We start from the raw sequence: 143,436 nt of genomic DNA, 5'->3' as shown, positions 1-143,436 counted from the left end.
GGAATGCATTAGAGAAAAAAGACACTCTGCTATTAATCTAATTATGGCATAATATATCTGGGACAGTCTGAGAATGGATTCAGCACTAATGCATGAAATCAGTTTCCTTCACTGATCAATATCATCCAAACACTGTCAATTACAGGGGTACGTGGCAGAAAAGACATAAAGCATAAAGCCTTACATTACCAAAAGACCGAACCTGTCCTCCGGTAAATAATTTAAAGTTCCATCCTCTGTAGGATGTTGCTCTATGTCTGGTACCTGTCTGATTGCCAAGGTTTGGATTTCTGCCACAAAACCGGACAGCAATAGATAGATATCAGGTACCCCAAAACATCTACATGTCGTACAATAGTACATTTATAATTCATCTCCCGATCTTAACCTATCTCTTAATATCAATGTCTTAAGATCCATTGTTTTTATAATAACTGAAATAGGGACAAAAGTAGGGTGTCTCAGGAATGTATGCATTACAAAAATAATTCAACTGTCAGAATTAAAGACCAATCTACTTGATTAAACTGGCTCAAAAACATGCCTATCAAACAGATCAATGCCTGATAGGGGACACTCCCAAAGTCAAACCCAAACAAGATGCTCTCAGGGTACTGTCCAGTTTATTAACATTACAGGTTCCTAGAATATAATGTTACCTATAGTATAGTAGAAAGATTACATCAAGTAGAGACAGTTATAAGACAAATAATATACATGTACTTTAATATATATATATATTTAAACCTCATATATTTTTCTTTTAGCTGGAAATGTAAAAAAAAAAAATAAAGGGTAAAAATAAAGAAAAGTTTTACAGTTGGAGACATAAATAACATAGAATACATTTTTCAACAGAAATAAAGAAGATACACATTTTTAATGCATGTAAAACTATAAACAGTGTTGATCCTGGGGATAAGCTTCAACTGATTAAGTCCCCTCATTACAATAACGTTACCTACATACCTACATGTACCAGGTAAATGTTTGTTAAAAACAGAAACAAACAAACAAAAACCTAACATGCCTTCAATCATACTGGGGTATTATGAAATGCTATTCCAATTCTACTTAACTGTAAAATAAAATGTTAATAGGTAGAATAATGGAAACAATCAAATACTGTTCAGTAGATGCCCCATAAAGTTGAAATACCGGTAATACATACTGGTAAATGCATGAAAAAAAAGCATTTAACACCATTTTGGTTGATTAAAAAAAAACTGCCAATAAAGGCCGACTACCAGATAACATCATTCTCCACTCCTCTTCCATTTTTGATAGAGGATAAAAGCTAATGGAAAAAATCTACAAAAAGCATACAAATTCAGTCACCAATATCAGACAAGTACTTGATCATTTTGTCTATATGCTGATTACCGTACAAAAATTCTGTAAAAATCCATTTATCTCGGTAGACAAGTATGTTCCATCGGTAGGGCTTTTTCTTTGATTGCGTTAAAACAATTATCATCAATAATTGTACTTTGTATCACCATATTGTCAAACAGTTCATGGAATTTAGATTGATCTCTGTTTGTCTTGTGTCTGGTTTGTGAAAAAGATTCACAACTGTGTACTTTTAGTTTTATCAAATCAATAGACTAACCCCAACAGTTTAGTTAGTTAGAATAGAATGCCTTTATATCACTTTGAACAGGTAAAGAATTTTTTTTTCTCATTTAAAGTCATTTATATCTCTATTGAAATTTGCAAAAAAATTTCTGCTTGTCACGAAAATAGAAATGAAAGACTTTTCTTGAACAAGTGAACAATGTACATAAACATTTGAACCTTGGTTATAAAATGCCAAGCAGAAATGTCTTGAAGTTGTAACGTATGTGATTGTAAAATATGTCTTCAACAGCTATAAACTTGACTACTGTCTGCCATATTAGTTCGGTCAAGTGTCATATATTGATCTGAAATTCCTGTACATAGATACTCAGCAAACATTCTAACCGTCTGATACAAATAGAAATCAATTCCACACTTTGTTGGCAAATAAAAGTCACACAATACTCTTTTTTGAAAATAAAAACATTTGCTCACATAATAATACAATGCATAAAACAGAGAGACAGAAAGAGAGAGAGAGAATATCAAGTTGATTAGAAATATAAACGTTAAATTCATATAAAAATAATTCTGATTTCTTATGGCTTTGTAGTAGTACAATCATACAGAATCATTCGTTCTAATTTCTACCAATAAATAAGTTGCAATATCATACATGCTAAGTTAATAAAAATTTGTGTATCTATAAAAATCAAATAATACAATTAAAATCATATCAGGTATATTTTTTTCTTGCAATTTTAAAATTAGTAAACCAACCATTTTCATGAAGTTTTCATCAGTATATACAAAAAATAAAACTGCCTTCTTGTTACTATGTTCAACACTGAAAATTAACTATCAAATGTACTTCAACAATGACCTTAGGTGAGGTACTTCTTACATAGTTCAAGTGATTGCTGAATAGATTGAATAAGTTTAAAAGTCGAATTAACAGTCATTAATTTATTACTGCCCGAATAGCTTAGGCTGCCATTACTTGCTGTCTTTGGAAAGCTGGTCCTACTTTAGCGTCGTCCACCCAAACATGGGGGCTGGGACTGTACTTAGCTTTGTACGCAGGGGTGAGGGCGTTGAGGCGACCAACGATCTGCTCTAACTCCTCTGTATTCACCCTCTTTTTCAGCAGGGCAGCTTGTTTAGCCCTCAATCCCGGCACCACTGGGTTGGTTTTGGTGATGGGAAGAGGTTTGTATTCCACAGGCATCTTGTCTGCTATGTCCACACCTCCTCTGCTGGCCACTGTTGGCTTGGTCAGTCGGTTGATTATGCCATTGAATTCCTCTTCATTCACTTTTTTATCACCATATACAAAGTCAGTGTATTTCCTCTGTTTCCCAGCACCTCCAGTGCTTGCTACAGTGGAACGTGTAACTCGACTTACGATAGAATCCAGATCCACCTCAGACACACTTCTAGATCCATAAACATAATCTTTATTCTGGTATTTCTCAGCAATATCCACCCCACCCCGGCTAGCTATGGTTGGCCTTGTTACCCTACAGACAATGCGATCGATGTCCTCCGTAGAAATTTTGGAATTATTTCTCTTCTCATTTTTCTGCCCGTTTCCTTCCCTAACAATGGGTAGGGAGTATCCAGAATTTTTACTTTTCGCAGAGGGTGAGCCTCTTGATCTCCGAACACTTCCAGGGGGAGCACTTTTGACGCTGGAGATGGGGCGTGGGTAATCCATGTAAACCTGATCTTCTGCGGCCCAAGCTCCTTCGTCGTGTTTCCTGCTACATGGCCTAGGAACAGGTGAAGCCAGCCGGTAACAAAGGTTGTCTAAATACTTGGCTTCCACAGAATGCCAAGGCCCAATTGTGCGAAAGTTGTCCAGCTTTGCACCAAGGATATACAACTTTTGTGCTTCGGAGTATTGGTGCTCAGACAATGTAACACCACCCGATGGAAAACCACCATTGTCTGGATCTATAGTCTGCCTCATTGTTAAATACACTGAGAAACTTAGCACGTGTTAAAGGTAAACCCACACTTTCACTTTCTTCAAAGAACAAGGAAAAGTTCCAAAGTTTCAGACATCAAAGATGTCTTAAACTAAAAAAGATTTTTTTCTATTATAATCCTGAAAAAGGATGCATCAGATAGAAGTCTCCAACTGGTTGAATGGAAACTTGAATGTAATAAATGTGCTTTAAAACAATCCCGTCACAACTCCTTGCAAATATTTTTTTAAGATGCAGATTAAATATCTAATTAGTTAATCACATGTTGCACGATAGATTAGATCTAAATCAAACTGAGGGCACGAGCGATTTAAATATCCTGTCGTTTGACGGACTATTCCAAATGAATAGCGGAAAGAATGGCTCACGACTTCTGCTAATCCTTCATATAATCCCAAGTATTAAACGTCCTGTGTACAGCAGGGAGAAAGTCAGAGCTTAGATTAAGCAGGTCCAATCAAAAGCCTCAAAATCAGGATGGTTACTGCCACAGTGTAAAGAGTAAATTGACCAAAATTAAGTATGACAAATCCAACCCTTTTTAAGTCATGAATCTCTCCATTCAAAGAAAGTTGAATTCAAAGAGAAATTTTCAATGTCACCAGCAGTTTTTGATGGACAGCTTTTAAATTGAATTCAAAAATTAATAAATCATTTCTTTTTTTCAATTGTTGATTAATTATAAGTTCAGCAGGTATCCTGTGGGTCCATGATAACAAAGGTTAAGCACCCTGGCCCCCTATTCTTTTCCCCAGCAGAGCACCTCCTCTGTTGCAGGGCTTAAAAGTTGTGGACAAGAGATATTACAAAGTGATCCAAACAATATGTGAAAATTTTTTATCACAGGCAAACAACTTTCATTTATTGTGATCGAAAAGGAATAAAGGGGCACCTCACTATTGAATTGCAAACAAAATGGTGTCTTGAAACTGTTTCACTGCTCACAGTTGTTTTAGAGAGCAAATTAACACATTAGACTAATTTCCAGTTAACCATAAGGTATAACAATACACTTTTAGAATTAACTCTCAATCCAAGTCTTAATCATTCCATAATTCTTGTATAATATTACATAGTACTTTGAACGGAATAAAAATAATCCAGGTAGTGAACAAAAGTTACTCCATTATTTCTGATCAAGTTCAGTGAAAATTGTATCTCCAAATGAGTCCTTTCACGAGTTGCTAGCCAAGCACGCTGACTCTAGATCCTCCTAAGTCTTCTTCAAACAGTTCCCTTTCCAGCTTTTTTATCTAAGTCCAATCAGTCACAAAAAATTTCAATAAGCTGTCAAATTCTAACAAACATGCCCCTCATAGCTGCACTTGATTTCGGTAACTGCAATAAATCCAGGCTAAACAAAAACCATTCCACATATCCCTATGAACAACCGCAAAATACATGAGCAGTAAAATTTAAAACTCCATTTTAATGCTTGTATCTGATACTTTAACTGTACAAGTCAGATTTGCAAAATGATAAGGCATCCAGCTACCACAGACTACCCTTAATCAGCTTGTTTAGTTAAAGCCATGGTTCAAGAATGTCTTATGGTTAATATTGCAACATGTGGTCTCAAATGATTTTTAATTCCTTTTAAGAATCTAGAATTTGGTGTTAAGATCACAGCGTCAATTTTCATGAACTCAGGAAGAATGTACCTGGGGGTACCCAGAAAGACAACACCTTGTGTGAACTCAGAGAATGGCTGTATCATGGTTATTTGTCAGCAATGCAAGATGACAAGAGGAATTTTCTAGACAAACTAGATATGTAAGATCTGCAGACATTGCAGAATTTCCTGTAGCCCGTCATGACTATACACAACAAAGTTCAATCAAGGTCATGTTCGTAATGTTTCTATGGTTACAACTGTTTTGTTAAATTTATTGCTTACCCAAGTTCAGACCTTATATTAAGTTATTTTTATTACATGCATACAAGAGATACCAAAACACCTCTACAGGGGAAAATTAATTGTTTCTGATTTCATTGAATACATTGAACAAGAGTGAACTGATATTCTCAGGTTGAAGCAGACTGATCCTGTCTGTAGATTTATATGGAAGTTCTTCTGCCTTTGACAAGGGTATGCTTAATTTATGGGTTTTATATCGTTCTGTCTTGGTTAATGTCTAATTTATTGGTCTGTACCTGTCCTGTGGGTCTTAATACTTATCAATGCATCCCTTTACACCCCAACATAATGAATTTACCCGTGTAATAATTAACACACACCCCTTGAACTCATTAAAAAGGACAATCAAGGTCTTTGATGGCTCACAAAGTCATAAGAACTGGCATTAACATACAATTAATTTGTCTAGAAGACTTCTAAACCTCTAAATTAGGGTTTTAGCTTTATAAGGGATATGTTCCCTAAGTTTATAGACAGAATATATTATTAGACTTGAGAAATGGTGGGTTTCATGATGTGTTTCATTGATTGAATCAACATAGGGAATTCAAAGAACTTTACTGTACCCCAGGTGTTCAAGGTTTTTTGTCAGAACAAACTTCATGTTGTCCAGAAGGTGTTTAAGTAAAACAAATTAAACTCTCTGCTCTTTTCAGTACTGTCCCCATGCCTATGATATTGAAACAACCATTTAAATCTCTATTCAGTCCTTGGAGCTTTTAGAACACTGATTCCATGTCTCTTTTGAGTGCAAACAAATTTGTATTGTATCTTTTAAACAGAATTTGAACTAGAGGGACCCATTACCATATTAGTGGTCTAACGTGAAAAAATAATTGTTTTATCTGGCCGATTCTGAAGGGATTGTCAAAACTTTTCAAGAATCGTCACCAAATGGTTATATTGAAGTGTCCAGTAGGATTTGCCTACGTCATTGTCCTTTCGCTAGACTGTTGACTTGAAAATGCCCAATAATAAAATAATAACTTCAAAGAAACCATTAGAATTAGATCTTTTGATTTCTCCATATTTCTAAGAATAACAGTTTGAAATGCACATATTGCTGTAATGTGTGCATTTACTGGTAGATATAAAGCTGAATCAAATGGGTACTTGATATTTACACTCAGAAACATTAAGTGAACAAGAAATGTCCATATTCATTAGCTAATGAAGTGCAATAACAGCTTGATGTGGGTTCTTACTCCAATTCACCTTTAAATTCCTGTTAAACGATTTCATTAATTGTCTATGCTGATTATATTTGGATTCTGCCATTTCCAAGATAATTACTTATTTCACCATCAGATTGAATTAGACTATTACACTTCAACATCAGCCTCATAAGGAATTATCCCAGACGAAATGCCAACCCATCACAATCATGTATTCTTTTATTTCAAATTCAAAACCCACTGTCATTCTGTCTTTATTTCATTTATCCAGAGAATAAATAACTAAGACTGCAAATCTAACAATTCACCTAATCTGCATGGTAAGTTATTATAAAAACTTATTCTTAATCACTATAGATAATACCTCCAGGAACCTTCACAAATCAATATCTACCAATTTAATAAATGCAATTCTCACTGATTTGATTATCGCTTCCATTATCAAGACAACTTGTGAACTATGAACAGAAGAAATCCGAAGTAATAATCTCTCTAATACGTAAATATAACTTCATCCCAAACCAAAACAAACTCCAGCAGCTGATCCGCTGCTAATACCTATCCAATTCCCTCCGGTCCCTCATAGCCATTGTTCCGAGCAAGCACCAGAAGAAATTTAATTTTCCATCTATTTATGTTACATTTTGGTCGCCAAAAAGCACCTGTTAATTGCAATTAATGAACCTCACAACTCTCTATTGTAAAACTTTCTCTACAAATAATTTCTTTTTGTGCTTGTGTTAGCAAATCCTTAAATACACTGCTGCAAAAACATTCAATATACAAAAAATCAACATTTGCCAATGGCTTTACAAATGTAAATGTAAAAAGTATATATTTCAATTTTCAAATTTTTCAAGGAGTCTTTGCTGCCAATTTATTTCAATTAAAAATAATTCACTCCCACATGATTTATTAAATGATAATAAAACAATCTCTCTCTCTCTCTCTCTCTCTCTCTCCCTCTCTCTCTCATTAATTCAAATATATTTACCACTTTTTCTCCAGTACATTAATACATGTAATGGCAAGTGGCAACTACCAGCAAAAGGAATATAGTCTCTAAACATAAACAAATGACTTTATGCTGCATCATGTTTCTTTAATTTATAAAGAGAGCTTTTAAAATAAGGTGAACAATATTTTGACAGTTGAAACTATCTTAAAAATGAGTTTATAAAAAGATAATTCTCCTTATGACATCATAATTAATGTAGTATTTAGGTAAAAAAGAATTTTTATTTTAAATGGGTGTATATAATCTCGACAGTTTTTTGACTAGAAAACACCAAGTGCATGCTTGCTCAAATACTATTTTTTACTATGATAGGTATGATTATTTGAACAAAATACAATGTACTTCTGAAGGCAAAAAGACCATGTTTTACTTAATGTTTGCATAATTGAAGAAAAAAGGTCCATTTTAATGACCCCATTGATGACTAATACTGTGACCAGATTATTGTGATATACTTTTTTTGTATAAGGTTTGATGAGGATACATATATGATTTTGATAAGTTTCTACTTAATATCGGTAAAAATGGGGGCAGACGTTTTATCAGCGCATAGCAGCCTATATAGTTACGCAAATACGCAAGTTCGTACACATCATTCTGAAAAAAAGGAAACAAGAGAGACAGACAAACAGACAGAGATTCCATTTGGAGAAAAAAAATCAAAAAATTTAAAGTCTTTTATTAAATCATTGCCAAAAAATGATCTGAAATTTTTAAAAGAGAGAGAAAATATACATGCATACACATCATTTCCATTCTGTTTATGCACCTGTTGACCTTATCAAATATGTTTTTTGTAGTATTTTATATCTGGGTAATAAGAGTCAATTTTCAAACTCTATTAATGTTTCCATGATATTGTCTCAAATTAGGTAAGAGTAAGTTTAAAAAGTTAGTTTATTACAGAAATATCAGAATTGTGGATTTTGTCCCTGACCATCAATTATATGTCTACTAAAATATTGATGCACTGATCTTTATTTGAGAGGACTGCCAACAAAACTACATACACACTAATCTCATTTGTCACGTTTGAAGATACACATAATTTCCACAATATAACATCTTGCATAAGTTACTCTTTAACAATCAATATGTATATATATTTAACTTTTATACAGTACATTCAGGGTAACTACATGCAATTTCTAAACCAGGCTAATCTAGATAAAATTTAATCCTTTAATGTGTGAAAGGTAATATGATTATGATGAATGAGTGAAGATTATTACTCCTTAAATTTCATCCTAGCCCATTGCCAGTAATTAAATGGAATTACTTTAGAATATGTGAAGATATTGTGAAGATATTTCAGTCACAAAATCCACTGAATCAATGATGTACATTCTTCAACTTAAAAAGTTCATTTGTTGCATTCTTAAAATGGATCACTAAACATACATTTATAGAGGTTACTGTGTACCATTGCACTTCAGAGGAGTTTTCAATATTAAACAGCTTTCAGTCAATGGTCTTTGATATGAGTAAACATTACGGAATTTTTTTCTGCTTTTGATAAACTGTTAAAATGGTGTTGATCTTTTCACATGAGCCAGTCAATGGGGAATATGAGAAAATGAATAGGTGAATAAGTCTGCAGGAATTACCTCTCTTTTCAGCACACCATTGGGGCAGTCTCTCATGAAATCTCGATACCTGTTCAAAAGAAAATCTGTTTAGATATTTATGAAGCTAATAAAACTCGCACAGCTCTATCTGACATGAATTCCTGGAATGTATTGGTTTTCAAAACAAAGAAGAATACTGTATAAAATACTATTTGAAGGAAATATCTTTTAAATTAAAAAAATTAATCTATAATTTTAATTTGGAATATTGACAGCAACTTACCAATTGAGCAATTCTTTTTTGTCAACTGTAAATAAAAAAGAAACATATATAGTTTTAGTCACTTTGTTTATTCTAAAGATAAATTAATGCATTAATTATACATGCTCTATCAATAATGTTATAAAGCTTTTAAGAATTTAAAATGTGCATTTATTGATACAATGGACTTCAATGAAAATAATATTAAATTTTGCTACAGTAAATTTCTGTTCTAATGATTTTTTATATCTTTCTTAAAAGATTTCACATTTTTACGACACCGTGAATGAGAGAAAACATGATCTCTTAGATGAATTTAAACTATGAGTTATAGATGTCAGACCTAGAAAGAGGGATCCTTGTATAAAAATCACGTTGAAAATCAACCATGATACTTAAACTACAAAGTCAATCAATCATAAGATGAATTGTAAAGGTTGTTGATTATTATGAATCAACTGACACTATCTAAATGCCATCGATGTCATTTATAAGATACTTGGTAATGCAATTAAATTTCTAGCACTAAAAAAAGTGACATTAAATGCATGAGAATACAAGTATGTTTTGCTGTACACAACATAAATAGATCTTGAATGACACCCAGAGGTTCATAGAAAGGTTGCCGTTAATGTCATGGAGATCAAATCAAACGATCCCTTTACTTTTTATTCTCAAAACATAAAACTTGCATTATCATTTTAATGATTACTGAAATTCTCCCCATTAATGATAGGGGCATCCCATAAAGATACTGCAATGAACTGTGTTACAGAATTTCTAAATCTCCCCTAACAATTTGATTTTTCTTTTTTTTTTAAATCAATATCATTTTTTACAGGAGAATTTCTCTCCAAAGGAGAGTTCTGTCAAAGCCACACTTAACCTTTCATGGCGGATATTAATGTTCCTGTTTTCTATCTGTTTAATGCCTGAAACCATATTTACAATAATGATGACCGTGACTGAGCTCGAGATCCTCGGCTCGAGATCAAAGGATGAGTGTACTCATAGAGTCTGAGACCAGGTAAACATAGTCATCTCAGATCTACCAATGATTGGCCAGCCTCAGAAATATGTTCCAATTATATCCTTAGATGTCTGTCTTCTAAGCAAAGGAGAAGGAAATTAACATCCCCCAGCATGTCTTCTGTGTTTTAATTAGTCCATTGTATTCACTCAATACACCAAACATGAATCGATCCCCAGTGACATAATGAAGTTTATTTTAAGCACAGCTAGTGTAACATGTAGGCAGCTCTTTGACTGCTTTGATTAACAGCGATCAGCACCGATTGAAGTTCATTGATTTGTAAGCATTCACTCTTTTAATCATTAATTTCTGAAACATTAAATCACATTCATATTAAGCTTCAATCTGTAAAGTCGATATTCTGTCAACGATTGGTGTTCCACAATGTTGAAGATAAAGTACATGTATAAATATGTACCTTTTCAAATACCTAGACAATAACTATATGACATATCAAATTTAATATAATTTTTGTGTGCCTTATCAAAGCCTTGGCCCCAATATTAACCTTCATGGCCTTCTTCAATATCATCAACAGCCTCTTATCAGAAATGATACATTTAATTAATAAAATTGTTGACACCTCCCAGCAATATTTCTAACTGTTTTCATAATATTTTCAACAGATTCCTGTAATTTATTCTAGCAGCCTTTTGTTATTTACTGTTCTAGTATAGAAACAACATATAAATTAAACCTACATCAATAAATTTGGGCTTCCTACAATATTGTTTCAAATAAACTTTTAATATGTTTTACCGGTACATATCTTTAAATAACTAGTTTCATATCCCTATCACTTATTCTAATATACTGGTTATTTAATTTTGGTTGTAATGCGCTTTCTGATTGGCTAAAAAATTATTTTATATCATATAAAGAATGTTGCCTACGTCATAGAAAGTCACTAACGTCAAAACCGTATCAATCCCCCTGATGTTATGTTTGAACTTTGTACAATGAAAAAATGACAACAACAAACTGTCAACCATCTCAAAAATCCATAAAACAAAATACAAATTCAAAGCAGAGCAACACGGACCTCCAAAATGATAGAGGTAGGATCAGGTGCCTAGGAGGAGTGAGCATCCTCTTCTGACCTGTCGCACCAGCCGTGTGCTCCTTGTTACAATTGGGCATGTCATAATCGAGTTAAATGTCAATATCTGGAAAATGTCATATTAGGGAAAAAACGAAACGTTGATGATTTGGTTTGTTTGTAATGTTCAAGTGACTGTTTTTATCTACAACTTATAGCAAAAAATTAAATTATAAGCAATGAATTCAATGTTTATTAGTTTTATACGATATAAATGGTTTGGGTCAGTTTACGCTTTTTAAAAAACTGCTTTGCGAATAATACAAATAAATATTGAATTCATTCCTTAAGTACAGTGATAAATTCTACAAACAATATGGTTTAAATTTTAAAAGATAATTAAAAAATTCAAACACATTTTGACTGACTAGTGGACATATGAATTCTGTTTACATAATACTTACTACATAGGGGGAAACTGTATCAACATGCTTGACCATTATTGTATACTTACATAAAATATCTGAGCTGGTCGATATACGATTATGAGAGATCAATTTTCAAATTATCAGAAACAAGATGTAATTATAATTGGACAATTATAAAATCTCCCAAATGAACAAGCTAGGCCATCATTGATGGTAAGGATAACCCATATGGGTCAAACTTTACAGACAAAACCATTTAATACTTGACTACTTCTATTTCTGAAATTTCATGATGTTCCCCAGGGGTCATTTAATTACTGTATATCAGGTGAACCGACATGAACCAAGGAACAAGAATATGTATGAATTTTTGGTGGGAATCTCAACTTAAAGATATTTGGGCACTTAAAGTTCAAATGAGGGTCAGGACCACCTCCAGGGACAATTGGCCTACATACAGTTTGATGCCCCTTGACACAAGGAACAAGAATATATATTGACGCTCCTCTCTTTCATGAGCTAACCTTACTTTCTCAAGTTCTCGCTCAGCTTCTTTCTCTGCCCTCACTGCCTCTCTTTCAGCCCTAGCAGACTCTCTCTCAGCTCTCATTGCCTCCTCTCCTGGCGCCACACCTCTAAACAGTCCTTGATGCTATATTTAGGGGATGGGATGTCAGCGGTTTTTGAGATATTAAGTAATTTCCCAAACCTGGGGTTTTGGAATGACCCCATGTAGGGACCATATCTAATGTATCATATATATTGCCTGTAACATTCAATATATGCATCTGAAAACCCCATGTTAATATCTTTTCAAGCAATAACCATATACAATATAGTGTATAATTTTCCCATAGGATTCAATGTTAGATCCCACCCCCATTTGACCCCACCCCCCCCCCCCCCCCCTAAATATGGTTGACCAACCCCAAATTAAAAAATTTAGAATAAAGTTCACAACTAGATATGCAGGCCTATCATATCTTAGAGTTTTGTAGAATTAGTTCAGACATCTCTGGGAAATGCGATGACAAGTCCAGAAGTGGGAAAGAAGAAAAAAGAAGACTCGTACAAAAACAATGACTCTAAACTTCGTTTGGGAAACTTTAAAATAACTGATAAAGTTAGTTGATTATTCTTGTACTATTCAAGTGAAAGACGTACAGGCAAAGTGCACACTTTTTGTGCAAATACGGTCAATGAGTAAATAAATGTGCACAAAAAACGTACATTTACTCTTCATAGCATTTTGATTTCATAAAAATGACAAAATGTAACAAAATAGCCACCATAAATCTGAAGCTAATTAATATGAGATGGGATATGAATAATGAATATTTCATAAGGTGTGTAATGTTAACAGATTGGAAGCTATAAAAAATCAATACGGAGGTCTGTCCTCATTATCAGAGTTATAATCTGTAACTCAAACTTTGAAAACTGTGTAACTTAAACTCCAGTACATGTATATTGAATTAATGTGTCAGTAACTAGATCAATCAGGAAGAATTCTGACTCAGTGGCTTGACTGTAAAGTCAGCCATGGAAATACCCAGCACATTGCAGAGATTTATAATACCAGATATAAGCATGGGCAAAAATTTCCAGTCGCTAGGATTTGACGTCAGTCGCTCTATGATTGATGTCATTTGACATGCCTTTTTTTTAGCATTATCAGAGATTTAGGTCAAAATGTACTTCTGTGTACAAAATTAGCTCTGACATCATCAGATCTTAAAGGCCGAACATTTTTACCGGGTGGTAATTCTCAGGTGAGGGCGGGGCTTAATTTCTAGAGGTGTGAAAGCCTCCGGGGCTTGCAGTCTACCTGCGGTCGTGATCGCTGCTAATCACTATACACAGGAAGCAAATTAATACACAGGAAATAAATAATTAGTCAGAATTGGTCATAGTTTGAATATGTTATTGTTCTAATGACCATACGAATCGAATTTATACAGAAATGTTTTGCGTCGTCCGAATTTTCTCTAAGCACACGTGTGTAAAGTTCAATTGAAAAAAATTCAGCAAATTAATTCTGCTTTAAAAATATAAGCCGGTACATTGTGTTTAGCCCTTGACATTGTTTAGGAAGGTAATTTTAATAGATATAATTGTATAAGAAAACCATACGATCAATTGGAATGTGGAATGTAAAGGTAGCCATTACACGGTGACAATTAATGGAGTTCGTTTTCCATGGAGTGACGTTTTCGTGCAACCAGTTCCAGTTGAGTGTATTACCAGTAAATACAGCTTTAGTAGCTCAGAAGAGTGTATGTGCTTTGGAGCTGCTCATGCATCTTCGTAGAATTTATCAGATCACATGCATTCAACATGATTGAAATATAAATTGCGTATTTTCAATTGCTGAATAATTATTTTTCATAAACAATGTTAATACTGGTAATGTTAAAAATTCAATTTTTAATCCCCCTTTTAATAAATGACGGAAGATATCAAAGATAACGTTGATAATTGCTAGTAAACAGAAATCCGCGGACCTGGCAAGATCAAGCTCGGACGATCACGTCAATCAAACTGGGTGCTATTGTTTCAAACTTGATTGACAAGCGGCATCTTTTTGAAGTTTGTACAGGTAAAAAAGGGGGCGTTTGTAAAATGTTCGGCCTTTAAGGATTCTAAGCTCTATAGATCATGACCAGTAGAATGACATTCCTATAGAGCTGCAACAATTCCTACTAGTCTAGTTCCTTGGTTCAGTGACATACCCCAAACTCAGAACAATTTACATGTAAAATTACTTTCTCCCTGTTATAGTTAGAATTCACTCTCAACTGATTTAGGCTTAAAAGCTAGCTATACTTTGCCTCTCAACAATTACTAATAAAATTGATACCACATATCATTCTGTCTAACCTCTGGGGTCATGGAGAGGTCATTGTGGTTGGGTGTGTGTGTGAGGGGTAGGTCAGCTACTTGGATCACTTGAACATTGTTGCTCGGGTGAGTGATGTGGCCCATGGGCTGCATGATCTAAAGCTATTCTTGAGGGGTACAATGTTTATAAAGTAATTCTTGAAGGTCCATGACTTAATGTAGAAAATTACTTAACGTAAACAACACTTCGAAAGTGAAAACAAGAGATGTTTGTGAAACACTTATGCCCCCCTCCCTTGGAAACATCCACAAAGAAAATGAACGTAAACTTAAATAACTCAATTTTTTCTAAGTCCAAGGGCCATAACTCTGTCGAAAATTGTTCGATCATAACCAATATCGAACTTGACCTAGATATTATCATGATAAACCTGTATACCAAATTTCATTATGTTCATCCTCTGCGAAGAAAATGAGCGGAAACTGCAAAAAACTAGAATTTTTCTACGTCCAAGGGCCATAACTCTGTCGAAAATTGCTCGATCACACCCAATATCGAACTTGACCTAGATATTATCATGATAAACCTGTATACCAAATTTCATTTCAATATGTTCATCCTCTGCAAAGAAAATGAACGGAAACTGTTGGTGGACCAACAGACCGACCGACAGACAGCAGCAAAGCAATATGCCCTCCCTTCTTCGAAGGGGAGCATAAAAAGAGAACTTTTCATTAAATTATAAATTAGTGAAATTTCATTGATTTAAAATAAAGATTTAAACCTTTTAAAATTCTTTGTCTTTTTATACACATTATTTATTGAGTAATGAGGTTTGAATATGAAGAGATGTCAAATCTCAATTCTGTTATAAGAAATCAATGTCGTTGCTGCATACGTTCAATCAAGGGAGCTAGTGGAATCAAGCTGTCACAAAAATCAGCCCAAATTCCATTACACAACTATCCCAAACAAGATTCTGTACTCATAGATTTTCATTATAGTGCCCAATCCCAATTCCTGTGTTTACAAAAGATACAGACATCACAAACATTGGGATTTGAATTACCGTATTTTTCGGGGCATACGCCGGTATTTTTTTTCACCGATGCGCGAGATTCGGCCTATCCCCCATATCGGCTTATCGTAGTCCCAAAGTTAAAAAATCAGACAGTAAAATCCCAAATCCACTGCTTTTATCCATCATTTATTATGAGAGGTTGTTTTTTTTTCATCCATTTAAACTATTGTTCGATAGTTGTCTCGTTGATAATTTTCGTTAATATGTAACATAATAAATAATAAAATATACGCGATATTTTCATTGCGATTCAATAAAATATACGCTATATTTTCTTTACAATCCAAAATCAAAAGAATGTTTTTTTTCCATATCCATGTTTCATTATATGAACTTATCCGAAATCGCTCGTGTATGAAACGAGGAAACTATTGTCGCATACTAAAAAAAGAAAACGAAACCGTGTAGAAAGTAATATTACGGAAGACTGTGATATAACGAATATTGCAATCCCCGGTATTATGAATGTGTGCAGTTTGGGTTTAAAGTGAAAAAGTGAAATTAAGAATAGATATTTAAGAATGACATCAAAAGATTGGACACCGTATATCAAAATTCAAATCAACCGGCAATAAGGTGAAGCTGAAATCAGTGCATTCAGTACTATGCTCGTTGATTCATGGTAATAAATTGCATCATCTTGATTTTTGTGATTCTTTCATGGCAGCGTTTGTAGGAATCAGTGGTCTTGGGTGTAGAATAAATCAAATACTTTATTCGGTACAATTAATCTCCTGTTAGTTGAAATAACGGTATTCTGGTGTCGTGTGTATACAAAGGTGTGAAACCCGTGTCTTAGACACAGCCTGCGGGCACAATAAATGATAGCGTAGTGTATGCCTCAGACCAACCGTTACACTTTGTTGCATTAACTGTGTTTGTTAGGAATACAACTTTCTTGCAAAACGACAAGTCACTTCTTAAGTAATTTAAAGAAAAAAAAATAATTTAAATATTTTTCAGGGTATTTCCATTTCTCATTATTAACGATTACGGGAGATAACTCTATTTGAATGATAATGGACGCCATACCCAGTATTTTACGTATAGCTTTCAAAGTATAACTTGATCAAATGAAAATTAAATGTAGCTGTTATCAATGAAATACAAAATGTTTAGAAACATAGTATACATAGTATATTATACAAGTTCATAGGGGTAGGTGTTGCAATAAAATTATATTATGTGAACTATACCGACAAATACGGAAGAGATCAATCATCCACAAAACACAGACGTGGTTGAGCCAGATTGTTCTATTTTTTAAAATTGCTAAAAATATATTCGTTTAAGCTAATTAAATAATTATAATTACTCTTTTTACTTTCTATATTGATATTCCTGAGAGTGTTTATACCGGCAATGGCTTTCTTAATCAGCGGTCATACTTTCACTATAGTAATCTTCGATTGAAATTCGGCCAATCCCCCAAATCGGCCAGTCTAAGGATTTTTTCTGAATTTTGTCTAAAAATGAGCAATTCGGCTTATGCCCCACATCGGCGTATGCCCCGGAAAATACGGTATAAACATAGTTGTAATACGCAGTAAAAGTCATCTAATGTAGGCGTCTTTTCAAATGAAAGTGAGATGATCGTGCTCTCTACAACATATTATGATGACTCGATCAAAACAAACTTTTGACTAGAGCCTGAACAAGTTTTGGACATTTTAGTCAGTTCATTAACACCAACCCATCCCATATATCATGTAACAGGATAAAACTAGGCCCCTCAGAGGAATTCACTGCCAATAAGTTCAAGATGAAGTTGAAACTGAAAAATTTGGGAAGAACACTGTCACAATCAATATTATTTTAAGAAGTTTTAATTCTGGTTTTCATTTTTAAAAATACACATAATAGCCCTTTCCACACTGCATCAGTTACAGCGTATATACATGATTTTATCTTCAGGACAGTTTAATACAGACATGTAATTTAATTATGTTCCCAATTTTTACACAAACATTCCATAACACTTCCCTGAGCAATAAATTTTTACTCTGAACCAAGTGTAATTCTATAACTAGCATTACTTAATATGAAAACAATCCTTTTCCAGGACATAGTTCAATGCATATTAATTTCACTTAAATATTGCCATTATTTATTAAAAAAATAAACAGCATGTTAAAAAGTTCCCCATGATATGAACTTGTTTGGTCATGTGATCAAATCCTGTGAAGCCCATAGAGCTTCTCAGAAAATTTGATCACGTAACAACCAAGTTTATATTCTGGTGAACTTTTAACATTGATGTTTATTACTTATATTTATGTTTGAGAAAGGCAAGTCATTTAAAATTAACACAACCAAGATTTATTTTTACAATAATTATGTCACTTTGGCGTCAAATGATAACGCGTGCAGTTATCATTGTGACATCATTTTAAAGTTCACACAGAAATGAAAATTTAGACTAAACTTGAAAATTCTGAATCTTGCTTTTAATGTTATAGCTGCAAAAGATGCTGTTCTTTGTAAAATTTTCAGCAAATAAAATCAAAAATTAAATTTGAATCAATTTCAATAAAACATAGAAGACTGTTAAAATGAAAATCATGTGGTGAAATTAGATCGGTAAATATTTAAGATTTATCTAGTTAATTCCATTCAGACCCGAAAAACACAATAAAAAACCCAATAAATCGGGAAATTGCATATAAATCCTTCAGTTCCATGCAATTACAGGAGGATCAATTTCTGTGGACGTTCCAATAATTCTTTTCCATTACTGTTTAAGTCAATACAAATACTGCAACCTATTGATACAGTGTTTGTATGAGACATTTAATGAGCTACTCACAGTAAGTGCAGTCCAGCAGTTCCTTCAAGTCCGTAGCGTCCAGTTTGCTTTGTTGCTTCCCCATGGTCCATTAAACTCAGCCACCCAGAAAAGCAGCTTCCCCAAAATAATTAGCAAAGCTGTCCACTTAGACACAACAGAGGCATGCCTACCTCTCCTCTAGAAGTCCATTACGGTACACCTTTTGATTGTTAAAATTCTCACTGCTCAATACCTATAAAATCAAGGAAAATGAGAATTACTCCTAAAAATCGCTTCTCCGAAAGGTGTTTGTGATCTGTGTTTGCCAGGTTGTGTATTGAACAGAAATAGATCAATAATTCATAGTTGTTGAAATCTCCATCAACTTATGGCTATAATTCAACTCTATTCCTGGAGACATCTCCGGCTGCTTTAATTCTTAAACCATGCAGACAGAAATTATTTCCATCACTTTTATACCAATCAATAAACAGTGACATTCAAAAACAAAGCTATGAAGCAATCTCTAATCCATTCACGTTTTTCCTATTGATACAATTCATATTTCACATCAGAAGGTGTGTACCCACCAACAACACAAGACGTGGATTCCTGTCAGGTCTGATCGTAGCGCAGCTATGTCCTTCTCTAATAAGCCGGCCTGATCCCAAGATACCGGCTCAGTTCCTTACTATCCAGCTCTTTAGGCTGTCATTAAATCCATGGATATTCAAACTCCAAGATTCCCATCAAAGGTTTTTCTCATCTACCACATCACATTTAAATATTTGACCAAGCAGCTGATACAGTTTTAAAATTTCAATGTCAGACTGTCAATTTCCATCAATATCAGCATCCTAACATTACGTAAGTCATATAACCTGGTGCTAACTCTGTCCGTCAATACATCAATATATTTAATAAAGGACACAGCACTCCAAAGTCATCCCTCCAAGGACACATGTCTCTGCAAAGTCTCCTACCATGCCAGTAATAGGAGGGAGGAAAAGGATCGGTGGTAGATCATATATACACCGATATCAAACCACTGAATATTAGATGTAATAGTCCGTTCTACAACAATGAAACACCTGTCACAGCATGTAGGCCTTATACTGGTCAGTCGCAAGTGTGAATCAAAGATCAATGTACTGTACATGCATCAGATCAAGAAAGATAAATAATAAGTCACCTGATCAGATGAGTATTTTAACTAAATTATTTGACTAGAGGTACCCTTTAAGCTTAAAGGTGGTTGGAGTGGTTTATTGCAGTTAACGGAATTTAAATTTGGAATCAAAAGAATTGGTAAAATTTAAACTTCATCCAGAAAAAAAAAATAGAATTTCTGAGAAATGTTTGAATTTTGATACAAAATATTCAGGTTATATTGGAAATAGGTATTACATGTATTTCAATTATATAATGAAAAAAAGTTGCCAAAATTTTGCTAATATTTTTGTAAAATCTTTAATCAAATTCTGTAAACTAATGTCATGCCAACTGTGAATAAAATTATTCAACTGGACTTAAAAAATTAATAATTTTGCAAATTTTGGCAAAAAGGAAGATTTGAGTAAAATAAGTTAATTAGTTAAATGAAGTTTTGGCTACATGTATAACATTTAATAATACAATGTACCAGATGTTCTTTATCATTGATTTATTGATGCAACGAAAAAACAGTATATGGGGAAAATAGTTTTTTTAAAAAGATCCAACTTCATTCTTAATGTATCATTGAAACATTAAAATCAATACAACCTATTACACTGTAATACATATACTGGTACTGCATTCTACATATTCACATTAATCAAAACTTACCATTACTTTATGGTAGTTACTTGAAATTTCTGCCACATTTGCTCCATTGTAAACGATCAATAGTTGTCCATCTGTCTGATTTCGCCATGGTCATGCAATCCCTGAAACCAAGAACTTCTAATCATCCGTGAACTGTTATGTCAGAAAAAGCACAAATTCATGCAAATTTGACCTGTCAATATACAATAAACATGAGGGAATCTAGTGCAGATCCCAGGATTTCATCTGGACTGATAAGCTTCATTCAGTGCATCTTTGATAAATGTTGAAAAGGATTGCAGATTCTTTTTTTCCTTTTCTAATGAAAAATTCTACAGCTGACAACACTTACCATAAAACCGTGTAACCTTTAACTTTAGCTTCTAAACTACAGAACAAAGAATCATCTTAATTATGGGTCTCCATAGAAGCATTGCATTAGTTTAATGACTTCTCGGCTCAGATAATTGGCAAAAAGCACTAATAGATGGCACAAATAAAGTGTAAAATAATTGGTGAGCAGCAGTAAGGAGATAATCCTGAAGGAATTTAATTTACAGTAGTTCATTAAATGGTTAATAAGGCTTCATTTTTAAAATAATTCTTTGGTCTTTGGTATATGTATATCAACTTCATTTCTACAAACAAAGATGTTTGTAAAATAAAAATCATTTTTTAAATTTTAAAATTAAATCAAAATCTACAGAGCAAATGTACTACATAAAATATCACATGTCATTAGATATAAATCTTATCATAAATCATACTACATAAAATATCAAGATCATAGATATCAAATACTGTAGATTTCTAATTAAATGCGATGAATAAATATCTGCATAAAATCGCGAGAAGCACATCACACGAATTTTAAAATCTAGAGTAGCTCTTATTAAATTTTGGACATAGGTTCACAACAAGAAACTTTGATACCATATGATTCTATGTTCCAGCCATTTGTTTTGGGGAATTTTTTTTGCATCATCGAAATATATTCATTTGGCGATTCATACTTATTGTCATAATTAAATCCTTCTCCAAGCCAAGATGATCTTATGGCCAGCACTTATATCCACTCTCGTAAAGGCTAAGAGTATGTTGGTCAATAACTCCTTCTGGATGGCACACGTCAGTCAACTCCCAGCTAGCATAAGCCAGCACCCATTGGGTGGAATTAAAAAATGCAGATACAGTGCCCAACAACACACAGCATCAGGTGACCTGAGCTAGACTTGAACCAGCAGCATTTTTGTTATTGGCCTAACACATATGTGTTCAACACTTGTCAAAATCAAATAACCATTTCCTGATAAAATAGGTTTTCTATAGTTAAAATTATGGTGATGGACAACATAGCTCACTTGAAAAACAATATCTTACTGTGACCCATACAGCGAAATGCCCTAGCATTAATCCAAATCATTGTCACTTTTACTGCATTAATTTCAAAAGATTAATCCTGTTCCTCTTAAATCCAACTTACTTTCATATCAACTTCACTCTACTCTATATTCTTTATTACCAGTACCTAATTATCTCCCCCTTGGAATGATGTGTAGCCCTTAATGAACATATATAAATTCTAAAGTCTTTTATTCAAGAGCTATCTGCCAAGTTTGATTAAAATATGTCTTGTATTTCTAGACAATGTAAAATGTAGATAGTACAGTAATTCTATACTATGAACATGATGAAAACCACAAAAAATGAATTTTGATCAGAAAAGCTCAGATAAGCTACATGTAAATAAAAGAAATTTAATTTTTTGTATAATGTTTTAATTGTAAATTCTGAACACAACTGGTGATTGATATTACATGTAATGAGCAAAGAAATATACATTATTGAATCATCTATAAATCAATGTGTCCATACTTCTTGTTCTCAATCATAAGAAATTGAAGCAACCAAAAATTCTTAATTAAACACTTTCATGCCACTATTTGTGTTTGAACAGTAAAACTTGCATGAATCGTATAATTTTCTTGTGTTAGCTTTGTATAATATCAACTGGTAACAATCAGATACCTTGACATCTTTCATCATCACAATAAAATATCATTCACTGCAAGTATTTCCATCATAAATAATCAAAGCTTAACAATGAGTTATACAAGTTCTATATATAAACACTACTTTTTCAATTTTAAATGAATATATCTATATCTTTTGCTACAGGATTACTTGTACATGTACTTCTTTTTTCTCAGTAAAATAAAGTAATTAATTTTCTTCACAATTTTACATAATAAACATTCTTGGCTAGAAAATATGAGGTAAAAAAAAAGAACAATGAATGAATTATTAATTTAGTGCAGAGAGAAAAATAAATATCATATGCTTTATCTAATTAAGATCTTTCTCTTATTATGATGTATATGATAATTATATCCACATATATATACATGATTAACTATCACTCAAAGAACCCCATTGTGTTCCTCACAATTACGCAACAAGATAAATAATGATCATTCAGCATTACCACAAACACATCTCTCATTCATATGTACTATTAATAGCTCTTTCTGTAATCACATTCAAATCTATGCTGTACATCAAATCAAATCAACATGACAGACTCCATATCTCACAGGTACACATTCATAATTGTCCGAATCTTCTGCCTGCACAGAGGACATATTCTCCTGGTCAGTGGTCTTGCTCGGGCGATTCTGTTCCCACACTCAACACACAAGCACATGTGTCTACATGGCAGGATAAGCACCGATTTTTTATTGTCTTGACAAACAACACACATCTGCTTTTCTCGCTCTCTTTCTATCTCCATTTCAATGTCTTTTGCTGATTTCTTCTGCCTGTTTGGGGTGGTGGACCTCCTGAGATTGTACTGGGGTTCAGCTGGAAGCTGAATATCTATTGGCTCCAAGGATTCATCACTGTCATTCGATGAGTTTTCTTCTTCACTGTCACTTTCATCATCAACAGACAACTCTGATGCCTCATCAGAAAATTCATCATCGTCTGAAAAATCTTGCTCCTCTTCCTCCAATGATGCATTGTCAGAGTCGGTATCGCTGCCTTCATAGTTTTCTTCATCTGCACTCATGCCAAACTCATCATCTGAAAACTCGTTTCCAAATCCATGATAGGGAACATTATATTGATTTACAGTTCTAGGGTAAGGGAATGTGTAACCCCGACTGTACAGTCTAGTCACAACATGAACAAAGGTCCCGTAAAACAACACAATCATCAATATACCCATGTAGGTCTCTAATCGAGTGTTCGGAATAATATCTGTCAATGCATAGTACACAGAATCAACAAGAAACTTCACAGAATCTGCAAAGTATATCATAGCACCATCGACTAGTGAGGCTGTACCGAAAAGTAACCATGTGAACCAATTGAAAGCACCAACAACAAACTTCAGTGAATACGTTCCACAAACGACTAGCCCATTTGAAATATTCTCAAACAGAAAGGTGAAAAATACACGCAAATATTCATAAATCGACACAGATAGCACTTGAATATTTTCCAAAGATGCTGAGAAGGCTCCTGCTGTCCATTTTCCTCCACTCCAAATGAAATATATCACCTGTTCTAATCCTTTCAACACAAGGTCAAGAATACTCAATAGAAGCATTACAAATTTCCATAGTAACTGTAGAAACGCTCTTAGAAAGTTGAAAGACTCTGCTAAAAAGTCTGTGAACGCTTCAAGCACGCTTACGACGACATTGAAAGTAACAGAAATGAAATTTATGATAAATCGTGTAACTTCCGACAGGATATACAACGCAGCAGATATCACATCATAATTTATCTTGATGAGCTTTAAGGTGTAGTGTTGTACATTTTTCAATGCATAGCAAACAATTGAATACGTAGAATAAACAAAATCTTCCATATTTACGCCTACGTCCGAAAGTTAAATATTTGTTAATGCTGCACGTTTTAACAAACAAAGTCTTCAAGTTGTTCAACTTGTTGTTTATCTTCTGCCTCAAACATTCTTAATTCTTGATTTTTTACGAAACGAAGAAAGAACGGAGCAAAGTATATTGGGTCATCGTTTAACGGCAAACCTCGTGTATTTTGAGATAAAAATAATGTTTTTATAAAAAATGAGTTTTTCTTAAATCATAGAAAATAAGCATATGCAACATAAGAAAGACTCTTTCTTTTTCGTTTCATGCGATTTAGTAATGCAGGTGCTTGGGTCGGTTGGTAAAGTGAAAGTAGAACTGCATTTTAATTGAAGCAGGATGCTATTCCTACTGTTTTTCGTAGGAACTGTGTCCTTGGCATTTTTTATGACATCAACTCTTGGATATACAATATTTACTGGGTATGAACATTTCTTTGTCGACTTCGTCTTTTCGTTGTTGAGGATATGTGGACATATTTTATACATAACTATTGGCTTTCTCTTTGAATTGTTAAATCAACTTGTTTCTGTGGTATTCTCAATTTTTCCGTACGTTTGGAAAATTGTGACTATAGTTATATCATTTTTAATCTGGGTTGGACGGCAAGTTTTGAAAGGAATATTTGGCACAGGCAATGTTTTCCTTACTGCAATTAGCTGGGTGTTTTGTTTGTGCATTTTCTGTTTGTGGACTGAAAGGCTTTTTGCAAGTGTAACTTCAAATGAAGTTGATGACAACAACAGAAATATGATCAGAGAAGTTAATAGAAGAATGGAATATGAAAATCAGGAGAATGAAAACGAAGAGAATAGCATTGAGGAGGCGGAAATTAACATGGCGACGGAGGACAATGATAGAAATACAGTTCGTGAATTAGAGCACAGACAAACTGGCCAAGGTTTACTTAACAGAGAACCGACTGGTACTGCAGTGTTCCACGGAGAACGCCTAATAGTGCGACTTCCAGAAACAACCAGGAAAGCTGTCAAATATATTCAAATCAAAGGGAATGAAGGACGTGATAGTTCCGACACAGAATCTTATGGAAGTAGCTGTAGTTCAGATGAAGAGTTGGATGAAGTACATGGTAGTCAGAATCAATCTAGAAATAGTTCAACTATTTTTAGAAGGAGACGGAGGAGGAGAAGTGACAGCATTGAGGACTCCATGTGTGTGGTCTGCTTTGACTCGCCAAGAAATACAGCAGTTTTTCCATGTGGACATTTACAGTTTTGTACTCAATGTGTGGCGAGTGTGATGAGAGAAAGAAAATGTTGTCCTGTCTGTCAGTTGGCCATTGAAGAATACAGAAAAGTGTATTTATAGAAGTGTGCTATTTAATTTTCTGGGAATGATGATTATTAACATCAAAAGAAACAAACACGTCATTGAAGAGAACTTCTCTTAGTGAAAGTTTGGATATTTATTTGAGAGCACATAGGTAGATGCAATTATAAACTCATTTAAATTCAATGTGATGCAGACATTTTCTTTTATTTTATTTTTTATTAATCTTTTGTTACATTTGTATATTTTTAAAAAAAAAAACACCATTGTTTTCTTTTGTAATATTTTTATTCATTCACAGTTTTAATGTTTTTTCTTTGGGAGTCTTCCACTGGATAGACCGCTCGAGAATTCAGAAATTGCTTGTGAGGAGAAGGAAGGTGTTTTGAAACCACTTTTTTCAGAACCAAACCTGAAACATACACAAGGAAGATATTGATAAAGATAATATGTAGGACCAAAAAAGTATTACATACATACACAGCTCAAAATTAAACCTCTTATTATAATAAATGATTAAAATACATTGTAGCACCTTCATAAATCATTTACATTTTACCCTGTTGTAACATGAAGTAACATTTTTCATTACATTCTTCAACTGTCATTACAAGTCATAACATCATATTCCTGAGATCAAACCTGTACAAATCAAGGAGCTTTTTTTTTTTATTGTTGTATTTTTTTTATTCCATATATTTTGTTTTATTTGTTTTACAAAACAGCTCATGGGAGCTGTCCAGCAATATTGGATATATTAAGTTACAAAATACTGATCAAGTTAATTTTATGTTGACCATCATTTACAATGTATAGCTTTACAATGTTTCGATGTTTGTTGCGAAAAAATAAACCGATATAAAACCACAAACCTGTCTTGTCTAGACTGTTTTTTCTTGCTGAATGTTTTAGGTTTTCCTCTTTTATCGTTTATGTTGCTGGGTGCCTCCCGCAAGCCAAAGCTTTTGGCTAGATGGCCCAGATGGAGGTTTCTGACATGGAAAATTGTCTTCAGATCAGAGGGGTATGTTGCATAGGCTCTCACAAAGGACTGGAAGGCTGTGGAAATGAATTGAGTGTATAGAAGCTTGTAATTTTTTAATCAGAGAATATGTTTCCACAACTGATATACACTATAAAGCAAATAAGAAGTTTCAAAAAAAATTATGAAAATGAAAAGTTTGTGTCTGATGTGTAGATGTTTTATTTGATTGTTATGGAGTTTCAAAGTTTTAATTAGTAGATAAAGGACAAATTCTTTTTAACTTTCAGATGAAAAACTGAAATAATAAAATTATTTTTATATACCAATTATGTACCTTTTTTAGCCATTTCTGACATTTCTTTGTCTTCTACCACAAAATTCTCAAAGCAGTTTTGAATATATGTGGCACATTCCTCGTACGTTTTTGGTGGCATCCTCTGAAAATGTTGAATATTTATCTAACTGTTTAAATTCTGTAATAATAAAAAGTTGTGCTTGATAAGATAAAAATACTAGATAGCTTGTCTCACCACTCAATAATTACATTTTAACTCATTTTCCAGAATTTTTTGGTTAACCCCTTTGATACATTAAAATAAGATGGTCAATCTACCCATTATAGATAACATTAAAATAAGATGGTCAATCTACCCATTATAGATAACATTAAAATAAGATGGTCAATCTACCCATTATAGATAACATTAAAATAAGATGGTCAATCTACCCATTATAGATAACATTAAAATAAGATGGTCAATCTACCCATTATAGATACCAGTTCATAAGCATGATAGGAAAATTCTCAAGTATAATAAATCTTAATAACTTTTCTAAACAAATTTCAACCACATTTATATATTTAACATAAAGAAAAGTTTTCCTATTTCCGTTCATGATTTCATAAGAAGGGCATAGTTACCTTTCTGTCTGAATCCGATACCATGTCTTGAACTGCTATTATTAATGTCTTCAATATGTCGGCCATGTTGATTTCTTCCATACTGTAAAATTATCGATAATTTTTTTCAGGAACATTAGATTAACATAATCACTAAAATGGCACTTCATATTTACATGTAAGGGTTCACAACATTTATGGTAAAGAATCTAAAATCAGCACAAATTGGTTCAATCTTTGAAGATAAAATATTCTTGTACCTATACAAGTTTCTAAACAAAAATTCACAGTACAAGTACCTTATTCCATGACCTGAGAGGGATTTCAGGTACTCTACTTCAGCTGGCATAATGAAAAGAAGAGCGTGGCCTTGTTTCCCTACCCTGGCGGTCCGCCCCACTCTGTGGACATAGTCTTGTACCGCCCCAGGGGTGGTATACTGAACAATCCACCTCACATCCGGTAAATCCAGACCCCGAGAGGCTACATTCTGCACAACAAAAATCAATACATTGTATTGTTAAAGAACAAATCATTGAACTTGATTCACATGGACCACCTTTATTTAATTTTCTTCATCTATTCTTGGTTTTAAATTTTATCTCATGCATGCGGGTTCCTAAAGCACTTCTAAAATAATTTTAAAATGAACTCCTCATTTGCAACAATTAATCCTTCCACATTAATTTTCCATTGGGTAATTCTGAATAATGACTGGTATATACGGTATTTGGTAGAGTCAAGTATATGGCATTCCTACTAGCTCTCGCTAGTGGGTTAACCCTTTAGCTCGATCGGTAGAGTGCTGGACTGGCGTGCCAGAGGACCCAGGTTCTAAACCCCAGCAGAGGCAATAAGTGTTTCTGTAATACATATAGACAAATAGTAGATATACAATACATACTGTACAGAACAGGACTCCAGTCTTGGCAGAACTAAACTCTTGGTATACCTTGGTTCTTTCCTGCAAAAAAAAAATTAAATTTTGAAATGAAGGCTTCACATTTACACAAAGGAATACTCTTTACATTTTGTGATGATATCCCACATGATGTTCACCATAGGTTCATGTCTTCTGTTGAAAAATCTCTACATTGTAATATTCATTATCCTAATGATGTTTGACAGATATCATGACAGTTTTTTATTTTTTACTTTTTTCCTTTATGCTGAGTTTCCTGTTCTGGTTGTCTAATAATAGTCCATAAGGAATCCCTGCATTCTATGGTTTGCACTGAATTCTTGGTACAGTAAAACATGGTTATAACAAAGTGCCAAGGACGGGTGATTTTGCTTTGTTATAACTGAAATTAGTTATAGTCGTCCAAGTTTACAACGTGTTATATAGTCGCAAGGAATGAAAATCATTTTGCTGTATGCGTCAATTCATTATAAGCGTGTTTGACTGTACATGTATTCTGTGGATTCTGGTGTATCCATGCATATGCATGGAGCTCTCCAAAAGTGTATAATTGTACATCCACAACATGTCCTTATGCAACTCTTTCTAAATTCATACCATCTTTTCAATGTTCCTAATCAATTCATAAATCCAACCATGTCCCTTTTAAGAGAAGTTATAACATCTTCTTATTTGCCTCTGTGCAGCTCTATAGGGTTTCATACACTATCTAAAGAGGTACCGATATGTACCTTCTGAGGCATCTCTCCGTGCAGTTTGAAGAAGTCGACGTCTCCCTCCTCGGCTAGGTTAGGATTGTCCTCTACCTCCTCTCCACCAAAGAAGTGCTTCATCAACTTGTAGTGGAACTCCACTGAGTCTTGAGTGGACAAAAACACCACCATTTTCCCTGGACTTGTCATCATCTTAAAGTCAAAATGCTTCATCTGATAATCATATCTCTCAGCTGTTACTGTATACAGGGAAATATTCACCCCCGTTTTATTTTTGCAACTTTGCCCTTATTGTCAGTGTACGAATTTAAAACTGGGAGAATTCTTATGTCTCAAACCATCTTTCTTTATTTAGAACTTGTTCTGGCAAATTCAAGATGGGGCAAAACTGTGTTCAAGTGAAAAAGGGCAAAAATAACATGGGGCAAAAATAACCATCTATACAGTATTGCTGGCATCTTAAGTTTTCACACCTGGGAGAATATGATTAACTAGCGAGTTCTAAGAAATGTTACTTTAATATCACTTAGAATTTATCACTTTTTCATTATTTGTAATTTTTTCATAAACAAATGATATACCATGTAATACAGTATGTTATACACGCACCCTGAAAAGGATAATTGTTCAAAATGGTATATTTTTTAAGAAATTTGTTCAAAGTGATAGTTTGTCCATTTGCCCTGATTTACATGTAATGTGTGTAGGTATGAAGCCTACCTTCATTTTCAGGAGGATGAATGCAGTCAGGGTCACCAGCCTTAGCTTACATGGAGTGATCACAAAACTCTGTCGCAGTTTCTCCGGAACCACAAAGTTCTCATTCTTCTGTGTTTTGCTGGATTCAGAGTTACTTTGTGAATTTTCTTCCTCTGCATTGGACACATCAATTCTAAGTGGATCTGTCAGAGACATACCTGCCAACCTCTCTACACCTGTCCATGTAAAAGCAATGAACAGGTAACTGATGAAATACAATCATAAACTTTTCTTTTCATTAGATTATGTTATAGATAATGCAATCTTAATAGAAGTTGTTATATATATATATGTCTCATTCAGTTATGGAATTTACCTTCCGACAATGTAGCAGAGAGAAGCACGGTTTGTCTGTGACTTTCAGTGTCTAGGGCATTGATGATTTCTCCAACGTCCTTCTCATATCCAAGATCTAACAACCTAAAGTGAACATAAATTTCAATATACGTGTCAATACTCTCTCTCTCTCTCTCACTCATATCTACTGTAAAATCATCATTGTTTCTGGGGGACTAATGTACGTGGCTTTTGTGGGTTACCCTTGCCCACGAATTTACATCCCCATGAACATTTATACAAGCATTAGTTTAATATTTATTAAAATTATCCGGAATACACTATCAATGAAATTACGTCCCCACAAACCAGGAAAAATTTGGCTACCCACTAACATTGACCCCCACGAATAAAAATGATTCTACAGTATATAGTAAACTTACCTGTCTGCTTCATCCAACACCAGCCATTTGACCTTGCTCAGACTAAGACTATTTGTGTTCCTGATATGGTCCAACAGTCGCCCAGGTGTACACACCAGAATGTTCATCCCTTTCCTGAGTCGGGCTTTTTCTGATTTACGTTTTTCACCTCCCATCAAGCAGCCTGGCACCACCCACTGGAAAGGCTGAAATGAATATTCGAAAATAATATGTCTAAAAGCAAAACTGAAATGATAAATAGTACAGGTAATATGATTTCACTTTCATGTGTATCATGATATGTCTTGCTGTTTAACATTTTTTTGTGAAGGACATTTTACTCACATTTACCAGTCTCTTGAATGTTTCAAAACACTGAATGACTAACTGAAATTGAACAGAAATGAGATATCAGTGAAAATCTTTCTCATCTTTAAAGAAATATATCTTGAGAAGTATCTTGATTTTAGACTTACCTCCCTTGTTGGAACAATGATAAGTGCTAAAACACCGTCCATTCTGGATATCTTTGGTGTGAGGCTCTGTAGATGCTGAACTATTGGTACAGCAAAGGTAAGAGTCTTACCTGCTCAGGTGAAAATAGAGGAGTAACTTTATCATAATGGTTTATTTGTGAAAGAGTACGAATCCTAAGTACTTTAATGTCTCATAATGACTTCATAGAATGAAAAAATATGCCTTCAAAAAATCTTTGTTTTTGATTAGATACAAATACTGGCACTAGTAAACAATAAAGAAAACGGATATTTTTTACTTGTTTATGGAGGGAAGAATGATATAAAGTGGGTTGCTCATTAATTAAGCAAGCTAGTATTTAAATAAGCAGATCATGCTAGTCTAAAACTTGATTCTTCATTCATCCATTCATTGTCCTTTTCTCCTTTTCTCCTCTAATACTACAGTGTATGTATGCACTCTTTTACAGAGCCCAGAAGTCTCTACAGTTATGTACATGTAAGTAAATGACGAACCTGAGCCAGTTTGTGACTTGACCATGACATCACGACCACTCATAAGATGTGGGATTGCTCGCTGCTGAACCGTTGTCATCTGTGTTATCTGGAACCTCTCCTCCAGATTTGTAGTCTGAAAACATATACACAGATGTGAAACTCCTTAACTTGTTTACCCAAACAATTCTATTCTGGTTGTAGACAGTTTCTATGTAATTTCTACATAATTCAACATTGCACATAAGAGCAAATATACAGAAATGCACTAAATTAAAACTATATTATTGAGTAACTTTTTCAAAATAGATTTCTGCTAAAATTGTATACACCACCGTTAAATATAATGGTTTTATAATACTGGTACTCATTTTTGTTTAATAGATAACTTTTATTTAAAAATTTTAAGAATTATTTATTTTTATAAACAACAATCAACATATGTTGAGAGAGTCATGTGAGAAAGAAGAAACAAGGAATTTATTGATTCACTGGTTACTTTATACCATAAAAGGATGTAGATCTAAGTCTTTAAAATCTTTTGATGAAAACATTTCTTCTGTTTTCTTTGACACAACAGACCTAAAATTAAAAAACCTTGAATAAACAAAAATAACACTCCTTAAAAGAAGCTCATATTAAGCATAAGAATTCCATATATTTCCAACTGATCTCAGGCCTTACAAAGAAAGTTTACCGTACTGCAAGATAACAATAAAGACATTTTTTTGTTAAAAAAATGACAAAACAAAATGACAAAGTATTTTACGCCTTATGAGTAATTTAAACATTATGATTATTGCCAAGAACAAATATATTCATTCAACCTATTTATATTATTAAACAAAAAATAAAAATGACAACCTAACAAACTGAAGTAAAAGCACACCTTTCAACAGATGGAATTTCAGGGTTGAACCTAAATAAAGAAGAAATGAACACTTTGTTTTCATGTCTTTCCTTCTTATGTGGCACCTCGGTTGAGTCTTCAGTCTGTTTCCTTTTCAAATGGGGCGAAACCCCAGCGCTGCTTTTAGAGGGAGAATCATCTCTTATTTTCTTTCTGTAAGACTCACTAGATTTTTCTTCCTCAGTAATCTGTGAAGATTTTTCACTTTGAGAGTTTTTAGACTTATCTTTTTCTAATCTAGACGCGGTCTTCTCTTGCTTTCTCTGTTTGATTCGTGTTCCCTGTGGGAAAAAAAATTAAAGGTGAGTAGGATTCTACCAAAAGTAGATCACATCAGAGGGTTCAGTTTTATGTTGTAGTGCCACTTGGAGAAAGGAGTTTTAGCATTTATAATTCAGCAAATCTTTAAATAATATTTTTACACAAATCTGATTGAAATTGGATCCCTTGATCACTACACAAGAAATCATGTAACATAGTTTTAAAGCCAGATGTCATTTAAATATTTTCATGTTAATCGCTTATTACATAACATATTTCTTTTACTTCAATCACTCCCTACAACCATGCTATTTTTAGAACTGTTTGTATATACCTGTTCACTACGAAAGAGTGATGACCTTTTGTTTAAACCCCATCACCCATTAGGAGTGATGGTCAATATTTATATATAGGGAGATTATTATCAAACAGAAGTTCAAATATGGATAATTATTATAATGTTTGGACATACTATGTGAAATATTGGGATAACCATTAATAAACTTTAAACTTGTACTTTATACCAAGAATGGTTTACTGAAGGATTAGATAATTATAATGTGATCAGATATATGGATTAACAGAATTCTGCGCTGGTCACCAGCCACTCCATGGTGCTACAATCACGTCACAATGTGATTATGTGAATATGGTGAAGTGATTGAGTGCGAGTCAAAGAATCTGATTTTGATCTGAATGGATCAACATAATTCTGTATTATAATCATTATCAGAAAATGCCAAAGAAAAAAGTAAATAGTACGTAAAGAAAAATAGCAGGTAGATTAACGTTTAACTGTGCGGTTGATTGGATAACTATAAAGTAATATCAGTTGATGATCTGGTCTAAAATATGGATTTAACAGTTGAATTTAGTTGAAACTTTTTCAGTGTACTGTTCGTCTTTGAATAAAGAAACTTACCCTTTTCTTGCTGTATGATTGCTTTCGTTTAGTGGTTTTTTCATCTCCAACAAAGAAATTGAGCTGTAGTGAATCTTCCGCAGACATTTCACATTGAATGATAGAGCAAGACTGTTATTACATCAAACACATGCTTTTTCTGTTTACAATGTATACCTTCTCTGTCTTCTATATGAAGAGTTCCCACAAAAGGGTGATAACTCTAATATTTTAGAAATTAGAAAGGGGGGGGGGGGTATTAAATGATCACGATGTAACGGTTGTTCAATACTACATAATAGGGTTACATCCATAAGTAAAAATAAAAAGACAATTAATCAAAAGTTTTAGCAACGTTTTATCTGAGGGAGCACACAAAAATTTCAATTACATGTATATGCATTAATTATTATTTTTAAAAAATGCACTTATAAAATATATATAACTATACTTGTTTCCTATCACATTGGAGGATCCAGAGGGGGGGGGGGGGGTTCCGGGGGTCGGAACCCCCCCCCCCTTTCTCTGGGACATATGAATTTATTTTTTTTTGAAAACTTGTGATGCCCAATTAAAGGCATTTTCCCCATTTATAATATAAATACTGTAATTATCTCAAATAAATCTTTTAAAATTGCTTATTTAAGGAATTTCTAACAACGCACCGTAATTTACATTTATTTCTTATATGAAAAAAACCCTAACGATCTTTTTATCGAAAAAAGTACTCCCCGTCAGCATCCGGTGTTCACTTCCATGAGTAAACATGTGGAAAATAAAAAAATAAGCAGTATCGCTAACAAAAACACAGATTTATGATAACATCTAAAATGTATTTTCTGCTCTTTTTAAAAAAAAAATCGATTATAGTTCATACAGTTTTGAACTGACAAGCCATCGAGTAAGACGACGTTCAAGTATGAGTACATATGCTTTCAAATGTATTGTTTAGTTAATTAACTTAATTATGATATTATATGAATAGTGCCTGTTTGGGAGGGTAACAGTTGAAATTGACACCCCGAGAAAACCATTGTCAACCGACGCGAAGCGGAGGTTGACAATGGTTTTCGAGGGGTGTCAATTTCAACTGTTATCCTCCCAAACAGGCACTATTTATTTTGTTATACTGAATGTCTTTTTTAAAATTTTTAAGAAAATTTTACTGCTTTTATATAGGAATAACGTGAATTCTACAGCGAACCGTACGCGCATAATTTTCGCGCATGTAACATTTTTTAATGTTACCCGTTGCCAAGTGCGTTGCTAACGCTGAGGGTAATAGTAAATATTATTAACTGCGTCTTAACCAATCAGATTTCAGTATTTAACATGAAAGTATAACAAAAAAGTTTAACTTCGTTTCGAAAAATACAAAGAAAATTACATGACGCGCTTATGCTATTTTTCTGGAATGCTAACTACCTTCGTACCCATATGAAACACAAAAGAAAGCCTTTTTTTCTGTTTTGTTTCAAAAAATCGGAAATTATGTTACAAAAATACAGTGTAAGGGGTTTCTATGTAAACCATTATGAAAATGCACAACTTTTCAAAACTTTCCTGAATTTGATCGCATCTGTACTAGAGCCGCACGTCAAGTTCCCTGGGACGAATAGGCCCTACTGCCTGTACAATTGTATAACACATGTTCCATTTATTCAGCAGATAAACTATCCCCATTTTTGTCATATCCTATCATTTAGACCTTTATTTAAGAAGGCAATTGATAGAAATCAAAATCGATAAATAGTTCAGAATTTAAACATCAAAGACATAAAAAAAAATCATTTTTATAATAACTTGTCGTAATTAGTCTGAATTATCTTTTGTTTCTTAGTGTTTATTTCTATTAAGCATAGACGCACATTTTCATTGCTAGAGACTTGTTTTTTTTTGTAAGGCCCTTTTCCAAATTGCTGGATCCGCCTCTGTATCATATCACGGGTTCTATGGTATCGCGGTATTTCTGTTAACGTACTGTATAGTAGCACGCGCTGAAAATGACATTTTGACGTCGGGATATTTTTCAAGGGTGCTAATCTACGTCATCACCGGGATGACGTAAACATACACAGTCGGCCATTTTCTCTCGGTTCGAATAAGAGGTAAGGTTGTTTTGTACCCAGAGACTAAATACTTATTAAATACACTACTCTTACGGAATTACATTAGACCCACTCTATTATGCTAAAACTGTATAACTTTCCAAACTGCAGTCATTTCTGAAAACACCTCGCATTTATCCAAATGTATGCCGAGGTAACGTTAACGCACTTGCACTATCGTACATTCAATTCACACATTATATGCATGTTTTACAAATTATAAAACATATTTTTTAACAAAACTTATTATTAGCGGTCTTTTAGCCATTAATGAATTCATCTAGTCAATTTCAATCTATAATTTGATATTGTTGACATCATTTGATGCTATTACTAATATCTTGATAACGTTAACACATCCATTTTTCAATGATAACGTTCACACTTTACTTATAATAACGTGTTTTCTTATTCTATCAATCTTATAATTATATACTTTTTATTTATAGGTGAAGATGGTTAAACGTAAAAGTCGATTGTGGCTAAATCACCCAAGATCAACGGCTGCAAAAATAAATTCTAAAAACAAACATTTACATGTATACTCTGTCCCGAGTTTTTGCTTCCACCACTTTTTGCTTGATATTTCAATAATAGTAAATACCTTTGTGCTCAAACTACGTTCATCCACTTATATGAAAAATGTCCAGATTATCTGTTTTGAAACGCCCCCTCTACCGCTTCGGGTTTCAATACACATCCCGAAATTGAAAGTCTACGAAGATTTTGCATTGCAACAGCCATTAATAAGCCCGGATAATAACGTTAAAAAATTGCGCGATGTATTCCGAGTGTATTCCGAATGGATAAAAGATGTAAACATTCCCCATTATAAATCTCCGTAGGGAATCTGTTTTCGTTCCTGTGAATTTTTCTGAGAGGAAAGGGATAATTGTTCAATGAAAACATCTTGGATATATTCCCTTTTAACGATTTCAACTGTATTTCTTTCACAGGTATGTGTAATTTTATCAAAAATCACCAAAAAGCGATGGAAGCAATAACTTGGGACAGACTTATAGTAGAAAATATACCGGTATGTACTAGTGATTCGCCACACAAAAACAATACTCTGATTTTGCGACGAAAGATAAAAGGGACACCTTCTAAATCACCTCCTTGTAAAGTAATTAAATAAATTTAAATAATTAAAAATGATTTTGATCAAGAATCTCCCGGGTCGTCTGATAAAGTTTTGAAGCGTCAAAACAACCAAATAGAAAGTGAAAGCATTAGGGCCTTCTAAGAATAGGCGTGCTCTGCTTGAGCGGTTTGAAAACAATTCAAACATTTCTTTTTCAGACGAAACTGGTATAATACCTGTAGGCAATACGTGTATTTCAGACTCGGTGGACACTGCTGATATTCATGCAATGATCTTAAAAGTTTTACAACAACTCAAAGAACATGGTCTTGAAAGAAGATTTGTCCTTTTTTTTCGAGTTGGTACAGAAGGGTTTATTCCCGATCAACAACATTGCATTTAGACTGTGGTTGGAAGTTGTTGAATGGTACGCTAATGAAAATACTACAACCATGCGGTATATGAATGAAACCAAATCCTTCTGGAAATTAGGATGGCATTTATTTGGGAGAAAGTTTGTAAGATTTATGTCTGGGTACAAGAATGTAACACAGGTGTTGTTTTCAAACCGCTCAAGCAGAGCACGCCTACTCTTAGAAGGCCCTGTGCATTTTACTCCAATGCTTTCACTTTCTATTTGGTTGTTTTGACACTGCAAAACTTTATCAGACGACCCGGGAGATTCTTGATCAAAATCATTTTTAATTATTTTAAATGAAACTGACGGACATTTTGATACAGAGGGGGGTACATAAAAAATCGTATTCTTCTTCAGTCTTTTGATAAATGGAGATTTTGATGGTGTCGAACGCTGCTTGAATACTTTACAAGGAGGTGACTTAGAAGGTGTCCCTTTTATCTTTCGTCGCAAAATCAGAGTATTGTTTTTGTGTGGCGAATCACTAGTACATACCGGTATATTTTCTACTATATATTTGTTTTTAGAATTTATTTTTGCAGCCGTTGATCTTGGGTGATTTAGCCACAATCGACTTTTACGTTTAACCATCTTCACCTATAAATAAAAAGATTGATAGAATAAGAAAACACGTTATTATAAGTAAAGTGTGAACGTTATCATTGAAAAATGGATGTGTTAACGTTATCAAGATATTAGTAATAGCATCAAATGATGTCAACAATATCAAATTATAGATTGAAATTGACTAGATGAATTCATTAATGGCTAAAAGACCGCTAATAATAAGTTTTGTTAAAAAATATGTTTTATAATTTGTAAAACATGCATATAATGTGTGAATTGAATGTACGATAGTGCAAGTGCGTTAACGTTACCTCGGCATACATTTGGATAAATGCGAGGTGTTTTCAGAAATGACTGCAGTTTGGAAAGTTATACAGTTTTAGCATAATAGAGTGGGTCTAATGTAATTCCGTAAGAGTGGTGTATTTAATAATTATTTAGTCTCTGGGTACAAAACAACCTTACCTCTTATTCGAACCGAGAGAAAATGGCCGACTGTGTATGTTTACGTCATCCCGGTGATGACGTAGATTAGCACCCTTGTTTTTATACACTGTAAACAGAGGCGTGCTGAACATCATTTAGATTTTTTGACAAGATGATTTTACTACCGCGATATCTAGGACCGGTGTAACGAAGAATTTTGACCCGGGTTGAAAATTGAACCGGGGGTCATTTTAAAAAGTGTTGAATAAAGACCCTAATCCGTTAAAAATTGACCCGCATCGTTGAATTTTGATCATGAAACCGGTTCAAAATTCAACAGCAAAGGAGCACAAATTAACGAATCAATATTTATAACTTGAGTTTATTTAATTAAAAATTATCAGTGTTTAAATATATCTAATAACTATTTTATTCATAATAAACTTTTCGCGTATTGCTGTTTTGTGTGATATCTATACTTAAAAAAATATGTTTTTTAAGAATACATGTATTTGTATACATGGTTACACGTTAAACTGTTTAATTCAATAACACTCCTTTTTTTAAACTCGCTGGATAAGTGTACAAATATAAATAATTAAGAAAATTACAATACGTCACATTGTTTAATTTTGGTTTTATATTCACCCAGTAAATTGAAACTTTGATATTGTTCATTGCAAATTTTCTGGGTGGGTGTAAATACAAAATTTACAGTATGTCATATTGTGAGTTTTGTTTTCGCACCCACTGAGTTTGTTAAAACTGTGATTATCTGAATTTTATATTCACACCCATCCAGCCAATAGCAGTTTACAAAATGATGATCAGCTAACATGTACTCTTTCATGAACAATGCTGTAGTAACTATATCTTGAAAGCCGATATATTTTAGTGCTTTATTTGTTCCGTTAGGATAACTTCTGATGTAACTAAATATCATCAAATCGCCAATTTTTCTAGGCATAGACAATTCTGCTTCATGGAATCGGTAGCAAGTTGGCAACCTAATTTTTAAAGATGACCCTAAAATAATTTTGCTTTAATAGTTTCTAAATTGCTTTGATCACAAAAATTTAAAATAAATTTACTAACAGTAATTGTTTTCGTCAATAAATTGGTAAATTGCATTTTTTGAATAGAAATATGTAGTAGAAGATCATACAACAGCGTTGGAGTAGATAGTTGACTTTCCTATCAGTGGCAACTACATTATTAATTTAATTTAAACGGTTTTTTTATTGAATTCAGATGGAGTGGATAACAGACATAGCCTATGTAGACCCTTTCAAACATACAAAGTCAAGAAGTGGTGTTATAAAATGATCTATGATCATAAGAATATATATATTACTAGTTTACAGAATATTATTGATATTTTGTGTATATAAGACAAAGGATACTTGAATATTAAATAATTATCTGAACATTTACCATACTGTGGAATCATTCAAATTCGTGGTGGCTCAATTTTCGTGGTATTCGTGGGTAGCCCTCCCCCACGAATTTACATCCTCGACAAAAACAAATTTTGAAAGAGTTTGTTATCATACTGATACTAAAAACCGACAAATCCACGAAATGACATCCCCACGAATAAGCAAAAAACCCACAATCCACGAAAATTGACCCCCACGAATTTAAATGATGCCACAGTATATGATTAAAAGACATATTGTTGGTAGACATGTTCATCCACACCTACATTAACAAACCTATCACCTTCATTTATACTTGCAGAGATACAAACATAAGATTGAGATTTTCATGATCCAGCACATTTGAAAAGAACAGTAAATAAAAGGGAACTATAATTATAATAAGTAAGTAAACATGTATAATACTTAAATATGCTCAAGTATTGTAACTTATGAGAATCAAAAACGCTTGGGAGCTCTAATATACATTGTAACTATAAACATGTGAAACAATTTTACAATTTTATTTATATGAAAAATCAGAACTACCCTAAAATATAAACTTAATATGAAAAGGTACACTAATGTCAATAAGTTGTTTAAAAAGTTCGTCTCTTAATTGTTGAGTGTATCTTGGACATCCAAGAAAAAATATCACATTTCCTTCAGATTCAGTCCCACAGTATAAACATCGACTCTTATCATTTAAAAAATCCTTAAATAAGTAAGCATTTAGATTACTAACTTTATTCCATAATTGAAGTAAAATAATATTTTTTTTCCTATTGCCTAAACTGAAGTGTTTGTAAGCTTTTGGTATATTTTGATGTTTAAGTTTTCACTTAAAAAAAGATTAAGTTGATGGAATTTTCGTTTCTGTATTCCATAATTTACAAGTAGACGGAACAGAGCTATTGTAATAACAAGTCCGACATAGTGGTAGATAGTAAAAAAGGTCAATCGACTTAAGATTATATGCATGAACAGTTGGAAAATATGACTGAATTAAATCTATCATGTATTGTGATGCTAAACCATTTATAATCTTGCAGAATAGAATTAGTTTATGTTAATCCCTTCGAGATTGTAAGGTTTCCAAACCAAGTTCACTATATCAAATGATTTTAGAAGAATTAACTCTCATCCCTGTTAATGTCCTGGTTGCTTCAATTTTTACAGTCATGTTTAAGCACTTCGGAGTTTTCCTTGATACAGTTGCCCCGCACAACATCACCATATTCCAGTCCAGGTCTGATAAAAGCCGAACTTTAACAAGTGTTTATCTATCAATTGTATGCTTGAGAAATCTTAATATATTCAACTTTTTGCATGCCTTTTCATATGTACCATTAAAATGTTTAGATCAACCATCTTCTGACTGTACATGTAGATGTAAGACTACTTTTTCAAATCGCATGTTTAAATTTTTACTGTAGAGGGCATGTTTACATTTTTACTGTAGAGGGCATTTGTTTTTATTTATGAGAAAATATATGACGTCAGTTGTCTGTGTTTCTAATTTACAGGTAAACAATGGAATTGAAAACTTAAAATAATAGAGATGAATTGTATTTTTTTTTTTAAAGATTTATGACTTTGCACATGCAGAAAGTTGGCTGGTGCTTCAAAAATAGTTTATCTGGCAAGTTTATGAAAAACTATTGTTCAGTCGTATAAAATAAATAAAAACTGTTGACGACTTGTTGGATAAAAATCAGTATGACAACCATTCATTTATCATTTTGACAGGGAAATATTCTGACTTCTTCAAATTAAGCACAGGTACCTGACGTTATATCTTTTTTCTTAATATAAATATATATACCCGTTACTTAATATAACAGTATTGAGGTTATATTTTTTAATTATTAGAAAAATATACAATGTCAGGTGCCTGTCGAATAAAGCTCTCGGTTGAATTGCCTGAAAAGTAACGATAACAGTCAATATTCGTTAGTTTACAATTATTTAATGCTTGAGCAGTCAATAGACCAGAATATTTTTCCCGAGGTGCAGGGAACAGCTCAGTATGATCTATTGCCCGAGGCGGCCGAGGGCAATAGATCATACTGAGCTGTTCCCTGCACCAAGGGAAAAAATTCTGGTCTATTGACTGTTCAAGCATAAAATAATTGTTTTATTAACTAATTCCTTTTTTAGTTTTTGGGGTTTACAATTTGCATATTGCAGATTGTTTTCGTGCCATTATTATGCAATATACTCAGATTTTTTTTTCATCTTTTTCATGCACAAAACCTGTTGCATGTTTTACAACATCTCAATTTAATATTAGTTTACACAAAGAAGGGGGAGTCTTCCACACATTAGATTTTAAATAGTGTTTTACCTTATATAAAGCTTCAAAACTGTCGATTATTTGATACTCCGTTTTGATAGTACTAAAATAGTACTAAAAACAGCGTCTATGTAAAGGAATATACATTCCCTGAGAACTGTAGAAAGGATGTAACATTAACATACCCGCGTTCTGAAATACGTTGCAGGTTCAATAGATCGCAGTCTATTGACCGGCGATCCAATAGATCGCAGTATATTGACCGGCGGTCCAATAGATCGAAGTCTATTGACCGGCAGTTTAAAATAGACGCAAATATTTAATTTGTAATAAAACAACAAAATCCCTTTGATTAGGTAATAAATATATTTATCAGAGATTATGACAAGTTTAAACTTTAAATTCTGTCACATGAGGGAATAAAAATCAATTCTGTCAAAAATTATTATAGCCTGACTTGCCCGTTCCATTTTGAAACAAACGGTTATCTTCTTAGATTTATTTACATAGTATTGTAAACATAAATGGATATTATATTTTCAGTCTCAATTTTAAATGATTAATCGAATATATAAACCTAAAATAAATCAGCCACGTCCGCATATGTATCGCACAGTATGAACATTTTAAAACTGAAACTTTCAAACATGTGCATGATTTTACATTTAAACCGTGTAGAGTAAGTTCCAGTTCAGATCAAAACTTTGAAGTTTGGGGTCAATTCTCAACAGGATCAATGTTCAACGTGTCGTGGTCAAAAGAGTTAAGAAAAATCTTTCTCATACCGTTGAAAAATGACCCCGGGTATAAATTTCACGAGTTTGGTCTCAATTTTCAACGTTGAAAAATGACCCCCCGGGTCAATATTCAACGTTGAAAAATGACCCCCGGGTCAATTTTCAACCCGGGTCAATATTCTTCGTTACACCGGCTCATACATTTAACTATAACAGTCATATTGTTACAATTCATAAATCAAGTAATAAGAGAGAGAGAGAGAGAGAGAGAGAGAGAGAGAGAGAGAGTTTATTATTAATATCAATTACTTTGGGAACTCTCGAGTTCCTGAATTGTAAGAATAATTATGCAGTTAGATAAGCAACAAAACAAAATATGTCTTTCATAGTTTGTTTATTTTACAGCCTATGAATTTGTGAAAACTTAACACAAAGAAAATGTTCAGTAAGACAATCTAGAAAAAAACGGTCTGCTGTTCAAATGACTGATAAATTTATACAAGATTTTTCACTATATCTGAAGGAAAGTAAAATGTTTTAAAATATCTTATGGGGATTTCGATAGAGGATGTGAACTAAGAAGCTTTTCTCCAGTGATAAGTGATTTAACAAAGTCTGAATTCAAATAAATCCAAGACCACAAATCATTGATGTTAATTAAACAACTGTTAAAATACTAGATGGCATGTTTTGAAATAATTATCTAAACGCATTTTCCAGAAAATGAAATAACTTAATATTTATAATTAGATTACCGGTATTGACACATATGTTCAACAGCTTAGTTACTCGCAATTCCTTTACATGCAGAGGAGTCAATTTAAATTCAGTTTATTCTCTCAAACCATTAACGTTCAATGGTACATGAGATACATAAACATATCTGCATTAAATACGAATGTCGGATGTACATGTACATGACATTCCTAGCATGGCTTTAGAGTGACCATATTGATCAGAGGCGTTCAGCAAAGTAGGTGCTCGCGAATGCCCGCCAAAATTTGTGTTGCAGGTGGAGGGATTTTTGGCGAACGCTCGCGAACACAAGCTCTGCTGAACACGCCCTGAGCAGCTTTATGTCCATATATTGCTTGGTTTGTATGCTAAGATCGAGCCTTGGTTTGAATTACAACGAAAATCAAATCTGCCTCTGTTAGACACATTAACAAAGATTTTGAAAATCGCTACATTTTAATCCACTTGTGCAATTTCTGCATGTAAGCATATACGTACTACTTGTAGTATATACTCTTCTTATCTTGCTTCCTATTAAACGAGTTTTTCGTATTACCAACATTATTTCAATTACTTATATATTCTATAAGAATAGCAATATCAAATAATCAGTGCTATTTTTGTGAAATCATTATATGGATACAACATTCACAATATATTAAAACTTTAATTCTCAATCATTAAGATATCTCGGGAGACATGAGACATGAACATCTCAATAATGAATTTGCACTGGTCCATTCAAATACAGTTATTACAATGTAAAGGGTCTGTTATTTATGAATTAAAACTTAACTCGATTGTGACTATATTCTATCTACAGCCCCAATAAATACAAAAGAAATCTCACGCTTTGTTTCACCTGCAATAACCAAAGGGCAACGGGAGGCAGTGAAGCTTATACGGTGTAGACTATACAGAAGAAAAATAAATGTCCATCCCAATGTATTTTATACGTAGATATATGGAGTTTGTGTGTAGGGCTGGGTTTTTTAAAATTCATTTTTCATCGATCTTTAACGCTTTTTAAAATTGCCCAAAAATATCAAGTCATATATTAATGTTATGTTCGTAATTTAATTTCATAAAAGGGTGGGTGGTAATTGGCATCTTCAATAAGATGATTTTCTTGATGAATCATATCAGCGATTTAAAGTAAACAAAACCCATCACCAAGTTTCAATACAGGGTGTTTCGCGTATCTCATGGGAAACGATAAAAACAGGTCTGCTTATAGAGCAGTTTAAATCACGAAATTCTGGGGTACATGCATTCATGGCTGATCTGAGAGTAGAAATGTCGTCTGAGAAAGAGAGGATTAAAAAGGACAGGGCGAAATCAGCCAGTGAGGAGGGGGTGGGTGTCAGCTATGGGGCAGTACTGACCCTCCTGGCGGGGACTGCGGTGTTAGCCGCGGCCGTGTACTACCCTAACTCTTTGATTGTCGGGGAGCTCCGTACTCTGGTAGAGAAGATAGAGAATCAAACTAAGCCCACAGGTATGCCAGATTTCTTCTTTTCTTGGTGTTAATATTTAATCGATTTTACACTATTATCGCTACCATTGCTCTAAAGTAAACTTGCGGAACGATTGGCAAATTTACATCGAAATTTGTCATCATGATTTAATTAACCATTCTCAATTAATGTTTCCCAAACCAACTCATCACTAGTCAATCAATACCGATATAAAAGACACTGTATAGGAGCTTTATACTCCGTTTCAAGTTCGATTGTTTCTTACATAAATTTCTAAGAAAATATTTGTTTGAGTGCATTATATACACATGTTGAAAATACGCGGTGTACTATATAGTTATGACATAACATTGAATACCACACCCTCTCCGCCCACACACACCCTGACAGACGACAGGACGCTGCCTTCTTGTCAACGGTGCAATGTTCTTATCTTTGACTTTTCTTTCAAAAATCCAAAAATCAACATCTTCGCTAGCCAGAGGTTAACTTTCCACTCTGCTCCTCTACAATAGCCGGGTGGATCTTGTAGTAGAGCGGAGTGGATCATAAAACCTTGGCAGTGGCGTCAGAAGCAAACTGAAAGTGTGGGGGCTTAAATTATGAAAAATCTTGACAAGCCAAAAAATATATATGGTTTATGCCTAATTTGGCTAAGCCCCCCCCGCCCCGGTTTCGACGCCTATACTTGGCTAGCGAAAATACAAGGACCCGTCATATTTTTGTGATTAAATACATAAAAAAATGAAATGTTTTTAAAATGTGTCTGTATATCATGTTGATAATTGAAATTTTAAGCGTGAATTTGTTTTTCCCATAACATTTTCTCTATATCAACTCTTCCCCAGGGAATTTAGCTGTGTAGCTAACCTTTTCTAAGGGGATATTGACTGCTATTGCTGAAACCATAAATGTCATGCCTGCGAAACAAGAACAATGCCTTATGAAATTCTTATAAGGGGGACAATACATGTACCGTACAAATTACTTATAATGAAAAATTAATTTATAATTTTATGTTTACATGTATATAAAATGTTTTTAAAAAAATATTTCCCTGTGGATTACACCCTACTACACCGACTCTAATTGAGGCATTGGTCTTGGATTGCGGTAATGACATTGCATTCCTTGGAACTCACTCCCAGTCTGGTACATTGTGCAAAACGTGCAGTTTTGTCCGTAAAACGCAATGTTAACTTTCATAAATTCAAAGACTCCGATAGCTTTAATAAACCCTTGTACCACTTTATCTTAGAGCACCCGACTCCCCGGGACTGCTACGATATCAGGGCACAGAATCCGAACTCTACATCAGGGGTGTACACGGTGTACCCTGGGGCCATCAGGAGGGGACTGGACGTGTTGTGTGACATGGACGTAGACGAGGGAGGGTGGCTGGTGAGCAAACTTGTCTTATTTTCATATTAACTTGCACTGTATTGGTAAAAAAAAATATGCAATTTAATATTATCGTTTTAAAGATTTGATACCGAATTTTTCTGAGGCAATGTATGCGTGTAAAGCAATTTTTTGTTCAGTGCGACGATTTAGCATTATGGTTGTCCTTGACAGGTTATACAGAAGAGGTCGGACGGGTCCCTGGACTTTTTCCGGGACTGGACAGAGTACCAGTTTGGGTTTAGCAATCAGCTCCGAGAACTCTGGCTAGGTAAGCTTCAGGTGACAACTGACGGTTAGCGGAGACTACACCGGTATATGTCAGCTCGTGTGCTGACTCAGAACCCTAACATGTTGATACCCGTGGGCCAGATTAAGATTAAATAATGCTCAGTTATGCGTCGAATTCTTGCATGCATTACTTTTTTGTACAAGGTGAAATTTGGCGTAAGCGCTGGCATTAAATGGGCAGCAGATCTTTATACATATGTTCTTATCAGACAACTTGTTTGCATCTCTAGTAAAACAAGAATTGTCCTCTAACTTTCACTGTTGAGAAGTGATGTTCTGATTTTTCAAGATGTGACAAAACTGTTGCTTAGGACGAGATTTTTACAATCGTCCAACATTGATTGTAACACCTAAGATTAAAAATATTTTGATAATTAATTAGAATGCATATTGTTATTGTCTTAATCAACGTACCATTACACGAGACCGTCCGAATCTGGATTTATAAATTTGTCAAGATTTCTATAAGAATTGCTCAAAATGTAAATTCAATCCATTTTAGTTGAAATACATGTATACATCACACGTAAAAATTGAATCCGTCGAATTCTATAAATACACAGAGAAAAGGTATATTTTCTTAGCTTGTATATGTAAACATATTATCTGGATGTTTGAATAGTTTTTCTTGTTCTTTGAAGGTAACGAGTATCTACATTTGTTGACGAGCCAGTCTATGTATGAGTTAAGGGTGGATATGACAGACTTCGAAGGAGAGAGTCGCTTTGCCAAGTACAAACTTTTCCAGGTGGGGAGTCGGGATACAAAGTTCCGGTTGACAGTCGGCGGATATTCCGGGACTGCAGGTACGTAAAGCACATCTCGTGATACAAAAAACGATCGCATGAATTTAGTTACATGTTGGACTATATGTTACAAATACGCAGCCAAATCCTCTCCGCACATACAATGTTTATACATGGACAGGTTAGATTTTAAATTTCAAATAAGAACATGTTCGCTTTGAAATATTATTCTTTGAGGCCACACACCATTTTTCATAAAACAAAAAATAGATTGAAATTTAAATCTTCGTCAACCTATACAGTACAAATTTACAAATATTTTTTCTAGCTTGGTATATTGTAGATATTTAAAGTCCAGTCTATATTGCCAATTTTCCCCTATCTGCAAAGTACCAAATACTGGTGGTTTAGGTTATCTTTCATTCATTAGAAGTACCTAATTATTTATTAGCAAGATTAATCCGTCTATCAATATGTTGAATATCGGTATACGGTCGGTGCATGTTGCAGACCAAGTTTTAATTAGTTGATGTCAACAAAAACCAATAATGTTACAGTATTGGACAAATAAATCATATATAATTGTGTACATATATGTGCAATTATTTTCATTGGTTTTGTTGATGATAATTATGCCTGTTGTTGGTAATGTTGTTGTCGTTGATGATGATGATAGTTATTGTTGTTTTTGCAAAAACCGGTAAGATACATGTAATAGGATGAGATAGTTATTGTTGTTTTTGCAAAAAGTCGGTTAGATACGGATAATAAGATGGGATAGTTATTGTTGTTTTTGCAAAAAATCGGTTAGATACGGATAATAAGATGGGATAGTTATTGTTGTTTTTGCAAAAAATCGGTTAGATACGGATAATAAGATGGGATAGTTATTGTTGTTTTTGCAAAAAATCGGTTAGATACGGATAATAAGATGGGATAGTTATTGTTGTTTTTGCAAAAAACCAGTAAGATACATGTAGGATCTTTAATAGATACATTTTATGTTGTGTCTGCTGTAGGTGATTCGTTGTCCCCACACAATGGGATGCTGTTCTCAACCAAGGACGTGGACAACGACCAGGCCAGTGGTCAGTGCGCGGTCTCATTCAAAGGAGGGTTCTGGTACAGCAACTGTCACACGGCAAACCCCAACGGACAGTACCTCAAGGGGGAACACGAAAGCATGGCGGACGGTGTCAACTGGAAAACATGGCGCGGCTACAAATACTCTCTACAGACCATTACCATGATGATTAAACCATTGTAATTCATTGTCGAATGGTTCTCTTGTTATTTCTGAAGACCAATTCGAATAGATGGAATTCAGAGTAAAAGGAGTACTTCCACGGTTTCCATCAGTGTTTGAAGCGTCCAATTTATCCCGTCCTGTTATACGTGGTTCTCCTGATGGAAATTTACCCTGTCTGCGTTTTACCGTGAATAGGACTTAAACCATGTCCAGTCAACTCCTGCTTTACATAACTTTATCCTTTTACATAACATCTCCTTTATCAACTAGCATTTACACAATGAAACGCGCCTTTTTCATTAAACCCCATTCTTTCTTGTTTAAAGAAATGTTAAATTGTGTTCCGCTACAGTACCATTAAACCACCGGTACACTTAGTGACAAGCACGACCCTCTATAGTGGACTTATGATATTATATCCTCGCGGAATCTGCATTTTTGTCGCGTATTTTCGTGAGATTGCGAACTAGCTTTTGCCTACTTGTTTTATAAAATATAAATACTAGTAATAACCCCCCTCCCCCCAAAAAAACAATAAAAAACCACCAAGTTATATGTAAGTATAAAGACCACGTTCAGTTCATGTTTGCAATGATACAATGGGATTTAAAGTATAAAAGTTGTATCGTGTGCTACAGACAGCACAGCCAACAATGACGATTTTTTGGTACGAATTAGAGGTAATTGTTGGGATGAACGTACGGTATGTTTACAATATCACCGCTTCCCACAACCTCCTGGCAAGACCAATCAGAGCGACTGCGCACCAAAAAGTAGCTGCTGGTCTGTAGCTCCCGATCTGAAAATCTGAGAATACTCGGATGGATGACAGGTCGTCCATCCGAATTTTTTCAGACCGGGAGCTACAGACCTGCAGCTAATCTACATGAAATAATTCTTGACTTCCTCGATATAATTTGAATCGAGATAATCGACAAAGCAGCTGACCTGTTGACATTTTTACCTAAAGGGGCATGTACATGACCAACGCATATTTTATGCAGAGTTAAGTCACGGCAATAATACGCTGTAAAGATTATAATCGAACAGTTTTGTCATGCATGTAGAGGTAGTTACATCATTAAATGATCTGACCTTTTGACCTGAAAATCGATTGAGGTCATCCAATCGCCATGATCAACCTGTATTTTAGGGTTGATGTTACTCTTGTAAAAACCCCAAGAATATTTTCTGCTTGGACCGACAGTATTTGCAAAAAAAAGAAAGAAAAGCATGTACCCTTTTATTCAAGGTGCGAAATTCTGCCCCCCCCCCCCCCCCACACACACACAATATAAAAGAAATACAAGTACAATTATATAAGTCCATACCCTGGACCTTCTATAATACTAGTAAAGGACTTGTCGTCAGCTTATAACAGTAGTATACTTGCGTGTTGGGTCCGGTACAAAATAAGCATACTATGGCTATCTAAATTTGACTTTCGAAAATTTTGCGCTATAGCGGTATTTCCTCCAAAAAAAAAACAAAAAAACACACACACACTCAATAAAACAATAAGTACTTACCATTTCAAATCACCAATATATACTAATAATACACTAAACATAAGGGTTTAAAAAAATTTAAACATAAATACCGTAGATTAAAAAAGTTTTTCGGCTGTAAAATATGTCATATGATATGGTTTACTGTCTTTAAAATAGGTCTATATACAGTTAGCGATTCGTTTACTTTAGTTAATCTGTGAAACTGTGTATTTGTTTTGCATTTGATAATGATAAATGGTCAAGAATTACAGTGTAGCTTACACTCACTAACTATATCTATAATAAACGCAACCGGCCATAAATAGTTTACAGCATCTTCGCTAGCTAAGGGTTTTCGGTCCACTCCACTCCCCATGGAGCGGAGTGGACCGAAAACCCTTGGCTAGCGAAGATGAGTTTACACCACACACTATATAGTATCCACATTGGTAAGCTACAGTTTTAAGCTTTTCAATGTAGATTTAATATGAATAAAAAAACCTGTTAACTATAATTCAATTCAGAATTTCTCAAGCTATTGTAATTGTAAACTAAAGTTATGACTATCAAATATAATTGATATATGTACTTATGCGATATATATATATATTTAATTTAACATCAATTGCGCATGTAAAATGCCTCTTTACAAACTATTGTGTACAAACCTTCAACCAATATCAATATTTATTATGTAAAAGTTTGGAGTTGTAAATTCTAGTTTATCAACTGTGAATTAATGAATTCCATGGGTGTCATTGGCTACAACTACAGCGATATGTTATATGATTATAATAATAAATTCATGTAGCTGTCTTTCCTTCTCACTATCTATATATAAGAAGTGGGTGCTTTTTTAGCAACGCCAAATTTTTGTTTAAACTTATGTAAAACAAGTATACTAACGTTCATGAGTTTTCAAAGGTAAAAACCGTAATTAGTGATGCAATGGAAATTTAGCCATATGCCAGGGCCACTTGAAAGTTAAGGTGGAATAACACACCTGGAAAAAGTCACTCAAATTAGCAGAAATTTTTTTGATAATGAAAGATATAATGATAAATAAAATATACAAATGTCAAATAAGCGAAAAAAATTTGCAGTTTGGGAATAAAAAATGAATATCTAAAATAATTATTCCAGTAAGTAACAACAAAAACCCCTGTGGGATACGAACTCGGGATGTACGGATCACAAGTCCGACACTTTTCCACTCGGCTATGAAGTAAGTTACATGTTTCTGTCCATAAAATCCTTTTAATAAAACGAAATGTCGTTTCGATCAGAGGTCAGCCATTTTGTGACGATGTGTTATTCCACCTTAAACAATTGTCAAAGTAAATATATTAACTTGTGTTATTTACATAAAAGTATGAAATGAAGTAAACTCTTTCCCATTTGATTGTTACAGACATCATCGCGACCAAATATTGTTGGGATTTGTAAACATATTATAGGAGAACACTTAGAATTTTCATCTTTAAAGCTAATACATATTTTCAATAGCAGTTTTTAACTTGAAAAATCATATCTAAAAATTTAAGTTAGATCCGAAAGCCATTTGTTGACCACCCACCATAGTTTTAGCAGCTGCTCAGTAGTACAACTTTTTACAACAATAGTATAATTCAGACTGAGATTTAGGTCCACATTACCATCCCTAAACAACTTATATTTGCACTCCCATTACTTGACAATCTTTGACATTATTAATGGCAGGATACAATAAATAAATAAATATAAGGGTATAACTCCCGCAAAATTCTTCACATCAAAACTTTCAGCATATGTGTGCATATATAGTTTGTCTTGAAAAACGACAAAACTCTAAATTCAAAAAAAAAATCATGAAATCAAAATTCCCTTTGTCCTAAATGCCTACTAAGGGTTATGAAATTCTATGCAGCAGTTTACGAGGAGGTGTGCTTTAAAACAATTAAACTGTTCAATTCTGAATATTCAATACTGTATTTGGCCAAAATTCTAAGTTCAAAAGGGCCACAATTCCCGAGGAATATATGAAATCTGAATTCGCTGGTAATATACATATATACACATGGTCTCCTATATGCCCATAAAGTTAAATGAAATTCCGTGTGGTGGTTTAAGAGGTGTTGCACTTACAATATAGAGGGCTGACTGTTCAAGAACATTATGTATACACACCACACTTTTTGTTGCAAGGGATATACTAGTATTAATTAGACACTACTTCAACTAACTTGCTTCTTGCACGTTAACTTGTTACATAATGCCGAGGTAGTGGTAATATAGTAGCATCTTTACCTCCAAAAATCAAATTACGGCTTTTTCAATATGCTATGGGATTTCTGATACATGTAATTAAAACAACTCTCAAGCTTAGTTTTATACACATTTATTGTACATTTATAGTCCTACAGGCTTGGTACAAGACTGTAGAAAGAGTATTACACACCCAGTCATAAAAAGAATCATAAAATGTGACAAAAATGGAGATTAGTCAAAAAATTATGATAAAACATCGGTAAAATTTCATTCTCTTTAACATTTAGAAATTCTTAACAACTTGTAAATATCAAATTGATCTAAAAAATCAAAAACAGTCAGCTTTGACAGAGTATAAAACCGTTTGTTGTTCACACATCTATAAATATCTATTCTATAAAACAGTTATATATAGATCTATATAATAAAAGAGATTCGGTCATTCTCAAAAAAATGAGATGACAAAGTCAGAGAGGGGTGGAAATCTAGGTCTACACGATGACTGATGAGGAAATCCCTGGATTGTGAAGATGTCTGCAAGAAAATCATCTACTTCTTGGCCTTAGTGGTCTTCTTTGCTCCTTTCTTTCCAGCTCTCTTAACTCCTTTAAAATAGAACAAATTGCATTATTAAACATTCAACAATATAAATAATCATCAACAGCTAGGCCCAATTTTAAATGATTAAGTTTACCAAGAACTCTTTAGTACTAAATATCTTATATCAAGTACTTTTAATTTCTTTTTTTAATGAAGATTGGTTTTGATATGGGAATCGCCTGCAAATGAAATACTCTGACAAAGCTAGAGAGAATACATAATGCATTCCCTTAAAGTCTATTAATTTTTTTGTGTAAAAACACAGGCTTACCCTTTTTTGCTCCTGCCTTCTTTGCAGCCTTTTTGGGAGACTTGGGCTTTGTTGCTTTCTTTGGTTTTGCTGGAAGTTTAAAGTTAAATAAAATCACCAAGAAATTTAACGTTTGCGAGACACAAGAAAAATATTTAAGATTCATGAAAAGAATTGTGGGTAATATTTATTCAATACCTGGGGCATCAGCCTTCTTTGCGCCTTTCTTAGCTGTAGCTGCCATTCTGAGCTTTATCTGCAACATGAATGAGAGCATTTCATTGATCAACCTGCATAAGTAACACTTTCTACTACACACAACGGTTTATGTTTACGCAATAAATGCCATGTTATTATTTTGCGCCATCTTTGTTCAATATGCAGGAAGAACAAAGGCAAGGGATCTAATTAAATGGAACGGGTGATTGTGCATATCAGAAAGATTAATGCACAGTTAACTTAAACGCTACTTAAACGAACGATTATGAGGATTTGTGCATATAGTAACAATACATCTGTAGCAACTTTACTGCTGAAATTCACTATGGCGCCTTGTCGGGCGTACCACCAACTTGTCCAGAGGTAAAAATTAATCGAAAATTTCCGTGCAGTTGTACACAAGAATGATCACACACAGCGAATAATCAAAGCAAAATGTAAATATCTACTTTTCTGCATGTTAGAGATTTAGAAAAAATCATAACTTACTCACGAAAAAAGTAAATTTTCTTATAATCGATCCTCCAGTAAACAACTTCGCAAGTGACGCTAACAGCTTGTAGTAGACGCGCGATACCCAGCGCGAAGCAGGAATACTAACCAATAGAAAGCCGACGTTTCGACGATTGAAAATATCAACCAATGAAATATAAGCAAGCACCTTGCAATGACGTCATGAATTATAACATGCACTTTGACTTCCCTTTTGATTGGTGGATATTCGTAATCGCCACCAAAAATAGCAATCGCCTTTGTTGACAGTCAACACGCGCTGAGCTCTTTGCTAGAGGCAGATATTTTCAAATTGTGACAATATATATAGCATAGAAATCACATATTTGCAACCATATTCAAATGTTACTTAAAAGAGTAAAATACCAACCTTTTGCTTATCAAAGCTAATTCTCTCTTTGAAAGTAACGAAATTGTTTAAAATTATTTGTGATCAAACGTGTAGCAAAAAAAAAAAAACCAAAAAACAAAAAACAAAACAAAGAAATGTATTGAATTAAGGAATAAGGAATTTTGATCAGTCAGGCACCCAAGTCAACGTAGAAATGTTAAAGATGACAGCAAGAAAAATATCAACAAACAGTTTAAAACACTGACTGTGCCGGATGATTATGCCAGTGCCAATTATAACTAAAGCGGCTGTTTTGTACTGTTATAATTCATGTGAATTTTAGCAAATAAACAATACAGTGCAATATCTTAAGATGACTGGATGGTCAAAACAACTTCACTATCAGATCTACTTAAAATTTTAAGGTGACTCATTTCACTTTGAACTTAGTTGGTCAAATAGGTGATTTGGATAACATATTATATGACTTTGAAATCTTCATTTAAATTCAAAGCTTTGCTTAAATTTGAACCACTCTATTACATTTCAAGTACTTTCAACTACATGTATTTTTGTATGTTTCCTATCATTTGGCTTTATTTACTTTCAATTAGATATATGTCCAAAACAATTAAATTTACGAAAGTATTGCTGCGAATTTACCAGTTTACGAATCGCAGCAAGAGAAAGCAATATTCAAGTACATGCATGCGACTTGTGATTAAATATTCAAACGGTCAGACCCCACTTTTATTCGTAGAATTTGTTCACATTATCGCCGTTTGATTTCGCCCTAAATCTTAAAAACTTTTTTTTTATTATTTCTAAATTATTTAAAAGTGTGTTCTTTTAAAACTAAAAGGTTTGAATATATATATATATACATGTATGCGTCTTTCCTGTGACTTCTGGTTTTTAAATTTTTTGTATTGATGCACTATGCATCACAAATCAGGCTGCTGAAATAACTGCATGCCATTGTTTTCATTTGTATTGAGCAAGAAACGTTGATTTTACTAGTCATGTATTCTGTCAAAGAGAAAAACCACATTTTATATAATATATAAAATGCGGTTTTTCTTTTACTAAAATTGTCATAAAATGCTTAAAATACACAAGATCTTGGATATCTTAGTATATTTGTATTCAGAAAGAGCTGACTAATCAGAATTGACAAAAAAGTGAGTTTGTGAAATTTTGACCTTAAGGGCCCTTTTCTTATGACGACAGTCATATGAATGCAGAGATTGAATTGTTTTTCATACACGCATAAAGAAACTCAGATGATAACAGTTTTTCTATGGCATAATTCTACAACATCAATTCGATTCGTCGGAATAAAGAAATTTTAACTGGTTATTGCTATACAAGTCGTCATTCTGAATTGAATGGTTCAATTAGAACATCGATGTTATTCATTTGTATAATTTTCTGTCCGATTTGTTCTTGGTTTCAAGTCATATGTGTAAATAATGTTGCATTTTCATTTTAAAAAATTTCTATGGAATTAGACACGATTTGAGCTTAAAATTTTCAAACTTTACTTTTTCGTTTTTAATGCATAGAACGGATGTTTTAAATCAAAATTATAAAGCCAAATATCGAGTTATAAGCGAGTTACAGAGGTAAGAATTCTTTGTTTTGTGGGAAAAAAAGCTCGAGTCAAGTTATTGTTTACATATAAGACAGTTTTAATCTAATGTTGCTTTTTGATGATATGAAGTTATTTAAAACACATTAAATCAGCCGGTTTATTTTGGTTGTCATAAGTTATTTTGTCAAAGAAATTGGTTTGTTTGAAAAGAAATATGACTTGAACTTTATCTGTATATTAGCAATTTCTTTCCTCTATATCTCGCTTGTAAATAACTCGTGACATTCAAATTTGGCGAACAATTAAAAGTACACAAGGAAACCATTTTATATAAAAATTGAAATCAAATTTTCATCCGACACAAAGTGTCTAGGCCCCTTTAAAGAGACACTCCGGCTCATTTTGCGCGAATATCATATCACTTTATTGACTTTCTCCATTAAATTACAATTATTTGCACGCACAATATCTTCGCTAGCCAAGGGCTTTCGGTCCACTTCGCTCCCCATAAACATGGGGAGCAAAGTGGACCGAAAACCCTTGGCTAGCGAAGATGGCACAACAAACTCAAGCATTTTATATGGATGCGATCGAAAGTTTATTGAATACGATGGCAACATAGGGAATTTTGACATATAAACATTGGAAAATGTAATTTTTCATGGAATATTCATTGTTTCAACCAATAACTGTTTCCTTAATTTTCTTCAACAAAAAATTTGTTAGAAAAGTTTTAGTTGTAACCTTGTTTACCATAAGGAGGCTGGGGGTCAACAAACAAATTACCCATAATGCCGTATGATCTACCGTAAGAAGAATGAATTATCATTTAGTAAAAAAAAATAAATAAAAAGAACCGGATAATTAAGCTTCAAATATTTTCTATATCTTTATGCAGACTTAATATATAATCTAAAAATAGCTATGACCGACCACTCCCTTTAAACACACATTTCCTGTCATTCATTATATATTGAAACACCTTAAATGAATCAATACTGAAACTGATAAATAACATCTTATATACTACATGTATTCGTGAGACTAATTATGAGATCGGTGTCGATATACGTTGTAGAGTCTAGTTTTAGCAACAATGAATACAATGAAAAGTACTTCCAGTAGCCGATTGACTCCTCTGTCAATGTATAACTGTCTGATGATTATACAACATATTCAAGACTTAAATGCACTTGAGTTGGTCATATGAATAATATAAATAACCTGTACAAAATGCCCGCGGGCCTTTACGACCACCTGAGTAAAATAATTCTATAGCCTGTCCCAAGTTATTGCTTTCATCACTTTTTGATGATTTTAATAAAAATGCACATGCATGTGAAAGAAATACAGTTGAAATCGATAAAAGGGAAAATATCCAAGATATTATCTTTGACATATTTTCATTTATTCACAAGTTCACAGGAACAAAAAAAATATTTGTTACGGAGAATAATAGTAAATATCTAAAAAAAAATTTTCCATTCGCAACTGCTCGGAATACCTTGTACAATTTTCAACGTTATCATCCGACAGGCTTGGGGTAATGCTTAATGTAATGGTAATGCATTGGAATGCAATTACATCAGACTTGGGGCGAATTACATTGTAAAGTAATGCATTACATTACCATTACTTCATGAATTTGGGCATTAAATTACCATTACCATTACTTGATTTTCTTGAAGTAATGCATTACATTACCATTACATGAGTAAAGTAATGCATTACCATTACCATTACTTTGTTTTAAAAAAGTAAAGCTCATAAAGAGTTTTTGCAAATGTTTCAAATATAAAACACTCTTTAACATATCTACAGGTTCATGCTCAGTATCAGGTTCAAATTCAATGACTATACAAGAGTCATTCTTTATAACCTCAATACATGTATATAATCATCTTGTGGTATTATGAACAACATATTACATAAGTAAAATGATATTTATAGACATTTGGCATGATTCAATGTAGGATACGAAATAGAGACACAGAATTACATGCATAACAAAAAACAATTTATGGAATAATGTTGCGGTTATCAAAAGCTAAATAGAGATATTTCCCCAGATTACACAAAAATCGTTATCATTTTGGACACTTAATTGTATTAATTTATAAACAGATGGTTTTTCCCAGTTATATTTCTTAAGATACGTATTTAAATCATATTTATTTCTACTGAAGACACTTTAATTAAGACAAAAGATTGATGTTGCACTTTATGATCAAAGTTTCAAAGGGTTCATCTTTTAACTGCATCCTGTTAGTTTGAAAATCTTACCAGCTATACTAAATAAATTTTTTACAGGAGCAGTCGAAGCTTGGACTGAAAAGTACTGTTTGACAATCTTTATCTTAGGATATGAATCTTGTATTTTCTATCAGTCCAAACTAATGTACAGTGTACTTATAATATACAAGAGAGAGAGAGAGAGAGAGAGAGAGAGAGAGAGAGAGAGAGAATAAATAAGTAAAATTATTTTCAAATGGGTTATAATATTGGAAGTGATATTGATTTTCATCATGGATGGACAGTGCATTCATTTTACTTTTAAAGGTGCATGTCTGTCCTCTATTCTATTGGGACATAGTGAAGGGAAGGGTATTGGGCTGTTTAGCACTTCTTATAACAATAGATTGTTTTGATACTTAGATTATCCTGGGGGCATAGTGTGTTGTTGACACATTTCTTATTGAAGTGCAAACTAATTGGAGTAAATTGTTTAAATGATTAAAAACTCTTAATAACACACTCTTAAAAATGTTATGAAATTGTGCTGTTATATTTAGTAATATTAACCAATTCAATAATGAATTTTTAAAAATCTTTTTTAATAATAAAATTAAAACATTTTTATCTCAAGAATTATTTCTTTCTTCTTAAAAAATAAATTTAGTCAAATTCAATTTCAACTATTCATTTATTCATCACATTTTTTAAAGTGAGCATGCATAAATAAGCAATGTAATGCAAAGTAATGCCATGTAATGCCAGCATTACACTAGATTTTGGAAAGTAATGAATTACATTACCATTACTTGTAATGCTAATTTTGTGGCATTACACATTACTAGCATTACTTTGAAAACATGTAATGCATTGCAATGCATTACCATTACATTTAGCATTACCCCAAGCCTGAATTACATGTTTTCAAAGTAATGCTAGTAATGTGTAACGCCATAAAGGATTTAAATTTGCATAACAAGTAATGATAATGTAATGCATTTATTTCCAAAATCTAATGTAATGCAGGCATTACATTGCATTACTATGCTTATTTATGCATCTTCATTTTTTGTCCCCCGCCGCAACGCGGAGCGGGGACATAGAAATGCCGGGCGTCCGTCCGTGTGTCCGTGGGTCCGTGTGTCCGTGCGTCCGTCCGTCACACTTTTTTGTAAGCGCTCTCATGCCTACAAATTTTGACGGATTTTCATTAAATTTATACCAAATGTTTATACCACTATTACCTTGGTCAAGTTCGAAAATCAGCATTGGTCGCTACTTTTTGTTGGAGTTATGGGACTTTGACCACAATAATGACTCCGTTTTATCCAAAAATTGACCTTGTAAGCGCTCTCATGCCTACAAATTTTGACGGATTTTCATTAAATTTATACCAAATGTTTATACCACTAATACCTTGGTCAAGTTCCTAAATCAGCCTTGGTCGATGGACTCGATACTAGTATACTGCTTGACCGGCGGGGGACACAGGAATTCTATTCTTGTTAAACTTTCAATTTTGAATTTAATGACTGGAATCGTATTTAATTAGAAATTATTTTAGAGAAAAAAAAGAAAGAATTCTTCTGATAAAATTAATTTCGTTGTATTATCAAAAAAATAAAAAAGTCCATATTTAAATTGTCAGTAATAGCTAAAACAATAACATTTAATAACAATATTGTTCTTAAGAGTTTGAAATCATTTGAAAATGTAACTCCAATTAGCTGTGCATTAAATTAATTCTTTACTGTGAAGAATGTTTCAACAAGATACAATGCCCTCAGGTTTAAACAAAGTATCCAAACAGTCTATTGTTTTTAAGAAGTGCTAAACACCCCAAATCCCCTTCTCTTGGCTGTGACCCAATAGAACATAGGACATACATGCACCAATGAACGCACTATCCAACTATGATTTCTGGAAGCTTAAATTAAAACACTTTCAATATTATAACTTATTTGAAAACGATGACTCTCTCTCTCTCTCTCTCTCTCTCTCTCTCTCTCTCTCTCTCTCTCTCTCAATATTTGTGGTGTATATTGAGTACTATAGTTTGGACTGATAGAAAATACATATAACATGTACAAGATTCCTGTATTCTTTTTGTCATTGCCTGAACACTTAATATATCCTAAGATAAAGATTGCCAAAGAGTGTTTTTCAGCCCCAGCGTCCACTACTCCCGTCAAACGTTTACTTTATATAACTGGTAGCTCATGGAAGATTTTCAAATCCAATAGGATGCTGTTGAAACTCTGATGATCATAAAGTCCAACAGCAATCTTGTATATTAAGTCATTAAATTTGAACCCGATAGTGAACATGAACCTGTAGATATGATTATGTTAAAGTGTGTTTTATATTTGAAACATTTGCAAAACTCTTTATTTAGCTTTACTTTTTTGAAAACTTATTATGGACTTTTCAAAAAGTAATGGTAATGCATTACTTCAAGAAAACTAAGTAACGGTAATGGTAATTTATTGCCCAAATTCATGACGTAATGGTAATGTATTGCATTACTTTACAATGTAATTCGCCCCAAGCCTGTCATCCGGGCTATTTCATGGCTTGCTGCAAATTTAGCAAAATCACCGTAGACTTTCTATTTTGGTTTGTGTATTAACCCGAGGCAAAAGAAGGGGCGTTTCAAATCAGATAATCTGGACATTTTTTATATTAGCGGGTGAACGTAGTTTGAGCACAAAGGTATTTACAATTATCGATATATCAAGCAAAAAGTGGTGGAAGCAAAAATTTGGGACAAAGTATAGTCATATGACCAAGATTAGATACTCGGTGGATCGATGTAAATATAAGATGACTGAGATAATTCAACTATACGTATGTGTATGGCACGCTTATAATGAATAGGAAATGTTAATTATATGGTTTACGGGTTATAAAATTTATCTGATAGACATTCAAGGAGATACACAGCTAAATGCGAGAATTGGAATATCTGGTGACTCTTTCTTTAAAACTTTAATTTACGACTCAAACTACAGTTGACAATAGTTTTGTTCGTTTATCACAGTTTATACGTTCCTCAAGATTTAGTAAAGAGTGTGAATGATTTGTAGTAGACATGTTTATAGGATTTACAAATTTAAATCAAAGTTTATTTGATAAGTTTTAATTTGACCGTATGATTCACAACTCTAACAATAGAAAATGTAAATTAGAGTTCACTGATATTACAGGCACGTAGCATCGGGGGTGGGGGGGGGGCCACTTTTTCTAGCAGCAACTAATTTTTTTTAATTTACATATAAAATATTGAATTATCATGGAGTTGCCCCCCCCCCCCCCCCCCCCCCCACGGAGATTAGGATTTGTAGATTTTGGAAAATACAAAATTTCCTTCTTTTTTTTTTTTTGCTTGTCAAGATTTTTTGGATGAGTCCCCCCCCCCCCCCCCCCACACACACACACACTTTCAAAAACGATGCTACGTGCCTGTATTAGCAATTAGTATGAAATTAATTAGAAGAGCATTTGTGCACTATTTAATTAACAATAGTTAGCTGTAGTTTTTTAAGATATATATATAGACTATTACCAGAGACATATAACTGATCCGTACCGTACGTTAAGTTACTGTAGTTAACAGTCGATTAGTCAATGAATTATTACTGAGACCTCAGTGTCAAAACTTTATAAAGTTTGGCGCGCCACACATATTTGTCAGCACGCTGCTAAATTACCCTGTTACCAAACATCGAGGAAGATTGAATAAGACTCGATTTGTGCATCATATTTGTGACATGCGCAGTGAATAAGATTCACTAATCGTGGAACGTTCTGAATAAAACTTAGTTGAACGGATATATTATATATGAAGAATGTAAGTTGGTACGTTTCGAATAAGGACATCCAACTAGCATTAGCTTGTAGGTATACACTGTATTAATTATTGATCTTTAATTTGATATTAATGAAGTGTGACATCAAGATGTGACTGTTATATTCTATTTAAATGTGAAAAAAAGTTTTATGATGGGGCAGAGTGCGCATAACGTTATATGCATATCGTCATTGACTGAATAATGCATTGCACCAACTATCGCTTTGTTTTAAAAGACAGACACTCGTTTAGTTTTCTATGGTTGTCATTTTCCTGCCTTGCTTGTTTTAAATCAAAATCTCTTTCGTGTGTAAAACGGTGGTTTACACTTTGTTTTGGTACCCGTTTTACCGAATACTAGTGTACTCTTTTGTGTAGAAGGTAAAATAGGTCATACGTGAAGTGAAAATAAAACTAGAAGTAAAAGTTGGAAAAGTGTTTTCAGTACAGGTATATATTTAGGTATCTTTGAATGAAATATTCATCTCAGTCTATGCACAATGAAAAAGTGCATGTGGCATGGATGCGTAAGCAGAAAGATTCTGTATTTGATATTGCTACCTTGTATTTCAGAGCCTTGGAGAAACTATATATCATGCTGAGGGGGGGGGGGGGGGGGGGGGAGCTTTGTGAATTAAAATATGTTCTGTAAGAAATAGACCCCTTCACGATAACTGCGGTACTGCTCTCTTGCAGGGCAAAATGATATACTTTGCCGAAATTTCAGTAGGTAGATAATTAAATGACGTAAATAAAACAATTGACGTTACGTCATATTTCACCAAACCATGTCATTTTGCACTGCAAAAGAGCAGTACCGCAGTTACCGTGAAGGGGTTAATATGGGGATATTTTTATTAATTTAGTAATTGAATAAATTTATAGTAAATATTTTAGGAAACATGGAAAAAACAGATTTTGAATTGAGAAATATTTATGAAAATAAATAATTTTGTATTGTTAGATTTTAATAATTTGAAACAATTTGTTATAAAATATGTATATTTCATAACTTTTCACATCTCCAGGGCTCAAAATTATTTCGCTGTATCCCTTAATTAGTTATGATCAAGTTCTTAAATGTAAAATTTTACAAATATTTGTTAAGAGTTTTGTAGCATACTCCACAGAATTGCAGAACTTCGCTATATGCAGTATTTTGATATATCTGTGTTTGTCTTAAGCAAGTATTACTGTACAGCATTCAAACAATGAATTTTGATCTCGGAGTTAAATAACTTTCTTAGAGTATGTAGTTGCATGAGCCATTGGCAACACTGGTTTAAAGACAATTATAAGTTGTTCTTTTACCTTAAGAAAGAGAGGTTTTCTTCAACTAAGTTTCCTTCTGTTTATATTTTAAGTTATGAGGATTGCTCCCTTGATACCGAGAGCCAGAAAAGTTGGTATCAGTGCATTATCCTGGGCAAATAAACCCTGCTTTTCAAAGTCGGCCAGTAATTCCCTGATATCTGATAGTGTTGTGAGTTGTTTCTATGTGTGCTTTTTGAAAAATTGTTTGTTTGACATTATTCTTTGTGGTTGATATTACAACTTATTTTGCCTGTTTGCTCAGATTTCATCACATTATACTAACTTACATGTACATTGGTTTATGCTAAAGTAATCCATACACTTAACAAACTTCTAAATGTTCACCCTGATAAATAGAACAATTTGATGATTTTATAACTGATATAGCTTCTCATCTAAACCAAAATGAAATAAGACTATACCAGTTGAAACTAATTATCTGTGACAAAATGTTTGATATTAGTCTTTGATAATAGTTTTTAAAGAAAAACACTTAAAATGTGCAAAAAAATCATTGAGGAAAGGAATTTTGGGATGTTGGTGTCATGATTGTTCAAACAACCAACTATTCTCACTTTAAATCTGCTTTTTATTTTGTCCTTGGCATTGTTTTAAATAATGAGCAATTGAAAGGATAGTTTATTTTAACATAAATTTTCTCTTTTATAAGTGTATCATCATTACCATTGGCTGAAAACTCTGTAGGAAATTCAACCAAATTAGATATGTAACACTTCTACCATCTTTTTAATAGTTTTTTTTAGATGATAGACAGTGTAATAACCAAAACAAAACAAAGACGAACATAAGCACATATGACAATGACATCAAATATTTTCTTTTAAAGATAATAAAAATAGTCAAAATTTATAGGCTTAGAATAATCAGAATATACAATTATGAATTTTCATTGTTATTAAACTTTTTAAAGTTAATTAACTTACTCCATTGTGGTCTAAAACATGAAAAAGATTGACTGATGTTTCTACTGTGTTTTCCTCACAAACCGCATGAGACACTGAGTTTCACAAATCTCTACACAGGGATACAAACAGAACATACACAAATTTCACAACATGGACAAAAACGGATAAACACACAAAATAAGCAGTGTAATGGCACAAGATATGTTTAGAATATCCAGCAAAGGTCAAGGTCATATCCATAGGCCAAGTTCAATACATTTTTCTAATTTACCGGTACTTGAAACTTTAGTAGTTCTAAATCAGTTAACCCAATGGCAAAACAAATGAATGTTTTATTTCTTACAGTGAAACCATAATATTGGGTGAACATCTAGAACTTAGGTTCAGTGTACATGTGTATTTTCAAACACATTTGTTTCATTGAAATCTTTATAGAACAGTAAACTTAATCATTCTCTCCATTATGAAGGATTCTAAAAGAATTACCTTTTTTTGTTGAATTTTTAATCAGTAAAGAGATGTCATAGACTATCAATTAATTAGTACATACAGAAGCCTTTGGGGGCTCTTGGTATAATCAAGTCTTGAAGATTAGTGTGAAACAATGTATGGTGTTAATTTTAAAAACACCACTAAATTGAATGAATTATAACTTATTTGTAACTAGATTCTTTTCTTCTAGAGAACCATGTCTTCCAAACTTAGTGGTGCCAATCGGATCAAGGGCACAGAGAAAAACATATGGTCAGTAAAGTTAATGTTAAACTCTGCTTTTTTTTTTTTTAAAGAGAACTCATGATTTATGGATATTGAAAATTGTTTGTTTTTAATGACAGGGTGGAATTTGGAAAGTTAGCAGTTGAGAATAAAGCTCTAAATCTTGGCCAGGTAATGACTGGGTGATGTATGAAGTACAGAGAGCAATGTATACAGTTCAAATCAAGTTGGGTAGGGAATCAGTTCTTGTTTTTATTTGTACTTGTTTTTCTGTCCCACTTGTGTACCAGCATATACTGGTATTCAGATTTTTAATTAGAAAAACTCATAGGTAGATTTGTTTACCTTAATGTTATTATCTTGACCAGAGATAATTTGATGAGATATTAAAAGATTCTACATTAATTACAGTTTATTAGACAGTTTGGGGTTGACTACATTTATTTAGAAATTGTTTTCCTGTTTGTAGGGATTTCCTGATTTTAAGCCTCCACAACATGTGATAGATGAAATGATGGCAGCTGTTGCCAGTGACAACCACCTCATGCATCAGTACACCCGCAGTTCTGTAAATATTGACACACCATTTTAAGTCTTAAGACACTTCAAATTGTTTTTGAATCCCACCCCACCTTGCTATAAGACCAATTCGAATTTCCATTGCAAAACTAGTACATGTAATGACACGCACAACCCCCATAATTATGTGACATTGTTTTTGCAGGGTCATCCCCGACTTGTATCAGCTCTCTCTAGGTTATACTCGCCTCTGATTGGGCAGCAGCTGGACCCCAATAAGAATGTGACGGTGTCCGTGGGGGCGTACGGTGTTTTGTTCTGTGCCGTACAGGGACTGATAAACCCCGGGGACGAGGTGGTGATCATCGAACCATTCTTTGACTGCTATGAACCGATGGTGAAAGTTGCTGGAGGAATAGCTCATTACTGCCCCCTTAGACCTGTAAATATGCATATTGATTATTTAATTCAATTTTAAAAGTATTGTCCGGACTTGTTGACAAAATTTTCATTAAAATTTACTCAGTGCTTAAACATTTACTGATAATTAAATTATTCTTTTGTATGATGTGTAAAATTTCTTATTAAATTTAATACCAAGTACAATGAGTACATATTTGAAATCCTATATAAGTACATGTAAATAAAATGATCATACCATTACAGTCGTTGATAATCCACAGAATTAATATTAATGTACTCTTGAAAGGCATGACTCAAATATTAATCTTTCAGACGAAAACAGAGGGTGTAACTTCAAGCAAAGACTGGATTTTGGACCCAAAAGAGCTGGAGAGTAAATTTAATCAGAACACTAAGGCTCTTATTGTTAACAATCCAAACAACCCCCTGGGAAAGGTAGGAATACTAGTATGTCTTCCGACAGTCTAGGAATACTAGTATGTCTTCTGACAGTCTAGGAATACTGTACATTCCTATTTAAACGCGAGGAATTAATATCTGCATGAAATCGCGAGAAGCACATCTCGCAATTTTTAAAATCACGCTTTTATTTTTTGGACATTGTAAACTTCATGAAACTATGATAAAAACTCGGCATTCTCGATTTTATGTTTTCGCGCTTTGATGGAAAACTTCTGAATCACGGAATTAAGTTCTCGCATAAAATAAGGAATCTACAGTATAATTCACTCAGAATCTATAGCTAAAAAGTCAAGGAAGAGGTGTAAATGTTTACCTTATGACTACCTATAGCTATGTTACCTGGAGAATAATGTGAAAATCTCTAGTTAATGTGTGCCCATTTTTAAAGTTGCAAGAGTTCTTTTGTGGCATTCTTTAGCTATATTGTCCTTTATAATTTGTTAGGGTGTACCCCACAATTTAAATTTATATGCAATATTGTATTTTTAAGGAATATTCCTATAGTTTCCAATTTTTCAGATACATTTAATTTGATTGTGTATATTTTGAAGAATATATATTTTTGGGATCATTGTGTATTCTTAGACAAAATGAAATTAGCCCAGTTACAGTACATGTATAACTTTTTATACACACTTTACTTAATTAGGTTTTCTCTCGAGATGAGCTCCAGATGATGGCAGACTTGTGTAAAAAGTATGACACGATATGTTTGTCTGATGAGGTATACGAGTGGATGGTGTATGACGATAACAAACATATAAAGATAGGTAAGACAGCCATACTGTACCTCAGATGAGGTGTCTGACAATAACAAATATATAAAGATAGGTAAGACAGCCATACTGTACCTCAGATGAGGTGTCTGATGTAACAGACATACATGTACCTCAGATTAGGTGTCTGACAATAACAAACATATAAAGATAGGTAAGGCAGCCATACATATACCCAATAGATCAGATGAGGTGTCTGATGTGATGTAACAAACATATAAAGATAGGTAAAACAACCATACATAACCCCTGAGATGAGGTGTCTGATTTAACAAACATATAAAGATGTCTGAGTAAAAACTGTAATTAATAATGAATCATTGATAGTATGAATGCAATACTTTTGAGGAGAGGTTTGATGAAAAAGGATTTTAAAAATATCTACGATGAAATATCTGTTGTTTACTCTTACTGTATGCAGGGCCTTATTCACCCGTGTTTTTTTTTTCACCCAATTAAACTTGCAAGCGGTTTTGCCCAGTCTTGAATTTGTCCAGGTTCAGTTGTGTTAAAAGAGATATCCATTTAAGACAGTCTGATTAAAATAAGATCAAAGATCTATTTTTAATTAGATGGTATTTGTTACATTGGAATTCGCCCAGTCTTAAATTCAGCTGCTGTCAACAAGGATGAAAGGGCCAAATTTAAAATGGGGGTGAATATTTCCCTGTATACAGTATTACTGAGACAAAAATGCTTCTGATACTGTATATTTTGAAATCTGTTTTAGAATTATGGAACACTTCTCATTGGAAATACGTCTAGTCAAAGTGATGTACAATATATGAAATTACAGCTTACTCCACTTATATTGAACTCGCTTATTTTGAAATTCCGCTTATTTTGAAATAAAAATAAATCCCCAGTTTTTACCTCTCATATTCTTTGCATTAATTTCACGGATATAATGAAATCGGTTATTTTGAAATATCGCTTATATTGAAGCCACTGATCGGTCCCCAAAGGTGATAATTAGTTGTTTTTATAACGGTTATATTGAAGTACTCCCTGGCGGCTGTCGTCACGGTTGGTGACAGTAATTATGCCAGACTGACCGGTTGATATACAAAGGTGTGAATTGATAAGTTCTCTTCATGTATATTTTTATACTTTTATTAAAAAGTAAAATTTATTAACTGTTTAATTTTTTGTTTTTACGAATACGGATGTATTGAGGCTAGACGTAATATGGAAACCCCACGGAAAAGAAATACCTTATCCCGGACGCTAAATACAAACTAGTTATGGCTATTGATGAAAGAACAAAGCCTTAAATAGAAATAGCTATGGATTTTGATATTATCGTGTGTACACTTACGATGATATACAAGCAGCGTTCAACAATATTTGAAGCGTTTGAGTGTGGTGATTTTTCTCTAACGTTTTTCTTAAACGTAAAAGAATGCGATCCGAGATTATGATGAGGTTTAAGATAGTAACAAAACGAAACTTACAAAACTTTCGGATATAATTTTAATCAAACTTTCAAGGACTAATGTTCCATGTAATCCGTTTATTGTAATAGATAAGTGATGATCTAATAATTTGTTTGGGTTTGGTTTTCTATGCTTACATCGGGATTAAACTTTCAAAAATGGCGGCTTCACGTCAGTCAATTTCGCTTATATTGAAATACGGATATATTGAAATAATTTGCATGGTCCCCTGAATTTCAATATATCCGGAGTAGGCTGTATATTGTATTCTTCCAAAATAGATTGAATGCCTTTAATGTAAGTTTTACATGTTAAAATGTATATGTAGTTTTAAACCAAAAATTTAAACTTTACAGAGAACATAAAGAAGACTGGATAGTGTTGCATCATTGGTATGCTGTAATACAAGTACCTGGATAGTATAAATGTTGATGTACGGTACATATAGTACCTTATATACAGTACATGTACTTCCTTATATACAGAACATGTAGTACCTGATCTACAGGTGTTTTATGTCAGTTTTGTTTTGATTACTCTGTAACTCTCTGTCGTTTCCTTACCCAGCCTCTCTGCCCGGTATGTTTGAGCGAACAGTAACCATGGGCAGTGCCGGGAAGACTCTGAGTGCCACGGGCTGGAAGCTGGGTTGGGGTATCGGCCCAGAACATCTGATTGCCCCGATGCAGGTCCTTCACCAGAACTGTACTTACAACTGTCCCACACCTGTGCAGGTGAGAAATAAGTGTTTTTACTGGAAAATATCCATGCATGATGCTTGGATTACAGTGTTTCAATGGTTTTTTTTATCACACAAGACCTGACATGTATTTTTAAATTAGAAATATTGTTGCTGATGTTAGAAATGTTATTTTTTCTGTGAGAATGTGGATTTCAGCAGTTTGAAAGTCAAAATGGTCATTTTCCAGATCATTGCAGACCCCCACTGATTTGATTTTCCCCTTTTCTTCCCATGCCAATCACATCCCCGTAGGCATGAGGTACTACTTTGTTAGTGGAAGCTAATACTGCAGTTTACGGTACAGGTTTACAAAAAGCTAACACTTCAGATCCTACAGTCAAGGGTACCATTTTCACAGTGCAATACAGTGCTAAATCAGACGGTCTGTTTTTCAGGAAGCTGTCGCGGGAGCATTAGAATTTGAAATTGACCAGATGGACCAGCCTGACAAGTGCTATTTCTTCTCTCTGGCCAAAGAGCTTCAACCCAAGAGAGACAAGCTTGCCAAGATCTGCCAGGAGGTGGGCCTGTCTCCCGTCATACCGGAGGGTGGCTACTTCATGATGGTCAATACAGGCAACCTCAAAACCGATCTCCCTGACGACGGCACAGACGATCCGCGGGACTTCAAGTTTGTGAGGTGGATGACAACAAAACTGGTAAGTGTGGTACTCTAAAATGTAAATAAAGAAGAAATCTAGGCCTCAGAAATCTGTGCTAGACATCTTACGTGCCTTTATATGTTTTATTTTCAGAAACTTGCCGCCATTCCTCCTTCTGCCTTCTATCATCAAGAACATAAACATCTGGGGGAGAATTACGTCAGGTTTTGTTTCATCAAAGTAAGTGACTTACTTTGTTTGAACTACAAATTGCTTTCTTTGTTGAATCATATATGTATAACATTAACAGTTATAGGTTTTTGAGAAAAATCAAAACTCCAGTCAGCTGGTGGTGTAAATTTTTGATGCCTTGAATACATTTGTTTTATTCGTTTGAATCAACAAAACAAAGCATTTCATTATTTATGTTTAGTACTCTTTTCTATAAAATATTCATGTAAAGTGGGTAAAAGTGTGTATTAAGAACAATAAGTACATGCATGTTACGATGATAGAAGAGCCATTTAGTTCACATTTTACCTTTGGCACAGTCCCAAACTTGGTCATAAAACTCTGTCTAAATCTCCCATTAAGATAATTTGTTCCTTATTGTGAACAACTACTAGTTTTCTTATCGTGAGAATTTTCTTGAGGAATGTCGGTACCTGTATTCTTTTATTAAAATTACATGCTGATGCACAAACCCCACTTTACATATAGCAAAATTTTACAGGATATCCCACATGTTATCATTTACAGTAGATATTAAAGAATGAATTTTTGAAAAATTAGGATTGTCAAAAGTAAATACATTTTAAATTCAAAATAAGGCAAAATGTATACTCATGCACACCATTTCAAAATTTCATATTAATGTCCCATGTGATTTAAGGTGGAATAACACACCTGGAAAAAGTCACTGAAATTAACAGGAATTTTTTGATAATGAAAGATATAATGATAAATAAACTATACAAATGTCAAATATTAAGCGAAAAATTTGCAGTTTGGGAATAAAAAATGAATATCTAAAATAATTATTCCAATAAGTAACAATAAAAGCCCCTGTGGGATTCGAACTCGGGATGTACGGACACCTTATCCACTCGGCTATGGAGTAAGTTACATGTTTCAGTCCATAAAATCCTTTTAATAAAATGAAATGTTGTTTTGATCAGCGGTCAGCCATTTTGTGATGATGTGTTATTCCACCTTAATTTTTCAATTTTAAGTATTCTTACATTAACCTTGAAGTGTTAGAAACATTACAATCGTGTTAACAGAATGTTTTTGCTTATGCAATGACTAGCTTTCTACCTATTTTTGTAGAAAGATGAAACCATAGAGGCAGCTGGTGATATTCTCAAGAAATGGTTTGGTTCAGTGAAAAAATAATCGCACCAATTGAAACACAACAGTGTGCCAACGGGGAGGTGGCCATGTCATGTGATATGTGTGTTGTGGACATATGGCACAGTCTTCCATTCTGCGAATCTTTCAAGCCTTGTTTCCATGCTTTACAACAAAATGAATTTCCATACACCGTCATCTCTCTTCAGATATACATGAATATGGCAACTTTGTGTGATTATGGATAACTTGTCTGTGAAATTTACTGGGCTGTATAACTCATCAAATTTCTTGTTAAGTAGTTGATAGAACAGTGTAGGCGCACTCCTATGGAATGAAACCTTGCCTCCTCCTAGTCAACAAGAAACTTTATCTGTATTTTACCTGTACATGTATTTGTTGTCTGCTGTTGCAGAATCATTGTTAGATCTCAAGACTGTGTTGACATATGTGTTGACATACCAGTACATTTTTATACCCCTGCTCAGAAGGAGACTAGGGTATACCGTTTTACCCTTGTGTGTATGTCTGTCCATCCTTCTGTCTGTCGTTCTGTCTGTCTGTAACAAAAATTTCTTTCATGTTTTTTTCAGCAACTATTGATGGCAGATGGTTGAAATTTTATCACACTATTTTTTTAGACATGCCATATTGTAAGATATTTTTTTTGTACCAATTGGACATCAGCTTCCTGTTTAAAGGGGCATGGTCACGAATTTGGTCAAAAATTGTTTTTCCGATTTTAATGTTTAGAATGCTTTAGTAAGGTATTTTAATGGGCAACCAAAATTTAAGTATCATTCGTCGAGTTACAAGCAAGTTACAGAGCTTGAAATTCTTTGCAATGTAAACAGACCATTTGTTTACATTTTGAAGGTTGAAGTGAAAATTATAGTTTAGACCTAAAATGAATGTGATGATTATACCTTTATACCTTGCTGTATTCCCACATCATGTGATAAAACGGTACCCAGTATTGTCATCTTTACAGTGTTGTTGTTAATTGATATTTTAAGATTGTTGTGATGAAAAACTGTTCTAACAGAATAAAATTTTTATTATCCCAGTAAATGTTTTTAATCAATACTCTACTTTTGAATCAACCAAATACATCATTCATTCAACTTAAATGTGCGTTTCAAATTGTTTTTGTGTATTTGTTTACCTGAATTAGAGGCTCATCTAAGGTTTCCTGATCAACTTTTGTCTGTCTCTATCACTGAGCCAACATTCAAACTTGAATAAAGGGCTTGCAAAATTCCTTCTCGAGAACCAAATAATGGCTATTTAATGTCAAGGATAATCAATGCATACTGTATATCTGGTAATTTTCGTGATGATCTAATTTTCGCTTTTTTCACAATCTCTTTCAAATCACATTGAATATGCAGAAATTATATCCTGTACTATTTTCTATAAGAAACTTTTAAAATCGCAGAAATGACTAATGCAAATTAAAGATGCTGTATATTTTCTCCATTTTCGCATATTCTTTGACTCAAAAAAAAAACCCCAGATATATGGTATGAACTTCTTTTTTTAAGTACAAGTGTACTTATGAAAATGTATATCTCATTTAGGAAAGAAAGCAGCAATACTTAAAAACAAATGTCATTGCAAACATCACAACTCATGACTAGTATTTTTATTTTATTACACAATTTATCATAATTGATTTATTCATGCTATAAATAATTATATCTGACTATATGAACTAATAATGCATAATAGTGTGCAATATTGAGGTCTTCAACACAGGTTTCTTGTTAGTCAATATATAAACATGCATGAAGTTAAACAGCACACATCTAAAATGATTACATATGATGCAAGGTAGAGCATTCAATATGATAAAATCAATTGGTAAAAAATTAGAAAGTTTCTTTTTCTCTTTGAACTTCGATTGGCAAGCAATGATGCAAAGTGCTTTACATCTTACAGCCCCCCCTCCCTTCTCTTCTAGGTTAAATCTACCTGATAATAAGGCCAGGACAATGTTGAATTTAGATAAAGTTAAAAAGAGACATCAGGTGAAAACTGGGCATAACACAAAACAGAAGTTAATGTTCAAGACAAAGTTTAAACAATATATATGTGCTACTACAATTTCTTCAGTTCTTAGAAAAAAGAGTTGTTTTAGCTGGACTTTGTTTTGATTTAGCCTGATAATGAATTAATTTTAAAAGTTCTAAATTTATTGTTCCAATACCTTGGAACATGATATAGATAATTATAAGCTTACACGAAAGAGCGATTCTTTTACAGTACACATCTTCAATATGTCTAGTGAAAAATTGCCAAAATTAACTTGAAATTATAGATACAAGATGTTCATGCTAATTTCTTTTGTGTTCCTGCATTTATTAGCTGCCTGTGTAGGCACTCGAATTCTTCATTTCATTGAGCACACAAACTGTCTTTGATTGAGCAAATCTCTCCTACCCGCAAAGCAAGAGAGTTGGGTGTATTGGTAACAATCTAACGGTAAAGAAAGACCTTGTCAGATCAATCAAGTTTCTTGTTCAGTTCACAAAATAGAAAATAATATCACCATTTATAAGGATACAATATATAAAAAATGCCAAAGTACATACCGGTAAAATGTACATGAAGAGATAAATGGAACGAAATAGTAATTGTCTCATTATTACATGTACACTGAATGCATACTCATTATTACATGTACACTGAATGCATACTCATTATTACATGTACACTGAATGCATACATTGTACACATTTATTCAAGTACAAGTTCATTGTATGATAATTAATCAAAAATTGCATTACAACAATAACAATGGGTAATAGCATTGCACAGAATGAAACAAGAGAAAACAACAAATATGAACAACAGCCCAGAACATAACTGCTTTGAGTAAAACAAGTTCACAGCCAACAAAAGAACAGTTAGTTAATTTTATTAAGATACACTGTTTTGACAGTGTTCATTGGTCATAGCACTTGTTTCAGAAGATAATCTTAATCACAAATAAGGAAGAGTGTTTGCTTTGATTTTGCAGCTACACATGTTCCATAACTATAAACAAAGTTTAATGAAGAGTTATTAGCTATATAATAACTGGTATCATTCCAGTACCGGTATATGCACATATATGTAATAAAGATGGGGGATACACAACTGATATAATCAAACATGTTTAACATAAATACATCGAACACCAATTACTAAAGCATTACTGTAAAAAGGGACACACAGAACCATGAATTGATTGGATTTACTGTGTATCAGAGTTACGTCTCAATGCGGGGACTATCACACTTGTCACAAACGTCATCAACACTGACTCGTCACAATTATCACACCTGTAATTAACACCGACTGATCATACTTGTCACACCTGTAATGTATCACTAACTCAACAGCCACAGCTGACCACTACACTAGCGGTGCTGGAGGTGGGTGTTCAGTGGGCTCTGAAGGGAGGGCTGCCAACAGGGGGTGTTCCGAAACCACGGCAGTGCTGAGTTTGATTCGCTGTACAATAGCTCCTCGACACAAGGGGCACTCTTTGAGGGGAATAGAGCACTCGTTACAGCAGCAAACATGGCCACAGGACAAGAAAATTACAGCAGACTATAAAATAAAATACAAAATTCTAAATTCAACACAATTTGCAGAATTATTCCACAGACATGCTTTGTAAAATATTTTCATCTAAATTTTCCAGAAATATAATATGAGTTCTGCCTTATTTTTTTCACCCATCAGAATCATGAAAAGAATCCTGCATACAGGATATCAAATACTGTTATACACAATACAAACAAGACTTGACTTTCTACATCTATCACATAATTTACACTTTTAAATTTCAATCCATCCTTGGTTGATGGGAAAGAATGGAAAAATGCAGAGAGAGTTATCTCAATGCTTCATTGGTGAATGTTTCTAAAGTGCATACATATTTATTTGCTTTTAAAACAACATATGAAGTACTGTACCTGTCTGTCAAGACATATCACACATTCTGAGTTAAGTCCCCTTGCAAGAATAGACTCTTGTCTCACTAGAGGAGCTGAAGGAGCCGGGTGATCAAAAGTCACATCCTCCTGGAACAGAAAAGATTGTTGAACGTATATAAAGTATATACACGGTACATCTACAGCCCAAGCTTTGCATGCATACCAGTACATTACTGATTTGTTATCAATCAAAATTATGATCCACACAAATATAATAGAAGTATTGTGTTTTATTCTTATTTATGGGCATTGATTAACTTTCTTAAATTTCTTTAAAGTCACACTTTCAAGGATATGTAAATGAATGGCCAATGATATGAACATTTAATGTTGTGGATCAACTCAACGTCAAAATCCAGATAATTGGAGACCACAGCATCATTATTGATTTATCAAAGCGAATTGGTTACCGTATTTCTGAATTTGTCCATATTGACGTGACTTGGACTTGCTTCTGCCTCTTTTTGTACTGAGGCTCTTTTTGATGTCCTAAAATTTTCAACATTTTTCAAAATGGATTTTCGTAATCCAAGTTCATGAACTCCCATCTGAAAATTTACAAAGTATACAATTATATACCATAGAAACAAGCGACGATTTTAAAGTTACACACGCAAAAAACCTGCTATTCACTGAACCTGTTTAAGGTCATCATCTGTCATTTGCAGCAAGGTTTCTATGGTGATACGATGTCTAGCAAACACAGGGAGGTAATCCTGAGCCCCAGAATCATCTAGCACTGTTACCACGGCGATCTCTAAGCGATGCTCCTACAGAAAACAAAATAACATTTATAAATCTTTGTTTTAAAAAAAATCTATCATGTAAATAAACAAGATTGGTAATTGCCGCTGAGATAAACAACAGACCTGGTCCATGAGAGCCTGTGGTTTGCGGTCCATGAGTCGCTGGTACTGGACCAACCAATAGTCTGTCTGTCCATCCTCCTTCTGTTGCTCCATCTCAGCCTAAACACAGAGAGACATACATGTACACCGAGTATACTCAACAACACACAGTCAAACATACAATGAGTACACTCAGTAACTCAACAGTCAACCCATACACTGTGTACCTTAGAAATACACTTCAAACAAACACCGAGTATACTCAGTAACTTTATGTAACTTAACAACACAGTAAAACATACTGCATACAAGGTTATTCACTTACATGTATTTTCACCAAATTATAGATTTCTGAAATTTCCCCCCAACAGATTGGCCCACACACAGTACCGGTAGGTATATTCAATTAACCCCTAGTAAGGTCTTTTAAATATGCCCACTGTCAATGAGAGCCATTAATAGGGTAACAAAAAACCCATGTATCCAGGAAACTGAGCACATGTATACTCAGTATTTAGTGAAATTGTTAATGATTACACTCAGAAAATGATAAGAACATACATGTAATGCAACATACCCAGACTGAATTTAACCATATCAACAAATCTTATGGAATCTTGAAATAAAATGGATCTAGAGTTTTGAGCATAAACTAATGTGCTTATTGCACTTTGCAATTAAACTATGAGGTCCATGTTTAAATCCATACACATTATTTGTAATGAATTTAGCTGTTAAGTTTTAAAATGGCTCACAACATTATTCAGAGATTTCTCTGATGACATTAAGTTAAGACAATTACCAGTCGCTTCCTGAGCTCTTCTCTTCGGCTCTCCTGTTCACTCATCAGTTGAGACAGTAATCCCAATAGTTCTACTCTCTTCTCAGCCAGACGATTCTGTTTTAAAACATAAGTAAAATGCTAAATTTCATCTCCCTGGTGACAAAAAATACATTTTGTATTTTGAAGGTTAAGAGACACCCTTCCTTATTGAATTCCTCTTAATAGAGTAATAATCCATGCTTACAATTTCATCGTCGGTCCGTTCCTCTTTCCTCTGAAGCTCCACTAGAGTGAGACCAGCGAGTTCTTCCTCTATCATATTAATCTGCTGAGTAATTCTCTGGGTCTTGGCATCCTTCTGAAGCTGTAAGGCCTCAAAAGCATCTCTCTGGAACTCTTCCTGAAAATCAAAGATTGAATACAGAGTAAAACTCGTAGGATTAAAACATAACTTAAAACATGCTGATTTATTCCCTTTTAGACAAACTTGGAGATGTTTGAAAAATATTTAAGGTTGAATAAAACACTGGCCAATACTGTAAACTTGGTCATTTACGCTGGTGGTTAAGTACACATTTTCTTTAGTCAAACAATATGCGTTGGTATTAGTATTAAATGATTTACAACATTAAAGTTTTCATTGTTGTAAACATATGAGTGGGGAAATATTACGCGGTTTTAAGCTTACCGTATAATTAGTTTAAATTTCCCCCACACATAACTACTTTTACAGTATCGCATAGAACTTGAGTGTACCTGTTTCTGTAGGACATCTATCATGTTGGTGAGGGCGAGGTCCTTGTGGTGGAGAATGCTGTGGACCTGCCCCTGACTCGTCACCTCCTCACTGAAAAATCAACTCAACAGTCACAATCATTATCTAGTTTTGTTAAACCTCAGTCGGTGAATATTTTCTATGTATTAAAAATTACAACAAATAAACATGCTATTCTCTCTAACTGTGAAATAGTTTCTGTGCTATCTGCCTATTTGGACGATTGCAACTTTGGTGTCTTCTTCGACAACAACTAATTCCCTCGTCTTCGGAAATAGTTCCTATGTCGGGGGACAATAAATTTGCTATTGTCCTCATAGCAAGTAAATAGGTACTTGCATATAATATTGCTGAATGCACCACACATATTCCAACAAATCAACACGAGTCTTTGACTAATTGTACTCACTCATGTAGGGCCTGTCTCAGAACGTTGTCCTTATTGTTGACATAACTTGATCTGAGACTCTCAAACATGTCCGACTCTTGTAGCATGGACTCCATAGCTCCTGTAATAGATTCAACCCAATCTTTGATTTATCTGGTATTTTTGTAATAGTAAATTGTAAGAGAAATTACTAGGTATCATAATGATACCTGTAGGTCTTTATGCTGATGTGTTTTAGCAAGAGACTTGACAAAGAACTTAATTAAAAAAGCGGAAATTACATTCCACCTAAATCACTAAGCAAAATACACAGCCAAATGTAAAATATTACAGTTGTAAAATAATTGGTAAAATAAATTTTGATATTCATAGGTCTTTTATAGATCTTGTTTTTTTATATTTAATGCTGTACTTTCTGCTTGCACTCTTAATGATCTCCGATCCTCCGCCATGTCTATTAACTCTAAATTATATGGGGGGTTTTATCGTACAATAAATCTGCCTTTTATATAACTTTGTGAAATGCATGGATACCATCAATAAATTTCAGAATCTTTTTATTTCATTTCATTTTTAACATTTGAAGGACAAATAACATCTTTATGGTGAAAAAAATACATTGAGGCTGAGGGTCGGAGAACCTAATTCAGTGATATACAAATGAACTTCAATAGTGAGTAATACGTACTCAGGACTTCCTGTTTGCGTAAGTTCTGCATCTCCTCGTTGCGGACCACAAACAGCTCCTCCTCCTCGATCCGTTCACGCTCCATTAACTCCAACAGTTCCTCCGTCTTCCTCGCCTTTTCTTGCATCTCCAGCATGTTTTTAATTAACACATCTGTACCGATCTCAACTGAACAGGATTAATAACAACAGTTATGTTTATCATTTAGACCTGGAGTTCATGCTTTATTTTTTTCACAGTACATCAGATTATTTTCCTCATCAAAAATATATATTATCAATATAATATTGCATCAATTTCTTAATACTGTATAATGTTAAAAGGATAATATGACTAAATTCAGCAAGTAAGATATTACTATACAAAATAATAATTTGTTAATCTAAAATCATCAAAAAGTTTCAATTTAGGAATATTTTGTATGCATACAGAGATATAAGACAACAAACATAAAATATAATAGCTTACCTTGATGCATGTATTCTACAAGTTTCTTTCTCTCTTGCCCCTTTCCATGGAAAATAGTCTCCAGTTCCTTGTCCATCTTATTTTGATCCTAATAAAATAAAATGCCACCACAAAAATAAACAACCATGGTATTTCATGTTGAATTACTTTGAACTGTATGATCACTCACAAACTAATCACAACTGTAAGTGCTGAATTTTTCGGAATTAAATGCCCCTTGTCTACAAATAATAAATCATGACTGCCCATGTTGAACATCTTAACTTAATGCCCATGGCCTACAATGCTGACCTGAGCCATGGCCTCTATGAAGCGCTGCTTCTCCTCTATGGCCTGACTGGCCAGCTGTGCCTGCTCCAACATCTCCAGCTCCAACAGTCTCTCCAGCTCTATCCTCTCCTGTCTCTTCTTGTCCTAAAACATTTGAAAATAGAAATTAAGAAATGGGTATTTCTTATTGCCTCTATAAACTTTTCAGTTTGACTTATGGTAGTATGATGTTTTGTTATGTGTATCAGTTATTATATAAAGCTCACTTACCATTATTGAATTGTAACTATCAATGTTTTTCTGAAAGAAAAAAACAAACCAGATAGTGAATGATCAACTCAATTCAAAAATCTTTTTTTTTAAATTTTACATTTACATACAAAAAGATCATTGCAAAAAAGGCAGAATTTAAATCTCCTGGGCAAAAAGAGCTCTGTCTTGATATATACGTAAAATTAATTGTTAAAGCGAAAAGATTTCATTTTTCTCTTTAATATCAATCTTATGACTAGAATTATCATATCAAAATATTCTAGGTAAATCTGATAGGTAAAAATAGCCCATCCTGCCTGCTTTAAAACGAAACCATGTATCAAGTACATTGACACTAAAAGTCTACATAGAGTCATACCTGTAAGGCATTCTCTTCCATTTCATAGGCTTTCGAGAAGGAGGATTCCTTGGGGGTCAGCATTAGATTGGGGGGTTCCAGAATGTCTAACAGGAACTTTGAGGGTGGTTCATACTCCATTTTACACTCTTTAGAAAAACCAAAACAATGAACTACTGGTCAATGTCAAAAATACATGTACATTGAATCATTCTCCAAGCATAAAAAAAATCATTCTCCTGATTAAAATTTCATCAAAGCCATGAATCTTAGCACTTACCTGAGCATAAAAACATCATTATTTTCTCTGTGCCCTGTTTACATATATCTAAAAAATAAACAAAACAAATTTCATATGAATTTATTTAAGTTAAAGAGGATAACATCATCATCAGTGTTTAGAACAGTAAAACATGCTTATAATGAATTGCCAGCGACGGAAATTTTGCTTCATTAAAAACGTAATACGTTATATCTGTTAGCTTAACAATATGTTTAAAACCCATGGAGAATGTGAATCACTTCACTATAAGGATCAATTTATTATAAGTGTGTTTGCTATAAGCATGTTTTACAGAACATGGTATAAAAAATATCAGTTAATATATTGGTTGTGTCATTGTTTACAGAGTACACACCATTAGAGGGGTAAGTGATCCTGTGGACATCAATGACTAGAGTCTCCAGTGTTCTAACATTACACAGCTGTGGAGGCAGGGAAGTGATCTTATTCTCAGATAGGTCCAGTGTCCGTAAACTCTTCAGGCCACAAAGAGATGGACTCACAAGTTTAAGTCGATTTCCTGTATCAATCAATCAGTTTAACAATGTGAAGAACTACTGTAAGCTGTAAGTATTAATGAGCCAAGAATCATGTCAACAATAAGAAAATACATGTACATCATTACCTTTCATATTCAATGTTTGCAAGTGCTTCAGATTTTCAATACTGTTTGGCAAAATTGATATTCTATTTCTTTCCAAATTCAGGACCTGCAAAAGAAAGAGTACATGTATGTGTTTTTTGATAAAAACATTCATGAAAAACATAACTCCCTGGTTTTAAAAATAATTTTTAAATTGCAATTGTAATACCGGTACACAATTTAGTTTAACTAAATATATAACTATATAAGACAACAAAGTTATCCAAGACACATTTGCATTACAGTACCTGTAAACAAGTCATATTTCCAATATCTGTAGGTAAAACTTTGATTTCATTGTTGTGGAGGTCCAAAACCTGTAGGGTGATAAATCATTGAAATCAATAAGTTTACGTTCTAGCAGAGTTACCATTGTGAACAGTAGCTTTTATTATTTATTTTTCTAAAAGCCCAAGCCAATAACAAAGATATAAAGCAGGGTTTAGTGTCCATTTACATTCCAGAACTATCTGCGTCAGTAAAATGTACACTAAACTTGACATTGTGGCTTATGAATTTTGGATAACAGCAGTCATCTTAGATATTATTTAGTTCAGTGCCTTAACCCCAAACTCGAAGGCATGAGAGGAACACAATTAATTAAAGATAAATATTTTGTCTCTGTAATGCTCAAAGTAGACTTTGGAAAAGATTTGATGCACACACGTATATATATATATATATATCTATTATCTATAAACTGGTACTTGGGTACATGCATAATTATGTACAAGTACAGGTAGATCTTTGATCTAAAAGTCACAAAAATGTATTCAATGCCAAGACCTTTTTGCATAAACCTTAGCATAAATACAAGTGCAGTAGATATTTGATCTAAAAGTGACGAAAATGTATTCAATGCAAAGTATGACCTTTTTGCAAAAACCTTAGCATAAATGCACATCTTACATAAACTTGCTTGACGAAGGTTATCTGACACCCTTTAGGGAAAATTTTAAAACAAAATCAGAAAAAAGATGTTTATCTTGAATTTATTTGTATGCCCAAAAGGAAGTCTTTCACCTGTAATTTTTATAGGGGCAGCTAGAACAGGGAGGTAACTCTTACCCTGACAGTCCTCATATCAATACATTTTCCGCCACTTAGTGATCCAAGCCAGTTATCTCCTAGAAAAACAGCCTACAAAACAGAAGCATATTAAACATCAATTTATTGGAAAATTTATTCTCTAATTTATGATAGCTGTGGTTTTTGTAATTTTAATTAAAATTTATCTGTCTTACCTCCTTGCTCAGAATTTTACTGAGAGAAAATACAAGGGGTGGTATCTACAAATAAAATTAGGACCAACATTTTAATTCAGCACAAATGACAAATAAGTACCAAAGAATTTACGATAGCTCGTTAAAAAGAATCAATTAATACAAAATTGTTAAATTTTTTTTCATGTAAAACACATTCATTCCTGTTACATGTAATCAAATTCTATCATCAATCATACCTCTTCCAGTTCACACTTTGATAAATCTATTGTTGGTTCAGGACTTTCTTGTGCCTGTAAAGTACCAATGTAAAGATTCATTTCTTGTTGTTTAAATCTAATATACACACAGAGATACAACAGCTAGTAGTTTAAATTCACCATTTATTCCGCATTTATGCAATAAAACAGCCTACAAACATATTCTAAGATACCCTTAAACAGTACTGAGGTAATTCATATAGTAACTGTGTTTTACTGTACTAATATAAATACCAATGTAATTTTGATAGCTGTCGTCTAGTAACTTACCAAATACAGCTGGTGGTCCATACGTTTCTTGCATGCATCGCTCTGCTTCCTGAAGAGAGAAGCCATGCCGTGTTTGAGTCCTGATGGGGTGGATGGACTCTGGCTAGAGGAGCTGGTGTCTACTGAGTCAGAGTCAGATCCATCCCCTGAGGCCTTGCTCACCTTACGGGAGTGACCGGGGTTGTGTTTACCGGTGGTATGTTTTCCCGCATTCTGTCCCATCAACAAACCTGCCGAAAATGACCCAGATTCTTTTTATTGTACAAAAAGTGTTAATACTCAATACAAATAAGCAGAATGAGTTCGTTAGTGAACATCAGAATGAAGAAATTGTGGAGTAGTTCACAATCTGAATGTCGCGCCGTGATCAGTTATATGGTCTTACCTTGCAATCTGAGGAATCAGCAATCAGGTTCTTTTATGTGAGGTTAGAATTCCTGTAATCAAAATTCAGACACTGAGAGAATGCACATCAACAAATCCAAACCAGTTTACATAAGTAAATACTACCAACTGAAATAATGATTATCTCTCCTCTCATCTTGAACATATCATTGCATATTGGTAGCCTCTATCATGTTTTGAAAGATAATTGCTGAGACTGATTCTAAATCAACTTGTCTCAATACCAAACACAATCAAATCAAGATACTTTCATTTACAAAGATTTGCTAATCAATGAATGAAATTTAACAGCTTATATAAAATAGGAAATGAAATATGAATAATTAATAGTCTAGGTGGCTTTAGGGTAGAGATATACAGACTGAATACTAAGAGTTGTTATGCCCATGCACTATGTTAAAGGACAGTATATCTGTGAATAATTACATATTCTCCTAAGAACAGGAAGCCCCTGTATGGATTAAGGTGTAATAGATGACTTGGTTTGTTAATGACTACTGGCCACTGCATCTTATTATCAGTTTTTGCATATCATTATATTAAATCAGTTCTTGCATATCAACATACAATGTGTCAACGGTTGAGTCACACCATTGTTACCCCCCCCCCCCTCCCCCTTCAGAAAGACAAACAGAAAAGTGCATAAATGTCTTCTCCTTAAGCAACGTGCAACATCTTGATTTTATCAACACAAAATTTTTTTCCCGCAAGCAAAATTTAAAAGCTATAATCTTTATTTTGTCATCTTCAAACCATGAATTAAGTGATAGATGATATCAATTCCAGAAAACAAATACATAAAGCTACAAGGATTAATGCGGTCTACATACATCACATAATGTCAATTTCCAGGCCGGCATAATATTCAAATTTGGCACATAAAACAAACAAAAACAGGTAATATTTGCAAAATATCACATTTCATGAATAAAAGTTGTAAAAAAACCCCAAAACAAAACAAGATCTTTAGGTCATATAAGAAAAATGGTTTTCTACATTGCCGATATGTATTGTCATTGTTTTTATATCAATCAGTATAATTACATAATGCATGTATGATCACAGATTGAATTTATCTGCATGACTTCCTCATTATTAGCTGGGTTTTTTTTTTTGGTCATAAACAGGACTTGACATTAAGAAGTCATTACCAGGCATTTCCAAAATAATCAGTTGGTGTTTATAATTTGTGTCTGCATGGATGACCTGATAGTATTGATTTCCCTAATAAAAAATTGTTTATTAGCTGATTTATGTGTATCATGTACTATCTTTAAATCAATACATCATTATAACACATATAAAGAGAATCAATAACCAAATTACCAGTACACTGTTCTAAATAAACATTTTTTCCAAGCCCTCCCCCAACCCTTGTTATGTAATAATTGCAATTTAAAATATTTCAAAATAAACATAGTAAGAAAGCCAGTGCTAGTGCTAAATATGCCTTGAGTAACTTAAGGTAAACAATATGGTATGTCTTTTCCAGGAGTTTGTAGGAGTGATCCTAGCAGGTGACCAGGTTTAATAATCTTAATTATGGTGAGTACATCGATAGACAGGTGGCAAGCCCTGAACCTGTACCAAATACATTAAACTACAAGGTTTATTGTCTCCAGGGATTTTGCATTGAGGCACACCCGGATGATAATATTTAAATATTGTGGGAGGTATTCCGAATGGAGAATCTCCGTAAGAAATCTGTTTTCGTTCCTGTGTATTTTTCCGAGTAAAAATGATAATGTGTCAATGAAGATATCTTGGAAAATTTCCCTTTCATCGATTTCAATTGCACTTCTTTCACAAGTATGAGTATTTTTATTAAAAAATCGCCCAAATGTGCTGCATAAATATCTTTGGAACAACTATAAATTCATGATTTTTTAATGCTTCCAAACCTTTTCTGGCAATATTTCTGTCACTTGAAAAACAACGCAATAAAGATCAGATTTTTTTTTACATATATCTTACTCCCTAAGTCAAATTAAGTTATGTTAAAGTTTCATTGAAATATCAACAGATCAATCACAGTATCTCATAGAAAATGTGAGGTTATTGATTGGGAAGCTGGGTTAAAATATAATTAGAAAAGTTATGACATGGCATGCACCCTCGAAACTCATTCAAATAGTATGACAGTTAAAAACAACATGAACATGAATACAATATAAGACAATGAAAATAAAATGCAACAGAAATGTCAAAATAAAGTGTTATCAAACAATAAAGTTTGGCGTTTTATTAAAACTTTTATATAATAAAAAAACGTGTATAAATTGTGCCAATATGTCGATACATACCTTGATATAGTCTTAAACTTCAATAAACTCGTTGATCTTAAAACGAAACGGATGAATGGTCATTTTGCAATATTTACAACATGACTTACTTTCTCCTAAAAGAAGAGAACCAGCCAACAAGAGTCACGTGATACAATATTTATCTTATCAGCAGCGAATATTGACTACTGTTTGATAGGATACAATTCATCACCAAAGCAAAGTTTACAAATGTCAGTGTAAAAAAAAATCTAGGTTTACTTGCCTTGATTCATCAAATCTCAATTCAATTTTCTGTACCATATAAGAATTAAGTCCCACTGTTGCAAACGCAAACGATGATACTATAGTCATACTACCCCCCCTCCCTCTTTCTAATTTTTTTTCGCGGGATAATTTAATCTTGGAAATGTTTAGTTTAAACAATATTTATTCATTACAGATTCAAATACATTTACATGATGATAATTACAATTGTAAGATCGGGAAACAAGCCATAGGGCTTATATTAATCCCTCTCTTGCATACACTGCAGAAATGAGAGGTGTGAAATGAAATGTAAGTACAAGGAACAAAATAGAAAAATGTGTCAAAAATCAAAGTTGGAAACACATTTTATGAGGTAATGAAAAAAAGTTAACAAAATAAAATATCATGAAAAGAATATTACAATATATTCGTTGGTTGAACATCAGAACAGAAATCTAGTATACATAATCACGTGTTAATGTTCAAACACATCCATACAAAAAAGAAAAGGTGGCTTTATTTCTTACACCAGTTATGTGTACGTTTTCAGTACAATTTTAACTCAATACATGCTAACACATCATAGAGATACCGTAGGATTTTTGCCGATTTACATTAATTATTGTCATAAATATAAATATAAGTGGTGGGAATAAGATAAAACAGGCATCCGAAAAAGGGTATTATTACATGTATTGTACAACATTCTACGTTTATACGTCCCTGGAATTGAAATTCACATTTTCCCTGCGATTAACTCGTAAGGGAAAAGGGGGGGGGGTGGCATAGCATGCAGTATTCATATATCTACTTCAGTTGCCTTCGGGTGAAAATAAATAATCTATTCATTGTATATATGCGTATGAACCCACTTTATTAGAGACATAATGAAAAAATGAATCAATCATTTATTTAATTTTTTTTTAATCTCACCAGTTTTAATCTGGGAAAAATGAATCCGGACAGTAGCATCCTAAAAATACTTTAACATTTAACACCCACCCCTCCCTCCCCGGATTAGGATTTTGAGGATTCAATTTGATGAAAAATTGTTTTTACTGCTCGTCAAGTTTTCGAATAAGTCTAGACCCCCACCCCCACTTTTGATTTGCTTCCGACACCTTTGCATTAAAAGTTTGAACAGTTCGCGGATAACCACTGCCTGATCCGTTTTTCTTTTTTTATTGTTCGATTTTCGTTCATCAGTTTTAATCCAAATTTGCTAGCTTAAATCTATAAACCTTTAAAAAAAATTGTTATGCTTATTGAATTGTAGGTTGCTGCAGAAAAAAAAAGAATTAATAAAATTAATGGTACAATATAATGTATTTCTCTTCTCTCGATCGAAGACTGCATACAAAACCATAGGCGTTGGAACCGGGGGGGGGGGGGGGCTAGGGGGGCTTAGCCCCCCACTTTTTTTGCAAAGTTAGACCTAACCATTAGGAAAATTGCTTTCAATTTGCTTCCGACGCCAGTGAAAACAGATACACCATTGTGCACTTGACTTTTGTTTACACAGCAACAGAAAAGAATTTTTACTTGTAAATTCAGATGCATTTGTGAGATCGATTACAATCCCACTTCTAGGCTAAAGATTCGTTTGAAGTTTGACTTTCCGGTTAAAATGAAAGTTGTGACATCCCAATGCAGAATCGCGCCCAAAATACACGATCCCCTCCCATTTTGGCCGATGGGAGCTAGGACGACTACATGCAGACTATACCATGGCTCGATACGAATTGTTATGTTGAAATTTTTGAGCAAAATTTTGTACTTACACCCATTAAAAATTCAAAAATTATTATATGACCTCATCGCATGCAAACAACTGCCAACTATACAGTGTATGTAATAGAAAGTTGTATGCTGACTCTGGGCCGTGGCTTAATACGGTGCAATATAACAGAAAACAGATGCAAGAGGGTTCCTGGTTTTGGCTTCGTAATTTTAATTCATCACAGACAATTAATGGTTAAGATTTTCCTGTTTCCGAATTAGCCTTCTGAAATTAATTCAACTTTATAGATGAAAGTTCAATTTGAGGTAAAATGACTCTAGATACACTGAATAATAGGCTTAACATATTGTCGGAATTCAAATCTGCACTTTTCCACTGGCTGGGAGATCTTCTGCAAGATAAACATTTATTTTCTACTTCATTTTTTATCATGTTGATCTGCTCATGGTCTGTTAATGAAGTTGTATGTGTGCATGACTCTTTTTATGTCAATGATCCTATCAACTTCTATGAATTCTAATTTAAAAAAAAAATAGAAAGATCGATTACTTAAACCAAAAATGCATTGCATGTATATGACATAAATCTAGCAGACTTTTACAGGCACCTTGCAATGTTTTGATGCCATTCGTGTTGGTGCATAAAGTTAGTTTTGTACGCAACTTTAATGCATGTATAACCCATTTGGGCGCAGTAACAATATTTCGTAACAAAAAGCGATTGGAAATCCTTGCTTGTATATGATTTTTCAGACTTGTATAAATAAACAATTCTAGAGAAAAAAAGCTTTCAGTTCTTTCACAGAGGCCATGTATTGATTCAGACGACCGGGTCTTTTGATTAGAACAGAGTCTGCGCACTGCGGCGTTGCTACACGCCACCGCTAATCCCTTACATTGGAGTGTCATGAACGGGTCTCCAATACACGATTTAAAGATTTGATCAAAGCTGCATGTCTATGTAAATTTTCACAGGTAAGGCATTTAAATTTTTGTTTAAGTTTAATAGTTTATTCATCAACGTCTCTGCTAATTGATCCCACCAGTACTGTCATATTCTCTCGCGTTGCATTCTGATAATTGGAAATCAGTAACTAATTAAAACACTTCGTAAAGATTTTTCAAAACACGCGACGTAGATAGAAGTTTGTGTATCATGCAAGACATTACTTGTTGGCAGCCACTATTTTGGTCAGAGATTAATAAGTCCCGTTAGCATTTAAACTACAAATCAAACTTTTCCAATGTCTCGAGTGCACACAGTGTTCTCGATAATTCTCCGAGTGCCAACAAAAGACATTGTCGTTTTTCAAAAGAAGAAATTAATAAAATAATAACATTCTATTCTGATCAAGTGGCCCCAGTTGAACTAAACTCTTAACAGTATATATACAAACCTACTTCAATTTAAAAGCATTTCATATTTTCAATAAAAAATACTGTTTTGTCCTCTTTGCATGTACATAAACCATTCAGTTTTCAGATTTACCGTTTCCTTAGACGTGTATATATAGATATATGTTTTAATAAATTGAATTTCTTATTTTTTTAAAATTTAGAATGGCCAAAGTCATTGCCGTGTTTGGCGCCAATAGCGCTCTAGGTGCTGCGGTTGCAAAGAGTCTAGCAAGGGACAGTAACTTTATGGTGAAAGCCGTCGATCCGGACGGTTCCGGTCCGTACTCCGCGGACATCAGGGCTAGTGGCGCCCAAGTGGTACAGTGCAATCTGGAAGATGTGGGAAGTATATGTCAAGTGCTCTCTGGATGTGAATGTGCTTTTGTAACGACTGTGTCCAATTTCAATAATCCAGATTTTATGGACGAGGAAATTAGGCAAGGAATGAACATTGCAGACGCATGCGCAAATAGCAAAGTATCACATGTTGTGTTCAATACCGGCCTTCACACAATTAAAATCATTGGAATAGCTGCCCGGCATTTGGTAGCCAAAGCTGAAGTAGAAGCCTACATGAAAGGGAAAGGTGTGCCTCTGACATCACTCATTGTACCCACTCCCTACGAAGATCTCCTTGGCATTCTTCGGCCACTTCCGGCCGGACAGAACAACAGGTGGCTGGGTACGTTTATCGTTCCCCGAAATGAATTTTTAACACTTCATTTATATTAGCGCGAATTAGGATAGGACGAATATTGATTGTATTAAGTTTTCAATTTGGCTGCTATCGCTCTCTTGACTTTAAATTGTAATTGTTCAATGTGATAAGACACAAGCCATTTGGTTGATAGATTAAGTATATGTCTTCCCTTTAAATTTGCTGGATAACAATCTTATCGACGAAAAATTTCCCTTATTTCATAAATAACTTGTAAGCAATAGTTCAAACCATTCAGGTAAACCCAGTTCAAGCATTGGCTACGCAGTATTAAAAGAGGACCCGGGTTTTTTTTTGCAATTTATTTTGAGATACATGTATATGCTATTATGCATCCGTCAAATTCAATGTAATGACATTGGATTCTAACGACCAAATGTTATATATCTAAGAGAGAGAGAGAGAGAGAGAGAGAGAGAGAGAGAGAGAGAGAGAGAGAGAGAGAGAGAGAGAGAGAGAGAGAGAGAGAGTGTCTGTGGTAAAGCCATGCAAACGAATCCGAGAACCAAAATTTCAATCAATATAAATTTATGTAACCATTTGAATGAAAAAATAAAATAAAACAAGATACATAGACATAAGCATCCTATTTTGTAGCAATCCCCATGGGCATCACGTCACTTGACATGATCAGTGTTGATGACGTTGGAGACATTGTTCGCGTCATCTTTAACAACAGAACCGGGCACCTGCACAAAACACACAGTGTCTGTGGCGATAAGCAGACCATCAAAGAGATGGCGCAGATTCTGTCCAGACATCTATCCCCGCTCTACTTCCAAGACAAACAGGTACTTGTACGCACAGCTAGGCACCTGACGTTATATATTTTTCTCATAATAAAAATAAATACCCCATATTATTAGATAAAGCTTAAGGGTATTTATTTTTATTATAAGAAAGATATCTAATGTCAGGTGCCTGTGCTTGTATGTTATGGCGAGAGAAACTCGGCATCGTCGCAAACTGACTACGAATGAATCCACAAGCTCCATCAAACCCGTGGTTGTTCTATATATGTGTGTATTGAATATCTATACATGATTCATGAAAATATGTCTCCGCATAATATCTGAGTTTATGTGAGCAATACATAGATATGCTAGGCATCATCCCAAGCCTCGGTCCGGAGTCTGCATGGCTCTCTCCTCTAAAGTGAGATATGATCGTATACATGTTGGCCGTGGTTTGCCACTATACATTTCATATAACAGTCGATCTTGGCTGAGATTCAGCTCGGTTCGAGCCGAGATAAATGTATAGTTAAGGCTTGTAATACTGTAGTAGTTCCTGTTTCCCTACACTTAATTGGTTCGATCGGTGGACTAACCCATTCTCTGTCTCCCCCATATAGGTGACGATACACGACTACCAGCAGCTGAACTGTCAGTTCCCGTGGTCCCAGGACTATGCCAACATGTTCGACTTCTATCTCCGAGTGGACCAGAGATTCAACGTGGACGCCACCCAGAGAATCAGCCCCTCCGTGCGGATCAGATCTTTCGAGGAGTGGGTACAAGCAAACGCAGGGAGGCTCAAGAAGGCTTTCTCTTGAAAACTCATGGTGAACATTGTTTTAACATTGTAATTCAATGTACCTATATATGTACCTGAAATTTTGATTTTGTTCACATTCACGAAACAATTCAGCAATAAATACAGAATAGTCACGGTTCACTGAACGCAGATTTTGATTCGCATTACGTTGTACTCTCCGTCCATGAAATGTTATATGTAAATTTGTTTTGTGTTTATGGATGTTTGTTTTGTTATTTCTTATACCAGAATGAATCTTTTATTTATAAGTATAGCTTTAAAAGCGTTTGTTTTTAATTTTTGTATACAGGTAACTAAAAACTCATTATATGCTGTATACATATATCAAAGCGAATTGTATACAATTGTGTTTGTAATTCTATATATATATATATATATATATATATATATATATATATATATATATATATATATATATATATATATATATATATATATATACACACATGTGTGTGTGTGTATATATATATATATATATATATATATATATATATATATATATATATATATATATATATATATATATATATATATATATATATATATATATATATATATATATATATATAATGTCTACATTTTCTAGTGTGCCTATATATGGATCTTGTTAACTCTGCAAACCTATATATAAAAACGAAAAAATAGAATCTTTATTTTAAAATATCAATTTATTGCGCTAAATCGTATGAATCAATTTGTGTTATAACTTTGATATGATGGAAACCTGCTTTAGCCTTATTGCTATTTAAGACACTATGCGGGTCTCGCGTCTAATACGAGACCTCTGCTTTGGACTTTGTTCTGATGCTTTATGTGTCGAATGGATGGCAAGTTCCGCCAATCAATCCACGAGATAGTTCTAGCTGTATAGTCAAACTTTTCACTGATTACGTATATAAAGAATCCACCGTATCTAACCTTATAAAAGGGACTGTAGCCATCTGTCTTCTATATACTAGCGTCTTTTTCTAATTAACAATTGTCAACTGATGACTCCATGACTTAGGACAAACTGACAATTGAAAACTGTTAAGCAGTAAAAGACACCAGTATACCCTCTCTGGTCCCAATATTCGGAGAGTCCCAATGCTTCCTTTAAGGGCTAGGGCTACTTGTAGCTAGCATCTTCACTTCAGTTTCTTCACAAGGTACAAACACCGTGAACCCAATAATGCTGTCCTCTTGTCCGTATGCAGACACAGGTGCAGTGACTCTATGTCTGGTCGTTGTGATGTCTGGACAACTTTGGAGGATATTATTGTTTCCGTTCCAGCTCAACCTGTATCTGCCAATCCGACCCATCTACAAGTAGCAGGCTGCCACAGTACTTGCCCTTTACTTGGTGGACTGTTTCACGACTCGTCTCTTCTTCCCTTGTTCAGTACATGTCTGCTAAGACTGAGCTTTTCGTCGTTTATCCACCAATATCTTCCTTGCTGGAGAGCCATCTTGCACCAGAACAGAATGCGTGCAATCATAACCCTTTCCCCCCACATCTGATGATTTTGTTTGTTAAGTCCCATCTCAGCAGGTCAGGTTTAACAAATCATCAGATGTGGGGGAAAGGGTTATGATTGCACGCATTAGCAGATTAGGATCGATGAAGCACGAGAACTATAATCTCAAAAGATCAGACCATGTTATGTACATTTCCAGCTCAATTTAATAGACCATGCATCTTGTCACCAATCGACTCCTTGCATGGTCTCATCTACAATGATGAAAAGGGCACAATCGCAACTTCTCGGGCCTTTCCGATAGGCTCGGAAAAACACCTCGAATGTATTACCTAGGCGTCCATGACAACCCCCTATTTTAAAAAACTTGATATAAATACAACACATTTTATGATCTGTTGAGATGTGAGCTACACTTCATTAAAGTAAACGATATCCATTAAAATAAAACACAGAAGCGACATACAAGACTGTCCAGCCGATACTTATTTTAATGGGAAGCGACTACATTTTGTATAAAATTCTAACATCCTGTAAAGTTAATACATTCGAGGTGTTTTTCCGAGCCTGCCGAAAAGGCCCGAGAAGTTGCGATTGGAAAAGGGCATAAATAGCATGGATTAAACTTGTGATAGTATATTTATATGATCTAAGGGAAGTAACTGTTGTGTATGAATGTATGAGTATGATGTGAGTAAGAGTTATGGTTCTTTGTGTGTATGGTCTGGGATTGAGCACGGGAAAATAGCCATGCTGATGATGTGTGCGTGCGTGAGAGCATGATGTGGACTTGTATACATGTGTCATGAATAAACCTATTCGTGAATTGATTTAATTCGTTATATTCTTCAATACCGTTTAAAATTTGGTCGATGAAGCAATTTCATAACTAACAGTTATGAATTTCCTATGGAGTTAAATCTTATTACAATAATGATCTATACATTTCAAAATGATAAAAAAATTAAAGCAATATGAGCTGCAATCAAGCTGAAATATTTTTTTTACGAAAATGTTATTTTCTACTAAAATGTCAAAAAACATCGTGGGTTTTTTTAATTTCTGTTAGCCCTATTTTTGTGGGAAAAGCCATTAAAGAAGCCTAACTTGAAGCAAAAAAGAATTATTGTCGTCCTGAACAAAAATTGAACTGCTATATATATATTCCTTTCTTCTGACAAAAATTAATGATTTTTTTTTCAAACTTATTTATCATAAAAATTTAAGTTAAAGGCAGGCTTAGCATACTAGCAGGTTTTTGCAGCAAACTAAAATTGTAAAAAAAATAAAGCTCATATTGCTTAAAACAATAAATACCAAACTTTTGCGAAATATTGGAAATTTGGCCATTCAGTGGGAGTGGAATAACATGATTTTTTCCGAGGGGGGGGGGTGTTGAGGGATATTTGACTTTGCCGGGGGTCCGAGACGTATATTCATTGCGTATGCAGGCACGTAGCATCGTTTTTGAAAGGGGGGGGGGGGCCAGACTCATCCAAAAAATCTTGACAAGTCAAAAAAAAAAAAAAAAAAAAAAGGGTTTTCCTAAATCTTCAAAATCCTAATCCGTGGGGGGGGGGGGGGGGGGGGGGGGTACTATATGACTTCAATTTCACTCCTCATTTCCTTATGTTCATATCAATTTTTTACATACTCCCAAAAAAGTGGGGGGCCAACTCTATGATAATTCCATTTTATATATGTAAATTTTAAAAAAAATTGTTGCTGCGAGAAAAAGTGGGGGGGGGGCCAGGCCCCCCCCGGCCCCCCCTGATGCTACGTGCCTGGTATGTGCACTACAGATACGAATTAAAGAAGATAAATAGAACCATTTTAACAAGAGCTTGGACTTGGGTAGTTGAGTCAAACGACAATGCATTTTAGCTTGTTTTGACACAAGAAATGGATCGTTACATCCTACTGAAAGTCCAAGGTCTTGTTAAAATGGTTCTATTGCTTTACATTACGATAAATTGCTCTCTCTCTCTCTCTCTCTCTCTCTCTCTCTCTCTCTCTCTCTCTCTCTCTTGATCGCTCTCTAGTCTTTGAAGGTAAAATTAGTGCATCTAAAAGCGAGCGTGTGTTTACAAATGTTTGAACGATGAATTTACGGGAAATTAAATAAAAGATAGGTTTACTGCATTGAACGTTCATCATCGATAGATTGTAGATCTTCTATCAAAGAACCACGTTTAGAGCAGGTAATCTATGGAATGCAATGGTCTTAAATGTGATATGCATGCAATTTTGAACCGCTAATTTGCAGTTGGTTTTATCACCTGTTTAGGCCGTAGGGTAACTATATAGATTTACCGAAATACCCGTGATTTACCGAAATGCCCAGTGAAAACACCGAAATACCCTTCAAAAACACCAAAATGCATCATTTGAGCACAAATATTTAACATCATAGTTTGAATCTAAGTGTTTAAATGTATTTCCCAAATTTTCAGTTTGATAAGATAAGTATTTTGACATAAATAGCGATTTTTAACATGTGTAGACATTGGGATAAGAACGATAACTCTTGCATGAATTGCTTTTCACTCAAATAGAGGTGTGAAATTTTCTTCCCAGAATAAAATAACAAAGAATTTAAAATAACAGTTTATCAGCTTTTATTTTGTAATATCATATAATAATTTGACATGATAATACTATAAATATTCCTTTTTCTATCAGAATTGCTCCTTTCTCTTGCACACGTATATAACATGTCATTGATTTGCATTTTAGTCAATAACCACGAAAATCGGCTGATTTATTCACAAAATTAACTTTATATACAATAACTATTTATATACAATACTAAACATACACTCTTTTTGGCGTAATAATGGGCATTTCGGTGTTTTTTAAGGGTATTTCGGTGTTTTCATCGGGTATTTCGGTAAATCCCGGGTATTTCGGTAATTTTATGTACCGATCTATTTATATCAGCTGTTGAAAGCTGTTCATCGTAAGTTCAAAACCTGCAGTACATATTTCTTCAAAAATTGTTAAATCAGATCAGGACATGTTAACGTAAGTAACGCTGGTAAAATGTTGCATTAATTGATTAATGAAGTTCTACAGTACTGCAATGTATCACCAGACTGTTATTGATTTAATTAATGAACTCTTATGCAGTTGTTATGTACAAACTACAGATATCATTTGATTTTTATTCATTATATTTTGTTTGGATAATAAACAGATAAATTGTTTTATTTTAAATTACATTTCCAGTATTGTTGACAAGAATGGCAGATTTACCATGGAATGTAGAAGTACCCAACCAAGTTTTGAAGAATTTGATGTCGCTGGCTTCCATGGAAGAGCACAGCATGCTAAATCTTGCAGGCTTGACACTGGTACAAGAATTTCTAAAAAGTGACAAAAAGGGTGAAGTCAAACTGACTTTCCTGCAGAATGGAATCCTGGAACCACTGTTGATGGCTTTTGATAAAGGCATGGCTAGCCATAAGGACTTGGTTTATCTTAGAGTTTCTCTGAGCTGTATCTTCTTCCTGTCGGGCCTTCCTGTAAGCCCAGTTCAGCCCCTGATTTGTGAACAAGTGATCAAAAGAATGCTACAGGTCATTGATCAGAAGAGCTCCTTTTATCAGTACCCACCCATTGTCAAACTTAATCTCCAGAAGATGTGTGAAAACAAACATCTTGTTGGTAACATTCAAGAGACTTGCATAAATGTTGAACAGTGGAATAACATTAACAGAAAGTCAAAAAACCAACTGAAATCCACCCCCCACCGCCCCAGTGTTCTGTTCCTGTGTGATATCATTGATTCTGGGGTTTGTGAGACAGGGTTAAACATCAGAGAACATTTACTGAGCAGAAACCTGACCTGGGCAAATAGGAGTGTAGTCAAAGCCCCAACAAAAGGTTAGCTAGCATTGTCTTATTCCATGATTGAGACAATTATAAAATAGTCACTATTAACTAGTCAGTTATTAACCACTAGCAAGGGAAGAACTATTTTTAAAATCAGTGTTTATTCATTTCAGTCTTATCGTGACATGTACTCATGGTATAAAAAATACTTTGTTCATTTTATTTATAGATAATGAAGAGGATTGGAAAGACTTGCTAATTACACATGTTGTGGAGGGACCAGTGTTTTGGGCTCAGGTGGGAATAGAAACCATCCAGAATGCCCAGAAAATCCAGGCCATATTGAATGTGTACTGGAAAAACGGGGCCCTGGAACACTGTGGCTGTGAAAAGGGGGACAACAGGGTGGCACTACAGATCATCGACGACGAAGTGTGTCCGGTCAGAATGACTGTCAAGGAGGTCAACACCAGAGGAGTGTGTGGGTGGGCCATGGATGGGGGCCAGGTGATACAGACTGACCAGAAGCATGTTTTTGCCTTGCCCAATGAGGTTCGTTTGGAAGCCTACCCTCCCCAGGCTTCCCTTTGCTGTTTAGATGGTAAGATGTAAACAGGTTTATCAATCCTAAATTACATAAAAAAGCATGTTGATTTGGTAAAAAATTAAAGCAAAAAATATCTCTGATATATTGCATTGAAAGTGCTCTCAATCTAAAATTAGACCCTTTATGTTTCCCTAATTCGATATGTCACTGAGCATATCTTAGAGGAGCGGATAAAGTATAATTTTAACTAGATTGCTTCACTGTTGAATGAATAAGGGATGTGGAGTTCAGTGCATGGTAACCGTTGTTTGTTTGACAGGTGTGCAGGCACCACCTGGATGTGGATCAGCTGTTGAGACAAGTCTGGCGGTTCTCTGTAACCTGACCAAGCGCTCCTTTCCAGCAGGTAAAAGTTTCTTAAAACCCATTAACTGTATAAACACATTTTTATTTAAAAAAAACACCCAGCAACATTGTAAAGATCAGTAGGATACCAATATGAATAAACTTGGTTGGAATGTGGCCAAATCAAGGTGTTGTTTAATTTACATTTTAGGGCAGTTGTTTCAGCAGATGGGGGGCTTAGATGTATGTCTGTCCTTCCTGAAGACCTGCCCTTCGGTAGACCTAAAGTTACAGGCATGTCAGCTCATGTGTAACCTTTCTTGTAACCCAGCAATCTCGACCAAATGCTCAGATAACCAGTTAATACCAGTCATGATAGGTGTGTTACAACATTATTTCAAAGCGCTGTATTAAATATATTTATATTTACAATGAGTTCATGTATTGCTGTAATTTATAAATGACAGTGAAATAAGCTGGCAGCATTCATTATAGAACATATTGTTATGCTATTGTTACCTTTGGTTTTAAGGTCTTTTACAGGAATCCTTTGACATGAAGTCTCCAGCATTGAAGAATGAGCTGATATTGGCCATTCTGAGAACCCTATCCAATCTGATGTATTACAATGATGTCAACAGGTCCATATTCTATCAGTTTGAAGGTAGGTACAAATTTTACAGGTGTTTTTTAGGTTCGATTGTAAGCACTATTTTGAACAATAATACAAAGTATTTCAAAGAATAACTTAAAGTATTTCATCTAATGTTTTTTTGAAAAGGAGGTATGTATTGTTTTATATCTAAAAGGTGTGGAGATTGTTACCAAGTGTTGCATGCTGTACGGTAGAAGTCATGCTGTGTACAAGGCGGCCACAAAGTGTATTAAGATGTTCATCTGTAAGGCTCTGGAGAGGAATGGGAAAAGTGACACCCCCTTACCGACAAAAAAGTCCAGCCCTGTTAAAACAAGGGGCTCCCAGGTCATGCAGGATACCCCACTGTAAGTGACCCACTGATTAACAGATACTGTTAAATTCTATCACCTGTGTCATCTTAGCGAAATATCTCCAGCTTTAAGTAAATCTGTAATAATATCAGGTATTTGTATATTGAATAAATTTAAGGAACAGTGTTCTGACCAGTTGTATAAACTTGGAACTTACCATTTTCATATAATGTGGGGCTAGTTTTGTCTGGACAGATAGACTTATGAATGTACTTATTGCAGAATTATGAGGAGAATTCTTCGCCAAAACTCAGAGACAGACAAGTTTATTTGGAAACCAAAAGCAGTAGAAAAAGTGGTGGATGAATCAAGATTCCAGGAGGTTTGTTGAATTATTACTTATTCATGTCTGAATGATTTCAAATATCAAAAGCAATCACTGTACATGGTTTATGTTTATTTGACAGGCTGAGAGCAGTGACGATGAATTAGCAGACCATCAGTTTTCTTTGTTGGACTTGAAGCCAAGAGAACTAGTAGAGGCTTCTTCAAGTGAGTTTAATCTGCCTTGTCAACGTACATGATTTGATCATCCTGTAAAAAAGTCAAATTTTGGACTTAAATTGTTTTCCTTGTATTTTTTAATCTTTCCAACAAAATATTCTACTTGATTCAGTGAATGCCTCTGAACATTGCATAAAAATCTCACTTGTGTAAATTTCATACATAGTACACTAAACTAATACATGTATCTCATTTGTTTTTCATTAGATTGTAATTAATAACTTTTTTTTGTCTTGAATTGTAGAAAGACAAGCAATGGCAGTAGATGTAGCAGAAGTTTACAGAAACTCTCAGCAAAGGGAGGTCTTTGTCTATGGTGAGCACACACCCACCACTAGAAATCAGCTGTATTATCCTTTTTGATTACTATTAGTGGAAAATGTGAAAGATTGACCCTTTTTAAAATCTAAAAACAGAGAAAAGGGCACCATATATGAACGGCTGGTATGTCTCTGGCACTTGGAATTGTTTTTTGAAAACAGGGGGAGGGTAGACCTAATTTTGAAGAGCCAAAATAATCTTGTCAAATACATATATTCATTTCCATTACAGACTCCATGGTTTCTATCCAAAATAATTCCACCAACGAACTTAGACCCAACAAATCCGTCACAACAATTTCTGCCAATACAGTTGTTCAGCATGTCTGTGGAATGCTCAACAGTGGTAAAATTTTATTTTAAATACATAGGTTACTGTAGTGTACAACTGTGTTTGTTCATTATAGTAATCGAAGCTTGATTATTAATAGTTTAACTAAAACAGCTTGTACTAAATTTTAAATGATCTTTACATGTGTACAAAGAAGGTGGAATATACATTGTTTTTATATTCCTATTGCAGGTAAAGGAGGAAACATATATTTTGGATTGTCTCCCTTGGGAAAAGTTGTAGGAATCAAACTAACTCGAGATGAGAGAGATGAGTTCAGGCTCGGTGTAGATAGAATGATGCTGGATCGACTCAGTCCTTGCCTGCTCCACTCGAGCTTTGATGTAGTGTATACACCTGTTGTACAGAAACGGACGGTAGAGGAAGACATCATCCGCGACCCAGAGGAGATCCCAGACTGCTTCGTTACAAGTAAGTCCTAGATACTGAAAACCTTTTTCTATCATTGCCTTTTTAGTGTGTATAAGTTGTTATTTCATTTGATTATACATGTAGTTTCTCTGTGTGGATAATGCTTAATTTCATAATGTGCAAAGAATCTTCAAATGAAATATTAAGAGTGGGAATTATTATACATATATGTACTCTGTCTAATATTGAATATGGATAAAATTTCACCATATAAGACATATAACAAGAAAACTGAAAAATGTTATGTCATTATCAGAACTTACCGGTAATGCTGCATCATGTCATTTGATTCACATAAGTTTTTATTTGATGAATCAATAGTAAATGATGATAAATACATTTATTCAAAAGAAAACTATGAGAACAAGATTGCTACATAGTTTTGATATTTTGTGAATTTTTTTCTAGAAATTGTCCTGACCCCAACCCGAGGGGCCCTCCACACTGTGACCCCCGGGGAGGAGTGTTACTACCGGTTTGGATCTCGCACTACATCGTTGTCCATTCAGGTGTGTACACTGAACATGAAAATATGTTAAAATATGTCAACATGTGAATAATTTCGTTATTTGTTTCATGCATTAAGTCATACTGAATGTTGATGTTTGAATTATAGTAAATTATGCGGATATCTGAATTGATGCTTTATATTGGTCAGAAAATCAGTCCATCCTTGTGTCTTAACTTTTAGGAGTTGCGGCACTTGATAATACTTGAGGAGGAGGAAGAATTTCGGGACAGAATCAAAGTACTGAACACAGAACTAAAGGCCCTTCAACAACAGCTGGGAGTGGACAGCTGATATTTCGGAATAATTGGGTCAAACAGTTTGAAAGTTCATTTTGTGTTCTTTTGCTTTAACTACTTTTAAAAGAGAAAAATCAAGTGCCAAAATTTTGTGGCATTACACTGCATTTAAATACTCAGGAATTTCCAGAGAGAAATGTTTTTATAACCTGTACCTGTTTTATACTTATGTAACCCTTGTTTTAGTTCATATTGTTTTTAAAAGACCATGTGTTCACTTTATTTGTGTTTAATCAGACCTTTATTTTTTTACTTTTTTCTCTATTGTGAAGTCCCATTCTCCTCTACAACACACCTTTTTTTCCACTGGAATGTTCGGTGCAGAGACAGTGCAAAGTGGGTTTGGTTTTACTGGTAAAGGTGATTAGTGAAGCATGAAAGTCATCAATATAGGTGTGCTGGGCCGACTTTATGCTCTTTTTGTTTCCTTTTAGAACATCATTTTTCTTTTCATTGCTGAATTATATATGGTTTTAGTTAGCTCACGAAAGTTGTTTAAGTTTTCTTTAATAAAAGACATTTATTGTGTTAAATGCAACCTTGCATTCATATTGGTGTTTTTTCAAGGTCTTTTGGCGATGAATAACATGAGAAAAAGATCTCTAAACAGTCTCAAGGAGGCTCTGTCTAGAACACTGGAGAGCAAAATCAAGCAGAGAATTAGTTTTACCCTTGGGTGTTCCTTGAACTTAAAGTGTGACACCATTTCATTGGGCTGTGTGGTCTTGAGGAGGGAAAACTTCAAAGACATTTCACATCACAGTGTTATGGTAAATAGGTGAATTGATTGTTGACAGAGATCTCAAGAATTTACTTTGAAGAAAAAAAATGTGTACATAAAGTTTTTTAATTATTTTATTAAACAGTTCATGTATTGTCATGCATTACACCAAATTATCAGGCTACCTGCCCCCCCCCCCTTTCCTTTTGGCGAAAAGATGCTAGAGATGCAATGTGTATAGTAAAGATATGGCTAGGCGGATATCCTCTCATTGCTAGAATATTAACGTTGATTGATTATGTGTTCACTAATTATTATTTCATTATTGTTTTAGTTCACCTGAGTCTTAATTTTATTTGCACATACAATATACATTTCTAATACAATTGTTCGATCTGTTGACAGAATTAAACAGTTTGTAGGAAAAAAGAGGGAAAGTAGGATATGGAGGGAGGAGGAGAGAATGGGAGGAATTATGAGAATGCATGTATCATGTCAGAAATGTTTTACATATGAAAAGGCATAATCAAAACAATTTTAATGCAACCAAATATTATACCTGTATCAGAATTAAGATTGAAAGTGGGTTACGAACAACTGTAGTGGTCACTCAGAATCCAGGGATTGGAAGTTATAGAAGCTCCTGGATAATAGGAACTGAAAGAGCAATTAGCCATCTCATCTAAAGAAACAAATGCAATCATCTCAATTTTATAATGCATATTTAAACATATATATTCCACAGGAACCTTGGCGATAAAAAACTATTGGTGTAAGGAATACTTCTTTAGATTACAAACTTTACCTAGTACAGTCTTCTCTCCTAACATTTTGGCATTGTAGAAATCCATTTTACTCTGTTGAATTATTGCCCACATCTTGTAGAGTTAAATTCACTAGAATCTCGTGTTGCCCGGGGTAGAAAAATTCTATCAAATGACCATGTTTGCTCTGCAAGTGATTTTAAAGACATAGACTCTGTACCCTAAGAATTATGATGATTTTGAAAAAGGATAAACTAATTCTTGACAAATTCTTGATAAATTAAGCGATTTATTTGAAAATAACATCGTTTTCCAATCGAACATTTTTCCCTCGTATCTTTGAAATTAGATCGTTTGATGAAAATAAATCGTTTACTGTAATATGATTCTGATTTATTACCAGTCTCTCTTTCAACTGTGAATTTGGCAAGTTTTTTCGGTGCTGAAATAGAAATACTTTTCATGACTGCCAAACTAAAGCAGTAATTCATTTTTCTGGTAAGAAAAAATGTCGTTGGTATTCAATTTTTTAAAAATGTTGAAATAAACAAATCGTGAATTAGAATGCGGAAGCGAACCCAAAAGACGACAATTTGAAAATAATTGATATGTTGTTAATTGTAAGAGTATATCTTTTTGGTGGGGTTAAGTTTCCTCTACCAACCACAATTTTTGAATCCTCTTTGTTTCGAATGGGTAAAAATCGAAAGGGTGTGTATACGTTGAAATCGCCATCGTTTACATGTACATACATTTTGCAGTCTTACTAAAGCAAGCCCCTACTAATTCACTTCGACACGACAACGAGTAGGAGCTGGCAAAAGTCCGACCGGTATATTTTGTCGAGAAAACCCCGATGTGCTTTTGTTTAGATTTTAATTAACTGACATGCATTTACGAATTCTTGTACATTTGCCATACAGCGGATTTTAAAATGAAAAATATGAACAAACTTCCCCGTATTTAGTTTGTATGGTTACATGCACTGTATATGTAAAATATAGATCTTCGGAAAGTCGTTTTAATTACAGAAATATTCTTATCGAACTCGAAAAGTGATTAGACCCTCGATGTCTTGTTACAAGCCGTCTTACTTTCAGTATCGTACGTTGTTTAGAATCCCCTGGGTGTTTTTTTTTTTATGGAATCATGTATTTTGATTGCGGGAAGGCAGTTATCTTGACTATCATCTATATATTTACTGTGAACGCATAAAATCATCGTTCTGCTTAGTAATGGAAATAATAATAGCGAGACAGGATTTGGGAACGGTGCAGTATTTAGCATGTAAACAGTTGTAAGAATAAACCATTGTTGCAAACTGCAGAATGAACCCACACAAGAATTTGATATATTCAAACTAGTTTCGTAATGAGAGCCTTTACACTGATGCGCTGTGTGGGATAGTCGCACCACTCACGTATTATCTACTCATACAAACATATAAAGCTAGTAAATACACATAAGAATGTGCAATGTTTGATTTTCTAGGATAGTGTTCCCAATGTCATTGAAAGGCCGTATAAAGAATTCCGTTTTTATTACGTAAAATATTTGGTAAGAGTGTAGATTTTCATAATATAACTTGTAAACAATATTGCAAGGATACAGATATTGGGGGCAGGTAGAAAATGAAACCCTGAGAGGAACAGGGTCTGCTATCGTATGCTCATTTGAAGTGATCATTGGAAGCGATGATATTGTTTTTAGTGTAAGGAGGAAGAATAATACAGGGGAACTTGATTAACTTGGCGTTTCCTGGATCCAATCTTAACTGACATATTTAAATGTGTTTATAGTTTTCAAAAATTATCAGCGAAGGGCACTGTCGAGCTTTCATTCATTTATTCTTCATTCACTCTAGACTGTACATCGTACCAGTATTTATGATATAAATTTAATTCATGCGAGCGAGTGGTACAGGGGACTATACCTTATATTAAGGTAAGATGAAAAAGAATATAATTATTTGTTAAAATTGGAATCGCTTGAATGATTTTAAAAGTTTTTAAAGTTGAAATATTTTATGATTCAACAACTGATCATACGTATAAATGAAGGTTGGTTTACATACCAGCCTACCTTTGTAAAATTTTACGATGTTAAATTATTCCGACAATTATTTATAAAGATGTTACAAGGGTTTTATTATATGTATATAACCTAATTTCAGCGGCGTTAAGTATTATTCGAAAAGAAAATCTACCACAAATCAATTGAATTGAATTGAAAAAAATAAGTCCAAGTTAAGAGAGAGAGAGAGAGAGAGAGAGAGAGAGAGAGAGATTGATTTAACTAGGATGTAATATATATACGTAACAGCGACCGGGAAAGAAATTAAAAGTCGTGCAGGTGAAAAGAAATTGCATCGTACGTACCACTTAGTATAACAGCATTGATTATCTCATGTAAAAACCCCTCGTACTCTGAGCACGAGGCTTATTCAAACATTTAAAATGAGTAGATATACGTATATTTGATCCAATAATAAACCGTCAAGCTTATTCAACCAATCAAATGCGTCGAATATTTTTAATCTTCCTATTTGTTGTTTTTCGTAGGAAGTACTTATATTTCATAGTATATATAAGAAATGAAAACACAATTAACAATCTGTGTAGAAAACATTAGTGTGGACTTCAAAACAGTGTGCTTTTTGGATTGTGATACTTTTGTAAAATGTAGTATTCGATATATCAAATTCATAAGGTAAGTTTTTAAGGACTTGAGTATCTTAATAATATTATTATTTTTCATAGCTATTAAATAATATATACAGTTCAAATAAGATCTAATCATGGACATTTGTCTCATTATATTAAAAAAAAAAACCTTAAATAATCATGGTTCGTAGGAATTGAAGAAATTTGAAAATAAAATCTATCGACATTATCAAACCCACCCAGAAACTACTTAATTTTATTTCAGTTTATATATATTTGTTCTCGAAACAAACATAATTTTAAAAGTATAATATATCTGAAATTGCCGTATAAGCATTTTCAAAAATCAACAAACAATTATAGAGTTTAATCGAGGCAGCACTAATGAATAACTATTACATATATCAACTTTATAATTAATTAAGGAGAACACTTTTCTGTTTTCAGGTCTTCCGTCTCGGCTTGATTACAGGATGAGAACTTGGTGGTTCACCTATTTAACGTTTGTTGCTCTGCACGGAATCTTTCTCCACGTGGCCCAATGTCGTAAGAAGCGACAAAGGGCCCAAACCCCCGTCAGGTGTGAGGCGGGCTCTCACACGTTCTATCACCATCAGGCGGGGGCGTGCCTTCAATGTGACACGTGCACAGAGGGGTACTCCCTAGTCCCCGAACAGGTACAGTGTAGTACAATGTACTTCAAAACTGAGGAAAATAAAATTCAATCATCTATTCATGCAAGCGGTGTTTCAATACACTCAAATATGTTACAATATTTAATGGTCTCCATGGTTCGTTTTTAGGAGTTTAGTCTAAAAATGGACCAAGAGCACGGAGTAACCAATTGCTTGCCATGCAGAATATGCGAACCAGGAACGTTTAACGACAAACGAACTTTTGACTCTAACTGTAGAACTTGCAGGAACTGTACTGCTTTAGGGAGAGTCGAGGAAAGCCCTTGTACACATAAAGCCGATGCCGTATGTGGAGACGTCATCGAGTGAGTTTTGTGAAACCATAGCATTGATTTGTCATTTCATATAATGTAATTAATTCCCGTTCATTTTAACAACTGAAAAATCTCATCACAGGTTTTCGATTATGCAAGAACTGCAAGCATCAGCAAAGGAAGTAAAAACAAATACATATCAAGGTGAGATATTAATTAATTTATCATGTATCGATGTTCGATCTGATTATTGACATTGATATATTAACCACCCCCACCCCCCCAAAAAACAAAAAACAAAATATAGACAAAAAAAATACAAAAAAAAAACCCAACCAAAGTACCAACATTTTTAGTATAATTATAAAAATAAAGTAAGAACTTTCAGGTCGTGTTTTGTTTTGCAGACCCATCATCTCAGAATGTAGTTCTTGTTACATCACTTATTCTTCTGACGTTTTTCACCCTCATCACCACCGCCTTTGTGTTCCTACGCCGTGCCTACAGGCGCGCCTCCATGCGACAATGCAGTAAGTGGGACAGTACATTATATTTATTATATGTGGGTCAAGTAATGGCAAACGTTGTGTGGTTTTATAAAGGAACATTCTGTTATATTGTAGTTGAGGACGCGAAAAAGAAAAGTGAAGACGAGGAGTCTCTTCAATGTCTTAACAAGTAAGTGCTGTGACAGCATATACTCTGCATTAGTGATATATTAATAATTTCCTAACAATCACAGAGTAACCTGCTGTATCGCGAAGTTTTTATTCAAAATCAAATTTATTTGTCATAATAAGTTATAGATTATAATAATATAAAACTGCTTTACAGCTATCAACCAAAGAACTCTCAGCCATCAACTTCACCAGAGTCCACAGTACTCGATATACATGTACCAACAGAAAACGAAGAGACGCGTCCAAAGGAGAAAGCGCACAATACAGAACGGAGTGCTCCACAGAACACTATAAACAATGAACCGAGGGGCAGAGTGCCATCATTGCACATCAACTCCGAGTGTACCTCCGTAAAGACCCCCAAATCATCCAACAGTAGCTCCTGGAACCTGGGAGCGTCCGATTTCCTGTCAGCGACGCCCGGGGGTGCGCAGTTCACCATCGGGTACACGAATCTCGCCCTCTCACGTTCACTCACCTGCCCGTCCAGCGACAGGTGTTCTGTACCTGGCGATGAGGACGAATCCCTGGAAATGTTATCTCAATTTTCATATGTTTTAGATTAAAATATTAGGCACCATATATTCAGAATTTATTTAAGAACACAAGAGTGATATTATTTATATGTATGCATAGTTTATATGGTTCTATTTTACCTGTATTTACAACAGGTCACATAAATCAGGATATACTCTTGTATGTAGTTTATAGGTCTATATTTTTATACGTTGGCTGTTTGATAAAATATAGGCTTCATGTTTTATATTTGCATACAATATCAATCATTGCCTAAATAAATTCTAGATCTATGAATGCAATTTTTCTCACTAATCAATGTTAATAGATAACTTTACATCCATTTGATTACATTGTGAAACTGTAGTGAAACTGTACATACAGATAAGTTTTTCCCTTGAATTTCCAGTAGTGATTACAGAGAATTCGTATCTTACATCAACAAATTACGCAATCTTTCAAATAACGTATAAAATCATTTTCGTTATTGAAGTAGGGATTACTGGCGGGAGAGATAAGCACCGAATCAACCAATCATTTTCTAGCCAATCAGAATGGTCGTACTTTACTATGTCGTTTCCGAGCAATTTAGATCAAAGAGGAAGTACTTATTATATCTCAATTGTTTGTTTACAGAACAAATCATTAACGAATGAAAATAATAAAAACCGTGAACGTGTACGTTCATTGAAGTATACAGCGTGTAATGTTATTTGTTACATGTCCTTCTTACAAAAAATTGTGTGTTCAAAATAAATCATTGAATTAATAAACATGTGCATGTACACTGTGCATATATACAGATCCAATCATACAGACCATCTGACGGACTCGGTTTTTGAATTTTAAAATGAGCAAATTCAATCAGTTTAAAAGGGGTTACTTTGTAACAATATCCAAATAGAAGTAGATAAGAAAATCATCAGCTTCAAATTGTAAAACTAAGGAGGTAAAAGCTAGCGCCTGATTTGTCAATATCCCGAACCGTCTGAATAAGCACATATACATGTATGTAGTAGGATGATCTGGGTTCTAAAGTCGTGGTTGGACGATTTGCATTATTCTATTTATCTGAGTAAATAAAGGGAAAAAAAGATCGGTTTCCACGTGAATATCAATATCAATTGGTGATGTGATATTTTGATATTTGTTCCTTTTATATAGTCTTCAATTACCGAAATTACGAATGACATAAATTGATTTGATCCTTTGTTTTGGTGATTTTCAATAATAAACGTTTATATGGGTTTGGGATTATATTGCTTGGAATAAAACTTCAATAAAATCAAATTTTATTAAATCTTTCCTGCTCTTTTTAGAGATCATTGGCCCCCTACTTTTTTTTTTAACGAAAATCGTCCATTTTTTTAAATCTTGTGACAATACAATGATTCAATAAGTAAAATTGAATTTTTGATTGAAAATACTAGTACCAAGTACTTAGTAATATTTCTAATAATAATATATGTATACCATATTTTTCAATTTCAATTCAATTCATTTATTGACAATTACCATGTCGGCATACAGTCATGAATATGAGTTACATAAAACAAAACATTAAACATAGCATGCAAAAGTTAAACATTAACTAATAAATCTACACTACACATCTACAATGGACAAAACAGTGGGTGAACAAAACTAGGTTTGTGCGAAGACTATTATTGGTATTCATAAAATTGTATAAGTGTTCATTGTTGACTTTCCTTTCTATCGTTGAAACAGCTTTTTAGAAAACAACATATCCATCTAGCAGCTGTAATGTTTTTACGATTGACAAGTTCCTTAATGGGATTGACATTTGTATATGAGATCACATTAAAAATATGTATTGTTGTAGTTCATATTCATTTTGGTTTACAATTTTGCTATAAAAAGACAATTTAAAAATGAAAAAAACATTGTACTAGAGATACTAGTATAATGTTTATTATGATAGAACGATTTTTTTCCTTTAAAATTGCATGTATACACATTAAATGCACATCTATCAACCGAAACAGAAAATAGACAAAAATTCCAAAAAAATTAATTACGTGATCGATATGTCGTTCGCTTTAAGGCTTTGGAAACCTTCCATCTATGTGCCATTATTAGTAGAGGCGTTTGTTAAAGTTTAGGACAGCGAACAAGAGGGATTCCTGATCCTTTCGGAATCTAAAACAGATCGAATCCGATACTGAGATGATTTTGATCTCTCATTAAAAACAAATCCGATCTTGTTTCTTTGAATATAGACCTTGGACTTTCGGAAGGACGTAACCATATATTTCTTGCAATAAAACAAGTTAATTAGCTAGTGAAATATGCATAGATTGCGTAAAACTCAAAAGCTAGACAAATCTTGTTAATTCCAAAGAGCATTGGCTGACAATGAAATAGACAATTGACACAACAACCCAAAGTCCAAGCTCTTGTTAAATTGGTTCTGATAGCACTGCATGTCAGTATACCTATATGTTGGATGCAAATAATCTGACTGGTTTTCATTGGGTTATTAATGACATTAAATCATATATTTCTGATATTGACTTGTATAACTAAAATACACAATCATGGTGAATATTGAAAAAAATATCATTAAATTGATTTCGTTGGTCTTAATTGGTCACACAGAAAATACAAATGTGTTCCATAAAAATGCAGCCGTTTTATTTGATGCAAGAGCCTCTTTCTCAGCCTTTACGTGGTAGGTACTCGGGTATCAACGAATTTTATAGCTATATTTGCATGCTATTTATCACACAAACCAGACATATAATTAAATGCAGAAGCAAAATACAGTACATTGCCGTTCATAGTTAAAAATCTAGTCGAGCTTCGTCTGTACTGTGACCGTCACAGTTGCTGATTCCGAGCGAGGAAGGTCTTCACGAGAACCTCTTTTAGGGGGCCTTAAAACTCAGACAATGTCATTTTGATCCAAAGTCTCACTTTGCCACTAAGTATGACTTTTGTAAACGGGAGACTTAGATCAAAAATGAGGTCGTCTAAGTTTTATGGCTAAGAGGTAAGAGATGTGTGGTCTTAGCCAAGTTGACGAGCAAAAAAAAAGGAAGCAACTGCTGCAACGCCATGCTTATAACATCAGTTTTCAACGTGGCTTTTTTCTGATATAACTACAGGCACCTGAATTAGCATCAATCAGCGGCTTAATAAGCCTCAATAAGTCTCTCTCTCTCTCTCTCTCTCTCTCTCTCTCTCTCTCTCTCTCTCTCTCTCTCTCTCTCTCTCTCTCTCTCTCTCTCTTAAACGACTGATTGATAAAAATCCTGTGATATAACCATACAAACCAAGTTCATGAAAGCGCCGACATTTAAAAACATTTACCATTTAGTATTTATTGTAGAATGACTGTCATGTATGTAATGGGGAACCAACTCAGGACAATATTGTTCCTTGATTTGTTCTTTAAACATTAATGGTGAAAGAGACAACTTTTTTGTGTGTGTAAGGGCATCAACAGAAAATTAAACGGATAACTTCATTAGAGGATGTGACGCGTCGATATGAGAATTTATTCGCATTATTTTATTATTTTCTTTCCAATAAGTTTTAATTGATCTTTTAAGGATTAAACAAGAGAAACAGATGGACAATGTGGATTTTTTTTAAAATACGTAGTAGTTCAAGCTGAAATTTGAGTGAATCAGGAAACCAAGCGACAAAATAAAATGTCCGCTAGATTTTTATTTCATCTAGGTTTATCTTTCTTTGGTCTGTTTATGCCTTCGATTTTACAACATATACTTGACACACTGACTGTGTGAACCTAGCAGTTGTATTTATATTACATTTTTTAAAGGTATGCACAAAACACAGGTAAAGCTGCAATCAGGAAGTTAAATTCAAGGAGCCTAGCCAAAGGTTGTCGTAAGGGGTCATTGGAGATTGAATCACAGGGGCATCGTATCCGCTCTTTATGACATATATACATAAATAATAATTTGTTTAACACCGATCTAAACGATGAATAGAAGTCTAGTTCGAACTAGTTTAAGTCATTTAATGTAGGCCTAAAGTTTGTAAGATATTGTAGTTTTAACTGAAGAAAAAAAAATTTAGATGGCAATGAATAAAAATTGTAGTCTGAATGGACGAAGTGAAAGAATGAATGAACAATTCAATGAACAACAAATGTCTGAGGATGTGAAAAAGTAAATGTTAATCATGCAGCAGAATGGTTGAGATACGGTAGTTCATGAATACGAAATTAACGGTAATGTTTTAGTTCGATAATTGCCTCGTACAGTTCTATCAATCCCACGGTGTTTGGATCTATAAATGGCCTTTTCCCTGCAAAACTTAAGAGGCATATTTTCAATGCTCGCATTACTTCCATAGAAGATATGGTATAATGGAGCATTCGTTCAGTTGCATCTACACTTTCGGTACAATTTGTAAGAATTGCCTTAATTAGGCCAGCCAAGCACATGTTATACTATGTTACGCTTAGTTACCCGTTGGTCGATGCAACAGGATGCATTTTTAATATCTAATAAAGCCAAGTAACCATGGAGCAAAAGTAAATATTTAAATGGTCTGCTAACATATAAACAAACGGGTAATTTTAGGTGAATTCTTCAAAATACAATCTATATACTCTTCTTTTTTTGGGTTGAAAATTCATCCATACTTTTGTGTATTTTCTATACAAGACCACTGTTCCAAAAAAAGATTATAAAGCTTATTTCTATTTTTAGAAATCATACCATGTTCTGACGTAGCGGAATTCTCAAATTCAATGTTTATTTACCTGACGGAACAGAAAACAGTTAGTTTAAAACCTCCAGCTGACAGTGGCTTACTTTTAATGAATTCACAAATGTAAGTAAATAAACATGGTTTATCTTAATTTTTATTCAATATTTAACTTGCGTTTTAAACAAGTGCTCAAATAAATTATCCAAATCATTAAAATTTTAGAATAAATGCCTTTGATTAATTTGAATGGGTGACAATGAGATCCAGAGAACAATTTCAAAGACTGGGTTTTTTTTGCTAGAGACATAACAATAGACGCATATAGTAACCCTATGATAAACATTGAAACCTGTTAATTTGAATATAAATTGATTAGTTGAATTTATGGGAATTTCGTGCAGGGTTAAAGGCAAAAAAGAAAACTCAAAAGTTTACTTATTGGAGTCATTTAATTGTTATTTGTTTGCATCTTGGCGTATGTTCAATAATGCTGTCGATTTTTCTTTATGAATATATACTAGAAGGTAGGTATAGGTATCGATTGTAATGCTAGATCAGGGGACTTGAACAAGATATTTTGGATGAATAATTTATCCCTCAGTATGCAATAATAGGGCGTTCCAATACATCCTTGTTAAAAATCACCAGAGCTTGCGGATATTGAAATGACTCGTTTGATTACGACAGAGGCCATGCTTTTGTCTTGATGTTGAATTAATAAGACAAATGTCCGCTCATCAATCTAATTCAATGCATGCGGCCAGCCCTAAGAAAACGGATTTTAAAAGCTACATAAAAACACCCACTAAATTGTAGCAATTCCTCTGCTGCAATATTAAAGCTGAACATGACTCATTTTAAAGAAGATTTAATCTTTTTGAGGCCGTTTCGTTCCATATCAGTCGTTTCAATTTTTTTTTTATATAACCCTCTTAAATTACCATCACAACGCATGTATAGTGTCACCGGAAAAAACGGTCCAGTGTTACACCCCCTCTCCACTGGCGTCCAAAAGCGGCAAGCATATATAATAACATCTCCTCTGCACGTAATCATTATAGAGTTTTCCTTTTAAAACCACACTGGTTAATGAGTTTACCCTCCAGTTTTCGGATTAATTTGCCTGGAACTTTTGTCACACCATTTGCTTTAATTTTTTTGCATTAATTAATTATTTCAAACGAGTGAAAAAGAAATAAAACTATAGAATAAAATAATTCTAATTGGACAAAATGTTTTATTTTAAGAAAATTTATATATAAACAACTTGAGTAAATACCATAATTAAAAGAGTTTTTATTAAGTTCAGCACAATGCATGTCATCATTATTCGTTCCCGCTTTGTCAATCTTTTATTGACAGTGCATGTGAAAACATCACTAAATGTTATTGGTTTATCATTACATAAAAATATTCAAATGTATACATTAAATACACTTTTTAACAGGATTGAAACAGGGGGTTTTAGTGAATGTTTTTATTGCAATACACAGTTCATATAAGATTACGAATTTTAATCATTTTTGTCTTCGGAACAAAACTAAAGAATTGCATTATCCGTAATTCGAGCCCCAATGAAGTTCACGTAATTCATATATATCACGAGCAAATAAATTTAACAACCGATGTTAAGTGCCTGCAAAATGTTCATTGACATAACAGTTGAAATTGTAAAATCATTTTCATCATTTATGTATGATAAATTTCTCTAACGAGAATCAAATAACTAACAGAACGTTCTACATTTGGTCGTTGTAGCCCCATGCTATGTTGTATCGTTGTAGCCACACGCTATGTTGTATCTTTGTAACCACACGCTATGTTGTATCTTTGTAACCACACGCTATGTTGTATCTTTGTAGCCCCTTGCTATGTTGTGGATGCCACTGAACTGGTGTATACTTTTTGTCAGTCTGGTCGTCGCCGAGTCGCGGAAGGCCAGAGTTGATCATGAATTTCTTTGTACCAGAGATAAAAATAAAATTCTTCTTTCGCTGCTGGCCGACTTACACACAAGGATAAAATTACACGAGATTATCGGCAAAGAAATCCAGGTAAATACTGAGGTTTCATCCGATTACAACAATAGGTAGATCATATCTTATTCAAAGGTACAAGTTGCATCCACTTGAATAACGAATGCATGTTTGAATGAATTAACTTTTACATCCATATAACCATATTTTTATTACCTTCCATATTTTGTAAGCAGTCTATATGGCTTAACTTTTAGGAATATAAAGATTTGATGAGATCAGGCATTGAAAACACATCATCCAAGTCTGATCAAATCCTGGAATCTTCTTTAAGTGAGTTCCTTCCAAACTCCGAAAATATCTGGTCAGTCCTCGCTACTCTATTCCCCGAGGAAGATGGGGAAAAAGAAACAAGGTATATCGACCAAAATGTTCTACTTTTTCATCATTTTCAACTTGCAAAAAAACTTCCACTTTTAAACAAATACATAAAAGGTATTACTTGATAGTTCTATGAAACGTTTCCGAACATTCAGGTTTAAAGTGAATGTATTGTATAAAACTTAAGATTTTACAAAGTATTTATAATCAAATGCATCAATGACCATAAAAATATATGCGAGAAACATCTTTTTGTAGCGAGGTTTTCGATTCTATTAATGGAAAGAAAACTGGTTACATAACATCATGGAAAAGTAAGTACATGTATGTCTTAAATAGATGAACAATTCTAATAGTCGGCTAAACTCACTCTTGATTTTTTGTTTCTGATTTTAAAAACGTATAACCCATTATACCTTACTTGTTTCAGCGTATACGTGCAGCTGGAGATTTGGATGCCTGGTCGTTTGTCTCCTAATAACATTTAAAAGAGGTACGTCACAATGAAAGATTTGAATTATTATAACTCCTTTAATAGTTCGGAAGATTCGAGACTGCTATTCATAATATAATGACATTTACTTATTTTGTAGATTATTTTTGGAAAAGAAAATTAGAAAGGCAAGTTTTTAAAAATGATTTACGTATGTATCATTCATGATTTAAAAAGTCACTGATTGACATTTTTTTTTACCAACGCATCACTCAGACAAAATTATAATAATGAAAAAATGAACTTTTTACAAAAACTTATCCGTCGTTAATTGATTTGTGTATATTGCAGCGTCTCTCAAATGGATGTATCTGTCCAGTGTTGTATGGTGGACTGGCCAGAGGAGGTTTCGTTTGTCCCGTACTTTGCTCCTCTACGCGAGGATGACTTAGAAACTGATGCCCTGGGTCGAAAATGTCCAAACTTTTATAGTCTGCCAGGAGAGGATAAGAAATGTAAGTAGTTTCAATAAAATATCGTAAGATATCATACAAAAACGAACTTATCTTGGTCTGTAGTATTTCATCGATAGGAGTATTCGACCATATAGCGCATATTTTGAATTATTAAGCTTCTTCAAGTTCTTGTGAGGGTCATGAGGTATCAGTTAATGTAGCTTCATCACTTGTAGACGAACTCATCAGAAAGTTGTCAAAACACTTGGCCGTGGGAGAAGCCATGGATCGAGTGGGGATACTTCTGGGGTTGACGGCAACGAATATTTGCATCATAAAGCAGGACTACCGAGGGGATTCCATAGAGATAGCATACCAGTGCTTGAAAAAGTGGACGGAGATCAGACCGAGCGAGGGATGCAGAGAGCTTCAGGACGCCATAGTAAGGGCTGGCCTGAGTGGTATTCTTCGCCGAGTTTCGTATTAGTGGAACCCCCGGCTTTATATTCAGTATTGAAGACATGCATACGCTCTAATTTCAACAAAGCGCAGTTTTTACTGTTGGTATAGTTTACCTTAAATATTTGATGGACAGTGAAATGTAATCTCTGTTGTTGGGTGTTATACACAAAACGAAACAAATAATAACATATAAAATCGTGAAATCTGATGGTAAATCCTGTTTTTTATGTAAAACATGCCTATTGAATTAGTCTTTATTACACCTATAATTCGATACCCCCTTTTTACAAAATACGATCTTTTTTTACAAACATGGTTTCATTTTGTTTACTTTTTGGCCTCTAATCAAGATCTTTCCTACGGGTTCTGTAAGTCTTAAAGTATGAAATACGCTTCTCTTAACAGCGACCCGTATATCAGTAAACATTTTAAAATACATTTTAATTCTTTGTTTTGGTTTAGGTTGTTATGACGATTTTAGTCTAAGATTCCAAAATCTGAACAACTACACTTGTCACACGACTTGAATATATGAGGTTTCAATGACTTTCGAAAAAAATATTTTTAAAGCCGAAGCACTTCATTGCAAAAATGCTACACTTATATAAACTATAATTATTGCGTATGTATGGTGCATTTGTTTGTTTTTCATGACGTTTCATATGAAATCAATAATCTTTGAAACCGAGAAAACCTTATATCGATGATACATTATGCTTATATCAGAATGTTTATGCATTATATATGACACTGTTTGGAATTTTATTACGTTTCTAAAGAGAATGAAAATCTTCGAAACCGAGAAAACCTTGTATTTATGATACACTATGCACTGGCGACATTTGCTTGTTTTTCAGTGGTATAATGCTATGATATATGAAAACTGTTTGGATTTTTATGACGTTTCTAAGGAAAATCAAATACCTTAGAAACCGAAGAAATCTTTGTTTTTTTTTATGAATATCTATTCAGTTTTCCTACTTAAACTTTATCAAATAGCTATGTTTGGTTTTCTATGACGTTTCTTAAAGAAACTGGGTTTCCTTTGAAGCCTAGAAAACTATCATTAAATTCATATGTTTTTTTTACTTGAGTTATATGTTGACATGTATTCTCTATTATATTTTGTGGAACATAAGCTGTGTAGCTTTAGGTTGCTTCTTATGACGTTTGCTGAGAAAACCAATCTCTTGAACCGAAGAAACATTTTTGAATATTTATGTATCATGTTAATCATGACCATGTTTACTCACGATTATCTTGTTACTTTTTAATTTATACGAAGAAAATTCATTGCTATCATTTTATCTATAAAGAAGAATGTTTGTGAAGCAGGTTATATACCGATCAATCGATTTGTTATTTGTTTTGTTCATCCATGAAAGACACTTGGACATGTTTAACAAGATGTCGTTTTTACACAAGATGTGTGAGGCATTGTATCATATTTGTCATGACGTTTTGGAATGTCCAACATTCCATATCCGAACAAATAAAAGTTGTTGTTATAGTTTTAACGATATTGTTGTTTTTCTTTCATTAACTAGATCTCCACTCATGCCAGAATATAAGAAAAATAAAAAAAATAAAAAATGCTTTCAATGCTATGTTTAAGAAACTTGAATAATGTGAAACTCCAAATGAAATGACTTAACAGAGTAGGATCAATGTACAAATATAGTGCTCAATGAAATAGTTGTACCATTTTGTTCAGCCTAAAACTTAATTATTATGCCAAAGTCTTCCCATGCTTAAACCAAAAGTAATTGGAGTGATAAAATAAATAATTTTTATGGTGCATCTCGGTAAGTCATAAGTCATGTGGTGTTAGTGGTAAAAGCAAAGTTTGGTGGTACCTTCCTTTCGTTACATCTGCAAAGACTTGAAAATATATATGTCCCAACCCAAAACACCACACATACACCCGCGGATGTGAGAGTTGTCTTGAAAATAATGTAGGATTTTTTGTGTTGGCTTGTTGAAAAATATTTGCATATGGACTCTCGGGGGGAAAAAAATCGAGGACGACTTATCATGCAAAATACTTATTATATTGATTTCATCCGACACAGAACGCTTCAATGGGTAATATTTCATTCCAGAAATCTCTGCAGAAGTACAGAAAATAGACCATATACATCACACAAAAAGTTAAGATTATATTGAACCTTTTCAAAGTTTTAAAAAATTTATCGATAAATTATTAGCATTAATTTTACAATACAATTCAACGTATTTACAATTACATCATAATCTACAAGTTGCTCTGCATGTTTAAAGAAATTGAAGAAAAATTACAAAGGCATTAAAATCAAAGTCTTGAAGATAGGATTCTTTGTCTGACAACGAGATAAGTAAAAAATAAAGCAATCGTTTTGCTTGATTCACGCAACAATTTTGAAACCCAGCGCTCACACTACTACCTTTTGGTATAAAGTAAATTGATCTCATAATGATTGCTGTTATTCTCAACATTTTTTACACACTCATAACATTGTGATGCGGTTATTTTGTCTCAAATTTTAGTGTCTCGTTTCCTACGGGTAATTTTGAAAGGACTATAAACTTGCAATGATTCAATTGTAATTTGACTACACATATTACTTTTTCAATGATAAATGTACCAACCGAAAGAATACAATGCTAACTGATCGTTACATTCAGCTGAAAATTAAATGAATTGCATGTATTTATATTAGGTCCCACAGTTACCAACTTTTTCAAACTACTCAGCTCAGGTTTCAACTCAAATCCTGCAAATGCAAATCCATGAATTTGAATTCTCGGACTTGAGTCAGGAACGTTGACTCAAGGCAAGTTGGTGACTGCGAGGCCTGTTGTACTGGCCAGTTTGAGTCGAGTAATCGTTACTTTTAAGGAAAGCCCACGTCGATAAATCCATGCATAACCCCATCTATTCTAGTTTTTGCCCATTTGCAGAATTTTTTTTAGAAATACTTGCAAACAAGAATTTAAAACAAAGATAGATTTTTGCCTGTTGCCTTAACATTTTTGGCATTATATTATCTATCCTGTACCAGTCCTGTTAATTATAAGAAAAAAAATTGGAACTGAGAATAATTGAGACAAGAAATTTAAAAATGCTTTTATCTACCGTACGCTTTTGTGTCTTTAAAAATGGTCTGTTTAACTTGAGTCTGTCGTTATTACAAAAGTGAAAGACATGTATAGATGAAAAGTGTATGTTAAAGTTAAGGTAATATGTGTTTTAAATATGTCGGACTTGAGTGTCTTTTATTTACACCTTTCTTTGTGGATAACGACTGTCTTGACAACTACTTTATACCAGTAAACATATTCTATCTTTTGTACAGTGTTTTGCATTACGTTGTCAAGACAATTTTTGTCAACAAAGTTGTCCTATAGTTCGTGTTTGGGTCTGAATAAAATGAGAGATGGGGCCGGGGGGGGGGGGGGGGGGTATGTAAGTGTGTATGACCCAACTGAAAAACTCAGATTCTTTTGAAACCGGAAGAACATTGGATACTGTGTATAGAATACAGCTTGGTTCCAAGAAATAATAATCAGTTGTTAACAATATTTTAGATTTCTTTAAAATCAGAAAGAAAATTATAAGATCAACTTTCTAAGAACTTTTCTTTTTATATATATCTGTATTATCTAAGGTTATTTTTCCAAAAGAGGAGAAAAAAGCCCCGAATTTTAATAGTGGTTAAACGAATTAGATAAATTATATATTAAATAAATAATTTGTATTGCTTATCAACAGTTCATCTACTGAAATGTTGAATTTTGTACAATTTCGTAAATATGGATACATTGTTGTAATACTATATGTATAAAGATATCTTCTATTTTCTTTGATTAACAAAATATACCCATTGAAAGAAAAAGAAAAAATGGAGCGTCTGTAGAACGTCTTGAAATAATGATGTTTGTAAATTGATAGAAAGCGTCAGAGACGTCGATTAAAACATCAGCTGTAGACGTCTGAATGTTGCTAGAAGTTTTCATATACTGCTTGCATTACTAAAAAGTGACATCGTAACATATTCTTAAAGTTTGCTCCCTTTTTATGCACCAATTCATTACATATGATAAAAAAATACTATAATTACATTCATTAATTTTACAGATTACATATTCAATAGCATTTTCACAAATGCACGACCTTCATCGAAATACAACAAAAGGAAATATATATATATATATATATATATATATATATATATATATATATATATATATATATATATATATATATATATATATATATATATATATATATATATATATATATATATATATTAAGAAAGAAGCAAATTTTACAGCTGTTTTCTAGTTACTTTACAATCCAGACAAAAATATAAAAACATACGTAGATCTATTCATCGATGAAAATGCAAAAATATATGAATATGCATATATATCAATATTGAAAAACTTGTTTAAAGTATAACTGGTTTCCACCAAACCGTGCGTCGTAATTACTTTAACAGTCAATTAGCTTTACTATCAATACTCTAAATTCACACTATAAACGATACATGGCTTTGCTTTTAAAATCATAGATTAAATGATCTATATAACTTTATGATAACTTTACAAGCATACCTATATTGCTACTTAGAAATGCTATCTGCATAACTGAACTACATTTTGTTTTCACACAAAGTAAATTTTCGCGCATGCAATGAAAATTATTACTTAGTGTTAACAATGACTTATAGGTCCAATGGGCCGGGTGTTTGATTTATGTAATCGTGCACTATTTAATTGTAAACGATGCACGGGTCACTATAATAAATGATTTACTTACCAACAAATACTCACGTATAGTTCTTCAGACTTATCCTACGACAATGAAAACGAAATAATGACAAAAAATATCATACAATATCATTTTTCATATGAAATCACAAAAATCTTCTTACAATTATTGAAATTTATCAACTGATTATTGATAACTAAAATTAATGCTAGCTTTTTAAAGCTTAACTTTTACAGATGGTATGCTATTCTAAAGAATGTGTCAGCAATAATAATTTACTGAATTTGAACTAGTACAAGTACCATAGGGTGCTCCATAAATTCTGATACCATTATAAAACTTCACAAAAATTCATTTTAATCTCTTATGGCAATTTTTTTTGTAATTCACAATTGCAAAATATTGAAAAGATTTACTTGAACGAGAAGCAATGACGTTATAAAATTGTTGTCGGGATTTTCATAGTGCCCCTTCTTTATCAAATGACTACAAAATCTGGCTTCTGTATCTTCAGTCTCAAAATGAAGGCATGAAAAATGTACCCTTATGGATTGTTTGGTTTGAAAAAAAAAATAAGAAAGAGAAAGTTTCCTTCCCTATAGGACTGAGCCTAGAGAGACTTACTGCTGCGTAACTTATAACCCTGGTGTAAACCTGGGTTGGGGACTTTTATTTGATGTCATTAAATAATCAAGTTTATAAATAAAACCTTAAAATCTTATTGATAAATAATAAGCTGCTAATTGAAAACATGTGGAGATAATCCAGACAGAAGTGTAGATTAGGTTGCCATGACAATTTCATAAAAACTCTATTTTTGGCTTGCAAAACGAAAGACGTCAAATAAACCATATGAGATAATATTGCTACTTTGATTTTAAATAATGATTAGTTCTAACCTACATAGTATAAAACTGTATTCCTTGTATATTCATATGATATGTTTCACTAATTCTTATTTGTTGCTTTAAACAGTAATGTTAATTCAGAACAGTCTCAGAATTTACGGATCGTATTGTATATTTAGGTAAAAAAAAAGATCCAAACCAAGGGCTTAAATACATTACAAATACTCAAACAATAATATGAATGGGTTTCTTCTCCCTATGACACATGCACCTATGTTCTAGGATGAAGATGGATATGAAACATTTGGAATTTTTTTTATTATCCAGACATCATGTAAAAAAGTTTGAATCTAAGTAAAATGTCCGCAAAATTGGGTGAAATGCAAAACACATCTATTAGTTACAGTAAAAACAGTTTGCTTGGATCCTGTCGCTTTTGGAAAGGTATTTAACACTATAATTAGATATAAGAAAGACCCTTCGTGTGATTATATGAAAGTGTAGGATTTGCATATTTAAATATTCAGGTCCGTTATCCAGACATTCCTTCCCCGTTATATCCCGTTGTCTTGTAACAACAAAGTAAACATACTGGTATTTATAAATGCTAGAGAAGTCGTTACCCCCTGGAGAACCCGTACCCTGGAGAACTTGTACCCTAGTAATAGGGCACGAGTTCTCTCGGAGAAGTCGCCACCAGCTATTATATTCGAAATGGTTTCGTACTAGGTTATTAATAAGCTTGTAAGGTACAGAGGACCCCGTGATGGAGGCGTTGACAATGGCAACCGATACTCTAGAGTTTGCAACACCTAAAACATCTTCCATGCATGATGTCAGTAATTGTAAATACAAGTTTGAACTAAATGTAATTCCTTTCTAGATCTGCATTTTACACAGATCAGCAAATTGAGTACAATTACTTCTTTTTGTAAATAACTAATTTATATACTCATTCTGTAAAATTCGTTGCATTTTTACAGTTAAAACAGAGCAAAATTTTGTCGGACGATGCAGATTGAAATTAGGTGCAAACATCCGGTAAAACCTTTAAAATTCTACGTAGCATTATCTTACAACCCCCTCCAAATGGCATACTTGGTCTCGTATGAAGGCGGAAAGATTACCCATGGAAGCCACGAGCATTGTTCCACACGAACAATAATGATTCAACAGTATTATGAATTTAACAATTTTCCATCAGATTTACGTAAAATGTTCAGATATGATTTCTTTAGCTATAAAATGATTCTAAGTAAAGAGAAATCTATAAATTTTGCCTTTTAAATTTTTGTATTTTCTTATATTTACATTTTCCAGTGTCTTTGCCTGTGATAACGCTACGTATCGATTTTGTACTATATAACCCATAATACAAATGACGCCAAATTGAGGCGCCAGCGGGGTTTGCTTATTCATATTTCAATATTTAATCGTACGATGGCTTAAAATTATATATATATATATATATATATATATATATATATATATATATATATATATATATATATATATATATATATATATATATATATATATATATATATAAATAAAATTTGAAAAACGAAAGACAACACAGAGTAAAACGTTAGCGCTTTCATTCAATCTTCAGACGTTTTTATATATATTTTATATATATATATATAAGGAATCGTTCTTTGAATATTATGAGGTGATAATTTCGATCGGGTGTGATCAAATCTATCATAACGCCTTTCGGGCAATCGTAACTTCTCGGGCCTTTCCGGCAAGCTCGGAAAAACACCTCGAATGTATTAACATCACCGGATGTTAGAATTTCATACAAAATGGAGTCGCTTCCCATTAAAATAAATATCGGTTAGACAGCCTTATAAGTCGCATCTGTGTTATATTTTAGGGTATATCATTTACTTTAATGAAGTCTAGCTTACATCTCAACAGATCGTAAAATGTGTTGTACCTATATCAAGTTTTATAAAAAGGGGGGTTGTCATGGACGCCTAGGTAATACATTCGAGGTGTTTTTCCGAGCTTGCCGGAAAGGCCCGAGAAGTTGCGATTGGCCTTTCGGGCTTAAAGCTTTATTGGATTTGATCACGCCCGACCAAAATTATCACCTCATAATACTCAAAGAATGATTCCTTATTCCTTATATATATCGATATAGAGCTCTTCTTCTTAAGGTGAGCAATACAGTCTAATATGGCCACGACCATGAAACGTATGTAAACAGTGCAAGATGTCTCCTCTACTTCTTCTATTATGAACATGAAAAGAGCTAAAATTATGAGTTACAATATGTTAACAAATGGCGATCAATAATGTAAAATTATGTAGATTAAGTAGTGTTTTGATTTGCAGGTTGGAGATATGCTTTATGACTTCTAAACTACACGGTACATGTGTTGTAAAGATAGCGATTCTAAATGGGTCAACATAGGTGCACAGGTTTAACTGTCCTTGAAAAATTTGATTTTACCCTTCTCAAAGAGTATCACATATTCAGTGGTAGAAAACGCCCTTTAGGCTTACTCATGCTTATGGATATCACTTTTTTCCCTTTTAACAGGTGTCACTATACAATAAAGTCAGTGTGATAGTTCATCTTTTAAATTCAGTCAACTTTTGCCACGTTATGATGTTAACAGATTATAGACTCCGAAGCAGGACCCGGCCAAGAGAATGAGATACTGGAATCCAGTTGATACACGAAATTTTGACATTTGTAAGCATAGAAATATTTAAATAATGATACCAAAGACTAAAGTAAGTGATGATTCACCCCATGGTTGTTTTGAGACTTTTTAAAATCAACTGGTATATCTCCACCTAAAAACTCTATACATTTAAATCCATTGTGTTTCTGTATAAATTGCAAAAAGTACTCAGTGAGTCAGAGGATCAAATGATTCTGTTAAAGCAAAGACATGCTAACATACGAACGCCTGTCTATCGTTAACGTGTCATCTTCTTAACCCCTCGTGAATACGGGACATCAAACTTCCGCCAGAGTTCGTTTGGTCCAAACCAAAAAAACTTTCACTGAAGCTGCTTGTTTTTTTTTACTCGTGAAAATGAACACTTGTATGGTGGCATACTTCTACACTTGATATCAATAATTTTGTTTGAATGACACTAGTCCACAATGCAGCATTCAATAAAAGGGTGCAGGCTGCTGTTTGATCCATGTTTGGTGGTCCTGAGAGTTTTATGTGAATTTGTATACTAAGTATTTTTTACAGTATCCGGTCACAAACATTTGTTGCTAATACGAGAACTTTTTGTTGTTATTTTGACCAGAAGTCATATTCTGACTACTAGTATTTTCTTCATCAAAAATAGTATCAAGTATCCTGCCAAAATTCCACTGTGTAAATTTGTTTTTTTTTTTAACTTAACCGTCATACGTGTATAAGGATCCCATTTGAAATAAGCTTTTTAACAAAGCTTTTATAGGCTATCCTTAGGTAGTAATGATCATTTGTATGTCATGTAATCTATATATAATAATTATTGAACAAATTCGTCCCTGTGAAGTTGCATAGCGCTGAGAAAATGTCTGTTTTTCTATCTGATATATACATGTGTATTTATGGCATTCTGTGATATATTATATTTACCTGAATATTATAAAATGAAAAAAAAAGTTGTAACTTTTATGCCTTTGCTATTTTATTACGTTATTCTGCTAAAAATCCTAAATATTGTGTTCATGTTGTATTAAAAAGAAAGGAAATGATTATGATTATTAACTTAATATCACTTTTCCTCCGCGAAAATCATGACATGCATAAAAAAAGGTGACATTTGAAATAATGAACAATGAATCAAATCTAGAAAAGAAAAGTCTTGTCTCTCTTAGCTGATTTTACAATTTTCTTGAATACAGACGTATGTTTTGAACTTTTGGTAAAAATCGTGTAAACTAAAAAATGTAAACGTTGTTTTAGTAACTATTCGTATGTTCTGATAAGAATTTGACAAAGCTATACAACTCTACATGTTTATCAAACATGTCCGAGTTATTTACCTTTGTACCGTCGACCAAACTTTTTCTCAAGAAGTTTTCACCAAGTATTTGCTAACAACATTAAGAATCAAAATAAATAAACAACGTCGACTCCATGCATATAATCTTGGAGCATATTTCTTTGTTAATAAAAATACAAAATCAGTAAAATTTGTTGGTGACAAATGTTTGATGATTGAAGAGCTGGTTTCGTTATGGTTAAAGAGCGGTGTCCCGGAGACAACAACTGGAGTCCTCTCAGTATGAACGTTCTTTCTGAAAATCGAATCAAAGTTTCAGGTCTTGGAAACGTAGGGTATGCGTTTGCTGTTACTTAATGATTTTGCCTTGAACTCGAATACCGCCTTGTTATTTTATAAAACTACAGTCATTATCATATTTAAATATATTGATATCATTATGTCATATGAATTGTCAGTTGGACATCGACTTCTGTTTTAAGCAAATCAGATTTTGGTTTGACTAAATCTGCCGTCTTACAGACCGAATTTTGATGTCTAATTAAATGAATATTTACAAAATTTGATGTCGGGTCAACGTCATTCAAATGCCCAAATATTTTCCATTATATTATTCAATCTTGCATATTTTATGCTAAAATATTGTACTCAAGATTGACACAGTGCTTTATCCGTTGTCAAGCAATATACACATCATAATAATTGTAAATTTTATACATGTACACAGATAGCATATAGAATATTACTTACATGAGCAGTTGATATAACAAATCCGATTATTTCTGAGTTCACTCCCAAGTCTTTCTTGGTACCTATGTGAGTAATAATTCTTGACATTTTCAAAAATAAGAATTATGTCTCTATTATCGACACTGGAATTCAAGAATGATTTTTATGAAGAAATGGTAAATTTATAATCAATATATAATTATACAGAAACTCACTTCTAAAAAATCTAAAAATATAGATTGTGTACTACTAGTTTAGAACCTTAGAAACCTTACGCAATCAAACAGATAAGCCCAGTGTAGAGGACAAGAGCAATAATGAATGAAAATGATAAAAAAAATCGGTTAATCAGTATATTGCATAATACATGTAATTATTCAAATGTCATTGGTAGGAAAAAAGTTTTAATGTTCTGTTCAAGTTCCGGTGGCTATCAAACATCTCGGGTTTTAAAGCAAAGCTAGCGATATTGGGTTCCGGTAAGATAAGGTCCTACAAGCGTATTATCGTATTTACACACGTCTAAGGTTTACTCTTTGTGTGTCTGTCATTGCGTGTTTGCACACATAATCGACGTGCTGAATACCGAACCAGTGTGCGGATCTAGCTTCTCGTCTCTGCCAATGGTACCTGAAGAATTTAAAGTTCTCTGTAAACAGGCACGGGGGTATCAGTATTGAAGTCGATGTTATATACCACTGAAGGTACATGTATATTATGTCGGGTCCTCTAACAGCAATTAGATCAAATTACAACTAGATTGCTTTATTTTGTCTGATCTGATATTGGCATTCAGTCACTAAATATTTCCTTTGCAGTTGCAACTCCGGAAAGAAGTAATTAATAACCTTCTGTAAAATGTCGTTGCAAACCGGACCGATAGTTAGACGCTGTAGCATAGTGTTGTTCTTGGTTGGCCTCTCATTGGGGACACAAAACGATGGAGGGGACAACGTGGGGGATAGCGGTGACTACTGTGATGCAGACGGTTGTGGAGCCGTGAGAAGAAAACTAGTGTATAACGAGGATTCTGTCAGTCTGGCCATCACGGAAAACGGAGTCAAATTCATAGAACAATTCCTCCCGAGTTCCCTAAAATCTCTTCCATCGACCGACTGTCGTGAATCTCGAGGCGACTTTTGCCTGACGTGGGGGGATTCCATTAAAGCAGTCGTGAAAAGGAAAGCCCTAAAAGGCCATGGATGTTTTGAGATGAATTTCAGTTCGAGACCAACATCGAACACACTTCCAACCTCGTGTATTCCACTAGATGGTGCCGCTTGGTACGGTGGGGCAGAATTGCACACACAGAGATGGCCTCTAAATGACGTGGACCTGCCGATGCAACCGTTCATTTCAAATGATATCGTTCCGGAAAAGTCATCTTTTGGCAACGTACTTGAACCATACTGGATTAACTCTAAAGGAGTTGGGCTCTTCGTCGATGACAGTACTCCGCTGCATGTTGCAATCAACGAAAAGAAATCGCGCCTTTTGTGTCTTCAGGCAAAATATCAGGAGCCGCACTTTCCAAGAGCTATGTCGGAGTATATAACACTTAATTATACAATATGCAAGCAGAGAAATGTGCGGGAAATAAGAAATTTTGTTCATGATTTATTATTTGATATTCCAAGTGGTATGCCAGACAAAAGAATGATGAAAAGTCCAATTTGGTCGACGTGGGCTAGGTATAAAACTTTAATAAACCAAACCAAAGTTTTACAACTAGCTGCAGAAATAAAATCACACGGGTTTTCCAACAGTCAAATAGAAATCGACGATAAACTCACAACAAAATACGGAGATTTTGACTTTGACCCCGAGAAGTTTCCTGACCCTCTAGGATTGGTTCAGCAGCTGAAAACAGACGGATTCCGAACAACAGTTTGGATAACACCTTTTGCGAATTTAGATTCCGATGCTTTCATGGAAGGAGTCGAAAAAGGATATTGGTTGCGAGATGTCTCCGGTAAGGTCCCAGCGCTTGTGAAGTGGTGGCAAGGTATCGGAGGCATTGTCGATGTCACCAACGAAGACGCCATAGAATGGTTCGTCGGACGTCTGCGTGAAATGCAAACCGAGTTTCATATTGACTCCTTCAAGTTCGATGCTGGTGAGATGACGTACCTTCCATCATCTTACTCCACGAAATACAGGTTAGGAAATCCGGGTTTCTTCACAACTCTGTACGTGGATATGGTCTCAAGGTTTGGCGATATGATTGAGGTCCGTTGTGGGTACAAATCACAGAGACACCCAGTGTTTGTTCGAATGGGAGATAAAGAGTCCAACTGGGGTTATGAGAATGGATTTAAAACTCTTATACCCACAATTCTCACTCTTGGAATTCTGGGATATCCTTATGTTCTTCCGGATATGATAGGCGGGAACGGCTATGGAGAAAACCTAGGGATTGACGTTGTTTTACCAGAAAGGGAACTCTATATTCGCTGGTTGCAGCTTTCTGCTTACCTACCTTCCATGCAATTTTCCTTTGTTCCTTGGGACTTTGACGAGGAGGTGGTAGAGATCGCTAGGGAGATGGTCAAAGTTCACGAGGATATCGTGACTCCTCTACTGTACCAAGCCTCCACTGAGGCCCAAAAGTCAGGTGTGTACATTGAGTGTACATCCATGTGCCAAATAATGCTTTTGCTTGAGAATACAGCGATGAAATAATATTGATCTATTATTACAATTTCAGGGGCCCCTCTTATACGACCGTTGTGGTGGATAGAACCTGATGCTGAAGAGGCACTGAATTGTGACGATGAATTTCTGGTCGGAGACTCATTGCTGGTCGCTCCGATCACAGATCGAGGCTCAAGGTCACGTGACATTTACATTCCACGTGGAGAGTGGCGCGATAACCTTCGAAATAGGAAGGTCACTGGACCAGTTACCCTCCGTAACTACGAAATCTCTTTACAACAAATAGCCACTTTTGATCGGATAAAACAATGATCAGTAGTTTAAACCAGGTGTGTTTGGAAATTTTCTAATTGATTGGTTTTCTTTTTTGTTTTGTGACAAAATAAATCTGTTGATCGGTATTGAAATTAAGGTAAATCTTAAAATGTATAATATACAGGATAGTTTTATTAATACCATATTTAGTAAAGAGAGAATTTTACAAATATTTCGTGCCCGAATTCGAGTGGAGTTTACCAATATGTCACTTGGTAAACTTTCACATCAATCATACTATTGTTCCATCTGAAAAAAAAAGGATTTTCAGGGTTTTGGAAAGTAACCTTTTTTCCTTTTTTTTTTTTTTTTTGCTTGTCAAGATTATTTTGACGAGTCTGCCCCCCCCCCCCCCCCCCCACCACTTTCAAAAAACGATGCTACGTGCCTGTCTTTAATACATATGAAAAAGGTATTTAAATTCGAACTTTAATCAAAATATGGATGAAATACACACGAAATCCGCTATTAAATAAAATTTTCCATTTATTAAAGGAGGAATGAGGTAATGCCTATACATGCATGCTTCAGTGATGCAAGTTGAAATTTACAACTAATGAGGCTTCTGCTGATTTAAGATGTAATTTAAATTATTTGATACTTTGAATGAGCAAAAAAATAAGACCAAGCGGCTTTCTATCACGAACGTACAGGTTAGTATGTATACGCCTTTAAAAAAATACGTCCCTGTAATTATAGGCTCATATATATACAATCATGAATATATGGCCTACATATCCTTTACAGTTAGGCCTACTGTCATAAACAATAGGTTGATGCATATAAGTAGGTTCCATTGGTGTTATAGATACAATTTATGTTTGTTCACGAATTAATTTATGAATAAAGTAGCCTAATATACTTTGAATGAATGAACCAAAATATTTTGATCCGCCCATGGAACACGAACGACAACTCTAAAGGCTTCGCGGAATATAGTCTCTAACCAATGGAAAATTTCGTGGCAATCCATTGTTGGCAGCCATTTTATATCTAAAATCGGAATAAAGTGTTGAGTAATTTGGGTTAGAACGAGTCCTCTAAGAAATTTACAAAAAGTTTTGGAATAAAGCCCATCGCCTCCGCGCACCTGGAACCTCCATCGTTTTCATTTTGGTGAAGGACGCCACCCATTGCAAGGTCATGGCCGAAACGACGCGATTCTTCTCAAAATACAAGTCTTCATTGCAAGATAATCATGAGACTTTTACTCTCTTAATCACAGACATTTGTTGCAACAAAGATAACCAGTGAGTTGATTCTGCATTTGTTTGTTTACCGATATATTCTGAATTGATACGGCAATATGTTGGTTTTCGGTGACCAAAAACAAAGACACATGCTGACTGGTCGATGGTCGGTTGGGTATTTCTACCCGTGGGTCATTAACAAGTTAAGGTTTCCAGACTATAACAGGATAATAGTATTACATCATGTGGTAAAACACCGACTATGCCTTATACATGCTTTCAGAAATATTTCGAACGAGATGTCTGTTCTGAAAGTACTAAGAGTTGAGTGCTACTTTCACATTGCAATCCACTTTTTATATGTTGAGTCACATGTGTTGTAATATTGAGTATATTTGCTATTATCTATGATGATATTTGTCAATGAAGCCATGCGCTGTTGTTGTTTAAAGTGAATAAGATCATCCATGAGGTGGACATGTCTTAATTTTAAAGGTTTTTTTTCAGAAATGAATGCATTGTCTGATGTGAGTATTTCCCCAGCTCTTCTGCAAGCTATTTCCCAAACACTCACGTCAAAAGAAAGTGGAAACCAGCCTACCAGTATGCATCCTAGAATTAAGATAAAACAGGAAATCTTGGAAACTAAAAATGCATCTTTATCAGGAGGAAGTAGGACCAGTAATGAAGATGATGATACCAATGCCCGTATTGTGAACATCTTGCAGGGAATGCAGAAATCATCAAACACAGAACTGGGTCAGTCGTCTCAATTTATAAGCCCAGATGATATTAAAAATATGTTGAAATTGAAAATAAACCAAAGTAATCAAAAACCAGATGAACAAGGTGTAAACAATTTGGTGGGAAATTTTGGAAGTGGTGAGCAAGAGGCCATGGTGAATGTCTTGACTTCTCTTGCCATGCAACAAGCCAAAAGCCTGAATTCTAAAGGTGTCGCAAACACTGAGATTCATTTGGGTGATAATGTGACCTTATCCTCACCATCAGAGGAGGTTGTGGCAGATCAAGGGACCCTGATGATTGATTCTGTGGGTCAAACATTTTATGTTAGAACAAGCACTGACAATTCATTAGGCGAGGGCGTGTCGTCTGTTGAGCCTCAACTTCAGTTCTCTACATCGATATCGTCCTCTGGAGACATGTCCAGTCAAGAAAGCATGCAATCGGATGTGGACGTGCCGTGTATTCCGGAAACAACCATTTCCCAAATGGATGACAATAGTATGTCTAATGAGGGATACCAGCCTTGCCCTGTGTGTGGGGACAATGTATCAGGTCAGTAGAAGAGTCCAAGAGAGAGGGTCTATTCTCTGTTATAATTATAACCTTTATAACATAGAAACAAGTGCATGTTGTGAAGAATTCAAGTTGAATGCTGTTGTGTATAGTCTTAATGTGTCAAACTTGCTTCATTTGAAGAATTTAAGTAGAATATAAAATTTTTGTTAAGGAAAAGCTCATGGAGTATATTGCTTGAACATCCTGCTGAAACTGTGTAATACAAGTTATTAAAAACTACCGGTACATTTGGTTGTAAAATTATTAAAAACTTACCAATTATGTTGATGCATTTTATATTTTCTTTTTTTAGGTTATCACTATGGAATTTTCACATGTGAAAGTTGTAAAGGTTTCTTTAAACGAACTGTCCAAAACAATAAAACATTCACTTGTCATAGAAATGGTGACTGTGAAATCAGTCGAGGAAACCGAAAAAAGTGTCCCAGCTGCCGATTTGCCAAATGTGTTCTTATGGGAATGAAAACCCAAGGTATAATAGCTATATTGTCCAAGAGAAAATAGTTTATCTTGAATATCTTGACAACTAGAAGATACAATGAAAACTTATCCATATTTTCATTCAAATGCGCATAGTACTTCATAAAGATTGGATGGTTTTCTATTTCATATATTTATAATGTTAGTGTTTTGAAGATTTTATTTGTCTTTTTAAAAATTTAGCTGTTAGACTTGATCGTACCAGAGGAGGAAGAAGTAGTTATGATGGCTGTTCTCCTAGGAGTCGACCCAAAATACCTGTCCCTGTTAAAAAACCTAAAGTAAAGCGACCCCAATCAACGAGAAGTGTGTCTCTTGAGGACATCAATGTGACCTTGCCAACAGGGGAGGATGTCTCAGGAAGCCAGCTGATGGCTATTCTGAATAAGTCAGGCAAAGCCCTCTTACAGGGAATCGTCCGACCTGTAGTGCCCCAGATCCTGTCTGATATTGTGGGCATGGAGTCTGTCCTGTGTGAGGATGAGGCAGAGGCCGACTTCCCCATGGAGAAAATCTCGGACACCGACCCTAATGTCATTATGTCCATGCTGCAGCTAGCGGAGTTGAAGCTGTACAAACTTGTCCGTTGGGCAAGGAATTTACCTCAGTTTAGTTCTATTGCAGTAAGTTATGTGATTGGCTACCCATGTTGTATACAACAAAAAAAGTATATCATTGTTTTTATCTACATATTTATTTCATAATTCATGTAAAGTGAGTAAAATGTATGTTAGATATAGTATAATTGATGAGTTAATTAAAAACAAAATGGAAGGGACATTACATACCGGTATTTTATTTTGACACTTCACAAAAACAACTGCATGCAAATAAAAAAACAAACTTTGAAAAAAAAAATCTTTTTACACCAACAAATACAGAAATGATCCTACAACTGGGGGCTAAATTAATATTATTAGACATTTAGGTTTCATTATATAAATATATATAGCAAATCAATAATGAAAAGTTTGACCAATGACAGAGCATGGATATGTATGTCTGTTGAACCAACTGCTCTACCTAGCAATAGCTCTCTTGTATTAGATAGAAATAATTACAATGAATGTTTCAAAGGCATGCATAATATCAACTTTAAGGGGAAATTTAGTTTGAAGAAAGTTATGAATTGCTAATACTTATTTATATCAAAACAAAATTAAAATGAATCTTACAAATCTCAATAGTGATAAGATAGAAATAATTTATTACTAGAGTTTTAGGCTTTTCATTTACCTCCCAGCTAGCCTTAAGCATTGTTCAAGATTTAGCCCCATTTTGGGCTGTATCCATAATCATTTTATCCAGTTTGAAATAGAATTGAACAGATCTTAAAATAAGATCTTTTTATAACTAAAGGAAAATGCATTGATTTTCAGAAGTGAATCATTACTGATATAAATATAGCTCAATATACCAATAGGTTTGTCAATGAATGAAGTTCCAAGCCATATGTTGTTTAAATTTTTTCAAACTGCTTGAAATTTATTAAATTTAAAGTCCATGTTCTATAGACAAATATGCAATGATAGTAAATTAATTTTTTGTAATTATTTTGCAGACAGACGACCAAATCTTACTGTTGCAGAACTCGTGGTGTGAAATTCTGACGTTGAATTGTTGTTTCAAATCGATGAATACCCCCTCTGAAATTCAGCTTCCATTTGGTAAAAGCATTGACCTGGAAAAAGCTGTAAGCATCGGCCATGGAGTGGATGACATCATCAGTAGAATGCTATCCATTGCTGAACATCTCCGCAGACTTCAAGTCGATCAGCACGAATTTGTTGCTCTTAAAGTCCTGATTTTGATATCTCCAGGTAATATTTACACAAACAAAAACACTTAAGTACATACAGTGTTTGCCTCTATTTCATAAATGTACTTTAATTAGTAAACTCAACTTTTGGTCAATTTTTTTTTGTATCTGATAATTGTATTCTTAAATTTTACAGTGAAGTAGATCTTTATTGATTTTTGTTTGAACATGAATAATTGTATTCTCGTATTAATGAACAAATATCAACATTAAAACAAACAAGATATAAATACCCCTAAGTTAGGTACAATAATAGTTTTATCTCAATTCTCCAACCTACTACTCTTTTGGTAGACATCAAAGGAAATCCCCTCATGCAAGTAAGGTCCGATTGTAGTATTATCTCAGTTCTCCAAACTACTGCTCTTTTTGTAGACATCAAAGGAATGAAGGAACCGAGTCGAGTGGTCGAGCACCAAGACGCCATCACGGAGGCCCTGAGACAGTACACAGAGAGTCACTTCCCCCAGACCCCCACAAAGTATGGTCAGCTACTGATGAGACTGACTGAGCTAGCCAAGATCAGCATGCTGACCAAGGAGGCCCTCAACTCCATCGTTCCCCCCAGCCTGCAGTCCTGTGGTCTGCTGTTTGAACTGTTGAAAGGTGACACTGGGAAAGAGGATTCCTAGCCCTTGGAGCATGTGTGGTCATTTACTCATCCCTTTGTGAAAGGAATGTGAACTCGATGAAGCCGCTTTCTTGATATTTCAACTCCACTTCAGCATGTGGAGTAAATTGTACAGGAATGTGGAACAGCATTAGTTTTATTATGGAAAATTAATGTGTAACATTTTTTCAAATGCAAATATTGATATACATATATAAACTATAGTATGATTTTTACATCCCTTTTAGTAATGGTGCATTATCTCATTTCATTTGAAGAGCCATTTTTCAATTGCACCGTGGTACTTTGTTATGTAGTATCATAATCATTGTAGCAATCATTCAACATTTTTTGTTTTTGTGAAAATGAAAGAAATGGTTGTGTTAATTATGTTAAGGGCATTTAAAGATGTTGATAAAATTTGTTAGATGAAGACCTCTCATACTTGCTAGCATACCGTGTTGTATGTTGGTTTCATTTAAAAAAAATTTTTTTGACAAAACACCACCAATTACATGTCACCAATTCATGATAAAGAGTACATATATATATATATGTTGCTCTAAATCATAATAATTGTTTTTACAGGTAAAATAAAACCTTAAAATTAAATATAATATGTGTAAATATTCAAGTTCTAGGAAACCTTTGTACCAAAGAATGTTCATGTATCAGGTAGTTTGAAATGTGTGACATTGTGTAGTGCTATTCATTGTAATGTTTCTTTGTAAAAAGGTAATTGCTTAATTCCAAGTTCATATGATCGTAAACAAATGCCGACTTTGATCATCTAACAAGGTAAGGAATGGAAAGTGCCAAATTTCTTGCCATTCTTTCCCAAAATTGTTATAACTGACAATTAGAGAAGATAACGTACTTTGATACACAGAAATACAGAGAAAAGATGACCTATACCCATTTCCCCCAGTAGAGAAGACTCTTTGGTTTTATTCCTTATTCAGCAGGTTCTTATTTAAAAATGTAATTAAGCTAGAAACTGGGTTTTTGTAACCATGACGTTCCGACACATTGAAATGTCAGCATTAATTAGATAGACAAGATTTGTTTTACTGCAGTATCATTGCTGAGTGACTATATACAAGTAAACAAGATCTAAAAGTAACAAGACTTATTTCCCTTACACAGTAAGATTCAGAGAATGGCATACAGAATCATGGTATCACCGAGTATTTTCACTTGCTCTAAATGTTTTTTTATGAAATATTTTTATAATGTTGCTCAACTTTTAATATTTAATGAGTGACATCTCTTGACATGCGCACAACTGAATACTTTGTATTTCTTCACATCTTTTATCATTACAATTTAGTGATTGTTTCATAGAATTTTTTCTCTGGCAGATGATTACATTTCATATTGGCTAATACATGTACAATCATTGGAGTTAAAAATACTGTCAGTATATGACTGATTTTACTCTTCAACAAGCTCAATTTTTGTTTTTGAGTTTTGTTTTAGATGTTGACTTTATTTTAATTGATTTTGATAAGTAAAAAAACATTGCCAGCACTTGGAATTGAAATGATAAACTGGCATATCAATTAGACTCTCAATATCATTTTCTTTCTTTTCTCCTATTGTTTAAACAATTGGAAGATTTAAGAGAATGAACTACAGATTATGTATTCAATATTTCATAAGTGCTTTGGTGAGGAATAAATTTTGACAAAGAATTCCATGAATTAAAATGTCTCGCCTTGTGTGTCCTTCCATTTGTTTCCATTGACTTATGATGTTAGAAGTAACGTTTGTATGATGTATTTATAAATTCATTGATTCGTTTAGTCCATTCTGACTTCCTATTAAAACGTTCTTACTCTAGAACATGTTGTTTCTTTTATAAAGCTTGAATGTTATTCAATGTACATGTATTTTGATCATCCAGATTCAAAAAGTAATGTTTTGGGCATATGTTTTCTTTAAAACATTGAACTTGACGTCTTTTGACTTGATCTAAAATCACATATTTTACTTTCTGACTTTCTGCAAAATTCATTTCATGTGAAATGAATGGATAAACCAGAATAGAAAAAACGATGAAAGGTTTGTTAGTTTTAATCAATCAAAAATTATAAAACAAAAATTTCACAAGTCGTCATTTGTTTCGCAGTAACCATTTATAGCGACCTTCTGGTTTTATGGAAACCAATGAAATTGTTTTGGCAACAACATGCTTGTCTCAAGAGTCAAAGGTAAACAATTATTTTATGTGAAATAAACATTTTGTGATAGTTTTATTGAATAACGTCACTGGTTTCTTTCATTTGTCACCAATTAAAGACACTATCCGTTTTAAAAAAAACCCATTAAAGCCCACTGTCTCGAAATCTAGTTTTTAATTTAATGATTTTCGAACAAAAAATTATGAATAGTTTAAGAAATAAATCTAACAATAATCAAGCTACAAAAGTTAAAATAAAGACCTATAGAATAAGTTAAAAGGCTAGGAGTCGTATCAGTTGTGAGCCAAAAAGTTATTCTTTGCAAAAACGTTGCATTTTCGCATCATAACAAGCATGGCCTGACGCGAGACGAGACAGTCTCTGAATACGATCTGTTTTCAAATAAAGTGGAAAAAAATATGACAGCTAAATTTTTTTTACACTCTTTGAACATTTCAGAGGACAGACACAATATATTATTTAGAAGTCGGAGGCTCTGTATTACGTTTGATCAAAGTAATAATCGAGGATAAGATATTTCTATTGTGGAATGTCCATTTTCTAAGAAATTAAGAAATAATTTTTTTAATGTAATATTGTTGATTTGCCTAGGATTGATAGAAAAACATAAAACATGGTTGTGTGTATATACTGCCATTTATTTTTGCTAATAAGAAAAATTAGGCAATAAGGGGAGGTCTTCAAACAGTCATAATATCCCTTACCAGACATTGAATGTAAGTTATAAAAGGTTAGTAAATGACCTCCCCCATATTAAACAAAGATGTAGCCTATACAATATCAACATGTACCAAATATACATACAACAAAAATATTGTTGAACAAAAACAGCATTTCACACATCAACAGCAACATACATGTGTAATACAGTGCAAAAGAATTAAGAAATAAATGTTCTAATCGTTTTAATATGCAGAACCATATGTTGATATACATAGTGTAGACACATACGAAGGCGATAAAAAAAGTAAGATGAATTCCTGTTACAGGCTTTGAAATTAAGAAGTCTATCATTATCGTATGTCAAACTGCTATGCATTCAACGTACACTATTTTGTAAAACAGACAAATGTGAAAACATCCGTGTTCTCTTTTCTCTCCACTCACAAATTGAGTTTTATAGAATATTCATACATTAAATATGATGTATTATGTTATTTATCTTTCACTGAGCTTGTATAAATAAATAAATAGATCGATGCGAGTCTTTATAAGTTATCTTAAATGTAAGGAAACTTATTTATTATCTACGGGAGTTGTTTTACACATCGGTTTCCAAACTCGTATACATGAATCCAACCACTCAAACATTTTAATTCGTTAACAATTTGTTTTTTCGTTAAAAAATGGATTTTTCTTTATCGATGAAGTTAAAATGTATGTATGTATCTTTATTGCTCTGTGTTAAAAAGTTTTTTTTTTATATACTTTGTTAATTAGGGAATCAAAATTATTTCTTTAGCAAGAAAAAAAACCTTAGATTTGTGTCCTATACACCGATTTTCACCGTTTCGTAAAAATTATCAAAAGAGAGTGCCGTATTGTGTACATATAGAGGACAGCGAATCAAAAGAACTAGTTTGAGAAAAAAAAATAGTTCGGTGAATTCGATAACCAAATGATTAACGGAACAGTAAGGAGCATATATCATTTTAACCAGCCAAGGTATTTTGAGACAAAAATTTGAATAATGATATATTAAAAGAAACATGACTAATGCATTAACAATACCGTGTGCGTACACGTATCCTCTATGAGTCCTTCAAAAGGATCTTGCTTTGACTATCCTGGTTGTTGGAATAAACAGCTGTAATTTAAAACATATTGCTAATAAATAGATGCAATTTAAAACATTGCTATAGAGAATGTAAATGTATCTTCCTGAAACATGTAGCTTAGTAAAAAAATAATAATCGTAGAACCACTTCTTAAAAGTAACTGTAAGCACATCAAAACAACTAGCTAACTGGAGGATTATAATATAAACGTTCTGGCAAAATTTGCTGGCTGTCCAAAGGTATGATATTTCTTTAAAAATAAATATTTTTAAAAATTGATGACTGTTAACTTTACTTATGTTTTCTAAAAGAAAACATCACTAATTTGCTTAGCGTTTTTAATCAAATAGAATAAAACCCCAGCGTGACCATATTATGTTTAACGAACAATATAATTTTATTTGATTAAATAGTCCTTGAATTTTTATTACGCCATAGTGTGACTGAGCATCGAGAAAAAAATCGGAACTCGACACACAAATGTTAAAAAAAAGATTCACTAATTAACCCTGTTTGTTTAAGGTATGATTAGACAACTTCTGATACAATTATCAACCTAATTTAAAAATTAAATTCGATAATTATTTCTGTCGATGTTACAACAAGGACATGGAATAACTTATCTGTTTTTATAGATAAATCTTTTCATTTCCTACAACATGTTGCTAAAAAAACCCAACCCACTACTCTCTTCAGCACCACGTGACTGGAATAATTACAGCCAATGGGCATCGAAGCCTCATGTGACATGATGTGCAGACTACGGTCACAATCCTCTGGTTAATAATGCTGAAAACATTTTAGGTTAGTGACCTGAAATTTTCAGGAGCCGCAAAAATCGGAGTAAAGATTTATGCTTCATGCAATTATTACCACCGTCGGTATGAATACAGACAACTAATGAAGAATGCTATTAATTTAATCGATTAATTTCCAGGTGAAACTGGATACAATATGAGAAGATAAATGTTTGATACGTACTTGAAATATTTATTCATATTGTTGAAAGACATATATAGAAAACTGTATCAGCTCTTGTTAACACCAAAACTATAAATCTGTCAATTTTTTTAAAGAAAGGATGGCACAGGTGAGGTAAAAACGAATCATAAAAACTGTTATAATAAAAATCTCTTCAATATCACTTTACTAATTTTACTTTCTCATTGCATGACAAATATTTGTTTCGTATGAATTTAAAATATGGCACAAAATAAACGACACACTTTACGGGATGATGTCACCCGGATGTGGTTTGTATGCATTAACGAGAAGAGGTTATGATATAGATACTTGATAAATACAAATTTGAAATCATACATTTATTTAAATAATATTTTATTATGTAAAAATATTACATAATAAGGACTGGACAGCAGGCGATCTGCCTATTTGAGCCCTCTCCTTAAAATATAAAAATATATAGTATCACATTGATTTTAACTGCAGTTTATTAATTACAAATTATATATCGAATTATCCTTCGATCATTTTGATAAATTCATAAAATTGATGGCATTAAAATTGTTATGATTATGTTCCAAAGGAGTCCATATTACTTCATATACTCAAACGTATCGTATTGTCATTGAATGTAACGTGCCGTTATAACAGAGTTACTGAAAAACCATATTGAGAATCAAAAAAATAATTGACACGTTAAAACACTTTATCTAGCTGTATTTAAAAGTATCTGGAAGATTTTTCTTGCGAAAACAAATTGATTTATTCCTTATATAATACATTAACATTTTCATAAAGAATTAAGTTGGGAAACACTAAGCGAAAGAAGACACAAACATAAATTTACACTCATATACAAAATACTTAATAGGTATATAGAAACAAATAACAGATTTGTTCAAGCATATAACAGATTTGCTCAAGCATACAACAGATTTGTTCAAGCATATAACAGATTGAGCTTAATGTTATATGCCTGGTTACTCCTATGAAGATTGTGTTAATTTTTGTTTTCGATGTCCATATCAATAGATGCTATTATTGTATTATTGGGCTACAGTTGACGATCCTTTGAGGAAGATATGTGATTTGTTTTCGACTAAATTCATCATTTTATAAAAAAACCACAAAAAGAATTTAGAATGTATACAACTTACTAGCAGTACCGATTAATGTGATTGTATGCAAATTGAACGTACATGTACACTTAATATTGCTGAGCCCCCCTTTATTTGCTCCTTTTATTTTTCAAACTGTAACTAGTGTACTGTTTGTTGTTTTTCATTTCATCCCCCCACTTCTACATTCTGTATTATCTTTATAAATTAATTCTAAAGGTCTTTGTAAACTACAAACATATACTTTTAAATTGTTATATCTGTGCCTTGATTTCTAATGAAAAAAAAACTACACTGTAAAATGGCTACTTTGCATTCCGTTCAATCCATATTTACTGTATATACTTATAGGTATATTATGAATAAAATAAAACTTCTTAAAATTGATTTAACTAAAGGAGACATTAGTGTAAATACCGTATCAAAGAAATTGTGTGAGAAGTCTTCGGAACGATATGTCGATTGCGAACTAACTTATAATCCACTATGCAACCGTCGCATGTTCCATACTATAAGTTCTGTTTATGATAATTTTAAATTTCATATTTATTATTATCTCGGTATGTCTATGATAACACGTATTAACAGCCGGAAAGGATTTGATTTGTCTTTATCAGTAATTTGTTATTGAAATGTTATCCTAAAAATTTTGACTACAATTAAAAAAGATTATCTAACAGAATAATGTAAATTGTGAGTTATACTTTGAAGGTTTGAACAGAATAGTACACAATAAACAAAGGATTATAATGGGCATTCATTCATGTTTTTTTTTAAAATGGATAACATAATTTGTTTATGAAATTCCTAACCAAGGAAATTTCTTTATTTTGTGGTATATATTAAATACTCTTTATCTTGAGAAAAGGTTAAGTTTTTACACTTAACTCGTCCAGGATTTTACAGTTTTGGACACGTTTTTTTTATGCACGTGAAAACCAAAACTTCAAAGTACATGAAACAATTGATAGTAGATTTCATATTCTTAATTAAGAAGACAAACCACATATGTGCGAAGTTATCTGAAGGTCTTTACCAAACCAACAGGTCACAGTTCACAAAGAGCAAGGAAAAACCATCAACCGATTAAACCGATTACAATTGAGTCATTTTCCTAAAACAATAAATGTCTGCAAAAGGCACCATCTTTTATCCACTGTGTCTGGCTCTTTCTTTCACTGTTGCATGCTGATTAGAATTCTGTTGTTTACATAAACATTTCATGTAAAAGAAATGATAAATTGATAGGTGTCACGTGAGCTGATAATTATAACACCAGAGCACATTTTTATCAGGAAGAAGTATCAGAAAGGTAACGAAAGCCAAAGCTTGCTACTATTTAGGCTATAGCAGAGGTCAGTGCAGGGACTATTGTTATACAAAATCGTTTTAATGGGAATTTCCTCGAAAATTGCGGTGACAGAGCGCGTGGAAGATGTGAGGTTCCTTCACTGTAGACGTAAACCGAAAGAATGAAAATTAATCATTGAATTACATTTAGTTAATTATGTTTCCGTGTTCTTTGTTTTGTTTTTAATTAGGAGAAAGCAATAAACAGAATGAATCAACATTCTTATTCAGTTCACATAATATTGTCTAAACATGATAAATTTGAAAGGTTAAATAGAAAATATCGTTGCTATTTCAAAATAATGATTGATTGTTAATTCCAATAAATGACAAAATTTAATTCTTGAGGCAACAAATCATTTAATAGAATGATGTTATTAGTTAATATTGTATAAGCAATGATGCTTTTCGTCATAATACGACTAGCATGCGTCAGCTTTTAGTTATAGATTACTGTTTTTCTCCTAGAACTAAAATGTTTGTGAAATTAGGAGAATTGAGTACGTTGATTTAAAAAAACTAATGACATTTTTAATAGGCAACCAAATTTCGAGTGTCAGTCGTTGAGTTACAGGAAAGTTACAGTGCTTACTATTCTTCTTAATGTAAACAGAGCATTTGTGTACATTTTGAATATTTAAGTAAAAATTCTAACTTTAGACGTAACATAAATGTGTCAAACGTTAAAACATTTAATCTATGTACTCCAGTAAGTAAATCCACCCTCCTGTGACGTCATACATTTTACATAAACCATGAATTCATTAAAATTCTTGCAAGTATAATTGTAATTTCTATGTTATCATAGGTGCACATCAAAAACTCAAATCATTGTTTACTTTGAGATATTTAATAAGCGTTTTTCATCCTTATATTCGACATAATTCAATAATGACAAAGGGAAATAACTCTTTTCTACTTTTCTCTAAGTGATATATCTAAATGCTATAATTTTTCTAATGTAAACAATTTTTTTCTTTTTTTTAAATTAATTTTAGTTTTCTGGCAAAGTAAGCAATAAAATTTGAATAGACAAACAAGTATCCATTCACTTATATTTAATTTTTAAACAAAAAAAAGTGTGATTTTCAGATGATAATTTCAGCCTTTGGTTTTTATTACCTGACATTTTAAATAGTATGGATACATATATATTTTATTTATTTTTTGATGAAATTCAAGTCCAATAAGTTTAAAAAAAGTTAAGTTTTTAACTTTGAACCCATGATTTTATAGGTACGGAGTTACCTTAAAGGTATATATACATGTATATATATTGAAGCTATGTAAACAAAAACAGTACGCGAGCCATGTCAAAGAATTATGAGCTCCGTATCTTGCATGCTTATAACTCTCCGACAGACTCTCAAATTTCATTTTATTTTTAGAAATGCACTTCTAAAGCATTGTAAATAATTTAAAAGGACTGGTTAGTAATTGCCATATTCAGAGTATATCAATCTTCTACTACTTAATACAATAGTTCATGGCTAAAGATTCACCCCTAAATTCTTAAAGTACATCCGATGTGTAATTTGATTACCACCCAGTCGACTTGACCACCACGAATTCCGGTTTTAAATTTCGATTAAGCAGTAATTTGCCTAATCAGTCGTTTTTTAACAGTGAGAAATAAGTGACGTTCCTGAAAAAAGAATAACCTGACACAAAACTTTAGCACCATAATGACCATAATTATTCATAGAAAGCATCAAAGACTCCGAAAAAGCCAAAATACCACTTTGTAGCATGCATGAACCCCCCTCCCCCTCCCCACAATTAAAAAAAAATGGCCGATAAAAAAATGGTAAAATGATATCTAATTGTCTAAATTTTTTTACTATGACATTAATTTTTATGGAACGTAGCTGGCATTTCTTCTTCCGTCATGCAATATCATTTCTTTCTGTAATAAAGGTAGACATTTTATAAAGACTTTAATTGGATGAA

The 143,436-nt window shown here is 33.7% G+C and overlaps 12 protein-coding genes and 2 long non-coding RNA genes across 30 annotated transcripts in view; 8 read left to right on the top strand and 6 right to left on the bottom strand.

Moving 5' to 3' along the window:
- LOC105327668 (neuronal calcium sensor 1) overlaps positions 1–20,658 on the bottom strand; it is a 26,711-nt gene extending 6,053 nt beyond the window's left edge. Inside the window, exons 1-4 of one of the 2 annotated variants that reach the window (XM_066077358.1) lie at positions 20,510–20,658; positions 18,722–18,935; positions 9,514–9,538; positions 9,270–9,318 (exon numbers count right to left, since the gene is read on the bottom strand). In XM_066077358.1, the coding sequence (XP_065933430.1) occupies positions 9,270–9,318; positions 9,514–9,538; positions 18,722–18,785 (138 nt within the window). In that variant the 5' untranslated portion in view covers positions 18,786–18,935; positions 20,510–20,658. Of the gene's footprint in view, positions 1–9,269; positions 9,319–9,513; positions 9,539–18,721; positions 18,936–19,272; positions 19,726–20,509 lie in introns of those variants that run through there. The other variant, XM_034444611.2, reaches the window with a different exon arrangement.
- A 1,592-nt stretch (positions 20,659–22,250) lies between these two features.
- Positions 22,251–24,493, bottom strand: LOC109618691 (uncharacterized). Its single transcript, XM_066077353.1, has one exon. It carries the CDS (start codon positions 24,363–24,365, stop codon positions 23,079–23,081), a length of 1,287 nt encoding a protein of 428 aa, XP_065933425.1. The 5' UTR covers positions 24,366–24,493; the 3' UTR covers positions 22,251–23,078.
- A 665-nt stretch (positions 24,494–25,158) lies between these two features.
- On the top strand, positions 25,159–25,713 carry LOC105327670 (E3 ubiquitin-protein ligase NEURL1B). Its single transcript, XM_034444757.2, has one exon. The coding sequence runs from the start codon at positions 25,159–25,161 to the stop codon at positions 25,711–25,713; it is 555 nt and encodes a 184-aa protein (XP_034300648.2).
- A 214-nt stretch (positions 25,714–25,927) lies between these two features.
- On the bottom strand, positions 25,928–33,885 carry LOC105327672 (ATP-dependent DNA helicase DDX31). Of its 2 annotated transcripts, XM_011428270.4 has the most exons (16): positions 33,717–33,884; positions 32,513–32,814; positions 32,130–32,205; positions 31,645–31,759; positions 31,129–31,238; positions 30,998–31,039; positions 30,674–30,858; positions 30,271–30,374; positions 29,916–30,130; positions 29,214–29,387; positions 28,465–28,524; positions 27,860–28,050; positions 27,582–27,663; positions 26,994–27,096; positions 26,547–26,733; positions 25,928–26,086 (listed from the first exon to the last, which is right to left on the bottom strand). In XM_011428270.4, exons 1-16 carry the CDS (start codon positions 33,801–33,803, stop codon positions 25,978–25,980), a joined length of 2,142 nt encoding a protein of 713 aa, XP_011426572.3. In that variant the 5' UTR covers positions 33,804–33,884; the 3' UTR covers positions 25,928–25,977. The 2 variants fall into 2 exon arrangements, with proteins under 2 accessions (XP_011426572.3, XP_019922565.3); XM_020067006.3 differs by lacking the exons at positions 25,928–26,086; positions 26,547–26,733 and having other exon boundaries at positions 26,996–27,132; positions 33,717–33,885.
- Positions 33,886–44,681: 10,796 nt separating this feature from the next.
- LOC105327673 (ficolin-2) lies at positions 44,682–49,356 on the top strand. The gene is made up of 5 exons (XM_011428271.4): positions 44,682–44,982; positions 46,221–46,363; positions 46,538–46,634; positions 47,296–47,460; positions 48,420–49,356. The coding sequence occupies exons 1-5, from the start codon at positions 44,760–44,762 to the stop codon at positions 48,665–48,667; spliced, it is 876 nt and encodes a 291-aa protein (XP_011426573.3). The 5' UTR covers positions 44,682–44,759; the 3' UTR covers positions 48,668–49,356.
- Positions 49,357–52,887: 3,531 nt separating this feature from the next.
- On the bottom strand, positions 52,888–54,087 carry LOC105327674 (uncharacterized). The gene is made up of 4 exons (XR_900080.4): positions 53,949–54,087; positions 53,435–53,492; positions 53,258–53,326; positions 52,888–52,991 (listed from the first exon to the last, which is right to left on the bottom strand). It is a non-coding gene; the product is annotated as an uncharacterized lncRNA (long non-coding RNA).
- Positions 54,088–61,879: 7,792 nt separating this feature from the next.
- On the top strand, positions 61,880–72,372 carry LOC105327675 (kynurenine--oxoglutarate transaminase 3). Of its 7 annotated transcripts, none has more exons than XM_034444596.2 (12): positions 61,918–62,021; positions 63,340–63,458; positions 64,898–64,959; positions 65,052–65,103; positions 65,402–65,500; positions 65,657–65,893; positions 66,187–66,309; positions 66,986–67,106; positions 69,116–69,282; positions 69,686–69,949; positions 70,046–70,132; positions 71,222–72,372. In XM_034444596.2, exons 1-12 carry the CDS (start codon positions 61,967–61,969, stop codon positions 71,285–71,287), a joined length of 1,452 nt encoding a protein of 483 aa, XP_034300487.2. In that variant the 5' UTR covers positions 61,918–61,966; the 3' UTR covers positions 71,288–72,372. The 7 variants fall into 7 exon arrangements, with proteins under 7 accessions (XP_034300494.2, XP_034300490.2, XP_034300487.2 ...); XM_034444597.2 differs by having other exon boundaries at positions 62,004–62,025; XM_066077351.1 differs by lacking the exon at positions 61,918–62,021 and adding an exon at positions 62,451–62,502.
- Positions 72,373–72,879: 507 nt separating this feature from the next.
- On the bottom strand, positions 72,880–85,586 carry LOC105327679 (E3 ubiquitin-protein ligase LRSAM1). The gene is made up of 24 exons (XM_034444595.2): positions 85,447–85,586; positions 83,124–83,175; positions 82,739–82,968; positions 82,448–82,501; positions 82,230–82,274; positions 82,054–82,125; positions 81,234–81,302; positions 80,968–81,052; positions 80,698–80,862; positions 80,340–80,387; positions 80,081–80,208; positions 79,720–79,749; positions 79,471–79,593; positions 79,180–79,267; positions 78,712–78,879; positions 78,045–78,144; positions 77,617–77,707; positions 77,105–77,260; positions 76,879–76,974; positions 76,098–76,196; positions 75,867–75,998; positions 75,639–75,776; positions 75,208–75,315; positions 72,880–74,839 (listed from the first exon to the last, which is right to left on the bottom strand). The coding sequence occupies exons 3-24, from the start codon at positions 82,958–82,960 to the stop codon at positions 74,642–74,644; spliced, it is 2,415 nt and encodes an 804-aa protein (XP_034300486.2). The 5' UTR covers positions 82,961–82,968; positions 83,124–83,175; positions 85,447–85,586; the 3' UTR covers positions 72,880–74,641.
- Positions 85,587–88,251: 2,665 nt separating this feature from the next.
- LOC105318025 (nmrA-like family domain-containing protein 1) lies at positions 88,252–91,338 on the top strand. The gene is made up of 4 exons (XM_011414885.4): positions 88,252–88,389; positions 88,974–89,494; positions 90,128–90,321; positions 90,885–91,338. The coding sequence occupies exons 2-4, from the start codon at positions 88,975–88,977 to the stop codon at positions 91,083–91,085; spliced, it is 915 nt and encodes a 304-aa protein (XP_011413187.2). The 5' UTR covers positions 88,252–88,389; position 88,974; the 3' UTR covers positions 91,086–91,338.
- Positions 91,339–94,588: 3,250 nt separating this feature from the next.
- On the top strand, positions 94,589–101,215 carry LOC105318028 (uncharacterized). Of its 2 annotated transcripts, none has more exons than XM_020063114.3 (14): positions 94,589–94,745; positions 95,773–96,429; positions 96,608–96,979; positions 97,245–97,331; positions 97,482–97,649; positions 97,803–97,934; positions 98,080–98,272; positions 98,501–98,600; positions 98,686–98,770; positions 99,027–99,098; positions 99,335–99,448; positions 99,626–99,865; positions 100,274–100,374; positions 100,557–101,215. In XM_020063114.3, exons 2-14 carry the CDS (start codon positions 95,787–95,789, stop codon positions 100,665–100,667), a joined length of 2,418 nt encoding a protein of 805 aa, XP_019918673.3. In that variant the 5' UTR covers positions 94,589–94,745; positions 95,773–95,786; the 3' UTR covers positions 100,668–101,215. The 2 variants fall into 2 exon arrangements, with proteins under 2 accessions (XP_019918673.3, XP_065933422.1); XM_066077350.1 differs by having other exon boundaries at positions 98,686–98,794.
- LOC105318027 (uncharacterized) lies at positions 97,381–104,638 on the bottom strand. Of its 3 annotated transcripts, none has more exons than XR_002198494.3 (5): positions 104,536–104,638; positions 102,558–102,599; positions 102,199–102,344; positions 101,953–102,075; positions 97,381–98,812 (listed from the first exon to the last, which is right to left on the bottom strand). It is a non-coding gene; the product is annotated as an uncharacterized lncRNA (long non-coding RNA). The 3 variants fall into 3 exon arrangements; XR_010711383.1 differs by lacking the exon at positions 97,381–98,812 and adding an exon at positions 99,442–99,879; XR_004595886.2 differs by lacking the exon at positions 97,381–98,812 and adding an exon at positions 100,253–100,383.
- Positions 103,684–107,662, top strand: LOC105318026 (tumor necrosis factor receptor superfamily member 11A). 2 transcript variants are annotated; one of them, XM_011414886.4, is made up of 7 exons: positions 103,684–104,101; positions 105,268–105,497; positions 105,624–105,820; positions 105,912–105,973; positions 106,177–106,299; positions 106,393–106,447; positions 106,604–107,662. In XM_011414886.4, exons 2-7 carry the CDS (start codon positions 105,294–105,296, stop codon positions 107,013–107,015), a joined length of 1,053 nt encoding a protein of 350 aa, XP_011413188.3. In that variant the 5' UTR covers positions 103,684–104,101; positions 105,268–105,293; the 3' UTR covers positions 107,016–107,662. The 2 variants fall into 2 exon arrangements, with proteins under 2 accessions (XP_011413188.3, XP_011413189.3); XM_011414887.4 differs by lacking the exon at positions 103,684–104,101 and adding an exon at positions 104,707–104,866.
- Positions 107,663–111,088: 3,426 nt separating this feature from the next.
- On the top strand, positions 111,089–116,896 carry LOC105318029 (uncharacterized). Of its 2 annotated transcripts, XM_066077348.1 has the most exons (9): positions 111,089–111,187; positions 111,672–111,795; positions 113,535–113,726; positions 113,906–114,063; positions 114,288–114,343; positions 114,460–114,522; positions 114,623–114,650; positions 114,814–114,977; positions 115,154–116,896. In XM_066077348.1, exons 3-9 carry the CDS (start codon positions 113,544–113,546, stop codon positions 115,402–115,404), a joined length of 903 nt encoding a protein of 300 aa, XP_065933420.1. In that variant the 5' UTR covers positions 111,089–111,187; positions 111,672–111,795; positions 113,535–113,543; the 3' UTR covers positions 115,405–116,896. The 2 variants fall into 2 exon arrangements, with proteins under 2 accessions (XP_065933420.1, XP_065933421.1); XM_066077349.1 differs by lacking the exon at positions 111,089–111,187 and having other exon boundaries at positions 111,617–111,795.
- Positions 116,897–126,059: 9,163 nt separating this feature from the next.
- Positions 126,060–135,918, top strand: LOC105318031 (myogenesis-regulating glycosidase). 4 transcript variants are annotated; one of them, XM_020063113.3, is made up of 6 exons: positions 128,527–128,665; positions 130,349–131,140; positions 131,457–131,636; positions 131,828–132,267; positions 133,206–133,464; positions 133,839–135,918. In XM_020063113.3, exons 2-6 carry the CDS (start codon positions 130,351–130,353, stop codon positions 134,093–134,095), a joined length of 1,926 nt encoding a protein of 641 aa, XP_019918672.2. In that variant the 5' UTR covers positions 128,527–128,665; positions 130,349–130,350; the 3' UTR covers positions 134,096–135,918. The 4 variants fall into 4 exon arrangements, with proteins under 4 accessions (XP_011413192.3, XP_019918671.3, XP_019918672.2 ...); XM_011414892.3 differs by lacking the exon at positions 128,527–128,665 and adding an exon at positions 129,595–129,901; XM_011414890.4 differs by lacking the exons at positions 131,457–131,636; positions 131,828–132,267; positions 133,206–133,464; positions 133,839–135,918 and adding exons at positions 126,060–126,385; positions 126,500–128,295 and having other exon boundaries at positions 128,389–128,665; positions 130,349–130,500.
- The last annotated feature ends 7,518 nt before the right edge of the window (positions 135,919–143,436 follow it).

This window comes from Magallana gigas, chromosome 2 (genome assembly GCF_963853765.1).
Source record: "Magallana gigas chromosome 2, xbMagGiga1.1, whole genome shotgun sequence".
NCBI lineage: Eukaryota > Metazoa > Mollusca > Bivalvia > Ostreida > Ostreidae > Magallana > Magallana gigas.
The sequence above is the reverse complement of the archived record's forward strand: the minus strand, read 5'-3'. Positions and strand labels throughout refer to the sequence as shown.

Bases quoted from the DNA above. Each gene is read 5' to 3' on its own strand.
- LOC109618691 (XM_066077353.1), bottom strand. From the start codon at position 24,365: ATGGAAGATTTTGTTTATTCTACGTATTCAATTGTTTGCTATGCATTG.
- LOC105327670 (XM_034444757.2), top strand. From the start codon at position 25,159: ATGGAATATGAAAATCAGGAGAATGAAAACGAAGAGAATAGCATTGAG.
- LOC105327672 (XM_011428270.4), bottom strand. From the start codon at position 33,803: ATGTCTGCGGAAGATTCACTACAGCTCAATTTCTTTGTTGGAGATGAA. The intron at 32,815-33,716 runs GTAAGTTTCTTT...TTTTTCCCACAG, and splicing joins AATCATACAGCAAGAAAAGG to GGAACACGAATCAAACAGAG. The intron at 30,131-30,270 runs GTAAATTCCATA...TTACATGGACAG, and splicing joins CTCTGCTACATTGTCGGAAG to GTGTAGAGAGGTTGGCAGGT.
- LOC105327673 (XM_011428271.4), top strand. From the start codon at position 44,760: ATGGCTGATCTGAGAGTAGAAATGTCGTCTGAGAAAGAGAGGATTAAA. The intron at 46,364-46,537 runs GTGAGCAAACTT...TGTCCTTGACAG, and splicing joins TAGACGAGGGAGGGTGGCTG to GTTATACAGAAGAGGTCGGA. The intron at 47,461-48,419 runs GTACGTAAAGCA...TGTCTGCTGTAG, and splicing joins CGGATATTCCGGGACTGCAG to GTGATTCGTTGTCCCCACAC.
- LOC105327675 (XM_034444596.2), top strand. From the start codon at position 61,967: ATGAAGAATGTAAGTTGGTACGTTTCGAATAAGGACATCCAACTAGCA. The intron at 65,501-65,656 runs GTAAATATTGAC...TTGTTTTTGCAG, and splicing joins ATCAGTACACCCGCAGTTCT to GGTCATCCCCGACTTGTATC. The intron at 65,894-66,186 runs GTAAATATGCAT...TTAATCTTTCAG, and splicing joins ATTACTGCCCCCTTAGACCT to ACGAAAACAGAGGGTGTAAC.
- LOC105327679 (XM_034444595.2), bottom strand. From the start codon at position 82,960: ATGGGACAGAATGCGGGAAAACATACCACCGGTAAACACAACCCCGGT. The intron at 80,209-80,339 runs GTAAGTGCTAAG...GTTTTTCTAAAG, and splicing joins AATGATGTTTTTATGCTCAG to AGTGTAAAATGGAGTATGAA. The intron at 76,975-77,104 runs GTAAGCATGGAT...GTTTTAAAACAG, and splicing joins AACGGACCGACGATGAAATT to AATCGTCTGGCTGAGAAGAG.
- LOC105318025 (XM_011414885.4), top strand. From the start codon at position 88,975: ATGGCCAAAGTCATTGCCGTGTTTGGCGCCAATAGCGCTCTAGGTGCT. The intron at 89,495-90,127 runs GTACGTTTATCG...CCTATTTTGTAG, and splicing joins ACAGAACAACAGGTGGCTGG to CAATCCCCATGGGCATCACG. The intron at 90,322-90,884 runs GTACTTGTACGC...TCCCCCATATAG, and splicing joins TCTACTTCCAAGACAAACAG to GTGACGATACACGACTACCA.
- LOC105318028 (XM_066077350.1), top strand. From the start codon at position 95,787: ATGGCAGATTTACCATGGAATGTAGAAGTACCCAACCAAGTTTTGAAG. The intron at 97,650-97,802 runs GTGTGTTACAAC...TTTGGTTTTAAG, and splicing joins GTTAATACCAGTCATGATAG to GTCTTTTACAGGAATCCTTT. The intron at 100,375-100,556 runs GTGTGTACACTG...CTTAACTTTTAG, and splicing joins CTACATCGTTGTCCATTCAG to GAGTTGCGGCACTTGATAAT.
- LOC105318026 (XM_011414886.4), top strand. From the start codon at position 105,294: ATGAGAACTTGGTGGTTCACCTATTTAACGTTTGTTGCTCTGCACGGA. The intron at 105,821-105,911 runs GTGAGTTTTGTG...ATCTCATCACAG, and splicing joins GTATGTGGAGACGTCATCGA to GTTTTCGATTATGCAAGAAC. The intron at 105,974-106,176 runs GTGAGATATTAA...TTTGTTTTGCAG, and splicing joins AAAAACAAATACATATCAAG to ACCCATCATCTCAGAATGTA.
- LOC105318029 (XM_066077348.1), top strand. From the start codon at position 113,544: ATGTTGTGGATGCCACTGAACTGGTGTATACTTTTTGTCAGTCTGGTC. The intron at 114,344-114,459 runs GTAAGTACATGT...TACTTGTTTCAG, and splicing joins TTACATAACATCATGGAAAA to CGTATACGTGCAGCTGGAGA. The intron at 114,651-114,813 runs GCAAGTTTTTAA...TGTATATTGCAG, and splicing joins TGGAAAAGAAAATTAGAAAG to CGTCTCTCAAATGGATGTAT.
- LOC105318031 (XM_011414890.4), top strand. From the start codon at position 126,540: ATGTCGTTGCAAACCGGACCGATAGTTAGACGCTGTAGCATAGTGTTG. The intron at 128,296-128,388 runs GTGTGTACATTG...TTACAATTTCAG, and splicing joins CACTGAGGCCCAAAAGTCAG to GGGCCCCTCTTATACGACCG.